At 41.0% G+C, this 144,179-nt stretch overlaps 2 protein-coding genes across 3 annotated transcripts in view; one reads left to right on the top strand and one right to left on the bottom strand.

The window, feature by feature from the left end:
• Window positions 1–11,956, top strand: part of plppr1 (phospholipid phosphatase related 1) — a 96,690-nt gene extending 84,734 nt beyond the window's left edge. The window contains exons 7-8 of one of the 2 annotated variants that reach the window (XM_061980922.2): window positions 4,009–4,140; window positions 11,673–11,956. In XM_061980922.2, coding sequence (XP_061836906.2) covers window positions 4,009–4,140; window positions 11,673–11,717 — 177 coding nt within the window. In that variant the 3' untranslated portion in view covers window positions 11,718–11,956. Of the gene's footprint in view, window positions 1–4,008; window positions 4,141–4,409; window positions 8,030–11,672 lie in introns of those variants that run through there. The other variant, XM_061980923.2, reaches the window with a different exon arrangement.
• Window positions 11,957–26,930: 14,974 nt separating this feature from the next.
• On the bottom strand, window positions 26,931–138,421 carry grin3a (glutamate receptor, ionotropic, N-methyl-D-aspartate 3A). The gene is made up of 10 exons (XM_061980921.2): window positions 137,404–138,421; window positions 116,681–117,387; window positions 81,682–82,351; window positions 77,276–77,659; window positions 72,886–73,031; window positions 67,459–67,574; window positions 65,847–65,998; window positions 46,240–46,401; window positions 41,343–41,410; window positions 26,931–28,953 (listed from the first exon to the last, which is right to left on the bottom strand). The coding sequence occupies exons 1-10, from the start codon at window positions 138,130–138,132 to the stop codon at window positions 28,404–28,406; spliced, it is 3,684 nt and encodes a 1,227-aa protein (XP_061836905.2). The 5' UTR covers window positions 138,133–138,421; the 3' UTR covers window positions 26,931–28,403.
• Between the last annotated feature and the right edge of the window lie 5,758 nt (window positions 138,422–144,179).

Genomic DNA, 144,179 nt, shown 5'->3' with positions numbered 1-144,179 from the left:
ACAGTAGAAGAAGAAGCGCTTCCTGTTCTATGGGGGCGGGTGCTTTCCTTGGCGGTTGCTTGCGTAGAAGAAGAAGCGCTTCCTGTTCTACCGGGAAAAAAGATGGCGGCTGTTTACCGAAGTTGCGAGATCGAAACTTTATGAAAATGAATCGTAATAAAGCGCACCGGGTTATAAGGCGCACTGTCAGCTTTAAAGAAAATTTGTGGTTTTTAGGTGCGCCTTATAGTGCGGAAAATACGGTACATGTTTTATGGACCAAAATAAAGTGTTCTAAAAATAGAAAAAAAAAATCATAATTTGACCCTTTTAAGTTGTAACCTTGAAATAATGAAGAAGATTACTTTTTACTTCCATGTGAGTCCAACAGTTCTGATGTAGCATAACCCCTTGGATTGTCCTCTGCAGCCGAATGAAGGGTTGACGGACAGCCTGTACTGTACGATCTCTGCTCTCGCAGCTGAGGAGTGACTTGAGTTATCCTAAGACTGCCAGGTCTTTGCTTGTGAGTAAGAGCTCCTATTGAGCCTTTCACAGAGCTAAAAGCAGACGACCCACATTTGATTCATGGGAAAATAAATCAGGAAAAGTGTTCATCATAATTCATGCGGAGGTAATCCAACACAATCCTACAAGGAAATGACGTTAATCATAGGACTTACTTTGGACCAGTGCTGCTTTTAGGGATATTTCTTTTAATTTGGTTTGTTCGTTGGGTGTCGTTCGACTTCAGGGTAAAATGTTCCTTTACATATTTGATTCAAGGAAGAGTTTTCAAGCCTTCACTGTTTACTGTTTTTAGAAAAGTAGACAACGACCTGAAGGCCTTAGAGGTTTGTTTCTACGGATACAACAAAATATGATATCTTCTCGTCTGCAGTGTCTGAATATGTTTAATGGGATTTTCTAAGCTGCTGCCGAAGAAGCAATCTCTGCGCCTGGATGACAGGAAACAGATATTGTCTTTCACTATCAGAACAAAAGATTGAATGGTTAACCTAAAATAAGGTTTTGTGCAGGACTAGATCAAATCTGTCATCAACACAAGTGAGAAGCTGGCACTTCCATTTGTAGTGAGACTTACATTGGGCTTCATTTGCTCGGTCACGTAAGGACATGGATAGCCTGTGGGAGTGTTATCTTTTTACCTGACATTAACTTGTTTGTCTTTAAAAACCTAAAGATAAACCAAGGGACGTTTCATCACAAGACGTAACATAAAAAATAGGAGGAATAACTTTCAAGCATGATACAATCAAAGTCTCAAAAGAGAACTCTTGCATTTCAGTTGAATCCTGACCAGGCCCACGGTTCCACAGCGTGAATCTAAATAATCGTCATTTCAAATTGCGCTTTTGGTTTTCTTGTCAATCCCTTCAAATGTGGAAGAAGTCAGAAACATCTTTGTCGACCAATCAACACACAGCAAACAAATACACAAAAGCAAACCTCTGGATAGTTTCAGTACAAGGAAAATGCAAAATAAATATTAATACTTACACTACATTAGTGGCCATTCTTCTTTTTGTGGAATGATACATTATTTGGGTGAGTGATGCTGGGACATTAGGCCAAGACATTTCTTCCCCAAAGAATGTCTCATTCAAGGGGAAGAGTGGCCACCTGGAAGGGGAATAACAACAAAGTGGCACAACAATGTGTTAGTGGTCATTCTTCCTCGTGTGGAATCAGATATTCTTTGGGGGAGGGGAATGTCAGGAGAATAAAAAACACAAAATAATGTCTAATTTCACAGCAACAGTGGCCACTGACAAGCTGTTGTTCCACCAGGAAGACACACAACCTGTCCGTCCATTTTCTGCCACCCCCCATACCTGCCAACTACTCCGGTTTTCCCGTAATTAGTACGGTTTTCATCAACCTATTCCGGGTTACGGTTGCAGTGATAAAAAGTACGGTTTTTCATTAATTAAAAATATATATTTTTTAAAAAGTTTTATTCACGAAATCGCGTAACAACAATGACAATCGACACTGCTTCCCGTAACTTCCTATCGAGCCATTCCGAATGCCATGCGCGAGGCTATTTATAGCACCGCTGCCAAGCACGAGGCACCAGTTGTATGGCGTCACATTAGTGCCAAAAATCCGAGCGCATAAAAACTGTTATCGCGCGCTGATTCTCCACTTCGTGCGCGTGTGTGACACCATTTTGCGCGCGCGTGGTGCCTTTTAGCGCGCGCGCGGTGCCTTTCTGCGCGCTCTCTGTGTACTCCTGGCATCTCTCCTCGCGCTGTCATGTTTCTTTTTGGCACTTTGGGGGCGGGTATGCTTAGACGGCCCCTCCTTTCTGATTGGTCAGGCGAAAAACGCTGAAAAATGCTCAGAGCCAATCAGAAGTATAGCAGGGCGGGTCATCGTCAATATGTATCAAGATTTACGGAGGAAGAAGTGGATAAAAACATGTCGCGCGCTGATGAAGGTTATTTCATACCACATAAACACAATACAGGGTAATACAAAATGTGACCCAAATAAATAATAAGACAACAAACACCATAATCACATCTTTCAGCCACAACTGGTCCACCAGCAATAACATTATTTTATATTTTCACTTCTTCTTGAACATTTGTTTTCTAATTTATGGAATTTCTTTTGATTCAGCCATAAAATTAATGAAATAATCTTTGAATTTTGTTTTTAAAATGTGAAAAATAGCTTTTAATAATGTATTCTGAAACAGTTTAAAATAATCAGAGAACTGACTAACACTGACCCTACACAACTATGTTGCACAATTAAGTCTTCTTTTTTTTTTAAAGCGAAAGAGGTAATTTCAACAGGTACAGCATCCTATGTCATATCTACATGTAATAAGATTTGTAACAAGGCAAACCGTTTGTAAATTGGTCGAAAATCGAGCAAGTTATGGTAATTTAATTAGTACATGTACCATTGACATCAATGTAATGATTGAGGCTAGATGTCCGAGGTAAGATGGCTACAACGTTGCTACACTGGAGAATGATTGGTCTTATGAAAAATGCTCACAGCCAATCAGAAAGGAGGGGCCGTCTAAGCATACCCGCCCCCAAAGTGCCAAAAAGAAACATGACAGCGGGAGGAGAGATGCCAGGAGTACACAGAGAGCGCGCAGAAAGGTGTCGCGCGTGCGCAGAAAGGCACCGCGCGCGCGCTAAAAGGCACCGCGCGCACGCAGAAAGGCCCCACGCGCGCGCAGAAAGGCCCCACGCGCGCGCAAAATGGTGTCGCGCGCGCGCACGAAGTGGAGAATCAGCACGCGATAACAGTTTTTATGCGCTTGGATTTTTGGCACTAATGTGACGCCATACAGTTGCCATTGTTTCCAAACGAGCGAACGATCATGGAATCAGCCGGAGAAAAATCGCAAACGAGTCTTAAACCGAAAAGAAAACTGCAGTCATTCCGTGAAGAATATTCAAAAGCCTATCCGGGAATAATTATCCGTTCCAAAAAGGGTGAAAACTACGCGAATTGCACCTTGTGCAGACAAGATTTTTCGATCGGACACGGAGGAATTAGCGATGTAAAAGACCACGTTGGGACAAAAAAACACAAGTCTAATGCCGTTGCTAGCGATACAAGTGGAAAACTTTCAACGTTTTTCGTCGCCCAAACAGTGATGGTTTTAGCAACATTTTAACCTGTCTGAATGCTAATAATCATTTTGCGTCGGCCCTGAACCCCCCACCAGGACTTTGTCATGGACCTACCGGGGCCTGCGGCCCCTGGACCCTGGCTACTAGGTTTTTCTGATTTCAAAAGTTGGCAGGTATGCCCCCCTCTAGGGACGGTGGATTTTGATACTGGAACTGAAACGATCTGATGCGATAAAAAACTGTGGGAGAAGGAGGCCGTCAAACTTTTAGGCACTCGCTGAATCCGAATAACACAAGTCCTACTTCTACGGCACATGCAACGCGCTTGATGCTAAATACTGGAGTAGGCTCCTACGTTACATGGTCAAAGGTGAAGTAAATGCAAAGAGACTTGTTCTTACAGGGTGTGTGCGTGGTGAACAACTTCAAAGGCGTCCATGGTGCGGCCACTAAACAGAAGAGCGAAGACTACCGTGGCCTCCCCCTGATGACGTTCCCCCGCGTGGAGAGTCCTCTGGAGACCCTCAGTGCACAGGTAGCTGCCACAAACACACAATCCATTCATTGGCAGCGTTCCCTCAAGGCTTTCAGGCTCTATTTGCGGATCCTTAATTCGCTGAAATCTGCGGCAATTTGTCCTGGTTTAGTGCTTTTCTTTCTTTCTTTACAAATGACTCATCTTTGCATGAGCGTACATGCATGCACCTTGTCTGCGTCTCCACTAACACCAGCTCCTTCCTCTTTGCCTTCACCTCTCCCTCTCACACGTAACCTTTCTTCCCGTCCTCCCACGTCCATCTGCAGAACCACTCGGCGTCAATGACGGAGGTCACATGACTAAGGGGGCAGCACCGGGTCACGTTTGCGTCTCCACAGCACTTCCAGACACAATGACAAGGACGCATGTGGCGTGGCTTCGATTGCTTAACAAAATCAAACACTGATGTTTTGTCTCCTTCACGCCCGGGCGGGGCAAAGTCCAACATGTTTGTGATGGTTGACGTCGGGCTTCGGTATTCCAAACAAGCACAGATTGTTTCTCCATTCAAGTCATTGCCACGCGGGAGGTGTTCTGTTTTCAGTTCAACGATGGTGTTTTTGCACATTTTTGTATGAGCAATGGCTGTAACCCACCTGCACACCTCTGTGTTACATCACATCCTGTCAGGTGACTCTCCTCTGTTGTCTCTCTCCTGCGCCCCCGAGTCTGAAAATGTACAATTAGCAACGTTGATGTTGTCATTCTGTGATGTTTGTCATTTGTACAGAAAAAAATGCAATTGTTCTTTTTATGATGGCTGTGTATGAATTGACCTTGTCAGGTCGGATTTTGTAAAGATTTTTGTTAATCTGTTCAATAACGATCCTTTTGGACCCGTTTGCCTGCTGTAAACTTTGATATGTTTTGGTATCATGATCCTACACACGAGCGCTGGATTATAAAACACATTCAGCTCCTGTACTGTATGTCTACAGGTCCTGGTAACCTGCAAAGGTTGAATCGAGTTAACTGGACTACTCTTGTTTGTTGGCAAAACAACTCGTTAGAGGCCACTCTTCCATGGAATGAGACCTTCTTTGGGGGAGATGTCAGCACATTAGACAAACAGAGAGGTCGTTGTGGTCGGACATGACTGGTTGCATGCCTTATTGGCGGCAAAACCACTTGTTAGTGACCACTCTTCCCACAGAACGAGACCGTATTTGGGGGAGATATCAGCACATTAGACAAACCCAACACACATCACACAACTCTCCGGCAAAGATTGTCTCAATCCATGGAAGGAGTGGCCATTGACGAGCTGTGGACATTCTTCACAGTGTGGAATGAGACATTCTTTGGGGAACAAATCCCTCCTGCATAGATTGTCTCATTCAACAGGAAGTGTGGCCACTGACAAGCTTTTTCACCACCAAGAAAACTCATTTGTGGACTTGTCAGTGGACATTCTTCCGAGTGTGGAAAGAGACATTCTTTTGGTAAGAGATGTCAGCACATTAGAGAAACAAATCTCTCCCGCAAAGATTGTCTCGTTCCATAGAAAGAGTGGCCAAAGATGATCTGTTTTGGCGAACCCATTGGTGGCAAAACCACTTGTTAGTGACCACTCCTCCCACAGAACGAGACCGTATTTGGGGGAGATGTCAGCACATTAGACAAACCCAACACACATCACACAACTCTCCCGCAAAGATTGTCTCAATCCATGGAAAGAGTGGCCATTGACGAGCTGTGGACATTCTTCACAGTGTGGAATGAGACATTCTTTGGGGGAAAAAATCCCTCCTGCATAGATTGTCTCATTCAACAGGAAGTGTGGCCACTGACAAGCTTTTTCACCACCAAGAAAACTCATTTGTGGACTTGTCAGTGGACATTCTTCCTAGTGTGGAAAGAGACATTCTTTTGGTAAGAGATGTCAGCACATTAGAGAAACAACTCTCTCCCGCAAAGATTGTCTCGTTCCATAGAAAGGGTGGCCAAAGATGATCTGTTTTGGCAAACCCATTGGCGGCAAAACCACTTGTTAGTGACCACTCTTCCCACAGAACGAGACCGTATTTGGGGGAGATATCAGCACATTAGACAAACCCAACACACATCACACAACTCTCCCGCAAAGATTGTCTCAATCCATGGAAAGAGTGGCCATTGACGAGCTGTGGACATTCTTCACAGTGTGGAATGAGACATTCTTTGGGGAACAAATCCCTCCTGCATAGATTGTCTCATTCAACAGGAAGTGTGGCCACTGACAAGCTTTTTCACCACCAAGAAAACTCATTTGTGGACTTGTCAGTGGACATTCGTCCTAGTGTGGAATGAGACATTCTTTCGGTAAGAGATGTCAGCACATTAGAGAAACAAATCTCTCCCGCAAAGATTGTCTGTGGCCAAAGATGATCTGTTTTGGCGAACCCATTGGTGGCAAAACAACTTGTTATTGGCCGTTCTTCCTCGAGATAGAGATGCGTTTTGTCTAATGTCTTGACATCTCTGCCCCAAATATTGTATCATTCCACACCAGGAAGTGACCACCCTTCCCAGAGAAATGTCAGGACATTAGACAAACACATGTCTCGTTACACCCTAATAAAAATGGCCACTTACAAGTTGTTTTTATTTCATGTCCTGACATCTTTTGTCACAAATTGTCTCGTTCCAAGCGATAATTAGCCACTAACAAGTTGTTTTTCCCACCAATTGGTTATACGCCTTCCTGGTGTCGGTGGTCACTCTTATCATGGAATGAGACAATCTTTAGTGACGAGATGTTTGTTTAACGTGTTAATATCTCTTTCTCATATATTGTCTCGTTCCACACCAGTAAGAATGACCACTAACGAGCTGCTTTGCCACCAATGAGTTATACATCTTCCTGATGGCATGGTAGCGTGTCAGTGGCCACTCCTGTGGAATAAGACATTGTTTGGGGGGGAGGGGATTTATTTGTTTAATGTCCTAACATCTCCCCCAAAAAAGGTCTCATTCCACACTAGGAAGAATGGCCACTAACAAGTTGTTTTGCCTCCTAAGTAGCAAAACAGCTGGTCAGTGGCCACTCTTCCCGTGTAATGAGACAATCTTTGGGCGAGAGGTGTCAGGATGTTAGGCTCCAAAGTTGTTTTACTGACTGTCAGGATGCTCGTTCACCTGCCACGCCATACCATCTCTTATGGTGACCACGCCCAGGAGACACACCCACTCCACACATAAATACGGAATCTTCATACCTAAAATTCCGAGCAGTAGAAACATTTTGGGTGAAACGTAAAATGTCTTTAGCAAACAAAAAGAGTCCAGTTGCTTCAATTCAATGATCTACTCTGTTTTTTTTTTTTTTCTTGAGGGCAAATTCTCTTCAAAGTGTTTGTGTTGGGCTAGCGTTAGCTTGTAGCACAACACTCCATTTAAATCCTGCTCCACAGAAACATCAAATACACTTTTTGTGTTTGCTAGATTATTTTATGTCATGTGCCAACAAATGTTAAACCGTTGGGAAGCGTTTTTATTCACCTTTTAAATAATGTCCCGTTGTAAGGAACATCCATTTATGGAAAGAACAGCACATTTGTAAAATTGTTGCTCTTGACTCTTGCTTTGTGTTTTCTGGAGGATTGTTGTCTAACAACCAATCAGACGTCTTAGCAGAAAGCACACAATAACCTGCTGTGGGGTGGCCTTCCACTCCTCAACAGGAAGTGTCACAAGTCAATCAACATGATTGTCGAGCATGAAAAGTGGATTTTGAGTTTAAGGCTTGACAGTTGGCAGACTACTACATTTTGTACAAGCACATGTTGTGGTGTCTGAAGACTAGCGTTGGCAGGTTGAGAAGGACTAAGGACTAAGATTGTAGTCGTCCTGCTGGTGTGTACAAGACAACACTTCAGTGTTTCCACTTCACATCAAGAGCAGACAACAAGTGATTCCCTATCAATCTATTAGGAGGCGCTGGTTGCGGAGGAGCAATCGCGTCTAATAAATGTCTTTGATTTGACATTGGAGACTAATTAGAAGTCTTTGTAATGCTTCTTCTAAAATAGCCGACCGCAGGGCTGCCAACATTTCATGTTTGCAACACGGGACATTTTTCAGCACCCGACTGCCGACTAACAACAACAACAACACCCGGCCTTGATTGCTGTGGTTCATGCAAGGATTCTGTCACTCGCGCTACCAGAGAGAATTATTATTATTATTATCATTTTACGGGAAACTATTTGAAATGGAAGGGAAACAGGAAAATGGTAGTTTGTAGATAACATCTTGAGACTGTGTAGTGTTGGAGTTGGAGTTGGGGGGGGGGGGGGTCATCCTATCAATGTCTGGCAGATATTTTATATCCACACAATGTGGGGGATTTTTAATGTTAGACTCTTCCCGAGTTCTGAGTTTGAAGAGTCCGAGGCCACTCAGGCCAGGTCCTTCTGAAAGATTTCAAGGAGAACTGATCTTTTTTTGTTGGAATGTTGTCTAGCGTTCATAATGGAAGACATGACGATGGATGTGGTTTTTTCTTGCATTTTGAATATTGAATCAATGCGATCAAAAGTCGGCTTACAATGGAGCCTACGGGAGCCGCGGAGGTCCGCCTAATTAACCCTTAAACATACATCCAAACACCTCCATTGAGGTTTTCTATTCATGACGTAAGTATATATGTCATGTAGTAACATTTCATATTTAGCTCATTTTAAGCATACGTGGCACGTTCATTTCAAAAACGCATCACGACGTTTGCTTTTTCTTTTCTTCATCACTGATTATTACTCACTGCAGACTTTATGAGAGCCAACAAACAGGATAAAAGATCACTTACTGTACAAGGTCTGTTGTCATTAGGGTATGGACTCCTGGGATGTTGATATTTCCACATTTAGATGAAGAATGTTTCATAATCCTCATGAAGAAACTGGGTAGAGGGCAGAAGGGCAAACAAGCATCTTTTCGTGTCGTTCTCGCCAGTTTCGGGTCCTTAATGGCTGTCAAAGTGTCCCAACTTGTTGAAATACCTACTCAGACTTCTTCTGTCCAGGTGAGAGATATGATTTATGATCTAGAATAAACTTACAGGCAGCAGATGATGTAAACATAGGGACACAGGAAGTGATCACGCTATGAATAGTTTGTCTGCGTCAGCACTTACATACCTGCCAACTACTCCGGTTTTCCCGTAATTAGTACGGTTTTCATCAACCTATTCCGGGTTACGATTGCAGTGATAAAAAATACGGTTTTTCATTAATTAAATATTTTTATTTTTTTTTAAAGTTTTATTCACGAAATCGCGTAACAACAATGACAATCGACACTGCTTCCCGTAACTTCCTATCGACCCATTCCGAATGCCATGCGCGAGGCTATTTATAGCACTGCTGCCAAGCACGAGGCACCAGTTGCCATTGTTTCCAAACGAGCGAACGATCATGGAATCAGCCGGAGAAAAATCGCAAACGAGTCTTAAACCGAAAAGGAAACTGCAGTCATTCCGTGAAGAATATTCAAAAGCCTATCCGGGAATAATTATCCGTTCCAAAAAGGGTGAAAACTACGCGAATTGCACCTTGTGCAGACAAGATTTTTCGATCGGACACGGAAGAATTAGCGATGTAAAAGACCACGTTGGGACAAAAAAACACAAGTCTAATGCCGTTGCTAGCGATACAAGTGGAAAACTTTCAACGTTTTTCGTCGCCCAAATAGATTCTTTGGATACATTTGGAATTTAGCCACAAAAAGGTAATGACACCAATGTTATCTATTGGAATTGTTTAGTACTGTTATACTGTTAAAAGTGTTTATACTATTTATGCTTTCAAGTCCAAGTTGAAGAAATCTTGTTAAATGTTGACAGCATAACTACCAAAATACAGAAGTATGTCCTTAATATTTTTGCAGTGCTATTTCTGTTGAAAAGTTCAAATGATTACATTAGAGATGTGATGTGCCACTTTTCAAGTGTCTGATGGCTTCAATTAATTTTCATTAATTTTGAATTCTTTTGAAAGGCTTACAAAAAAACTACATTTGAATTGTAATTCCATGCTATTGACAGGACTATTAATTTTAATGAAGTTAGCTTACCATGTTTACAGTATGATAATTGTGATAGAAATGTGAATTTTAGGCACAGAATATTTTTTACAATTGAACAAGGCAGTAGATTATACAAGCTTGGACAGAAAGTTAATAATGACACCAATTTTTTTTTTTATGGAATTGTTTAGTACTGTTTTACCATTTGTTTACTGTAAAAAGTGTTTATACTTTCAATCAACAAATTGAAGTCTTGTGAAAGGTTGACAGGATAACTGGCATTAACTGTCAAAATAATTTCAAACTATTGAAGTTAGCTTACAGAATAAACATGTCAATCAACCCATTTGATTTTTGCTGTAATATTTTTGTTTTGAAAAGTCACTGTGACTGATAGAAAAGTGATGGTTTTAGCAACATTTTAACCTGTCTGAATGCTAATAATCATTTTGCGTCGGGGGGCGAAGTGAACCCCCCACCAGGACTTTGTCCTGGACCTACCGGGGCCTGTGGCCCCTGGACCCTGGCTACTAGGTTTTTCTGATTTCAAAAGTTGGCAGGTATGCACTTATAATAACAATATCACTAATACTTGGTTAATATTCAAGTCACAAAATGTAATTGAAGTATTGTTGGTGGATTCTGAATAATTATTTATTTAATTTTAATTACAAATTCGAATGCATTAAAAAAATCATCCGTCGTCATTTCGTTCATAATGATTGCGAACAAAATTCCAAAAAAATGCAGTTCTCCTTTAACAACATTTATTCAAGCAGGTCAGAGATGAAAATGTCAACATTGAACTCATTCAGTGATCAGTGATCAGCTCTCTGTGGCTGAGAGGTATGAGCCTGGATCAATAATTCTTTGTTTCCTGTATCGTCGATGCCAGGAGAACTGCTTGAGGGCCACATGGGTTCTCACCAGGTTAGGGACGAGTCTTTGCAAGAAAGGGGGGTTGGGATCCAGGGGCCAAGGCAATACAAGTCCTTGAGAAGATGGCCATCAAGGCAAGTCGGAGTTTTGCCATCGGTTGATAGGAGGAAACTGTAAATACTACAAGTCTATATTTGCTAGAATGTTCTAACATTGACTTCAGTCTACTGCAGAATGTGACAGAGTTGGCAGCTCTGCAGACGGTCTAAAACCTGCCACCATGTTGCCCTCTTAAAGCTGTAGACCCCAGAGAAACACGGTCAAGAGTTCCACCTCTTGGAGCAGACTAGCTGAGCACAGGTGCCTGATTGATTGTGGCCCTTGGAAGATCCAAACAAGAGTCGGAAGCTGTTAGTAGAATTTGACATCCGCACAAAACAAGTTCAGCAGCCGTGCTTGGTTCCTTGCTAACAGGACATGGTTTCAAAAAGTGTTTCCAATGCTGTAAAATGTATTGGCAATTAAACAAAAATGTCTGATTGAAGGATTCAATCTCAAGTCTTGCTAAAGACCATAGTCCAGTTTTTGTTGGATGACCTTTCCAGAGGTGAACCCGGCTAACGAGCGCTTCACCTTTCCTCCTCGAGGTGCCCCTCCCCCACCTAGCAGAGGATTGTGACGCCATGTTGTGACTCACCTTTCCTTCTGGAAGAAAAAGGCCCCAGCATGAAGAGAGAAGTCAAGATGTTTTATAAATATTCATGATTCAAAATGGTGATTATAATTGTCCTTCATTTCAAATGCTGCAAATATTTTATTGACTTGGTTTGTTCTCAAATTAAAATAGTCTGTAGCAACCAAGTGTGCTTGTTTGTCTTCCACATTGTGTATAAAATAATGTTTTATATTAAAGTGGGTCTACGTATAACCATTGTGCATTCAATACTTGACTATCCAAACAATACACCGCCTCATATACTGCTTTTGTTCTTTGGAAAGGAAACATTGTCCGGGTACAATACCTTCAATTCATGTTTAAATGTCAAAAAGGACACTCAACCTTGAAAAAAAAATTCAAGAAAAATATGTCAGTTGAAAAAATATATTTTGCTGCTTCCTTCTTGTGTCATTTCTAGACAAATAAAAAGTTAACATAACTCAAATTATGATCTAATCTAGCCACAAGCTTAATACATATTTAACTTTAAATATACTAGATTACTTTTTTAATATTGTTTTTGGTGGGCAGTTTGTTTCGATTGCTAACAAGCATTAGTCCAATCTGAAGTCAAAAGTTCAAAACTCTCAACACAACTCGCATTTTCATCATTCATCTCAGCTAAACAGTTCCTCTCACCAACTAAATATTTCATACTTTTCACGGTCGCAGCTTGGCATTGTTGGCGTGGTCCCAGGATGCAGAGAAGGCAGGCGGTGTGTGAGCAGAAGGTCCCTTTGTTAGATAGCAGTAAATAAAGAATAAGAAAAGGAAGAGCACCTAAAGTCAACCACGAGTGGAAACACAAAAGGAGGACTGGCATCACTCAGATGGTGATGGTCAACATGTGAGTGTACCAATCACCCAATGGAGACAGGTGTGTCAATTAGCTCTCCACCTGCACAGGAAGTGGAAAAAGAGGGAGGATGCAGAGCTGACACTGAAAATAAAACAAAACATTGTGAAAAATATAGAAAGGCAAAACAGTCATGAAGAATCCTGGCAATAAATGTCATACAATACGATCATTTAACCAATAAATGTCATACAATACGATCATTTAACCAATAAATGTCATACAATAAGATCATTTAACCAATAAATGTCATACGATACGATCATTTAACCAGTAAATGTCATACAATACGATCATTTAACCAATAAATGTCATACAATACGATCATTTAACCAATAAATGTCATACAATAAGATCATTTAACCAATAAATGTCATACAATACGATCATTTAACCAATAAATGTCATACAATACGATCATTTAACCAATAAATGTCATACAATACAATCATTAAACCAATAAATGTCATACAATAAGATAATTTAACCAATAAATGTCATACAATACGATAATTTAACCAATAAATGTCATACAATAAGATCATTTAACCAATAAATGTCATACAATACGATAATTTAACCAATAAATGTCATACAATAAGATCATTTAACCAATAAATGTCATACAATACGATCATTTAACCAATAAATGTCATACAATACAATCATTAAACCAATAAATGTCATACAATAAGATCATTTAACCAATAAATGTCATACAATACGATAATTTAACCAATAAATGTCATACAATAAGATCATTTAACCAATAAATGTCATACAATACGATAATTTAACCAATAAATGTCATACAATACGATCATTTAACCAATAAATGTCATACAATAAAATAATTTAACCAATAAATGTCATACAATACGATCATTTAACCAATAAATGTCATACAATACGATCATTTAACCAATAAATGTCATACAATACGATCATTTAACCAATAAATGTCATACAATAAGCTCATTAAACCAATAAATGTCATACAATACGATCATTTAACCAATAAATGTCATACAATACGATCATTTAACCAATAAATGTCATACAATACGATCATTTAACCAATAAATGTCATACAATAAGCTCATTAAACCAATAAATGTCATACAATACGATCATTTAACCAATGAATGTCATACAATACGATCATTTAACCAATAAATGTCATACAATACGATCATTTAACCAATAAATGTCATACAATACGATCATTTAACCAATAAATGTCATACAATACGATCATTTAACCAATAAATGTCATACAATACGATCATTTAACCAATAAATGTCATACAATACGATCATTTAACCAATAAATGTCATACAATACAATCATTAAACCAATAAATGTCATACAATAAGATCATTTAACCAATAAATGTCATACAATACGATAATTTAACCAATAAATGTCATACAATAAGATCATTTAACCAATAAATGTCATACAATACGATCATTTAACCAATAAATGTCATACAATACAATCATTAAACCAATAAATGTCATACAATAAGATCATTTAACCAATAAATGTCATACAATACGATAATTTAACCAATAAATGTCATACAATACGATAATTTAACCAATAAATGTCATACAATATGATCATTTAACCAATAAATGTCATACAATAAAATAATTAACCAATAAATGTCATACAATACGATCATTTAACCAATAAATGTCATACAATACGATCATTTAACCAATAAATGTCATACAATACGATCATTTAACCAATAAATGTCATACAATAAGTTAATTAAACCAATAAATGTCATACAATACGATCATTTAACCAATAAATGTCATACAATAAGCTCATTAAACCAATAAATGTCATACAATACGATCATTTAACCAATAAATGTCATACAATACGATCATTTAACCAATAAATGTCATACAATACGATCATTTAACCAATAAATGTCATACAATACGATCATTTAACCAATAAATGTCATACAATACGATCATTTAACCAATAAATGTCATACAATAAGATCATTTAACCAATAAATGTCATACAATACGATCATTTAACCAATAAATGTCATACAATACGATCATTTAACCAATAAATGTCATACAATACGATCATTTAACCAATAAATGTCATACAATACGATCATTTAACCAATAAATGTCATACAATACGATCATTTAACCAATAAATGTCATACAATACGATCATTTAACCAATAAATGTCATATAATAAGATCATTTAAGCATAACTAAAACAAATATGTGGAAACGTTTAAGTTTAAATGTGTATTGTTGTTTTTTTTAAATCCTTTCAAAGTGTTCAATTATTGTTTATATTGTAATATTTACTTAACTGACCTACTTTAGGTTGTATATTTGTTCCGTGTCTTTGCAAAGCTACTTTTGGACCTGACTTCCCATCAACAGAAAAATGCATCATCTCAGAATTCCACAAGCACAAATCAAATGAAGCAATAAAAGGTTTTAAAAAAGAACAATTCCATTAGTACAATAACTTTCACCAGCTGAGATTGTGCTCACCTGTTCCTTGTCATGATCTGTGGTCTGGGTCATGTTTTTTGTTAGTTTTGGACTCTTTTAGTTCCTGTTTGCGCTCCCTTGTTTGTTTAGTTACCATGGCGACTCATTAGTTCCACCTGACTCGTGTTCGGGACACACACCTGTTTCTAATCAGGAGACCATTATTTAAGCCTGTCTTTGCCAGTTCGTCGTCCTGGCGCCATTGCTTGTTTTCATGCGTTACCATACTTCATGCGGCTCCTTTCTTACCACAGTAAGTTTTGTTGCTAGGCCATAGTTCATGCGGCTCCTTTCTTACCACAGTAAGTTTTGTTCTTGCTAGGCCATAGTTCATGCTAAGTGTTAACATCTATATTTTCTGCTTTAAGTTTTTTGTTCTTTAGCCTCTCATGCGTACGGTACGCTTTCCTTTTGTTTTTATCTTTTGTGATGTGTAGGATTTTGAATAATTAAATATGTCCTTACCTTCACGCCTTGTCTGAAATAGTCCGATTGTATCCCGGGAGAACAATCCTCGCAGTAAGCTGCTAAATCTCCCGTTATGACATCCCTTCAGTCGCTGCTCTGCAGGTGTTTGCTTATTTCTAATTTGATGGACCAAATGAGCTCATGAATAAAATGTTACTTTATAATTGTATACTTTTATTTAGGTGTGAGCCAACATGTCTTTTGTAATAGTTTCAGTTGGGTTTAGCAGCCACTAGGCTTAGGGTTAGGGTTAGGCCACTAGGCTTAGGGTTAGGGTTAGGGTTAGGGTTAGGGTTAGGCCACTAGGTTTAGGGTTAAGGTTAGGATTAGGGTTAGGGTTAGGCCACTAGGCTTAGGGTTAGGGTTAGGCCACTAGGCTTAGGGTTAGGATTAGGGTTAGGGTTAGGGTTAGGCCACTAGGCTTAGGGTTAGGGTTAGGCCACTAGGCTTAGGGTTAGGGTTAGGGTTAGGGTTAGGATTAGGGTTAGGGTTAGGCCACTAGGTTTAGGGTTAGGGTTAGGCCACTAGGCTTAGGGGTAGGGTTAGGCCACTAGGCTTAGGGTTAGGGTTAGGATTAGGCTTAGGGTTAGGGTTAGGCCACTAGGTTTAGGGTTAGGGTTAGGCCACTAGGCTTAGGGTTAGGCCACTAGGGTTAGGGTTAGGCCACTAGGCTTAGGGTTAGGGTTAGGGTTAGGGTTAGGGTTAGGATTAGGGTTAGGGTTAGGCCACTAGGTTTAGGGTTAGGGTTAGGCCACTAGGTTTAGGGTTAGGGTTAGGATTAGGGTTAGGGTTAGGCCACTAGGTTTAGGGTTAGGGTTAGGCCACTAGGCTTAGGGTTAGGGTTAGGCCACTAGGGTTAGGGTTAGGCCACTAGGCTTAGGGTTAGGGTTAGGGTTAGGATTAGGGTTAGGGTTAGGGTTAGGCCACTAGGCTTAGGGTTAGGGTTAGGCCACTAGGCTTAGGGTTAGGGTTAGGGTTAGGGTTAGGATTAGGGTTAGGGTTAGGCCACTAGGTTTAGGGTTAGGGTTAGGCCACTAGGCTTAGGGGTAGGGTTAGGCCACTAGGCTTAGGGTTAGGGTTAGGGTTTGGATTAGGGTTAGGGTTAGGCCACTAGGTTTAGGGTTAGGGTTAGGCCACTAGGCTTAGGGTTAGGGTTAGGCCACTAGGTTTAGGGTTAAGGTTAGGATTAGGGTTAGGGTTAGGCCACTAGGTTTAGGGTTAGGGTTAGGCCACTAGGGTTAGGGTTAGGGTTAGGCCACTAGGCTTAGGGTTAGGCCACTAGGCTTAGGGTTAGGGTTAGGCCACTAGGCTTAGGGTTAGGGTTAGGGTTAGGGTTAGGGTTAGGTTTAGGCCACTAGGCCACGTCCATTCTAAAGTCCTTAGACACAAATGCTAATTTAGCATCACTTTGAGCGTCATCATGACACATTTAGGGCCACATTTCTAAAAGGACCGTGCTGTTTAAGTTTATATTGTAGCCAAACCTTTTCCCAAAAGATCTCATGTCTAAAGACTATTACATACTGTATACTTTTATTATATTATATATTTGTTCTTAGGTTTTGCCCATTTAATTGGCTTTTGTTTACTGTTTTCAATTATTGCCAAAGTGGCGTAGAAGTTTTGCATGAACATGACAGCAAAAGGACAAACTGTATATTGAACACTCTTCTTCTTCTTCTTCTTTTTTTTTAACCTTTTCATATGAACTTTAGGCATCATCTGGAATATAAACACATGTTGAACTAAATTGTACTTGTCAATGTTGTCTTGTTGTTTATTGTTCATATGGGAGTATTTCAAGTAAATATTAGTATTTACACAACTTGTAAAATATTAATAATGCACTATTTCTTTATATATATAATTATAAACGTACTTGAAGTGTATTTTTGTTGGTTGTGTTTTTTACGGACACATTCAGGCTCTTAGGGCCACTTCTGCTTGCCAAGAGTACCGTATTTTCCGCACCATAAGGCGCCCTGGGTTATAAGCCGCGCCTTCAATGAACGGCATATTTCAAAACTTTGTCCACCTATAAGCCGCCCCGTGTTGTAAGCCGCATCTAACTGCGCTAAAGGAATGTCAAAAAAACAGTCAAATAGGTCAGTCAAACTTTAATAATATATTAAAACCAGCGTGATGTGGGCGCGCATGGAATCGTATATCAACATGGACGAAGCTGCGTGAAAAAAGCCACCCGGCCTCTTCGCGTAAACTTAAACTTACCTTAACCACTCGCTCATCTTTTCTTCATCCATCCCTTCGAGTTAGCTTTTATGATGACGCCGGCTGGAAAGGTCTCTTTTGGCAAGGTCTTCCTTTTGAATATCACCATGGGTGGAAGTTTCTGGCCATTAGCATGGCAAGCTAGAACCTCAGTGAAGGATGACTTCTCATTCCCTGTGGTGCGAATATTCACCGTACGTGCTCCCGTTGTATCCACAGTGCGGTTCACAGGAATATCAGTTGCTGTGAAATAGTAATCCGTGTGCGGATGGAGAGATTGCGTCTTTTCATGAACCGGATCCCTGTCGTTTAGTAGGAGCCATTTTGTGGTCTTTACAGATGTAAACACACAAAGGAAATGAAACGTACGGTGATATCCGCGCGCTTTTTCTTCTTCTACGCGGGCGGGTGGTTGCTTACAGTAGAAGAAGAAGCGCTTCCTGTTCTATGGGGGCGGGTGCTTACCTTGGCGGTTGCTTGCGTAGAAGAAGAAGCGCTTCCTGTTCTACCGGGAAAAAAGATGGCGGCTGTTTACCGTAGTTACGAGACCGAAACTTTATGAAAATGAATCTTAATATTTATCCATATATAAAGCGCACCGGGTTATAAGGCGCACTGTCAGATTTTGAGAAAATTTGTGGTTTTTAGGTGCGCCTTATAGTGCGGAAAATACGGTAAAAACAATAAAGCGTCTTTTATTGCTGTTAATACATTCATGCTATGAACACATTATTAATTATACATTTCATATGTTCATCATTTGAGCTTATCAATATCAATAATCAATATATTACTTATATAGCCCTAAATCACAAGTGTCTCAAAGGGCTGCACAAGCCACAACGACAGATCCCACATCAGGGCAAGAAAAAAACCCACGATACCGCAAAGGGCCACAAACAAGATGGTGTTTGGGGCCACAAAGCTGACATTGTGAACGTCAACTTTTGTTTCGAAACATTTTCTTCTCGTCTTCAATCCCGGCTGGCAGGACTTTCCTCCTCAACCTTTGCTGCTCACACAGGATTAAAAGCAGCACAAAACACCTTTTTGTCACCTTGTTGGTGAAGTCATCCCGTCAAGGCTGTATCAACTTCAGTGAGGCGCACGTCAGCACAAAGAAAGAAAGAACTTTCTCTCACTGAGACACAAAGAAAAAGCTGCTGCTGTGCTGTCAGGTGTTCATTTCAATGCTGACAGCCTGTGTGTGTGTGTGTGTGTGTGTGTGTGTGTGTGTGTGTGTGTGTGTGTGTGTGTGTGTGTGTGTGTGTGTGTGTGTGTGGCCTCGGCTTTCCTGCCTCCTTGTCTTTATTGTTCTTCCCCAGCAAAAGAAGTGAGGGATTGGGCAGCAACCACATTTCAGTCCAAGGTCGGCAGTTGGTTAAGTGGTTGTTTTAAACCATAATGGAGTCTATAATTGTATTTATTTTTTAGCTGCAGCTGCAGGTTGACTTAGCATAGCATAAACAACTGATACAGGGACTGGACACTTATTGACAGAAGTCATGTTGCCTGTGCTGCAAGTGTAAATGTCTCTAATGTGGTTGTCACACTTCATTATTATTGAGCTTTCATCTCATTTCATTTCAATAATTATTCCTGCATGGAACTCCATCTTAAAGGGGAACTGCACTTTTTTTTTTTAACGTTGCCGATCATTCAGAATCTTTATGGGAGACAAGAAGACATGTTTTTTCTTATGCATTCTAACTTGTAAATTAACACTAGCAAAAGTCAACTAACTGTTAGGATGGCTTAAGTCGGAGTCAAACCCCAAAAATGAGATGGACACCAATCTATAATAAGAAAAAGTGCACTCAAAAGGAGTGAAAAAAGAAACACAAAGCACACCCAAACAGAGGGAATTAAAAAAAAAATTAAAAAAGTGCACTCAAACGGAGTGGAGAATAAGAGGTAAGAGAGATGATCTCAATGGAGCCAACCAAGCGAGTGGAAACGTCCTTGGAGCAGAGTGAACTATTGTCAATAACTGGCAGCGGCTGCGGCGGTAAGCGCGGCTCGATAGGTCTGATTGCTAACTGCCCGCAAGTGTGAGAGGGAGACTCCGCCCACGATTGCCAGAGAGACGCTGCAAGAGAAGGCAGACTGGCGGCGGCAAAGTAGTGGAGACTGACAGCACACCAACGATGGAGTCGCTCTATTCCACCTAGAAAACATTTTAAAAACAACCAAAAATCTCCATTTTATGTACACACTGTAAGTAGATATATTTAATGTAGTAACATTCATAATAACATGTAATATATACATGATGTAAGTATATATGTCATGTAGTAACATTCATAATAACATGTCATATATACATGATGTAAGTATATATGTCATGTAGTAACATTCATAATAGCATGTAATATATACATGATGTAAGTATATATGTAGTATCTAGTACCATTCATAATAACATGTAATATATACATGATGTAAGTATATATGTCATGTAGTAACATTCATAATACCATATAATATATACATAATGTAAGTATATATGTCATGTAGTAACATTCATAATAACATGTAATATATACATGATGTAAGTATATATGTCATGTAGTAACATTCATAATAACATGTAATATATACATGATGTAAGTATATATGTCATGTAGTAACATTCATAATAACATGTAATATATACATGATGTAAGTATATATGTCATATAGTAACATTCATAATAACATGTAATATATACATGATGTAAGTATACATGTCATGTAGTAACATTCATAATAACATGTCATATATACATGATGTAAGTATATATGTCATGTAGTAACATTCATAATAACATGTGATATATACATGATGTAAGTATATATGTCATGTAGTAACATTCATAATAACATGTAATATATACATGATGTTAGTATATATGTCATGTAGTAACATTCATAATAACATGTAATATATACATGATGTAAGTATATATGTCATGTAGTAACATTCATAATAACATGTAATATATACATGATGTAAGTATATATGTCATGTAGTAACATTCATAATAACATGTAATATGTACATGATGTAAGTATATATGTCATGTAGTAACATTCATAATAACATGTAATATATACATGATGTAAGTATATATGTAGTATCTAGTACATTCATAATAACATGTAATATATACATGATGTAAGTATATATATTTAATGTAGTAACATTCATAATAACATGTAATATATACATGATGTAAGTATATATGTCATGTAGTAGCATTCATAATAACATGTAGTATATACATGATGTAAGTATATATGTCATGTAGTAACATTCATAATAACATGTAATATATACATGATGTAAGTATATATGTCATGTAGTAACATTCATAATAACATGTAATATATACATGATGTAAGTATATATGTCATGTAGTAACATTCATAATAACATGTAATATATACATGATGTAAGTATATATGTCATGTAGTAACATTCATAATAACATGTAATATATACATGATGTTAGTATATATGTCATGTAGTAACATTCATAATAACATGTAATATATACATGATGTAAGTATATATGTCATGTAGTAACATTCATAATAACATGTAATATATACATGATGTAAGTATATATGTCATGTAGTAACATTCATAATAACATGTAATATGTACATGATGTAAGTATATATGTCATGTAGTAACATTCATAATAACATGTAATATATACATGATGTAAGTATATATGTAGTATCTAGTACATTCATAATAACATGTAATATATACATGATGTAAGTATATATATTTAATGTAGTAACATTCATAATAACATGTAATATATACATGATGTAAGTATATATGTCATGTAGTAGCATTCATAATAACATGTAGTATATACATGATGTAAGTATATATGTCATGTAGTAACATTCATAATAACATGTAATATATACATGATGTAAGTATATATGTCATGTAGTAACATTCATAATAACATGTAATATATACATGATGTAAGTATATATGTCATGTAGTAACATTCATAATAACATGTAATATTGACATAGTGGTGTGAGACCCCAAAGAGAAGGTGACCACACCAGCCCCCCACTGGAATATGTTTGGCTAGCATCTAGGCTAACAACTGTTTAAAAACTACTTAGCTACTTTGTTTCAATCTAAACGAGGACTCTCAACTCATGGCCCATATTTTGTGGCTTTCTACCTAATGTCATAGTTTATTGTAACTGTGGCCTCTGACCTTAGACTGATACTTCAATCTTGATTCCTGTAGACACTTAGCACGATAGCGGTGCAACACAACACACACCAATTGGGTAAGACAAAGAGCAACTTCCTGTAAGCAAGAAGGGTGAACTGAACATTTCCAGGAGAAGTGGCCTAGTGGTTAGAGTGTCCGCCCTGAGATGGGTAGGTCGTGAGTTCATACCAAAGACTATAAAAATGGGACCTATTACCTCCCTGCTTGGCACTCAGCATCAAGGCTTGGAATTGGGGGTTAAATCACCAAAAATGATTCCCGAGCGCGGCCACCGCTACTGCTCACTGCTCCCCTCACCTCCGAGGGGGCGAACAAGGGTGATGGGTCAAATGCAGAGGACACATTTCACCACATCTAGTGTGTGTGTGTGTGACTATCATTGCTACTTTAACTTTACTTTAACTTAAGTCAACAGAGTCAAAATGGTTACATTTATTGGGACTAAGTAGCTCAGATCACTAAGCTTCTGGTAGTTAACAAATGTAGTTGCAGGGTTGAAACATGATTGTGAAGCCTCAGCCTCACCTTGGCTTTACTTCCATTGACCTTGAGACCCCTGCTCTACACTACACCGTTTCAAGGTGCTTTGTTATGAAGCCATTCTGTAAAAGTCCAGAAAACAAAGACTTGGTAGATGAATATTAATCATTTGACATGACTAACAGTCCAGAAGAGACTATGGAGGTGAGCTTTGGTGTACATTCAATTTGTGAAACTGCAGCCTGTGGTGGTGAGATCTAATGGTAAATGGTAAACTTGTGAGACCGCAGCCTGCGGTGGTGACATGTAACGAGTGTGACAACCAACTCCGTTCTGCTCTACCAACTGGTAGCGGAAAAAATGTTGCAGTCATTTGAAGTGCAAACAAGAGAAGTGATTTTAATGACAGAACTTAGGCCTTGAACAGGAAGTGCAAGAACACAGGTGTCTTCACAGAGGCACAGTTTCAGTAGTGACTACAGTGGTACTACAGTGGTACTAAAGTGGTACTACAGTGATACTACAGTGGTACTACAGTGGTGCTACAGTGGTGCTACAGTGGTACTACAGTGGTACTTCGGGATTACCAGTTTATTGCTTCTGTGATGCAGTTTGCACATGGAAGATCTTAGTTTGGGACACGGCCTCACCCATCCAAATGAATTGCAATCAATTTAATGTGTGCTTCACCCCCTAGAACACCACCATTTTAACATGGAAATGAAACTTTTAGATAGTAAATATTGTATACAGAACAATAGAATGGAGCAGGTGTGTCCAAGGCTTTTTAGATACAAACTAGAGATGCGCGGTTTGCGGACACAACCGCGGAGTCCGCGGATTATCCGCGGGTCCATCCATCCATCCATCCATCTTCTTCCGCTTATCCGAGGTCGGGTCGCGGGGGCAGCAGCCTAAGCAGGGAAACCCAGACTTCCCTCTCCCCAGCCACTTCGTCCAGCTCCTCCCGGGGGATCCCGAGGCGTTCCCAGGCCAGCCGGGAGACATAGTCTTCCCAACGTGTCCTGGGTCTTCCCCGTGGCCTCCTACCGGTCGGACGTGCCCTAAACACCTCCCGAGGGAGGCGATCGGGTGGCATCCTGACCAGATGCCCGAACCACCTCATCTGGCTCCTCTCCATGTGGAGGAGCAGCGGCTTTACTTTGAGCTCCCCCCGGATGACAGAGCTTCTCACCCTATCTCTAAGGGAGAGACCCGCCACCCGGCGGAGGAAACTCATTTCGGCCGCTTGTACCCGTGATCTTGTCCTTTCGGTCATAACCCAAAGCTCATGACCATAGGTGAGGATGGGAACGTAGATCGACCGGTAAATTGAGATCTTTGCCTTCCGGCTCAGCTCCTTCTTCACCACAACGGATCGATACAGCGTCCGCATTACTGAAGATGCCGCACCGATCCGCCTGTCGATCTCACGATCCACTCTTCCCTCACTCGTGAACAAGACTCCGAGGTACTTGAACTCCTCCACTTGGGGCAGGGTCTCCTCCCCAGCCCGAAGATGGCATTCCACCCTTTTACGGGCGAGAACCATGGACTCGGACTTGGAGGTGCTGATTCTCATCCCAGTCGCTTCACACTCGGCTGCGAACCGATCCAGCGAGAGCTGAAGATCCTGGCCAGATGAAGCCATCAGGACCACATCATCTGCAAAAAGCAGAGACCTAATCCTGCAGCCACCAAACCAGATCCCCTCAATGCCTTGACTGCGCCTAGAAATTCTGTCCATAAAAGTTATGAACAGAATCGGTGACAAAGGGCAGCCTTGGCGGAGTCCAACCCTCACTGGAAACGTGTCCGACTTACTGCCGGCAATGCGGACCAAGCTCTGACACTGATCATACAGGGAGCGGGTCGGGCGGTTGAAATAAAAAAAAATTAGATTTTAAATAGATTCAGGCGGGTGGCAGTTAAACCAATTGGGAAATATATATACATAGTTAAATGTTGTTACCCACATACGAAAAACGAGCAGGCACCTGCAGCATATGCCACAACAGAAGAAGAAGAAAAAAAAGAGATGGACACTTTTACGGAGCGGAGAAGGGACGCCTCGCCGGGGTCCGGGACCGAGGCCCCTTCCCCCGAGAGGGCCCCACCGGGAGCCGTAGCTGAGGTGATCTGCGAGAAGGGCCCGACGCACGTCCAGGGTCACCACCGCGCCCACCGCACCGACACCCCGCCTCGTCCGCCTTCGCTGCGGCCGGCATCACGCGCAGCAGGTAAGCAGCTTACCTGCCCGCCACCCCCGTTGCCGGGGGCGCGTAACAGGAGTCACTCCGCGCGCAGTGCGCTCACGAAAGGGATGGGGCTCACCCTGGTGAGCCGAGTGGGCCACTTTTGGTAAGCAGAACTGGCTCTGCGGGATGAACCAAACGCCGGGTTAAGGCGCCCGATGCCGACGCTCATCACACCCCAGAAAAGGTGTTGGTTGATATAGACAGCAGGACGGTGGCCATGGAAGTCGGAACCCGCTAGGGAGTGTGTAACAACCCACCTGCCGAATCAACTAGCCCTGAAAATGGATGGCGCTGGAGCGTCGGGCCCATACCCGGCCGTTGCCGGCAGCGAGAGCCGCGAGGGCTAGGCCGCGACAAGTAGGATGGCCGCCGCGGTGCGCGCTGAAGCCTCAGGCGCGAGCCCGGGTGGAGCCGCCGCGGGTGCGAGGGACATCGCACCTCCACGTGCTTGGAGGTGCGCTCAGCGCGGCTCCCAGATGATTGCGCACTGGTGTGCGTCTGGGCCGTGACAGCGTGGCACGCATTGAATGTCTCTGCTACATTGGATCAGTCTCCTTTCTTTAACAGGCAAAAGCTTTATAACCTCACTAATGCCTTGCATCGTCTATATTAGATATATAACAACGGGCGGGTGCGGTTTTGATTAAATGTTAGTTCGGGTGTTTGCGGATGGTTGACGACTTTTGTGATGCGGTTGCGGATGAAATAATTGCCTATCCGCGCATCTCTAATGCAAACTGAAGGATGCTGGAGCGACTTTGATGAACATTCTTAACAGTAATGATACTAAAAACAATACAATGTAGGCCAATGAAAATATGCTGAACTAAATGTACAAAAATGCCACAATTGAGCTGTGTGGTTTAAGTAACCAAGCTAATTAGTGTCATGTTTAATCTAACTCCCTTGAGATATTCAATTCTATTAATTACTAATCCATCCATCCATCCATCCATCTTCTTCCGCTTATCCGAGGTCGGGTCGCGGGGGCAGCAGCCTAAGCAGGGAAGCCCAGACTTCCCTCTCCCCAGCCACTTCGTCCAGCTCCTCCCGGGGGATCCCGAGGCGTTCCCAGGCCAGCCGGGAGAGATAGTCTTCCCAGCGTGTCCTGGGTCTTCCCCGTGGCCTCCTACCGGTCGGACGTGCCCGAAACACCTTCCTAGGGAGGCGTTCGGGTGACATCCTGACCAGATGCCCGAACCACCTCATCTGGCTCCTCTTGATGTGGAGGAGCAGCGGCTTTACTTTGAGCTCCTCCCGGATGACAGAGCTTCTCACCCTATCTCTAAGGGAGAGCCCCGCCACCCGGCGGAGGAAACTCATTTGGGCCGCTTGTACCCGTGATCTTGTCCTTTCGGTCATGACCCAAAGCTCATGACCATAGGTGAGGATGGGAACGTAGATCGACCGGTAAATCGAGAGCTTTGCCTTCCGGCTCAGCTCCTTCTTCACCACAACGGATCGATACAGCGTCCGCATTACTGAAGACGCCGCACCGATCCGCCTGTCGATCTCACGATCCACTCTTCCCCCACTCGTGAACAAGACTCCGAGGTACTTGAACTCCTCCACTTGGGGCAAGATCTCCTCCCCAACCCGGAGATGGCACTCCATCCTTTTCCAGGAGAGAACCATGGACTCGGACTTGGAGGTGCTGATTCCCATCCCAGTCGCTTCACACTCGGCTGCGAACCGATCCAGTGAGAGCTGAAGATCTTGGCCGGAGGAAGCCATCAGGACCACATCATCTGCAAATAGCAGAGACCTAATCCTGCAGCCACCAAACCAGATCCCCTCAACGCCCTGACTGTGCCTAGAAATTCTGTCCATAAAGGTTATGAACAGAATCGGTGACAAAGGGCAGCCTTGGCGGAGTCCAACCCTCACTGGAAACGTGTCCGACTTACTGCCGACAATGCGGACCAAGCTCTGACACTGATCATACAGGGAGCGAACTGCCACAATAAGACAGTCCGTTACCCCATACTCTCTGAGCACTCCCCACAGGACTTCCCGGGGGACACGGTCAAATGCCTTCTCCAAGTCCACAAAGCACATGTCGACTGGTTGGGCAAACTCCCATGCACCCTCAAGGACCCTGCCGAGAGTATAGAGCTGGTCCACAGTTCCACGACCAGGACGAAAACCACACTGTTCCTCCTGAATCCGAGGTTCGACTATCCGGCGTAGCCTCCTCTCCAGTACACCTGAATAGACCTTACCGGGAAGGCTGAGGAGTGTGATCCCACGATAGTTGGAACACACCCTCCGGTTCCCCTTCACACACCCTCCGGTTCCCCTATTAATTACTAATATGATTTATTATTCCGCCAACTCAAATCGTTTGTGGGCTTTAGCACACTCAAAAACGTAGCATATCTTGCAAGACGTGTGTACACATGTTCATCGCGACAGGACGCATGGACCTCATCAAAGACCATGGACGATATCACGCACAGGTCGTCTGACATTTTGGTTTTTAGCTCCCATTTTGGGGGTGATTTGGGCCAATCGCAACGTTCTGATTGCAGATGTGCCTATTTTGTCTATAGAATGTATCACGGGCCAATAAAAAAAGACATTTTAAGATATTCAACACTCTATTGCCGTCTGGTGGCTAAAGTGGATAGTGCACCACCCCACCCCAATTCTTCACGTTGCATGTGTCAGGTAAATCGCAAGGAATGTGGCCATAGGAATGTACTTACAGTAGCCGAGAGATAGCTGGTATCCCGAAAAACCCGTAGTCCGAGGTACCACTGTAAAAACCCGTAGTCCGAGGTACCACTGTATTCCTTTAAAGGATTTCTGTGTGCATATTCAGAGGTACTTTTTCAGCCAAAATTAAATTGTTACTTCTTGAGCTTGTTTAGCATGTTTGTAAAAAGCCCAAGAAGCACAGAGGGTGATATACCTCATGTCCAGAAGTCAAACTCCAATTAAAGTGTTATGGCACAGCTTTCAGTGAGCCGTAAAACAAATGGAATCCTTTACCACAATCAAACAGTATGTCCTTCATGAATGTGAGGCGCTCTTCCTACCAAGCATCCGAATCATTGGAAAAGATTGTTGATTCTCATTTGAGTTTCCATCACCCTCTGAAAGAAACAAGGTTTCCTCAAGACCTCAGGGACACCAAGACTTAACTGGCTAGGTTCAAGCTCAGGTCATTGATACTCTCAACGAGCCATAACATAAGACTCAGGTGATTCCACCCATTAGGCTTAAATACCAGCTGGTCCTCATATCTGGGATCAAGGCAAATCTATTCTCTTCCAGAGGCGAAGATTAGAGGGAAAAGGGAGAGAGGAAAGCAATGAAGATAATGAAAGGTGTGCAGGAGGTGACGGACTGAGCTCACCAGTAACTGAAACAAGCAAGGAAGGGCTGATTTGGTGCTTGGTTCAGAAAAGTGTCCATTAGAACTCCTAGAATTACACTGACGGATCCAGTCCAATGTTCTCCTGAATCCCAGGATGTCCTTCAAATGTGTACCAGTGCCCCAGCTGGGTAATCCTTTTGGAAAAGACAAAACGTGTAGGAGGGTTTTCCTGGAAGGATTTCAGCACTCTGGGAGTGTGTTTTGGTGTTGGTTAGTCTGCTGGTGGGACTGAGTGTACTGTAGGAACTGGTTAGACTGCTGCGTCGTGGCCTGACTCGGTACAGTCTGGTTTGCTAGCTGGTTCTCTGACTGGTACTGTTCCAGCTCTCGCTTCCTCCTCATGGCTGACTGCAGCTGCTGCTTGATTACAGTGATTTGGCTCTCCAGTTCGGATAATTCCTGCATGAGCGGACTCCGACCCACACTCACACCAGGACCGCTGTCCCCCACACCCAAACCCCGACACTGTCCTGGGGCCACCCCCGGTGCTGAGCTCCCCTGCCCTTGCCCGAGTCCTTGGCTACACAAACGACCTAACAAGTTGGAGCGTCCATTCGAGGTGGTCACTATGGGAAGTTGTTTCTCCAGCAAAGGGAGAGCAGAGGCTGGATCCTGGGAACACGGCCGTTCCAAGTCGTTCTGCGTCTCTTTCGGAAGAACCCTACGCCTGTTGCAGAGAGATGAATCGCTTGGATTCCAGGATGCCGACTGGTTGTTTCCTTGATTGCACCTGGAGATGCGGGCAAAGGACAAATTGTAAGGCATCAACATTCATTAATACGCTCAGAAGTCTACAACCAAGAAACCCGATTTCAGGGAGCTGTGCATGTTTAGGATGTTTGTAAAGTTATGTGAAGTGAAACTGGAGTTAGAAACACATCAAAAATAAGACTTTTTAATACTTTTTTATGTGTAAGACCCCCGGGCTCGGGGTCTTTCCGCGTGGAGTTTGCATGTTATCCTCCAAAGACATGCACCTGGGGATAAGCTCCTCCCACCTCCAAAGCCACACACCTGGGGATAGGCCCCTCCCACCTCCAAAGACATGCACCTGGGGATAGGTTGATTGTCAACACTAAATGCTCCCTAGTGTGTGAATGTTGTCTATCTGTGTTAGCCCTGTGATGAGGTGGTGACTTGTCCAGGGTGTACCCCCCCTTCCGCCCGAGTGCAGCTGGGATAGGCTCCAGCACCCCCCGTGAACCTCGAAAGAGACAAGCGGTGGGAAAATGGATGGATGGAACAAGAAAACACACAACATTTCTGCGCAACCACCTGTCAGTCTTTGGTGGCTATGATTTTGTGCAGGGGACTTGTTTACAAAATGTAGGACCTGACACTAGACTTCATGCCTACAACACTCAGCAGGTGCTTCTGTTTGGGGAGCAATTAAGCTCAGCCGTTCTTACCTGCCAGGTGTTTTGTCCTGAACAGAGAAGTCAGGTAAATGCTGACACTTACTTCATAGTTCTGGATCTAAACTTGATGCCCCCAAAATAGACACAGTAGTGATTTTAGGCTTGTTTTCTAAGGAGGTTCAGTACATTGTATAGTTAGTTTAGGAACGTATGGACCTCCTCAGTCTAATTGACTTGCACAAAATGAAGCGAGGAAGCATCAATTACATCAATCATTGCAGTGATTCTGACTTCAAAGAAGGAAAGTTTTGGTTGGAATTTCAATGTAAAGAAGTACAAAAGACTCAAGTCAAATGCGATCCAGAAAATCAGGAGCACCTTCGAGGAGAAAACAGGCACCAAAAACAAGATAAAACCAAGGTAAGCTGCATTATTCAATGTTGTGTCCTCTTCTACTGATGTTTTCCTTAAGATGCTTAAAATGCTGAAAGGGCTTGAGGAAACACATACTGTGTTTTTTTACTATGACCATTTATTTTAAATGTATTTTGGGCTCATGATGTTAACCACATCAGTTTTGAAGACGACAAAAACATGCAATTAAGTGATCAAAAACATTTGAAGTAAACACGTTTTACATGTCTTTATCCACTTTGTCTGTGCGGAAAAATGTCCGCCAGCTCTGTAGATGACGTCACATCAATAAGGGGGCGACATATCGAGTCTGGCGGTGGAAAGTGGGAGTTGCAAGTACAGTTAGTTATCTACCAATCAATCAAAAACAAATTGATATTATGGCAAACGATGACTTTTCAGGAGCAAAAAATACATCAAGAAAACTTGTCAGTGAAGTTCTGAGCTGCATAATTAACTGGTATTATCAAAGCAAAGACAACGTTTTAAGGCTCCACATAGTCAGTCAGTCAGTCAGTCAAATTGTGACATAAGTACATCGTTGTGTTGACTCCTTCATGCTGACATCTCTATTAGCGACGTAAACGAGGAGTTCACCGTAGGGATCAATCTATTTCACCACTTTACAAGCTAAAGTACATAAACAGACCATAACAATAATATCTTATTGTTACCACATCATGTTGCAGAAGCCTCAGGGCTTAGATAAAGACTGACAGAGGAGACATTTTGTTGGAATAATTGTTTGTAAGTTATCACAAAAGAAACGTTGTATTATGAATGCTGTCTTTCGAGGCCTAACAAGAGGAAGAATGCTCGTGAAACGCCACTGTGATTTCAACACGGACAGATGGCAGGATCTGCTCAACTTCCAGAGGAACTCTCTTTGAAGTGTTAAACGAACTCTCTCTGAAGTATTTCACAAACTCTCTTCCAACTATTTGGTAACCGAGGTCAACGCTATTTACGACCCGCTGCCCTCTTGAAGTTGCTGTGGTCAGGAGACGGGAGGGGTTATCCATTGTCCTCCAACACCTGCCCCGGCTGGATCCAGGAAGAGCCCAAGCCCGAGAAATCCTCTTCTTGGTCTTCAAAGCGACCGAAAACAATGACTGTTTTACATACTTCCCATTCCTGCTGTGACATGTGTTGGTGCGTGAACATTGAACATCTGAATAAATGAGGAGACGAAAACCTTCTTCGTCAGAGCGTGGTGCAGGACTGTACAGAGAGTGCAGTGGCCATGTCTCTCCTCAATATTGAGTCCAAATTGAATGCTGTCTCTGTTTGATTCCTTCCTTGCCTTTTGTCTTGTTTAATAGATGTCTTCAGTGTTTGAACGTGACACATTTAGTTAAACATCTGCAGGGAGGAAACATACTGTAGCCAGTGGAACATTTAGGTAAACATCTGCAGAGAGGGAACATAGCCAGTGGAACATTTAGTTAAACATCTGCAGAGAGGGAACATACTGTAGCCAGTGGAACATTTAGTTAAACATCTGCAGGGAGGGAACATAGCCAGTGGAACATTTAGTTAAACATCTGCAGGGAGGAAACATACTGTAGCCGGAGGAACATTTAGTTAAACATCTGCAGAGAGGGAACATAGCCAGTGGAACATGTAGTTAAACATCTGCAGGGAGGGAACATAGCCAGTGGAACATTTAGTTAAACATCTGCAGGGAGGGAACATAGCCAGTAGAACATTTAGTTAAACATCTGCAGGGAGGGAACATACTGTAGCCAGTGGAACATTTAGTTAAACATCTGCAGGGAGGGAACATAGCCAGTAGAACATTTAGTTAAACATCTGCAGGGAGGGAACATACTGTAGCCAGTGGAACATGTAGTTAAACATCTGTAGGGAGGGAACATAGCCAGTGGAACATTTAGTTAAACATCTGCAGGGAGGGAACATAGCCAGTAGAACATTTTGTTAAACATCTGCAGGGAGGGAACATACTGTAGCCAGTGGAACATTTAGTTAAACATCTGCAGGGAGGGAACATACTGTAGCCGGAGGAACATTTAGTTAAACATCTGCAGAGAGGGAACATAGCCAGTGGAACATTTAGTTAAACATCTGCAGGGAGGGAACATAGCCAGTGGAACATTTAGTTAAACATCTGCAGGGAGGGAACATAGCCAGTGGAACATGTAGTTAAACATCTGCAGGGAGGGAACATACTGTAGCCGGAGGAACATTTAGTTAAACATCTGCAGAGAGGGAACATAGCCAGTGGAACATTTAGTTAAACATCTGCAGGGAGGGAACATACTGTAGCCGGAGGAACATTTAGTTAAACATCTGCAGAGAGGGAACATAGCCAGTGGAACATTTAGTTAAACATCTGCAGGGAGGGAACATAGCCAGTGGAACATTTAGTTAAACATCTGCAGGGAGGGAACATAGCCAGTGGAACATGTAGTTAAACATCTGCAGGGAGGGAACATACTGTAGCCGGAGGAACATTTAGTTAAACATCTGCAGAGAGGGAACATAGCCAGTGGAACATTTAGTTAAACATCTGCAGGGAGGGAACATACTGTAGCCGGAGGAACATTTAGTTAAACATCTGCAGAGAGGGAACATAGCCAGTGGAACATTTAGTTAAACATCTGCAGGGAGGGAACATACTGTAGCCGGAGGAACATTTAGTTAAACATCTGCAGAGAGGGAACATAGCCAGTGGAACATTTAGTTAAACATCTGCAGGGAGGGAACATACTGTAGCTAGTGGAACATTTAGTTAAACATCTGCAGGGAGGGAACATAGCCAGTGGAACATTTAGTTAAACATCTGCAGGGAGGAAACATACTGTAGCCAGTGGAACATTTAGAATGTAGGACAATATTAAAGTCTTGGCCAGAAGAGCTTTAAGTGGGCTGAGATATGAGCTGCTGGAATATTCTTTGGGACTGAAGCAAGTCTTCTTTGTGAAAGCCACTTCCATCTTTACAACTTGCTCGCTTCATCCAAGACTGACATGAAATGGCCATTTGATGCTGCTCATACAACAACGCAGGCTTCTACCCACAAGTCACATGTTCCGTATTGAGAGGAAGGATGGGTAGCTTTTACTTTTGACCCGATACGGTGCCAATTCTCAGTAACCGGGAATTGATACTGATATTCAACAGTACCTTATTTTGGTATACTGTAATTGTGTGCATTATTGTGTTCATAATTATTCATTTGTTTAGTGATGAAATCTATTTTTTATTAAACATTTAACAATGAGTTGATTGTGGTAACTGTTATATCTTGTTTTCTGACACATAAGTACAGGTAAAAGCCAGTAAATTAGAATATTTTGAAAAACTTGATTTACTTCAGTAATTGCATTCAAAAGGTGTAACCTTTCCTTTGGAAATCGAGGTCCCAGAGTCTGGAGGAAGACAGGAGAGGCACAGGATCCACGTTGCCTGAAGTCTAGTGTAAAGTTTCCACCATCAGTGATGGTTTGGGGTGCCATGTCATCTGCTGGTGTCGGTCCACTCTGTTTCCTGAGATCCAGGGTCAACGCAGCCGTCTACCAGCAAGTTTTAGAGCACTTCATGCTTCCTGCTGCTGACCTGCTCTATGGAGATGGAGATTTCAAGTTCCAACAGGACTTGGCGCCTGCACACAGCGCAAAATCTACCCGTGCCTGGTTTACGGACCATGGTATTTCTGTTCTAAATTGGCCCGCCAACTCCCCTAACCTTAGCCCCATAGAAAATCTGTGGGGTATTGTGAAAAGGAAGATGCAGAATGCCAGACCCAAAAACGCAGAAGAGTTGAAGGCCACTATCAGAGCAACCTGGGCTCTCATAACACCTGAGCAGTGCCAGAAACTCATCGACTCCATGCCACGCCGCATTAACGCAGTAATTGAGGCAAAAGGAGCTCCAACCAAGTATTGAGTATTGTACATGCTCATATTTTTCATTTTCATACTTTTCAGTTGGCCAACATTTCTAAAAATCCCTTTTTTGTATTAGCCTTAAGTAATATTCTAATTTTGCGACACACGGAATTTTGGATTTTCATTTGTTGCCACTTCGAATCATCAAAATTAAATGAAATATTTTGAATGCATCAGTCTGTGTGCAATGAATAAATATAATGTACAAGTTACACCTTTTGAATGCAATTACTGAAATAAATCAAGTTTTTCAAAATATTCTAATTTACTGGCTTTTACCTGTATATCTGTATGTAGTACAGCACAGTAGTGACTTTCCATGCAGTTGCAATTCCAAGACACTAGATGGCAGTAGTTGACGAGCCAGGAAGAAATCTTTGCCATTAAGCTGAATCTAGTCTTTCGTTGCACCCTACAAATTGTTTATACTGTAAGTATTGTATTTATTACACAGCAGCAGTTTGATTGTATTGTGCATCTTAATTGTAGTTTGCGTTACCACATTTAGAGGCGTTGACATTGCCATGTAAAATCACTCATGCTAATCATAGCATGCTAATAGTAACGCCAATGTTAATTAGGATCAAGCTAGCACATTTTGGAAAAGTGTAGCGTTACCTAATGTCCTAACTTCCTTGGTTGGCATGAACAATTGCAACATTATTCTGAGTTGTGTGTTTACCGCATGGTGTGCAGTAGAAGGTGATGTCACGGGCAACAATGGTATCAAAATGGTGTGCAGTAGAAGGTGATGTCACGGGCAACAATGGTATCAAAATATGGCACCGTTTGATTTTAGGTGAATTGATACCCAGTACCGGGAAGGCTGAGGAGTGTGATAAGCCTAAGTCTAAGGTAAGGTCTATTCAGGTGTACTGGAGAGGAGGCTACGCCGGATAGTCGAACCTCGGATTCAGGAGGAACAGTGTGGTTTTCGTCCTGGTCGTGGAACTGTGGACCAGCTCTATACTCTCGGCAGGGTCCTTGAGGGTGCATGGGAGTTTGCCCAACCAGTCTACATGTGTTTTGTGGACTTGGAGAAGGCATTCGACCGTGTCCCTCGGGAAGTCCTGTGGGGAGTGCTCAGAGAGTACGGGGTATCGGACTGTCTGATTGTGGCAGTCCGCTCCCTGTATGATCAGTGCCAGAGCTTGGTCCGCATTGCCGGTAGTAAGTCGGACACGTTTCCAGTGAGGGTTGGATTCCGCCAAGGCTGCCCTTTGTCACCCATTCTGTTCATAACTTTTATGGACAGAATTTCTAGGCGCAGTCAAGGCGTTGAGGGTATCTGGTTTGGTGGCTGCAGGATTAGGTCTATGCTTTTTGCAGATGATGTGGTCCTGATGGCTTCGTCTGGCCAGGATCTTCAGCTCTCGCTGGATCGGTTCGCAGCCGAGTGTGAAGCGACTGGGATGAGAATCAGCACCTCCAAGTCCGAGTCCATGGTTCTCGCCCGGAAAAGGGTGGAATGCCATCTTCGGGTTGGGGAGGAGACCCTGCCCCAAGTGGAGGAGTTCAAGTACCTCGGAGTCTTGTTCACGAGTGAGGGAAGAGTGGATGGTGAGATCGACAGGCGGATCGGTGCGGCGTCTTCAGTAATGCGGACGCTATATCGATCCGTTGTGGTGAAGAAGGAGCTGAGCCGGAAGGCAAAGCTCTCAATTTACCGGTCGATCTACGTTCCCATCCTCACCTATGGTCATGAGCTTTGGGTTATGACCGAAAGGACAAGATCACGGGTACAAGCGGCCGAAATGAGTTTCCTCCGCCGGGTGGCGGGTCTCTCCCTTAGAGATAGGGTGAGAAGCTCTGTCATCCGGGGGGAGCTCAAAGTAAAGCCGCTGCTCCTCCACATGGGGGGGGGGGCAGATGAGGTGGTTCGGGCATCTGGTCAGGATGCCACCCGACCGTTTAGGGCACGTCCGACCGGTAGGAGGCCACGGGGAAGACCCAGGACACGCTGGGAAGACTATGTCTCCCGGCTGGCCTGGGAACGTCTCGGGATCCCCCGGGAAGAGCTGGACGAAGTGGCTGGGGAGAGGGAAGTCTGGGCTTCCCTGCTTAAGCTGCTGCCCCCGCGACCCGACCTCGGATAAGCGGAAGAAGATGGATGGATGGATGATACCCAGTAGTACCGATGGCTTCCATAAAAGTACCACATTCGCTAACCTTCCCTAAGTAACATGTCCAACAATTCATAGTTTGAATATTATTCAAATTGCGAACATAAAAAGCGACACCATGCACATGCATAAAAGTGAGCAGTTATGTAACGCAGCCTCTATTTGCCTTGTAGTTTTCAAAGTTCCTCTACAGTACATTTGTAATACAGTTGATACATTTAGGACTGTCTTTTTACAGTTGATGTTACACAAGTTATCCATCACTGGCCTCTGAAGTAATTGTGTTGTGAGAAGGATTAGCTCACAAAAAAGACAAATGGAAGTCCATGTTTGAATATTCCATATCAGAGGAAGCCTGAGGCCGCCTATATTTCCATGAATCATTTAAACGCCAATGATTCATTTACTTCCACACCCCAAGGTTTTTCTCCCGAGTTACTAGTTGGCATTTTTATACCGTATCATTTTTGCACATGCAGTTTGACAAACTCCTGTCTAGTTATTCATTCACGTGCCATAAATATTCATGTGTTCAGAGGTTTGACACAGCAGCTCCTTGTAAACGCACACCTCCAGGAATTTGTCAAAGATGGAATCTGAGCCAGTGCTAAAGACTTTGAACTGTAAATAAGTGAACAAATAAGCTCAACAAGGCTCATCATCCAATCTGTTACCTCATTGTTAGACTAGGATGTCTGAGTTGAACTTAAAAAGATGATTAGATGTAACGTTATAACTGGTATACTGTGCTAAGTTCATGTCATTATATCAGTTTATTGGCCAATAACTTTAAGTTAGTATTAATAAAAGAATACAATCCTGCTAATTTCAGGGACTTTTAAAATGACATTGGATCACCCGTGGGTTTATCTGGGGAAAAAAACTTGTCAATATCAAGTTGTATACTAAGTAGATCTACATTCTTGGCCTCTTGGTCGACATGGTGGATTCAATAGTCTGCTTTTCCTGACCGGCCTACGATGTTGTGATTGGGGTTGGCTCGACAAAAGTGCAGCATTTTAAACAAATACATAGTTCTGAACATTTGTAAATGCAGGATAGAACCCCAATAAGCTGTTTTAATATTAGAAATATTTGCCCAAGGTTGGCAAGTTTGAAAAATGTTACAATTTGACTATGTCATGTCAAATTGCAGTAACATTCATAATAACATGTCATATATACATGATGTAAGTATATATGTCATGTAGTAACATTCATAATAACATGTAATATATACATGATGTAAGTATATATGTCATGTAGTAACATTCATAATAACATGTAATATATACATGATGTAAGTATATATGTCATGTAGTAACATTCATAATAACATGTAATATATACATGATGTAAGTATATATGTAGTATCTAGTACCATTCACAATAACATGTAATATATACATGATGTAAGTATATATGTCATGTAGTAACATTCATAATAACATGTAATATATACATGATGTAAGTATATATGTAGTATCTAGTACCATTCACAATAACATGTAATATATACATGATGTAAGTATTTATGTCATGTCGTAACATTCATAATAACATGTAATATATACATGATGTAAGTACATATGTCATGTCGTAACATTCATAATAACATGTAATATATACATGATGTAAGTATATATGTCATGTAGTAACATTCATAATAACATGTAATATATACATGATGTAAGTATATATGTCATGTAGTAACATTCATAATAACATGTAATATATACATGATGTAAGTATATATGTCATGTAGTAACATTCATAATAACGTGTAATATATACATGATGTAAGTATATATGTCATGTAGAAACATTCATAATAACATGTAATATATACATGATGTAAGTATATATGTCATGTAGTAACATTCATAATAACATGTAATATATACATGATGTAAGTATATATGTCATGTAGTAACATTCATAATAACATGTAATATATACATGATGTAAGTATATATGTCATGTAGTAACATTCATAATAACATGTAATATATACATGATGTAAGTATATATGTCATGTAGTAACATTCATAATAACATGTAATATATACATGATGTAAGTATATATGTCATGTAGTAACATTCATAATAACATGTAATATATACATGATGTAAGTATATATGTCATGTAGTAACATTCATAATAACATGTAATATATACATGATGTAAGTATATATGTCATGTAGTAACATTCATAATAACATGTAATATATACATGATGTAAGTATATATGTCATGTAGTAACATTCATAATAACATGTAATATATACATGATGTAAGTATATATGTCATGTAGTAACATTCATAATAACATGTAATATATACATGATGTAAGTATATATGTCATGTAGTAACATTCATAATAACATGTAATATATACATGATGTAAGTATATATGTCAGGTAGTAACATTCATAATAACATGTAATATATACATGATGTAAATATATATGTAGTATCTAGTAACATTCATAATAACATGTAATATATACATGATATAAGTATATATGTCATGTAGTAACATTCATAATAACATGTAATATATGCATGATGTAAGTATATATGTCATGTAGTAACATTCATAATAACATGTAATATATACATGATGTAAGTATATATGTCATGTAGTAACATTCATAATTACATGATGTAAGTATATATGTCATGTAGTAACATTTATAATAACATGTAATATATACATGATGTAAGTATATATGTCATGTAGTAACATTCATAATAACATGTAATATATACATGATGTAAGTATATATGTCATGCAGTAACATTCATAATAACATGTAATATATACATGATGTAAGTATATATGTCATGTAGTAACATTCATAATAACATGTAATATATACATGATGTAAGTATATATGTCATGTAGTAACATTCATAATAACATGTAATATATACATGATGTAAGTATATATGTCATGTAGTAACATTCATAATAACATGTAATATATACATGATATAAGTATATATGTAGTATCTAGTACCATTCATAATAACATGTAATATATACATGATGTAAGTATGAAGCATGACAGGAACATGTTGAGGGTATTCTGATTTCAGAGCATCACATCAGTGATCATGACAGACTTGGTGAAAGACAAAGACAAGACTAAGAGCGGGGAGACATGAAATCGGTGGGTAAAGTGGCCGTGCCAGCAACTTGAGGGTTCCAGGTTCGATTCCCGCTTCCGCCATCTTAGTCACTGCCGTTGTGTCTTTGGGCAAGACTGATTGACATGTCACTTAGATAATGACCTTCACTAAGTAAAAGTCACATGTGGAATCCTGCACATGGAAAATGTTGTGCTGATGTCTTGGTCAGCATCAGAGTGGAAAAGTGGTCAGAAGCACACCTGCATGATGATGAAAGGTGATGTTTACATGAAGTCACTTCTTTGGCTTCTTATTCTTCCTTGCTGGCGCTCAAAGGAACAAAACACATTTTGGTGGCTGAGGCCAATTCAATTTCTCCCCAGAAGCTCTTTTTGTTTCCTAATACTTTCTGATTTGATCAAGCTGACGAAAGAGAAACGCTGACTCAGCACATCCTGCAGCTGTAATGTTTACGCAGGAAAAAACCAAAGGCAACAATATTTACATTTGACCTAAAAGCTTGCTGGTGTGATTGCAGATCTTGATTTTGCTCAGTCCACTTTGAGGAACACAGCAAAGAGATGACTTGAACGGACGCTGACAGCTTGACAGATATCACTTCCATTGGAAGCTCAGTGCAGAAGTGCTCTCGTTAGTCTCGTCCGTCCTCATTACTCACACTTTGGGAGCGCCCTCCAGCCCGCAGAGCTAAGCCAGGACACGTTTGCAAAACAGAAAGAACAAAACGGGACGCCTCGCTCAGCAAAAGCACAATGACCTCCTCTTGGAAGTGTCAAACTGCCCATGTCAAACATGAATGGTGCTTATCTGATGAGGGGGAAGTGACCCAGTCTGGGTCAGGCATCAGACCCAGTCTGAGTTAGGCATCAGACGCAGTCTGGGTCAGGCATCAGACCCAGTCTGGGTCAGGCATCAGACCTAGTCTGAGTCAGGCATCAGACCCAGTCTGAGTTAGGCATCAGACCCAGTCTGGGTCGGGCATCAGACCTAGTCTGAGTTAGGCATCAGACCTAGTCTGAGTTAGGCATCAGACCCAGTCCGAGTTAGGCATCAGACCTAGTCTGAGTCAGGCATCAGACCCAGTCTGAGTCAGGCATCAGAGCTAGTCTGAGTCAGGCGTCAGACCCAGTCTGGGTCAGGCATCAGACCTAGTCTGAGTCAGGCATCAGACCCAGTCTGAGTTAGGCATCAGACCCAGTCTGAGTCAGGCATCAGACCTAGTCTGAGTCAGGCATCAGACCTAGTCTGAGTCAGGCATCAGACCTAGTCTGAGTCAGGCATCAGACCTAGTCTGAGTCAGGCATCAGACCCAGTCTGGGTCAGGCATCAGACATAGTCTGAGTCAGGCATCAGACCCAGTCTGAGTTAGGCATCAGACCCAGTCTGAGTTAGGCATCAGACCCAGCCTGGGTCAGGCATCAAACCCAGTCTGGGTCAGGCATCAGACCCAGTCTGAGTTAGGCATCAGACCCAGCCTGGGTCAAGCATCAAACCCAGTCTGGGTCAGGCATCAGACCCGGTCTGAGTCAGGCATCAGACCCAGTCTGAGTCAGGAATCAGACCCAGTCTGAGTCAGGCATCAGACCCGGTCTAAGTCAGGCATCAGACCCGGTCTGGGTCAGGCATCAGACCCAGTCTGAGTTAGGCATCAGACCCAGCCTGGGTCAGGCATCAGACCTAGTCTGAGTCAGGCATCAGACCCAGTCTGAGTTAGGCATCAGACCCAGCCTGGGTCAGGCATCAAACCCAGTCTGAGTCAGGCAACAGACCCGGTCAAAGTCAGGCATCAGACCCGGTCTGGGTCAGGCATCAGACCCAGCCTGGGTCAGGCATCAGACCCAGTCTGGGTCAGGTATCATGGTCGCTCTAAAGCCAGTCAAATGTTCCTTGCTGTGCTAAACAATTTCATGTCTGATTATTCCCTCAATTTTCATTGCTGATAATTAGCTTCCAACAGACCGGCCATTCTATTTGGCTCCCCATTAAAAAGTGTTCCTTAACTGCCACTTGGATGTTAATTGCTGTCACTTATCTAATATCTCAGCTATCCAGCCCTGAAGGTTGGACCAAAGCAGTTTCCTGCCTGAAGCCAACAAGTCCCCAAAGCAAATCCATACAAATACATTCCAATAGATATTCCAAATAAAATGCAGTACCTTTTGACGGTGGCGACGGTCTGCAGTTTGTCGTCAGCAAATACAGAGTTGAGGGCTCGGTGTAGTCTCTAGAGAACACAAATACAGAGTTGAGGGCTCGGTGTAGTCTCTAGAGAACACAAATACAAAGTTGAGGGCTCGGTGTAGTCTCTGGAGAACACAAATACAGAGTTGAGGGCTCGGTGTAGTCTCTGGAGAACACAAATACAAAGTTGAGGGCTCGGTGTAGTCTCTGGAGAACACAAATACAGAGTTGAGGGCTCGGTGTAGTCTCTGGAGAACACAAATACAGATTTGAGGGCTCGGTGTAGTCTCTGGAGAACACAACTACAGAGTTGAGGGCTCGGTGTAGTCTCTGGAGAACACAACTACAGAGTTGAGGGCTCGGTGTAGTCTCTGGAGAACATAAATACAGATTTGAGGGCTCGGTGTAGTCTCTGGAGAACACAAATACAGAGTTGAGGGCTCGGTGTAGTCTCTGGAGAACAAGCAAGGTTTAGTCCAATTAGGCACAATTCAACTTCAGTTGAACTTCATTGCATGAAAAGTGGAATTGTGTCAAGATTTGATTTGTTCAATTTTGATGACCGAGGCTTTCAGTTTTTGAAAAGCCCACATTTTCTGACATTTTGATATCATCATGATATCAAAAAGGAGCCTTGAAATATCTCCTGAGTCTGTGTGGTATATTAGTGTGTCATAAATGTCATGTGTCCGTCTCTTGCTGGAATAAACACACCTGTGTACGATACTCTCATTTTTGAGTTTCACCTGTATAATCATTTAGCACTTGCAATGTACTTAATCAAGACCGAAAGAGTTCTGCGACCGCTGTTTTGCGTCTTATATTTAGCAGGTTTGAAATGTGCATGCAAAGTGGCACAGTTACGCACAAAGGGCGGTGAGAAAGGAGGCGATTGTGTAAGGGAATATTCCGTCTGTGTGTGTGTACAGTATTTGGACAGTCAGAAATAACACATTTTAGACAAATCATCTATTCAGTAATACAAGTTTTGAATTGTATAACTGCAGGATGGGCTCATTAAAAACTAATTCAATTATTTGTTTTGGGGTCTGCTGGCGTTTGTTTATTTTTCCCTATACGAGATGTGTTACTATAATCTATCTCGCATATGAAAAAAACATCTTGCCTTCCCGGTAAGGTCTATTCAGGTGTACTGGAGAGGAGGCTACGCCGGATAGTCGAACCTCGGATTCAGGAGGAACAGTGTGGTTTTCGTCCTGGTCGTGGAACTGTGGACCAGCTCTATACTCTCGGCAGGGTCCTTGAGGGTGCATGGGAGTTTGCCCAACCAGTCTACATGTGCTTTGTGGACTTGGAGAAGGCATTCGACCGTGTCCCTCGGGAAGTCCTGTGGGGAGTGCTCAGAGTATGGGGTATCGGACTGTCTGATTGTGGCGGTCCACTCCCTGTATGATCAGTGCCAGAGCTTGGTCCGCATTGCCGGCAGTAAGTCGGACACGTTTCCAGTGAGGGTTGGACTCCGCCAAGGCTGCCCTTTGTCACCGATTCTGTTCATAACCTTTATGGACAGAATTTCTAGGCGCAGTCAAGGCGTTGAGGGGATCTGGTTTGGTGGCTGCAGGATTAGGTCTCTGCTTTTTGCAGATGATGTGGTCCTGATGGCTTCATCTGGCCAGGAACTTCAGCTCTCACTGGATCGGTTCGCAGCTGAGTGTGAAGCGACTGGGATGAGAATCAGCACCTCCAAGTCCGAGTCCATGGTTCTCGCCCGGAAAAGGGTGGAGTGCCATCTCCGGGTTGGGGAGGAGATCTTGCCCCAAGTGGAGGAGTTCAAGTACCTCGGAGTCTTGTTCACGAGTGAGGGAAGAGTGAATCGTGAGATCGACAGGCGGATCGGTGCGGCGTCTTCAGTAATGCGGACGCTGTATCGGTCCGTTGTGGTGAAGAAGGAGCTGAGCCGGAAGGCAAAGCTCTCAATTTACCGGTCGATCTACGTTCCCATCCTCACCTATGGTCATGAGCTTTGGGTTATGACCGAAAGGACGAGATCACGGGTACAAGCGGCCGAAATTAGTTTCCTCCGCCGGGTGGCGGGTCTCTCCCTTAAAGATAGGGTGAGAAGCTCTGCCATCCGGGAGGAGCTCAAAGTAAAGCCGCTGCTCCTCCACATGGAGAGGAGCCAGATGAGGTGGTTCGGGCATCTGGTCAGGATGCCACCCGAACGCTTCCCTAGGGAGGTGTCATGGGCACGTCCGACCGGTAGGAGGTCGCGGGGAAGACCCAGGACACGTTGGGAAGACTATGTCTCCCGGCTGGCCTGGGAACGCCTCGGGGTCCCACAGGAAGAGCTGGACGAAGTGGCTGGGGAGAGGGAAGTCTGGGCTTCCCTGCTTAGGCTGCTGCCCCCGCGACCCGACCTCGGATAAGCGGAAGAAGATGGATGGATGGATGGATGGACATCTTGCAATATGCATATTCATGCTTCTGGATAATTGTAGTGTACTAAAAGTAGGTTGTGTTGTCTGGATCACACTTCAAAGAAAAACATATTATATTTGTGTGCTGCATGCCAACAATATGACAACATGTTGGACCATATGATGCCATAGATGTGAAGGGAAAATAGTGTACACAAAATCCTAATTGAAATAAAGCCTTCTGCACCACTTAGATTTACAGCCCCGAAATATTGTTATTGTTTTCATGTGGATGCTCTGCCCTCCACCGTTTGACCAATTAGAAAGTCTGTGAGTGTGTCACATCCAGGTTGCCATCTTGGTCTGGCTACTGCCACTGGTAAAGTTAATAAACATGTCAGACTTAGTCCGTCTAAAAGTTACCTTTCTCAACTTATTCATGACAAAGCCAGGAACAAAACCAGGATTTGTGTCGGGGATTTCTTTGAAAGATGGACACCATTGAAGGCAGAGAAGATTTTCTAATTTCCTCCTTGATAGGTAAGTCAGGCATCTAGGTTTTCTAATGACTTGTAATAAATGGAAATGGACATTTGCTATGTAAACTTTATTGTCCAATACAGTCTATGATCTTGTCTAACAAAGATAGTATGTTCCTGCAACCAATGTTAGCATGCTAGCCCGGTCAATGACACATGGCCATACATGCTAACATATGCTAGTTAGCACGTATGGCCATGTGTCATCCAACTGACAGGACAACATGTATTTAGTACAAATAAAAGCTAAGTGGATATGTGTAGTGTCAGTGCCTAGTTCCTTCTCAATATGCTGAGGAAAAGCTTCCAACATTAGTCATCATGACAATGTGAAAGGTATGGAGGCAAATCACATGATCAAATAATTCCTTATTGGTGTTTGCATATAGTGGACTACATGTACCAAGTTATATGGCAATGTGAAAGGTTTGAAACAGTAGCCTGTAGGCACACCTTGGTCAAATGTCTCCTCTCCAGTGTTGGGCGTACATTAGTCTGCTAAACATGCTCTACTAGTATAACCATTGCTAGTGTTGGTTGTAGTCTTTGTTTTCTGATAGACAATCATGACTATACATTACCTTTTGCACTATATTCATTTATATTATTATGTGTTGTCAACTTTGTACTTTTTTATGTCATTGCCTGAAATAAAAAAATAAAAAAATGAAAAAAATAAAATAAAATGAAATAAATAGTACTGACAATAACCATATGATTGTTGAGGAAAGAATATGAGCCTATACAGAGCATCTATGAGCAGGCAGTTAGGAAAAAAGCTAAGAAAATTATTTCCAACTCACAACACCCACTCTTTCCTGAATATGGAACCCTGCCATCAGGGAGAAGACTCCGGGTCCCACTTTGCAAATTTAACCGCCTTAAATTATCATTTGTCCCAGCCTCCATTAAGCTGACCAACAATGTGCAATAGAATTTTAATACATAGGTTAGCACTTTTTTAGCACATAGCACTTTAGCACATAGCACTTTAGAACTAAGCACTTTAGCACACAGCACTTTATCCATGAGCTCTAGTGCAATGCACATTGGTACTTTATCTTTATCTCCATACTGTAGATTTTATGCCTACATCAAAGTGCCACCTATGTCTATCAAGCTCCATGTTCTGATGTTTAAATGTTAGTTGTATGGTTGTGGTTGTGTCTGTGCTTCTGTTTTTGTTCTGTTGTTTTTGGGTATGTTAAGAAAGCAATGATGCACTGTGCCCAAGACAAAGTTCCCCGCGGGGACAATAAAGTTGAACCTTGAACCTTGAACCTTGTCATATTGTACGCAGGCATGACCTACTTCTTCCTGGAAATAGCCTCATTTCTGCGTTGGTTAGAGATTTGCTATTGACAAAATGCTTGTCTATTCAGCTATTATGGTCCCCAGACCTCAACCCCAAGTAAGAGGCAGTGGAAGTTTGAAGTTCCCTGAAGTGGTCGTGTCCATCCAGCTGGATTTGGCTGCATATCTGGCAACCTCAGCCAAGGAGAGAGGGAGGGGACGACCGTGATTGCAGTACCATTTCTGGCCACATTACTACATATGGCTCCTTTAAGAGGGTAGGCTGCGCTCACCAAGTCCTCATCTCAGGTGTGTTTAATGAGGGAATGTGCACATTCAAAGTTGTACTTGTGAAAAGGTTAAAGCCGTTACAACAACACAATGTCCAATGGACAAACATTGCTATTTATTTGAAGTGATTCCTTCATTTTTAATGGTGACAGGTGAGGTTCTGCCATCACTGGTGAGACAGGTGTGCACACGGCCTCCTGGTGGGACTTCCTTTGCTTTCTACATTTAGAACACACCGAAGGAAGGTGCATCATCAGTCTAATGCACATGTTACTCAGGCATGTTTCTTTAATGCTGACTCATTTCTCTGAATATGTTGTGTGACAGACCTGTGCAGGTTTTATAAAGAACAATATGTGAGCAGAGTGTACCTGGCTGGTGTGCAGCCAGTATTTTAAGCGTGGCTCCTTGACCCTGGGGATGAGCAGCTTGTACACCATGTGTTCCGCTATGGTGGTCAGCAGAGATAAGGCCACACCCACACACAGCATCACAAAGAGGCCGGAGAAATGCTTGATGCCCATCTGGAGCGTCTGCAGGGAGAGAGACCACACAAACAAGTCAAGTCAAACACTTTGATAGAAATAATGTCATGTTGTGATCATGCAGGTTCACCACATTCTAGCTGGGATTGCAATTCAAAACTCTTCAACACAATGACAACATTTATTTGTTATCACTAAGGAATACTGTAGATTACCGCAGGTGGACACAAGAAGCCATGCTAATCGCTAAGCTAGAGCTCTTGAATGTTAACCAAGGTGGGTGGATCGAAATACAGACTGTAACGATACTGTGTCTAGTATCAGTACAGGCGACACTACGTCTAGAATCATTACAGGCGATAATATGTATAGTATCAGTGCAGGCGATACTACGTCTAGGACAGGGGTCGGCAACACAAAATGTTGAAAGAGCCATATTGGACCAAAAATACAAAAACAAATCTGTCTGGAGCCGCAAAAAATTAAAAGCCATATTACATACAGATAGTGTGTCATGAGATATAAATTGAATTAAGAGGACTTAAAGGAAACTAAATGAGCTCAAATATAGCTACAAATGAGGCATAATGATGCAATATGTACATATAGCTAGCCTAAATAGCATGTTAGCATCGATTAGCTTGCAGTCATGCAGTGACCAAACATGTCTGATTAGCACTCCACACAAGTCAATAACATCAACAAAACTCACCTTTGTGCATTCATGCACAACCTTAAAAGTTTGGTGGACAAAATGAGACAGAAAAAGAAGTGGCATAAAACACGTCCTAGAAAGTCGGAGAAAGTTATACATGTAAACAAACTACGGTGAGTTCAAGGACCGTCATAATTAGTAGGACAAAACGGCGCTTGCCAAATACTCGAAATCAGTGACACATGTTTAATATAAACAGTGTGTTTGATAACAATTAGGGAGGTTTGTGTCATGTTTGTCCTCCTACAGAAACCATATTAGAACAAAAAATATATTTTTTCCCCTCATCTTTTTCCATTTTTCATACATTTTTGAAAAAGCTCCAGAGAGCCACTAGGGCGGCGCTAAAGAGCCGCATGCGGCTCTAGAGCCGCGGGTTGCCGACCCCTGGTCTAGAATCATTACAGGCGATAATATGTATAGTATCAGTACAGGCAATAATATATCTAGTATCACCCCGCGACCCCAAAGGGAATAAGCGGTAGAAAATGGATGGATGGACAGTACTGGCGATACTATGTTTAGTATCAGTACAGGCGATAATATGTATAGTATCAATACAGGCGATACTATGTTTAGTATCAGTACAGGCGATACTATGTCTAGTATCAGTACAGACGATACTATGTTTAGTATCAGTACAGGCGATACTATGTTTAGTATCAGTACAGGCGATACTATGTTTAGTATCAGTACAGGCGATAATATGTTTAGTATCAGTACAGGCCATACTATGTCTAGTATCAGTACAGGCGATACTATGTCTAGTATCAGTACAGACGATACTATGTTTAGTATCAGTACAGGCGATATGATGTTTAGTATCAGTACAGGCGATACTATGTCTAGTATCAGTACAGGCGATACTATGTTTAGTATCAGTACAGGCGATACTATGTGTAGTATCAGTACAGGCAACATTATGTCTAGTATCAGTACAGGCAATACTATGTATATTATCAATACAGGCCATACTATGTTTAGTATCAGTACAGGCGATACAATGTTTAGTATCAGTACATGCGATACTATGTCTAGTATCAGTACAGGCGATAATATGTGTAGTATCAGTACAGGCGATAATATGTTTAGTATCAGTACAGGCGATACTATGTGTAGTATCAGTATAAGCAATCCTATGTATAGTATCAGTACAAGCAATACTATGTTTAGTATCAGTACAGGCGATACTATGTCTAGTATCAGTACAGGCGATACTATGTCTAGTATCAGTACAGACGATACTATGTTTAGTATCAGTACAGGTGATAATATGTATAGTATCAATACAGGCGATACTATGTTTAGTATCAGTACATGCGATACTATGTCTAGTATCAGTACAGGCGATAATATGTGTAGTATCAGTACAGGCGATAATATGTTTAGTATCAGTACAGGCGATACTATGTGTAGTATCAGTATAAGCAATCCTATGTATAGTATCAGTACAAGCAATACTATGTTTAGTATCAGTACAGGCGATACTATGTCTAGTATCAGTACAGGCGATACTATGTCTAGTATCAGTACAGACGATACTATGTTTAGTATCAGTACAGGCGATACTATGTCTAGTATCAGTACAAGCGATACTATGTCTAGTATCAGTACAGGCGATACTATGTTTAGTATCAGTAAAGGCGATACTATGTTTGGTATCAGTACAGGCGATACTATGTTTAGTATCAGTACAGACGATACTATGTGTAGTATCAGTACAGGCGATACTATGTTTAGTATCAGTACAGGCGATAATATGTATATTATCAATACAGGCGATACTATGTTTAGTATCAGTACAGGTGATAATATGTGTAGTATCAGTACAGGCGATAATATGTCTAGTATCAGTACAGACGATACTATGTTTAGTATCAGTACAGGCGATACTATGTTTAGTATCAGTACAGGCGATAATATGTGTAGTATCAGTACAGGCGATAATATGTGTAGTATCAGTACAGGCGATACTATGTCTAGTATCAGTACAGGCGATACTATGTCTAGTATCAGTACAGGCGATACTATGTCTAGTATCAGTACAGGCGATACTATGTTTAGTATCAGTACAGGCGATAATATGTATATTATCAATACAGGCAATACTATGTTTAGTATCAGTACAGGCGATACTATGTTTAGTATCAGTACAGGCGATACTATGTTTAGTATCAGTACAGGCGATACTATGTTTAGTATCAGTACAGGCGATACTATGTTTAGTATCAGTACAGGCGATACTATGTGTAGTATCAGTACAGGCGATACTATGTTTAGTATCAGTACAGGCGATACTATGTTTAGTATCAGTACAGGCGATACTATGTTTAGTATCAGTACAGACGATACTATGTGTAGTATCAGTACAGGCGATACTATGTTTAGTATCAGTACAGGCAATAATATGTATATTATCAATACAGGCGATACTATTTTTAGTATCAGTACAGGCGATACTATGATTAGTATCAGTACAGGCGATAATATGTGTAGTATCAGTACAGGCGATACTATGTGTAGTATCAGTATAATCAATACTATGTATAGTATCAGTACAAGCAATACTATGTTTAGTATCAGTACAGGCGATACGAAGCCACGCTGTTGTAACACGTGGCTTGGCATTGTCTTGCTGAAATAAGCAGGGGCGTCCATGGTAACGTTGCTTGGATGGCAACATATGTTGCTCCAAAAGCTGTATGTACCTTTCAGCATTAATGGCGCCTTCACAGATGTGTAAGTTACCCATGTCTTGGCCACTAATACACCCCCATACCATCACACATGCTGCCTTTTACACTTTGCGCCTATAACAATCCGGATGGTTCTTTTCCTCTTTGGTCCACAATTTCCAAAAAACAATTTGAAATGTGGACTCGTCAGACCACAGAACACTTTTCCACTCTGCATCAGTCCATCTTAGATGAGCTCAGGCCCAGCTTAGCGTTTCTGGGTGTTGTTGATAAATGGCTGTTGCTTTGCGTAGTAGAGTTTTAACTTGCACTTACAGATGTAGCGACCGACTGTAGTTACTGACAGTGGTTTTCTGAAGTGTTCCTGAGCCCATGTGGTGATATCCTTTACACACCGATGTGGCTTTTTGATGCAGTAGCGCCTGAGGGATCCAAGGTGTGTAATATCATGGCTTACGTGCAGTGATTTCTCCACATTCTCTGAACCTTTTGATGATATTACGGAGCGTAGATGGTGAAATCCCTAAATTCCTTGTTGAGAAATGTTGTTCTTAAACAATTTGCTCAGACATTTGTTGACAAATCTACAAAATCATTTGGTTCTGTAGGTTAATAATTGTTTTGAGAAAACAATTCAGATTTTCGGCCATGTCATCCTTCATCATTGGCAAAACAGTCGTATTGGCAAACTGTGAAGATTGATTTTGGAACATTTAGACTGAGTGCAGTTCATGTTTGGTTGACCTGCGAGTATTGACTTTATGACAGAAAAATCTGAGAGTCAACAATTGAATGTGAAGTCTAAAGACAAAGAAACTGAAAAATTCAAAGCAGGAAGTGATTTTCAAAAGGAGCATAAAACATTTTTTAGAGCAATCTCCAACCTTGTCATCAAAGTCACCTCACTGGTCGGACCAGAGCAGAACTTGAAATGTTTCCTGGCCCAGTGGGTCAACACAGGGTGTCCCACAGGGCATGATAGCGAGCCCCCTGCTGGTGTCATGTATGAGCAGTTTTTGTGGCTGAGAGTAGCGAGGAGGTGAAGGACATCCCTGGAAGCTAACGTTGCCTCTGGGAACACCAACATTGTCACGCTGCCCAATGACTTAGTTTACCCTCGGACCACTTTTCTCTTTGGCCAAACTCTTCAGTGTGAATGTAAAAGTAAATAAATAACTTGTGTTGGAAAAGACAAAAGCTGATTAGTGTACAACTAAGAACTGCACTTCATATTAATAATAAACTGGCTAAACATGAATCATGTAACTCTCACATGCTCTAAAATGTTGACCTACATCCTGCTTTCTGGGTACTGCCAGGGTGCTAGCATGTTAGCATGCTAACGTTTATTGATAGCATTTCAGCTATTTTCTAACATATGAACCTAAACTGTATGCTCAGTGCCAGAGCTTGGTCCGCATTGCCGGCAGTAAGTCGGACCCGTTTCCAGTGAGGGTTGGACTCCGCCAAGGCTGCCCTTTGTCACCCATTCTGTTCTGAACTTTTATGGACAGAATTTCTAGGCGCAGTCAAGGCGTTGAGGGGATCTGGTTTGGTGGCTGCAGGATTAGGTCTCTGCTTTTTGCAGATGATGTGGTCCTGATGGCTTCATCTGGCCAGGATCTTCAGCTCTCGCTGGATCGGTTCGCAGCCGAGTGTGAAGCGACTGGGATGAGAATCAGCACCTCCAAGTCCGAGTCCATGGTTCTCGCCCGGAAAAGGGTGGAGTGCCATCTCCGGGTTGGGGAGGAGATCTTGCCCCAAGTGGAGGAGTTCAAGTACCTCGGAGTCTTGTTCACGAGTGAGGGAAGAGTGGATCGTGAGATTGACAGGCGGATCGGTGCGGCGTCTTCAGTAATGCGGACGCTTTATCGATCCGTTGTGGTGAAGAAGGAGCTGAGCCGGAAGGCAAAGCTCTCAATTTACCGGTCGATCTACGTTCCCATCCTCACCTATGGTCATGAGCTTTGGGTTATGACCGAAAGGACAAGATCACGGGTACAAGCGGCCGAAATGAGTTTCCTCCGCCGAGTGGCGGGGCTCTCCCTTAGAGATAGGGTGAGAAGCTCTGTCATCCGGGAGGAGCTCAAAGTAAAGCCGCTGCTCCTCCACATGGAGAGGAGCCAGATGAGGTGGTTCGGGCATCTGGTCAGGATGCCACCCGAGCGCCTCCCTAGGGAGGTGTTTAGGGCACGTCCGACCGGTAGGAGGCCGCGGGGAAGACCCAGGACACGTTGGGAAGACTATGTCTCCCGGCTGGCCTGGGAACGCCTCGGGGTCCCAAAGGAAGAGCTGGACGAAGTGGCTGGGGAGAGGGAAGTCTGGGCTTCCCTGCTTAGGCTGCTGCCCCCGCGACCCGACCTCGGATAAGCGGAAGAAGATGGATGGATGGATGGATGGATGAACCTAAAAATCATAGACGCTTAAGTTACTTTTAGTTCATTGCTGCTACAATTCTTGTAAGTTAACTTGTCATGTTAGCTCATACTTGTCAACCCTCCCCATTTTCCCGGGAGAGTCCCGAATTTCAGTGCCACTCCCGAAAATGTCCCGGGGCCACCATTCTCGCGAATTTCTCCCGATTTCCACCCGGACAACAATATTGCTACACCATCCTTCACTGGGCGCCGTTTTCCGGCCGGACAATAATAACGGTTACACCTGGAAGTCAAGCGCGGCAATCAGAACAGAAGAAGAAGAAGAAGACGAAGCAGAAGAACGAAGAAGAGACATGGCGACGACGAGTAAGAAGAAGAAGTACGCTTGCAAGTTCCAAAATGATTGGAAAGAATAATTTCAGTTCATCCACGACAGCTGGAAGGGGAAGTGGTATGATGCCTTGCACATACACTACATCACACTTCTCCATTGAACACGCTGGCCGAACGGATATACTCATTCATGAACAGATATACTCATTCATGAACGGATATACTCATTCATGAACGGATATACTCATTCATGAACAGATATACTCATTCATGAACGGATATACTCATTCATGAACGGATATACTCATTCATGAACAGATATACTCATTCATGAACGGATATACTCATTCATGAACGGATATACTCATTCATGAACGGATATACTCATTCATGAACGGATATACTCACTCATGAACGGATATACTCATTCATGAACGGATATACTCATTCATGAACGGATATACTCATTCATGAACGGATATACTCATTCATGAACAGATATACCCATTCATGAACAGATATACTCATTCATGAACGGATATACTCATTCATGAACGGATATACTCATTCATGAACGGATATACTCATTCATGAACAGATATACTCATTCATGAACAGATATACTCATTCATGAACGGATATACTCATTCATGAACGGATATACTCATTCATGAACGGATATACTCATTCATGAACGGATATACTCATTCATGAACGGATATACTCATTCATGAACGGATATACTCATTCATGAACGGATATACTCATTCATGAACGGATATACTCATTCATGAACAGATATACTCATTCATGAACGGTCAGAGAAGCACAAGGCTGGTCACAGTCCAGTATTATGAGCCACCTTGCTAAATGGAGACCCGAGAATGTAACTTATGCCGAGACAAAGATGGCTATGCTGATAGCTGCAAGCAACATCCCGTTCTCATTTGCGGATGTTTTCAACAATTCTGTGAAGGATATGTTCCCGGATTCAGAGATCGCTCGCCAGTACGCAAATGGCAGAACAAAGGCTACTCAAATAGTGAAAGGTGAGTGTAGAGTGTATAGTGTTGCCACCCGTCCCTTATAATATGGAGTCGTCCCGTATTTTAAGATTCAAGTATTTCTTATTATATATATATATATATATATATATATAATAAAAGAAAACTTGAATTTTAGTGAATTACAGCTCTATATATATATATATATATATATATATATATATATATATATATAGAGCTATATATATATATATATATACACCCCTGTCACGAGCTGTGTGTCTCGTCTCCCCGTATTCCCTCTGCTTCCCTGGCTGCCTCTTGGATCTCCACCTTCCACCTGGACATGGACTTTGACGCCTCTCTCTTTGACGCCTCTCTCTTTGACGCCTCTCTCGACTCTTGGATCTCCACCTTCCACCTGGACACGGACTTTGACGCCTCTCTCCTCCCCTCGACCTCACGTCTGCTCACGGACTTCTGAGCCAGCCTTGCCCCTCTTGGACTTCCACCTCTCGCTCAACACTACCGGTAACACTCATCAGAGAATTGCTACACATAGTCACACACATGCACACCCTTTTGGTTTAGTCACACTCCATACTTTTGTAAATATATATATTAATAATAAATAGAGCTAAAACCTTGTCGCTACTGTCTGTGCCGTCGTACACCCGGAGCACAGTGGTGGCTGTCATCAATTGCAAGCAAGAGGAGCGATTGCAATGACAGTAAGTTTTGACTTTTTGATTATTTTGAGCGTTTCCTATTTATCTCTAGTTTGAAATGTGTCACATTATCATGAATAAGCTGCAAGAAGAAATGAAAAGTAAAAGTGTTAATTCAACTCAACTTCTGGGAGGCTGCAGAGCGACTGGCCTCATCCCTCCAGTCAATCTATTCATTTTGACAACCCTTTGTTGTAATAAAGGCTTAAAAGAGGCTGAAAAGGGGCAGCACAGTCTATATTTTCCTGCCTGTGTCGCATGGCTCTCCTGTTCATGCTGTCTTGTGTTAGTTTGGACACAAACTTATACAAATATGACTATTTCAGAGTAATTACCGTATTTTTCGGACTATAAGTGGCAGTTTTTTTCATAGTGCGACTTATACTCAGGAGCGACTTATGTGTGAAATGATGAACACATTAGCGTAAAATATCAAATAATATTATTGATCTCATTCACGTAAGAGACTAGACGTATAAGATTTCATGGGATTTAGCGATTAGGAGTGACCGATTGTATAGCATGTTCTATATGTTATAGTTATTTGAATGACTCTTACCATAATATGTTATGTTAACATACCAGTTGCTTATTTATGCCTCATATAACGTACACTTATTCAGCCTGTTGTTCACTATTCTTCATTCTAAATGAACACTTAATGTCTAACAATCTCTGTGAACCTTTTCAATCCGGTTTCAGGGCAAATCACTCTACGGAGACAGTCCTCGCAAAAATGACTAATGATCTACTGCTAACGATGGATTCTGATGCGTCATCTATGTTGCTGCTTCTTGATCTTAGCGCTGCTTTCCATACCGTCCATCATAATATTTTATTAGAGCGTATCAAAACACGTATTGGTATGTCAGACTTAGCTTTGTCGTGGTTTAACTCTTATCTTACTGACAGGATGCAGTGCGTCTCCCATAACAATGTGACCTCAGACTATGTTAAGGTAACGTGCGGAGTCCCCCAAGGTTCGGTTCTTGGCCCTGCACTCTTTAGTATTTACATGCTGCCGCTAGGCGACATCATACGCAAATACGGTGTTAGCTTTCATTGTTATGCTGATGACAGCCAACTCTACATGCCCCTAAAGCTGACCAACACGCCGGATTGTAGTCAGCTGGAGGCGTGTCTTAATGAAATTAAACAATGGATGTCCGCTAACTTCTTGCAACTCAACGCCAAGAAAACGGAAATGCTGATTATCGGTCCTGCTAAACACCGACATTTATTTAATAATACCACCTTAACATTTGACAACCAAACAATTACACAAGGCGAATCAGTAAAGAATCTGGGTATTATCTTCCACCCAACTCTCTCCTTTGAGTCACACATTAAGAGTGTTACTAAAACGGCCTTCTTTCATCTCCGTAATATCGCTAAAATTCGTTCTATTTTATCCACTAGCGACGCTGAGATCATTATTCATGCGTTCGTTACGTCTCGTCTCGACTACTGTAACGTATTATTTTGGGGTCTCCCTATGTCTAGCATTAAAAGATTACAATTGGTACAAAATGCGGCTGCTAGACTTTTGACAAGAACAAGAAAGTTTGATCATATTACGCCTATACTGTATATACCTTCATATACATATATACATATATATATACCTATACTGGCTCACCTGCACTGGCTTCCTGTGCACTTAAGATGTGACTTTAAGGTTTTACTACTTACGTATAAAATACTACACGGTCTAGCTCCGTCCTATCTTGTCGATTGCATTGTACCATATGTCCCAGCAAGAAATCTGCGTTCAAAGAACTCCGGCTTATTAGTGATTCCCAGAGCCCAAAAAAAGTCTGCGGGCTATAGAGCGTTTTCTATTGGGGCTCCAGTACTATGGAATGTTCTAGCAGTAACAATTAGAGATGCTACCTCAGTAGAAGCATTTAAGTCCCATCTTAAAACTCATTTGTATACTCTAGCCTTTAAATAGCCCCCCTGTTAGACCAGTTGATCTGCCGTTTCTTTTCTTCTCTCCTCTGCTCCCCTCTATCCCTTGTGGAGGAGGGGTGGGCACAGGTCCGGTGGCCATGGATGAAGTGCTGGCTGTCCAGAGTCGGGACCCGGGGTGGACCGCTCGCCTGTGCATTGGCTGGTAACATCTCTGCGCTGCTGACCCGTCTCCGCTCGGGATGGTGTCCTGCTGGCCCCACTATGGACTGGACTCTTACTATTATGTTGGATCCACTATGGACTGGACTCTCACAATATTATGTCAGACCCACTCGACATCCATTGCTTTCGGTCTCCCCTAGAGGGGGGGGGGGGGGGGGGGGGGGGGTTACCCACATATGCGGTCCTCTCCAAGGTTTCTCATAGTCATTCACATCGACGTCCCACTGGGGTGAGTTTTTCCTTGCCCTTATGTGGGCTTTGTACCGAGGATGTCGTTGTGGCTTGTGCAGCCCTTTGAGACACTTGTGATTTAGGGCTATATAAATAAACATTGATTGCTTGATTGAAAAAATATTGTCTTGACTAAATTGGTGGAGCTGAAATTTCATTTGCACTTTGATTTTATTGAGAGTTAAGAAACAACAACATGTAAATGATTATTTATTATTAATTTAGTTAGAATTTATGTTGGCACTGCATAAATGTTTTTTTTGATCAGTTTTATGAGTCCCTTCTTTTGGTTTCATGGTTGATGTTTTTTATATCATTGGACATGGTTTTCCCGTTCAACTGTAGTTATGATTATTGAATATGATTCAAATCAAGAGTAAGATTACTTACTCAATGTTAATATATGAGTGCGCCCCGGGCACCTGTGTAGTGGAAAAGTTGGGCCCCAAGGTCAAAAATGTTAAGAACCCCAAAGCTAAATCATCATTTTTTGCTAGATTTTCATTTTGCAAAGCATACAGTAAATATATCTTGTCTGTCATGTCTGCTGGGCTGGTGACAGATGCAGAGAGTGAAATTGAACGTTGCTAAATGCTGGCAGTCATAACAGAGCAGGATGTCATGCAGTCATAACAAAATGAAATGTACACCTGCAGCAATTGGAATGTTTGCCACCACTGACAGCATCTAGCAACCAGACTACTGCTGCACTGCTGGGATTCTATCAGTTCACCAAGGGCTGGAACCTTCCATCAGGAATGTAACTAACTGATAACTAATCATTTACAACAAATATTTCATGTTGCTGAACAACACTTACATGTTGAAGTATGATCATGTTCACTACAAAGAACATCAAATGCTCCAAAGACTGTTGCATAGCAGCTACATATTTGAAGATGATATTTGTCAATCCTACCTCATTTTCTATTGCACCACCAACTCATTACCAATGTAATTATACACATTATACAGTTTCACCAACTTAAGAAATAAACCATTTAACAAAATGCATTGGAAAATGTTTTTAAAATTCATTAGAAAGAGACCTACTGTACATTTCCCACTTCCTTGTGGTCCAGATTAGAGGTTCTAACCTTTTTGACCCAGTGCCATTCAAATATTAACACTAAATGAGTAATATGACTCTTGATTTTAATCATATATCGAACCTGCTTACAGTTTAACAGGATACAACCATGTGACACCATGTGTTCATCACAAAGAATATTATCAAGGCTTAGGTCAGGCTGATTACAAAAATAAATGCTGCATGGGAAGGAATCATACAAAACTGATGGACAATACATTTACAAAGTGCTACAAGAAATGCATTTAAATTATGAATAAATAACAACATATGTTTCTGAACTAAACTGTCAATGAAAATGAAAGTGCAAAGGAAAATGAAGCTTCACCACTTTAGTCATCATTTTTGTGCTTAAGAAACTTCTCTCTGACTTCATCTCCAGACTTCTTCTGCTTGTTTGATGTTGTCATTACTGCCACAAGTGGTGGACAAGTGTATTACAACTGAGTACCGCCGCGGCCATACGGACTACAGCAGAGAAACTAATATAACTGGTCAATAACACTGGTCTACATGATATATATTGGATATGCTTTGGTGTAAATTTTGCAAACTTTTATCACATTTATAAACCATCTTTTTTTTCCTGTCTGCAAAAGTTTAATTTCTGGAGACTTTTACTTTAAATTGCAAAAAAAAAAACATGCCCCACCTTCTCTAAAGGTATTAATTTATCTTTTAAAAATGCACACTGATATACACATATATATATATATACATATATATATATATATATACCGTATTTTCCGCACCATAAGGCGCCCTGGGTTATAAGCCGCGCCTTCAATGAACGGCATATTTCAAAACTTTGTCCACCTATAAGCCGCCCCGTGTTATAAGCCGCATCTAACTGCGCTAAAGGAATGTCAAAAAAACAGTCAGATAGGTCAGTCAAACTTTAATAATATATTAAAAACCAGCGTTCTAACAACTCTGTTCACTCCCAAAATGTACGATAATGTGCAAATGTGCAATCACAAACATAGTAAAATTCAAAATAGTGCAGAGCAATAACATCAATAACTTAATGTTGCTCGAACGTTAATGTCACAACACACAAAATAAACATAACGCTCACTTTCTGAAGTTATTCTTCATTCATAAATCCCTCGAATTCTTCTCCTTCGGTGTCCGAATTAAAAAGTTGGGCGAATACGGGATCCAAAATGGCCGGCTCCGTCTCGTCGAAGTCATTGCCTTCCGGAAAGCTCGGACCACAGTTGTGACCGAAATATCCGCCCAGGCATTTACGATCCACTGGCAGATGTTGGCGTATGTCGTCCGGCGCTGTCTCCCTGTCTTAGTGAAGGTGTGTTCGCCTTCGGTCATCCATTGTTCCCACGCCCTTCGCAGTCGTGCTTTAAATGCCCTGTTGACACCAATATCGAGCGGTTGGAGTTCTTTGGTTAATCCACCCGGAAGGACGGCGAGTGTTGTATTTGTGTGCTTCACTTGTTTTTTGACACCATCTGTGATGTGGGCGCGCATGGAGTCGTATATCAACATGGAACACACAAAGGAAATGAAACGTAATACCCGCGCGCTTCTTCTTCTACGGGGGCGGGTGGTTGCTTACCGTAGAAGAAGAAGCGCTTCCTCTTCTACGGGAGCGGGTGCTTACCTTGGCAGTTGCTTACCATAGAAGAAGAAGCGCTTCCTCTTCTACGGGGAAAAAAGATGGCGGCTGTTTACCGTAGTTGCGAGACCGAAACTTTATGAAAATAAATATTTATATTAATCCATATATAAGGCGCACCAGGTTATAAGCCGCACTGTCAGCTTTTGTGAAAATTTGTGGTTTTTAGGTGCGGCTTATAGTGCGGAAAATACGGTATATATATATATTGTCGGAGGCAGATATTTACATATATCCGAATTTAAGTTGTACTTCTTTTATTTCATAGTCATATTTGAAAACAGCTCGTGTTTTCCATTTCTTCTCTTGCTGCTCTGTCTGCACGTAAACTGTGTGTTAACCTTGAGTTCTTTGGAATGTGTTTTGACTAGCATTTGTTTTGTCTACAGAGATGGGACGAGAGAGAGGGTGGTGCGATCGGGAAGACAGACCATTTTGGGAGGCGCAATAGAATGTTCTAGGGTTAGACTGGTCTCAAAATGTATATTGGCAAAGCTTTGAGAATATACAACAAAATACCTATTCTGTCTCTGGTGGTTTTTCAACTCAGCTTTAAGTGTCGGAAAGAACTTGGGAGCGAATTGTGACTTGAATTCTCTGGGAGGAACAACTGGTATATATATATATATATATATATATATATATATATATATATATATATATATATATATATATATGTATATATATATATATATATATATATATATATATATATATATATATATATATATATATATATATATAAGTTGTAATGTTGATGCTATGTGGACACACCTGTGATTGATTGATTGAGGTAACTTTCCCGCTTTTGTTAGTGCACCAATATTACACGTTTTAAAGAAAAACCTTTCTACTTAATTTGTCTGGTCCAAATAAACAGTCACTCACTCTATAGTTACTGTTAATAAACATATTAGGCTATTCATTACATCATTAGGCCAATGATAGCATGGAGTGCTCGTTCCTAAACGAGCGTACATCAGAACCGGCGTTATTCTGGTACAGTGTGACACTTAAATGCAAGACTCCTGGGACCATAACCGGTCCCAGGAGTCTTACTGGGGACCAACATAAAGTCATTGGAGATATCATTCTGACGACTGCTGTGGTGCCCTTGTGCAATGAGCAATGCGGTGGTTCTTCTACTCTTGTTATGGTTTGTGCAAAATATTGTGATATTATTGCAATGCAGTTGACTTTGTTCCCACTCAGATTGTAACCATGGCTCCTGCTTCTCATACAATTACTAAACACATGCACTGTAGAATTGAAGCTTTTACTCAACTTACATCAAATGAGTGGTGCAATTAAGCAACAATGTCTCCTTTGTGAGCAGCAATGAACAATTCCAAGTCTCAATAAGGTTGGACAAGCCATTGTGAGCAAGGAGACACTTTACGAGATCTCAAATGACAGCTGGCAGCTAAAGGTGCTCACTTCTCACAGACAAAACACTACCTGTGATGGACCTCAGAGGGCAGTTGGGACAAAAGTTATGGATGTAAAGCTTAATGAACAGCTGGAGGGTCAGGGGCCAGACGTAGACGTTGTTATTGTACAGATGGTAGCAGGCATGGTGTCCCAAAGACCTTCAATGTGCACAAATACAGATTTTCTTTGGACCTGCTGCAAGAATCTTTTATGACAAATATAACCAACAAGAAAGCAATTGTTCCTGATCATGATATGTTAAGCTGTGCTATAAACCTTTTCTTTGAGAAAACATCAGGAATTTGTAAGTATGACTATTTTATAGTGAACACACTTTCCACATGACAGTAATTGTCTAAGGAGGTTCAAGGCAACTGCACTATTGCCTATTGTTCACAATCATTATGAAAAACATGACGATGGATGTTTTTTTTTTTTAATGCATTCTAAATATTAAATAAATGCAATCTAAAGTCTGCTTACAATTGAGCCTATGGCAGTTGCGCAATTCTGCCTACAAAGCCCTTGAAAAACACCCAAACACCTCCATTGAAGTTTTAGATACATGATGTAAGTATATATGTAATGTCATAACATTCATAATAACATGCAATATATACATGATGTAAGTATATATGTCATGTAGTAACATTCATAATAACATGTAATATATACATGATGTAAGTATATATGTCATGTCGTAACATTCATAATAACATGTAATATATACATGATGTAAGTATATATGTCATGTAGTAACATTCATAATAACATGTAATATATACATGATGTAAGTATATATGTCATGTCGTAACATTCATAATAACATGTAATATATACATGATGTAAGTATATATGTCATGTAGTAACATTCATAATAACATGTAATATATACATGATGTAAGTATATATGTCATGTAGTAACATTCATAATAACATGTCATATATACATGATGTAAGTATATATGTCATGTAGTAACATTCATAATAACATGTAATATATACATGATGTAAGTATATATGTCATGCAGTAACATTCATAATAACATGTAATATATACATGATGTAAGTATATATGTAATGTCGTAACATTCATAACAACATGTAATATATACATGATGTAAGTATATATGTCATGTAGTAACATTCATAATAACATGTAATATATACATGATGTAAGTATATATGTAATGTCGTAACATTCATAATAACATGTAATATATACATGATGTAAGTATATATGTCATGTAGTAACATTCATAATAACATGTAATATATACATGATGTAAGTATATATGTCATGTAGTAACATTCATAATAACATGCAATATATACATGATGTAAGTATATATGTCATGTAGTAACATTCATAATAACATGTAATATATACATGATGTAAGTATATATGTCATGTAGTAACATTCATAATAACATGGAGGAGGAAGCAGGAGACCACTCCATGATGTAAACTTAGGGACACAGGACGTGATCACGGCGCCGCTATGAATAGTTTGTCTGTGTTAGCACTTATAATAACAATATCACTAATATAATAACAATATCACTAATATTTGTTAATATTCATAGAGCAGGTCAGCAGCAGGAAGCATGAAGTGCTCTAAAACTTGCTGGTAGACGGCTGCGTTGACCCTGGATCTCAGGAAACAGAGTGGACCGACACCAGCAGATGACATGGCACCCCAAACCATCACTGATGGTGGAAACTTTACACTAGACTTCAGGCAACGTGGATCCTGTGCCTCTCCTGTCTTCCTCCAGACTCTGGGACCTCGATTTCCAAAGGAAATGCAAAATTTGCATGGTTGGGTGATGGTTTGGGGTGCCATGTCATCTGCTGGTGTCGGTCCACTCTGTTTCCTGAGATCCAGGGTCAACGCAGCCGTCTACCAGCAAGTTTTAGAGCACTTCATGCTTCCTGCTGCTGACCTGCTCTATGGAGATGGAGATTTCAAGTTCCAACAGGACTTGGCGCCTGCACACAGCGCAAAATCTACCCGTGCCTGGTTTACAGACCATGGTATTTCTGTTCTAAATTGGCCCGCCAACTCCCCTGACCTTAGCCCCATAGAAAATCTGTGGGGTATTGTGAAAAGGAAGATGCAGAATGCCAGACCCAAAAACGCAGAAGAGTTGAAGGCCACTATCAGAGCAACCTGGGCTCTCATAACACCTGAGCAGTGGCAGAAACTCATCGACTCCATGCCACGCCGCATTAACGCAGTAATTGAGGCAAAAGGAGCTCCAACCAAGTATTGAGTATTGTACATGCTCATATTTTTCATTTTCATACTTTTCAGTTGGCCAACATTTCTAAAAATCCCTTTTTTGTATTAGCCTTAAGTAATATTCTAATTTTGTGACACACGGAATTTTGGATTTTCATTTGTTGCCACTTCAAATCATCAAAATGAAATGAAATAAACATTTGAATGCATCAGTCTGTGTGCAATGAATAAATATAATGTACAAGTTACACCTTTTGAATGCAATTACTGAAATAAATCAAGTTTTTCAAAATATTCTAATTTACTGGCTTTTACCTGTATATATATATATATATATATATATATATATATATATAATATAAAAAAATATTTAGAGTGCATTAAAAAAATCCATCCCTTGTCATGTAATGATTGTGAACAATAGTGCCACTTGAACCAGCTTGCTTCCAAATATGTTGTATGTTTTTATAATTGAGCAAAATGTTGCTGCCTGACAGTTTTTGTGTTGTTTTTCCTGTTAGTTTTACTTTCCGTCTTGGGCTGTTATTTTTGATCCACTTCCTGTTTTGCTTTTGTCCTGCAGTACCTTCAGCACTGTTGGCCACACCTGCTCTTGATTAGTGATCAGGGAACGTACCTGCCTCTGATCACTAATCGGGAGGCTCCGTCTGCCAGTGTTGCCTTCCTTGCGACACTGCTCCGTTGACAAATGTTCATGGTGTGCCTTTTGATTTTTGATGTTCCCGGTTTAAAGACCTTCATATCTGCACTTTGCCTATCATCTCTGCATCCTGAGGTCATGCCAACAGCAACCACGTGCCATTGTGACAGGCGTCATTTGGTTTTAGACTTAAAATGCATGTTTAAAGCTCCATTGTACATTGAGTGTTGTCAGAAATAAGAGATGTTTGTGGCTAAACAGACCAAGACCAAAGTCTCATTTCCTTATTCCAAGTATGGAGAGTTGGTGCAGCTGCATAAACAAACATTCATCCTTCAACTTCTAGAATAAAGTTTGATGGATAAATGGACTTGCTTTAAACGGTAAATGGGTTGTACTTGTATAGCACTTTTCTACCTTCAACGTACTCAAAGTGCTTTGACACTATTTCCACATTCACCTACTGATGACACAGCATCAGGAGCAACTGGGGGTTCAGTATCTTGCCCAAGGGTACATGGCCACAGAGGAACTGAGGATCGAACCCACAACCATTGGATTGAGCGCCAACCACTGGACCACCTTAGCCATGCTTTATTATCCCTATGACGCAAATGAAATAATTATGCAATCAGCAATGGATTTAGCTTGAAAGCCATCAGATAATCACCAACCAATCATTATGCATGCATGAAGATGATATCTGTCCATTGATTGTTTCAGTTTGTATGACACATATTAAAACAAGCACAGCTTGCACTTGGATGAAGAACAGCAATTAGGTCTTGTCTGTCTTTAAAGACCTCCAAGCCCACTGACAGTGAGTCCACAATGAATGTGTATACAGTATATGTGTCATGTCTGTGTAATCATGTTTTGTTTAGTTATTGGACTCTTTAGTTTATGTCTTTTCACTCCCTTGTCTTGTTTCCATGATTACCCCATTAGTTTCACCTGTTCCACGTTTGGACTCATTGTGCACTCTTGATTGTCACCATAGCAACCCATTAGTTTTCACCTCACGTCACGCACCTGTTTCACGTCTTGAGTCACGCACCTGTTTTCGTTAATCATGTCTGTAGTATTTAAGTTCAGTGTTTTTCAGTTTGTCTTTCTGACAACCTCACCACATTTATGCTCTGTCCATTCTTCCCATGTCCATTCTTCATGCAACTATTTTTGTCCAAGCCAAGTAAGTTTTCGTTCCATGTTTATAGTCTTTTTGTTTTTTCATAGTTTGTTCTCCGCCACTGTGCGTGCTTTTCATTTGTACTTTTTTGCTATAGTCTTTTGGTTTCATAGTTTATTCTCCGCCACTGTGCGTGCTTTTCATTTGATCCTTTTTTTTTTGTATTTATAGTCTTTAAATAAAAAAATGTACTTACATTCCCGTCTCGCCCGAGCCAACTTACTTGCGGAAAAGCGGGTCTGCTGACGACCTACTGTCATGACTTGGTCTTGGGTGTGTGCTTTTCCGGGATGCAACGGAAAGTTGGCTCGGGCGAGACGGGAATGTAAGTACATTTTTTAATTTAAAGACTATAAATACAAAAAAAAAAGGATCAAACAAAAAGCGCGCACAGTGGCGGAGAATAAACTATGAAACCAAAAGACTATAGCAAAAAAGTACAAATGAAAAGCACGCACAGAGGCGGAGAACAAACTATGAAAAAACAAAAAGACTATAAACATGGAACAAAAACTTACTTGGCTTGGACAAAAATAGTTGCATGAAGAATCGACATGGGAAGAATGGACAGAGCATAAATGTGGTGAGGTCGTCAGAAAGACAAACTGAAAAACAATGAACTTAAATACTACAGACATGATTAACGAAAACAGGTGCGTGACTCAAGACGTGAAACAGGTGCGTGACGTGAGGTGAAAACTAATGGGTTGCTATGGTGACAATCAAGAGTGCACAATGAGTCCAAACGTGGAACAGGTGAAACTAATGGGGTAATCATGGAAACAAGACAAGGGAGTGAAAAGACATAAACTAAAGAGTCCTATAACTAAACAAAACATGATTACACAGACATGACAATATGTATGAATATGTATACAGTATATGTATGAATATGTATACAGTATTTGTATGAATATGTATACAGTATATGTATGAACATGTATACAGTATTTGTATGAATATAGAAGCATCCACATATGATGTGAACAATAAGACTTATTTAAGGTTGAGGTTCTTACCTGAGTCACGGCAAAGCTGCGCTTCCCACAAGGCACCACCTTGTACCACTTGTCATGCAGCATGTCCATGAAGCCGTCTGACTTGTACTGACTGACAAGCTCCGAGAAGTTGGAGGTGAGCGGGGAGTTCTGAGGTAGTCCAATCCCGTAGCCTGTTGATAACCATACATGTTTGTTTCATGCCATATTTACTCACTTCTCTTTGGTCTGTAATTGCATTTAGTCAACATGTTTAGTGACTGCAATGCACACATTAGATTGGTTTTAAATCAAAATGGAATTGAATTTCCTGCAGCCAATTAGGTCTCTGCTATTTGCAGATGATGTGGTCCTGATGGCTTCCTCCGGCCAAGATCTTCAGCTCTCACTGGATCGGTTCGCAGCCGAGTGTGAAGCGACTGGGATGGGAATCAACACCTCCAAGTCCGAGTCCATGGTTCTCTCCCGGAAAAGGGTGGAGTGCCATCTCCGGGTTGGGGAGGAGATCTTGCCCCAAGTGGAGGAGTTCAAGTACCTCGGAGTCTTGTTCACGAGTGGGGGAAGAGTGGATGGTGAGATCGACAGGCGGATCGGTGCGGCGTCTTTAGTAATGCGGTCGCTGTATCAATCCGTTGTGGTGAAGAAGGTGCTGAGCCGGAAGGCAAAGCTCTCAATTTACCGGTCGATCTACGTTCCCATCCTCACCTATGGTCATGAGCTTTGGGTCATGATCGAAAGGACAAGATCACGGGTACAAGCGGCCCAAATGAGTTTCCTCCGCCGGATGGCGGGGCTCTCCCTTAGAGATAGGGTGAGAAGCTCTGTCATTTGGGGGGAGCTCAAAGTAAAGCCGCTGCTCCTCCACATGGAGAGGAGCCAGATGAGGTGGTTCGGGCATCTGGTCAGGATGCCACCCGAACGCCTCCCTAGGGAGGTGTTTCGGGCACGTCCGACCGGTAGGAGGCCACGGGGAAGACCCAGGACACGCTGGGAAGACTATGTCTCCCGGCTGGCCTGGGAACGCCTCGGGATCCCCCGGGAGGAGCTGGACGAAGTGGCTGGGGAGAGGGAAGTCTGGGCTTCCCTGCTTAAGCTGCTGCCCCCGCGACCCGACCTCGGATAAGCGGAAGAAGATGGATGGATGGATGGAATTGAATTTGATGCATGTTTTGTACTAAAGCTGTCTTAAAACAATAACTGTGATATTGAGAGCTCACGGCTTCATGAAGTAATTAAATGCAGCGTAGTATACGCTTCCTTTGAGGCCTGTAATGGACATGAAGCAGCATAGGAAGATTTTCACTGGCTGAATGATGCTCTCTGAATGGGCCTCAGATTAACAGGACACTGTGAGGAGTGAAAGCTTAGGAAAGCCAGAAGATTAGGACAGTTAAATGCTGACTGATTGATATTCACAGAGGCGCGTTGTCACTCATACAGTGACACCTTTGAAAAATTGAAATGGATCCTTAGAAAGAAAAAAAAGTGAGGCCCCAACTGAGACTGCTGACTGACTTCAAGAACGTATTAAAGATGAAAACCAAATGAATGAAAATTTCCACAGTATTATAATGAATTGGTGGAGTGAAAAGTGATTTATTTGAACACGTTAAAGCATTCAGTCTTCCTTTACCTTCTATGGCAAATGGCTTCCCAACAGTTAGGGTCTTGCAGTCTGCGTCAATGGAGACCTCGTAGTCCAGCAGAGCTTTGTCCATGATAAAAGCATCCAGTTTCTGGGGATCGGCCCTTCGAACACAAGAGACAACTTCCAGTGTTAGAGTACACACACTGTACTTACTGTACATACTATGCCCACATTACATATACGCCACCAAGTGAATGGCAGCCAATGTGTTCTGATGGTTTTGGTTCAGTTTCTGTTTTGACTTCTGGGCTCCATAATTAAGATGCATTAGTGGGAAGCCCTCAAACCTTAAAATGTGAAAAATGTTTATAATGGAGAAGGATACGTTCACTCAAACTGAACGTCCCAACTTGTACCATTGTTTGTCTCAGCCTGAAGTTCATTGTTAGCACAAATGTTCAAAACATACCTTCGTTTTCAAGATAGCTCTCATTATTCACACGTAGGGGACGGCGTGGCGAAGTTGGGAGAGTGGCCGTGCCAGCAATCTGAGGGTTACTGGGGTTCAATCCCCACCTTCTACCATCCTAGTCACGTCCGTTGTGTCCTTGAGCAAGACACTTCACCCTTGCTCCTGATGGGACTGGTTAGCGCCTTGCATGGCAGCTCCCGCCATCAGTGTGTGAATGTGTGTGTGAATGTGGAAATAGTGTCAAAGCGCTTTGAGTTCCTTAAAAAGGTAGAAAAGCGCTATACAAGTATAACCCATTTACCATTTACGTTGCTCATACCTTTATGAGCTACTGTATGTACAATATAGTGGAAGGAAAGAGAGTGAAGCCTTCTGTCAGTCATCCATTGTTTTTGTGTCTGTGGGTGGAAGCAGGGCGGCTAGCAAGCACATATATTCAAGTGGCAACCTGAGGGCCCAGCAATGACACCAGACTGGCCCATGAGTTCGCTTGAAAAAAACTTGCAAAAGACGAACAGTTTTGCAGCAGATTCCAAAAAACACTAGAGTGCTGTCGTATAGAACAAGTTGGACTAGCTTTTTTGCAGTCGGTCCTCAGAATAGAAGACTCTCAGGAATATACCAAATAAGAATAATAATGAAGAAAGAAGTTTGGCCCCTTGCTTTTTAGTTGTCTGTAAATGTGGCCCCTAAAACAATTGAGTTGAATAGCCATGTGCTAGCATGTGCACACAGAATTTGAGGCTCGTACTACAAACCTTAAGGCACAAGACCATGGAACAACGTTGAGAACTTGTTGAATGAAGTCTTGGCGTCGAGCAACACAAACTTAACGTTGAAACAACATGCTTTTTGACCATGTTTAATCAATGTTGGCTTTTGATGTTGGCCATTTTCCCACCAATATTCTACAACATTGAAACATGCTTCTTCACAAGGTTGATTCAATGTCAGCTTGTGACCTTGATTTGACATTGAACTTTGGTCATTTCCTAACCTACAACGTGGATCCAACGTTAGACATTGTTTTCTCAATTTATGAACACAACTATTTGGCAATGTTGTTTTTGTCATGACTTGGTCTTGGGTGTTTGCTTTTCCGGGATGCAACGGAAAGTTGGCACGGGCGAGACGGGAATGAAGGTACATGATTTATTTATATTTATCAAAAAAAGGAATAAACAAAAAGCGCGCACAGAGGCGGAGAATAAACTATGAAACCAAAAGACTATAGCAAAAAAGTACAAACAAAAAACACGCACAATGGCGGAGAACAAACTATGAAACCAAAAAGACTATAAACATGGAACAAAAACTTACTTGGCTTGGACAGAAATAGTTGCTTGAGGAATTGACATGGAAAGAAGTATCAGGCATGGACAGAGCATAAATGTGGGGATGTCGTCAGGACGAACAACAGAAAATGAAAAGCTTAAATAACACAGACATGATTAACAGGTGTGCGACTCAAAACGTGAAACAGGTGCGTGACGTGACAGGTGAAAACTAATGGTTGCTATGGTGACAAACAAGAGTGTACAATGAGTCCAAACGTGGAACAGGTGAAACTAATGGGTAATCATGCAAACAAGACAAGGGAGTGAAAAGACAGAAACTAAACAAAACCTGACTTAAAACAAAACATGATTACACAGACATGACAGTTTTGAAGTGGGCAGCACAGGGGTTAGTGTGTGACCTTCACAATAACAAGGTCCTGGGTTCGATCCCTGGGATCTTTGTGGACTTTGCATCTTCTCCCCGTGACAGTGTGGGACTTAGCTAAACTGCTTCTAGGTAATGTTGCACTTTTCCATGCCAACAAAGCAAGTATGCCTGATAGAGAATGCTGGAACATAAAGTAAGGCTCCACTTTTCAAAATGCGCTAGTTTGATGGTATTTTACGTCGACTTTGCGTGTTAGTGATTAGCATTAGCGATTTTACGAGGTGTATTCAACACTTGAAACAGCGACTGAACTAGCAAGCTAAAGCTAGCAGGAACAATCCATACACCCCCAACACATCTCATCTGTGTCGCCTCTTTACTGGTCAAGCTGAGAACAGCACAGCACACTTCCTTCCTTCACAATAAGAGCGCAGTGCACCACATCCGGTCTGACTGCGAAACAAAATAAAGGTTTCAAAAAAGTACTTTACACAGGTATAATGTACTTAAAGCACTTATTGATACTTATACTTTGACCTAAATAATGGTCAACAGTGTCCAAAGATGTATTTTACCAATATATATGAGGACGTTTTATTAACATTTTATTTGACATAAAAACACACTCTAAGGAGGTAAAATAAGTGTAAAAGGTAAACAATGGAATTAAAAACAATTGAAACGGAAACATTGAATTTTATTGTTTTTATATTGGTATTTAAATGTATTGTTACTACTTCAGTGTTTCCCACACATTCATTTATTTGTGGCGGCCCGCCACGAAAGAATTACGTCCGCCACAAATGGATTTTTCGGCTTGTGACTCGCTCGACCGCTCATAAAAGCAATGGGACTCTGTCTGTGAATGTATCTTGTAGTTACAACTCCGGTGCAGTAGGTGGCGGTAGCCTACTATGCATTGTAACTCCGCCAATAGCACTTAATTCACCTGGTGGGCCAGAAGAAGAAGAAGAAGACGGCGGAGTAAAAGAACAGACCGACCGGATCAAAATACGAGGGTAATATAGGTTGTAGGTAGATAAGTTATAGCTGCATCGCTCGCGGCTCGTCATATATTTAACGTTAATCTGCGATTTCACCGAGCGTTTCACTCACGGTGAGCAGCCTGACGCTGCTTCATTAACACCGCCGCTGTTGTCACGTCACGTGTTACCATACCGACGAGCTAACGTGTCCAGGTTATAACCCTGTTGTCAATAAACACACGTGGAGACAGTGCTTCAGATACTGCATTAATAATGAAGCTAAATTGTCCACTGTCCACTGCAGCATGTGAATGCAATGAAAATAATAAAATCTGAGCCAACCAGCTGTTAAAATGTTGTCCAGGTTAATGTTTTGGCCATTAAAGGCCCTTCATTTCAAGATTTCAACTGTGATCGGGCTTTAAACAGGTGGCTGACCTGTTCAGATGAGTGTAACTCAGGGGTGCTCACACTTTTTCTGCAGGCGAGCTACTTTTCGATTGATCAAGTCGTGGGGATCTACCTCATTCATATATATCATTTATATTTACTTATTTATGAAATATATGTTTTTGTTAACAAGTTAAAGGTGTTTAATGATAATGCAAGCATGTTTAACACATATAGTTAATATTGTTAATAAATTAAAGTTGTTTAATGATAATACAAGTATGTTTAATACATATAGTTAATATTGTTAACAAGTTAAAGGTGTTTATTGACAATACAAGCATGTTTAACAGATATAGTTAATATTGTTAACAAGTTAAAGGTGTTTAAAGATAATACAAGCATGTTTAACACATATAGTTAATATTGTTAACAAGTTAAAGGTGTTTAAAAATAATACAAGCATGTTTAACACATATAGATTCCTTTCTTTCATGAAGACAAGAATATAAGTTGGTGTATTATCTGATTCTGATGACTTGCATTGATAGGAATCAGACAGTGAAGCTGATAACGTCCGCATTTTCGAATGGAGGAGAAAAAAAGTCCTCCTTTCTGTTCAATACCACATGAAAGTGGTTGGTTTTTGGCATCTTATTTGTCCAGCTTCTGTACTCCTTTGTATACACTTTACAAGAAATACATTGTCGGCAAACTCCGTAGCTTGCTAGCTTGTGCACGCCGGCTTTCTGAGACTCTTATTTTGTTAGCGCAACTGTGCAGTCGGTCTTTGGAGTTTTGACGACAGGTACGGCGCCAGAGTCTGTTGAAATAAAGTGTTTCTCGCCTCCCTGTCGGTAATTTTAATGAGCTAAATATGTACATAAAGTGTTGTACTTATATTCCAACTCCGCGTTCTTCTTGGTCATCGCCGCTGCCGCCGTCACCCCCCCGCCCCCCGACCACACCACCACAAATAGATGCCTGTCCTGTGGGAAACACTGTACTTATACAATTATTTTACTTATTGTGGTTTATTTTTTAGTTTATACCCAATTTAAAAAAAAGACGATATTTAATGTTGCGTTTTGGTGGTACAATAAATACTCATGTTTTCAACTGAATGATTAATCATGTTATTAACCGTGATTACGATATCAATCAAAATAATTGATTATTATTTTTGCCGTAATCGTCCAGTCCTACCATCTAACGTCTTGGAATTTCCAGCGCATGCAAAGTCTGCCGTATGAAACGTGCAAATAAGACTCGAAAATGTGCAACTGCACAGAACATTTACCATAATCAGCTCATTTTTAATGTTACATAAAAAATGAGATTGTATTATTAAACAATTATTAACACACTTATCAGCACCATCAAATTGGTACACTATCGGTTGAAAGATGAGAGGAACCCATCACTCGTTCTCCCACTATTATTAGGATGAAACAAGAAAGAGTTTTGTATCTAAGGTGCTCCTGTCAGTGTGAATTTAGTCTCCATTATGAAATCCGTTGCAATATTGTGAACGCATGACGTGCCTGATAAGAACGTCTGGATCTGTGAATTCTTAACTTGCTCCTGAGCTGTCATTTCCTAAGGTTGACATTTTCCATGAACCCTCTAATCAGCATTTTAGAGGCTCAGCTGAAAAAAAAAAAGTGTTTCATCCATTTAAATGATGTTCTCTCCAACATGTTTGCATCCCAGCTGCCATTTATCACTTCATTTTTGCTTTACTCAGTGGGGAAGCAGCTTAGATATGCTGGCAAAGCTGAGGCAGTAGAAAACCACTTTTTATCTCGCCAAGTCTTTTCTTTCACATGCGCTCAGTTTGACATGATGTCTTCTTTCCAAAAACAATAGTCAAGTCTTTGAGTGTCAGGACTGGAAAAGCATGTTTGCACACCTGAAGCGCTTGTTATTTGCAGAGTAAGCATAACATGGAATTACTTGAGGTTGTGAATGCCGTCTGGCGTCGCCGGGGCGTTGTAGCGTCTCATGTACTCGTGCATCTCAGGAAAACTCTTCTTCACGTAGTCCTCGGCGCTGCTTTCTCTCACCGTAGCGAATCGGAATCCCTGAGAGGGATGATGCAACTGCAGGAAAGATGGAGGAAAGTATCATCCAAGAGCTTTAATATCACTCATTTCCCCACTTATTGATTTTCTACAGTTATACATGGCTCTCGAGATGAATAACCTATTTAGCAGCTGGGAGTAAACACAACATCAAAGGAATCCTTATGTTTGCATAAATATCTATATGAATTCACAATAATTATTCAGTATACCATAATATTCATATATATAATGATCTGTCTATCACGGTGTAAAAGACTTCACTAAAACAACCTTCTTTTAGATGCAAGCCCATATCATTTGATTTAATCTAGATAATCAAACCTGTGAACATTTGCAATTCAAAATGTGGGAAATTTCCTGGGAAAATGGGTAAAAATAAGGGATTTGTTTATATATATTACCGTATTTTCCGCACTATTAGCCGCACCTAAAAAACCACAAATTTACTCAAAAGCTGACAGTGCAGCTTTTAACCCGGTGCGCTTTATATATGGATTAATATTAAGATTCATTTTCATAAAGTTTCGGTCTCGCAACTACGGTAAACAGCCGCCATCTTTTTTTCCCCGTAGAAGAGGAAGCGCTTCTTCTTCTACGCAAGCAACCGCCAAGGTAAGCACCCGCCCCCATAGAACAGGAAGCGCTTCTTCTTCTACTGTAAGCAACCACCCGCCCGCGTAGAAGAAGAAGAAGCGCGCGAATATTACGTTTCATTTCCTTTGTGTGTTTACATCTGTAAAGACCACAAAATGGCTCCTACTAAGCGACAGGGATCCGGTTCATGAAAAGACGCAATCTCTCCATCCGCACACGGACTACTATTTCACAGCAACTGCCTAAAGACTTTCAAGAAAAGCTGGCTACTTTCCGTGCATATTGTAAAAACAAGATAGCTGAAAAAAAGATCCGGCCAGAGAACATTATCAACATGGACGAGGTTCCACTGACTTTTGATATTCCTGTGAACCGCACTGTGGATACAACGGGAGCACGTACGGTGAATATTCGCACCACAGGGAATGAGAAGTCATCCTTCACTGTGGTTCTAGCTTGCCATGCTAATGGCCAGAAACTTCCACCCATGGTGATATTCAAAAGGAAGACCTTGCCAAAAGAGACCTTTCCAGCCGGCGTCATCATAAAAGCTAACTCGAAGGGATGGATGAAGAAAAGATGAGCGAGTGGTTAAGGTAAGTTTAAGTTTACGCGAAGAGGCCGGGTGGCTTTTTTCACGCAGCTCCGTCCATGTTGATATACGACTCCATGCGCGCCCACATCACGCTGGTTTTTAATATATTATTAAAGTTTGACTGACCTATCTGACTGTTTTTTTGACATTCCTTTAGCGCAGTTAGATGCGGCTTATAACACGGGGCGGCTTATAGGTGGACAAAGTTTTGAAATATGCCGTTCATTGAAGGCGCGGCTTATAACCCAGGGCGCCTTATGGTGCGGAAAATACGGTACAAATCGGCGTTAAACCAATACAAAGTAATTAATCAAACCTACACCCCTTATCCCAAAAGAAGGTTTTTCTAACTACTAAGCTATCAACTCTGACACATCCTTACAAGTTTGAATAGAAAGTTTTGTGCTGAGGAATAATCCAAACAATCTACAACCTTCTCTGAGCTTGTAGTTGAGGCACATTTTCAGACGGCTCACGTCATTTCCTCCTCAGTGTGACAGAACACATAAAAGGATGAAAGATAGTAGATTCATTTGTCAAAATGTTTACTCAGGGTTTGGACTTTGGGGCATACTTGCCAACCTTGAGACCTCCGATTTCGGGAGGTTGGGGGGTGGGGGCGTGGTCGGGGGCGGGGCGGGGCGTGGTTGGGGCGTGGTTAAGAGGGGAGGAGTATATTGACAGCTAGAATTCACCAAGTCAAGTATTTCATACATATATATATATATATATATATATATATATATATATATATATATATATATATATATATATATATATGTCTTAATAAGGTTATCCAAAAAATAGTGCTCGATACCGTAGTAGAGCGCAATGTATGTATGTGTGGGAAAAAAATCACAAGACTATTTCATCTCTACAGGCCTGTTTCATGAGGGGGGGTACCCTCAATCATCAGGAGATTTTAATGGGAGCATTCGCATACCATGGTTTATATAGGGCACAGAGTGGGTGGGTACAGGCTGGCCTAGGGGCGTGGTGATTGGCTCATGTGTTACCTAGGAGGTGTTTCCGTCTATGGCGGCATGCTGTTACAATTTCGCTGCGCTTGTTGAGGGATGACAGGTCTGGACGGTAAATAATAAACAGTTTCTCTTTCAAGCATAGGTTGCATCTTTTATTACCACTATTGTAAGGTGTGCTGGATGCAAGAATTTGCCATGTTATTGAATATTCAACATTATTGTCTTTGAGGTCCCAAATGTGTTTGCTGAGTTCTGTGGTATTTCGCAGGTTTTTGTTCCTGAAAGAAGCCTTGTGATTGTTCCATCTGGTTTTGAATTCTCCCTCGGTTAATCCTACATATGTGTCGGATGTGTTAATGTCCTTGCGTGTTACCTTAGATTGGTAGACAACTGATGTTTGTAAGCACCCCCCGTTGAGGGGGCAATCAGGTTTCTTTCGACAGTTACATGCTTTGTTGGTTTTGGAGTCGCTCTGTCTGGGGGTCGACGGCTCATTTGCAATTGTTTTGTTGTGGTTTGCTTTTTATATATATATATATATATCTACATCCTGAAAATATGCAAACAAACTGTGTTTAGATAATTGATACCTCAAACTTGCATAAATAAATATTAAGGAATATAACATAACTTGGCTTCTGAGAGTTTCAAAATGTAATGAATAAAATGCTAAAGTTGTTGATAAACAAGCAATTATTTTAATAATTAAATATGGTCATTTTAAATGAATTATTATGATAATTTAAAATCAATTATTTCAAATATGTTTATTTTAATGTATAATTATATGGCTGGATGTAATAAGGAGTCACGAAAAAATACAAATAAAAATACAATTAATTTTGATGTTTTTAGCAAAATACAGTAAACATTTATTTAGTTTTTTTTTTTTTTTTAATTAATAAATATATTTATTTTTAGGTAAAATAAACATAATAATACAATTTATCTCTAGTCTGGATGATTTAGTTCTTGTCACCCTGTTGTCCTCCCGTCATGAAACAAGGCTGTCCTCACTCAGGTCCGCATGGAGCTGGAGGGGGCGTGGCTTCCAGCTCCGGCTGAAAATCGGGAGATTTTCGGGAGAATATTTGTCCCGGGAGGTTTTCGGGAGAGGCGCTGAATTTCGGGAGTCTCCCGGAAAATTCGGGAGGGTTGGCAAGTATGCTTTGGGGGGACATTTCTTTTCTTCATGTTCATCTCTCTGGTGTCAACCGCCTGACATGCACTCATTTCATCAACAACACCCGAGTGTTGAGGAAGGAGTCAACAGTACTGGACAGCGTTTTTTTTTTTTAGCATGGAAAGCAAAATGTGAGAAAAAGACTCGGGGGAAAGGACACAAAACGGGAAGGTTGATTATATAATATTCCTATATTATGAATTATTTCAAATGTTAATGATAAATACATTAAAACCCTCTAAAGATATCTGCTACTCTTTGTAGTCAATGATGTCCCTACAGAAGAGAAGGGGTGCATATGGCCCCAATCCTGGAAGATCTGGGGTAATCAATTTGTAATGCAGTCTGCTGAAAACGATGGAAAATGCCTCTCTACATGGCAACTGGTGCTGTGGTCAAAGTTGGAATTGCCACAAACACAATTTAAGATATTAAATAAATACTCTACTCTACTGCCATCTGGCGGCTAACGTGGAGAGTGCACTCCCCAAATCGTCACGTTCCATGCGTCAGGTAAACTGGAATGAATGGGGCCATATGAATCCCGTTCCTACTGTAGCTTTCAAATGTGGAGTAGTTGATATTGGCCAAACATAAACCTTATTTCAGACATGATGAAGTACTGCATTGAAAGAAGTTTTACTGGCAACATTTAAGTCTCAGTCAATTTCATAGTTGACAAAAACAAAAACAGAAACATCCATTCTGTTCAAGGAGGAGTGCAATCTTTGGGCAGAGCGTGCTGGAGATTGTAGAAGGATACAACGTCCGAGCGACTCTCCTCAATATATTGAGTCCAAATTTAATTCTGTCTCTGTTTAATTCTTTGCCTCTTGTCTTGTTTAACAAATGTCATCGATGTTTGAAGCTGACACAAATGATGTATTTAGTGCAGTGCTCTTACCTTGGGGTCATGGATCCCAGACAGCTGCTCATAGGTCTTCTCGCCCACCATGACGGCGGCCAGGTTGGCGGTGTAGGTGGACAGGCAGAAGAGGCAGAAGATGGCCCACAGGTTCATCAGCAGACGGCCGGTCCAGCACTTTGGAGGCTTGATGGCAACAGTTCTCCCAAAGAGGATGGCGTAGCACACGTTGAGAGCCGAGGAGAAGGAGAAGACCCGGTCTCGGTTACGTCCGCGTGGCGTCATCCCGAATGGACTGTGCCACTCGTACAGCGTGAGGAAGATGGCGGTGACGTGGAGCGAGACGAAGATGCCCAGCCACATGGACCAGTGCAGAGGCCACATGAAGGCACCGATGGGAGCGGCCGTGTCCCGGGTGCGCACCTGGGGACCGCCACAATTGGATCGCATCAAAGGTAGAAATCTACTCAATATCAAGATAGAGGCCTGGTCTACTAAAATCCAAATAACAAGTGCCAAAAAGCTTGTGCAAAGTGAACTATAAACTATTAACGGGTGATCTACTAAGACTGGTGCAGACAGCCACATTTAACATTCATCATATCAAACATCAATGGTGGTTCATTGTTATAACTCAATATGCAGCACCTTTTCTGGGTGATATAAAAGTGAAATTGTGTCTGGAAAGATCCAGAAATGCATGCAGGAATGCAGGAAAATTCATGCTGCAATAAGTTTTTTCATATAAAACCCTAAAACAAAAACAACCTAATTCATTAATTAATTTTTAAGTCGTCCAGCAGCCATGAAATCCTAAAATGATATTGCTCAATAGACTATTATTTTCAGTATCTGACATGTTGACACACATGAGATGTCTTTGCAGCGCCTTCGCCTCCTTTCTCACTGAACATGTGCTAAATATAGAAGTAAGGAAGCACATTTTATTTATAAAGCGCTTTCTACCAGAGGTGGGACCAAGTCATTGTTTTGCAAGTCACAAGTAAGTCTCAAGTCTTTGCCCTCAAGTCCGAGTCAAGTCCCGAGTCAAGACAGGCAAGCCCCGAGTCAAGTCCAAAGTCAAGACTGGAAAGTCTCAAGTCAAGTCCTAAGTCCTGCATTTTGAGTTTCGAGTCCTTTCAAGTCCTTTTAACCACAGACTAATATATTAACACAGATTGTGTATGCTTTTCAAACGCTGTATTTATTTATTAAAACAAGTGCATTTTAAATTGCAGGAAAGAAAATTGTGCTGACATTGCACTTTATAATAGCACTATTAACCAGTCATTTTAAACATTAACTCATTCCTTTACAGAACAAACACATTGAAAAATAAAGTGCAAATGTACTTATTTGTACAAAAGTGTTAACATTGAAAAAACATGACATATACGTGAACATAACAAAAAAGTTGTACTTTTTATATGTCAGGGCCCTATGCTGCATTGCATTTGCAAAAGACCAAATTAGCCAAGAGTCTGTCAGTCATTTGTGCACGATGGGGGCGTAGTATGATGCCACCATGGCTGAAAACTCGCTCCACTGGAGCACTGGAGGCAGGCACTGCCAAGACTCTCATGGCCACTCGGAACAGTGAAGGAAGAGTCTTCATGTTCAATGCCCAGAACAAAAGGGGGAGAGAGTTTTTTTGGGTTGGTGCACTACTTGTAAGTGTATCTTGTGTTTTTATGTTGATTTAATTAAAAAAAGAAAAAAATAAATAAAATTCTTGTGCGGCCCGATACCAATCGATCCACGGACCAGTACCGGGCCGCGGCCCGGTGGTTGGGGACCACTGAGGTAAACAACCAACAGTATGTCAGAAAGCTAGCTAAAACGGTACACATATTCATAATATAGTATACATTTTAACTGACCTTTATTTGACTATTTTTGTCTTTTTTTAGGTGTCTAAAATACGCGGTGCTGCTGACCGCCGTCTAACGTTACGTGTGATATATTGACTAACGTAACCCTGCTTAAAAAAAATCACTGAACAAAAAGTATGAATAAGGTAGTGAACTGCAACAGATTCCCGTGTTTGCAATAACGTTATAACGTTAGCAGTGAGTTTACAGCCTCACTGATTTAACTACACAGCAAATAAAAGTCACGTTACTTAGCCAATAAACGTTATCTTACATTCAAAACTTACCGTTCTTTGTGCAACTTCAAATGCCGGACGAAGTTGGAAGTTGTTGCCTCTCCATCAGTAATTTTGGAACCGCATGTGTTGCATACTGCAAACCGTTTTGTGTTGACCACCTCGTAATTTTTATACCCAAATAAAATTATTTTAGGTATCATTTTTTGTTCACTGGCGTGTGGTTTGGACATGTCTTCTTCGTTGGTTGTCCTGCAATTTGATTGGATGAATGCTGTGTGATGAAAACAAAGTAGATCTAATTTGATTGGCTGTTGTACTGAGAGCACACCAGCTGACACACGCAACGCTGATAGACAAGTACACAATGAAAAATACGGAGTGCTCCCGAATAACTTTTTCATCTTTGGGTTTTGGGGAAAGTAGCAAGTCATGTCAAGTCATGTCAATTCAAAAGGCTCAAGTCCAAGTGAAGTCACAAGTCATTGATGTTAAAGTCTAAGTCCAGTTGCAAGTCTTTTTACATTTTGTCAAGTCGAGTCTAAAGTCATCAAATTCATGACTCGAGTCTGACTCGAGTCCAAGTCATGTGACTCGAGTCCACACCTCTGCTTTCTACAGATGTAAATCACTAAGTGCTGTAGGAGAACTTGGAGAGTACAACAGAAGGTGACAACATCAAAACAAAGGATCAACAAGTGCTTATCAAAAAAACCCTAAAAGTTAAAAGGTTTTCTACAAAGCAAAGTATTCAAATGTTTGTTTTTTAAAAGTCAGCAGAGTCAAGATGACGGAGGGACTGCTGCGAGAGTCTGGGGGCCACAGCCTGGGATGCCAGGTCTACCCGGGTTTTCCAAAGAATAGTTTTTAGTCTCCATAAATCACATTGTGAGTGCTAAATGTTGACTTTATACCTGCATTATCCTTTCCATCCCTACAACAATTTCCCTTGTGGATCAATATGTCATGTCTGTGTAATCATGTTTTGTTTTAAGTCATGTTTTGTTTAGTTATAGGACTCTTTAGTTTCTGTCTTTTCACTCCCTTGTCTTGTTTCCATGATTACCCCATTAGTTTCACCTGTTCCACGTTTGGAGTCATTGTGCACTCTTGATTGTCACCATAGCAACCCATTAGTTTTCACCTGTCACGTCACGCACCTGTTTCACGTCTTGAGTCACGCACCTGTTTTCGTTAATCATGTCTGTAGTATTTAAGTTCAGTGTTTTTCAGTTTGTCTTTCTGACGACCTCACCACATTTATGCTCTGTCCATTCTTTCCATGTCCATTCTTCATGCAACTATTTTTGTCCAAGCCAAGTTTTTTGTTCCATGTTTATAGTCTTTTTGTTTTTCATAGTTTGTTCTCCACCACTGTGCGTGCTTTTCATTTGTACTTTTTTGCTATAGTCTTTTGGTTTCATAGTTTATTCTCCGCCACTGTGCGCGCTTTTTGTTTGATCCTTTTTTTTTTGTATTTATAGTTCATAAATAAATCATGTACCTTCATTCCCGTCTCGCCCGTGCCAACTTTCCGTTGCATCCGGGAAAAGCAAACACCCAGGACCAAGTCTTGACACAATAAAGTTAGTCTAAGTCTAAATGATTAGATTTGCATCTCATCCTGCACATTCAGCATATATTCTGCCTCTACATGAAGACATCATCAATCCGATATCCTCAGTAGGGTGACGGGTGAGCTGGAGTCTATCCCAGCTGACTTCAGGTGAGAGGCGGGTCATACACTCGACTGGTCGCCAGCCACGCTAAATAGATTACGCTCTCAATTTGGCAAACCTCTGCACACGAGCTAATAGATCAGCTGCGTGTGCTAACAAGTTCTCACGTGTTTTAAACCTTTGGTGGATCAGGCCGTGTGTTGTTTAGAGTCGTCGTCAAATCTCTCTTACGGTGGAACCTTTAAAGTCCAACAGCCTTCAGGTCAGATCATTTGTAGTCAGGTCGGCAACGGGCTGACACTCCTTTGTTCTCCGTGCCAGCAAACTACTCGTCACTAAGAGGTGTGGACACCACTCACCTGGACAAAGTTTACTTTTGGCTTAGATTATAATTTTTTTCAACGGTATCTCCATACTTGCTACTTGGTTACTTTGTGTGTTGTGCTAGCATTGAACATGTCAATATTGTGATGCAGTCATTGGTAATATCTTGGTTCTTATTACTGAGGATGAGTTCAACCATGGCACTGATCATGTGACCAGTCAACACCAACGGTGGAACATCACCTTCAAAGTGAATAATGCAGTGAAACCATTCAGACATAAAGACGGTGTTGGCGTGAGGTCAAAGAGAAAAGAAGAAGAAGTAAAGAACTGACCAGAATTCCCAGGCTGGTGGAGAAGAAAGGTGATGTGAAGTCAATGACTTGGCTTCGTGCTGAGTTGATGCTGAAAGACGTCACGGCCAAGTGAGCAGCACCACTGAGAAGGTCGCCCACCAATCCTGTCCAGCGACCATTTTTAAAGCCTCCGTACTTTCCATCTCCAACAATGTAGAGGTCAAAGGTGAAGCCCATATCCTCTGCCAGCTTCTCCAACAAGTCAATGCAGTAACCATAGCAGCATTTCTTTGAGTCCGTGGGTATGGATCCGTTCGGTCCTGCGAGGTTCTGAAAAAGTCCCTCTAAAACCGAGGAGTCGTTGGAGAGCGGGTCGAGGCACAGCTGGCCAGCGGGACAAAGACCGTCTCCGTCCACTTCTCGGGTGAAAACGAAGGGGTGCTCCACCAGGGTCACCACCCGCAAATGCAGCCTTGTGGGTCTGCGCCAGTCGCCTCCAACTCCAGAACCCTGGTGGCTGGGCCAGGCCCTCTGGTCCATCAGGACTTTGCCCCTGCGCCAACGTGCAAGCCTAGTCCAGGTCGGCTGGCCCAGAGGGTCCAGCTGGAGGGACCAGATGTAGTGATGGGCCTCCGAGATGACATTCTGGCTCTGACGGTCTCTGGATATGAAGCCGCTTTGGCCCTCAAACGATGTGTTGGAAAGGAATCTACAAGGGACAACACAAGAAGAGATGATTCAAAAGTCATCTTTGTCATGACCTTTTGGACTTGTGTTGTTTTGTACAATGTGTTTGGTGTTGAATTCCTGTCTTCATTGTGTACTTTTCACTTATCCTCTCTGCCACTGAGCTCTGGCTCCCACACATGTCCCTGATTGGCAACCAGGACACAGCTGTTCCTGGTTGCCAATCAGGCTCTTATATATGCCAGCTCTGTCTGTTTAAAATGGCAACTGGCAGACTGTTCTTTGTCTTTGTGTCTTCTTCTTGATTCTGACATCAAGAAGAAGGGTTTTTTGGATGGGAAAACGCCAAAGACTGAAGGCGTTTGTGATCGACATTAATCAGCAAAGACAATCACACATTTTTCATGAAAATCGTCCGATACTGAACAGAGGCTGATTAATCGCCACATTTCCACTGCAAAACATTCATCTCTTAATGTTCATCAAAGTGAAAATGGTGGACCTGGAGAAAAAAAAGTGTTTGGTAAGCCCGGCCTGACTTGCATATCAAAATGTTTTGAGTCATTTTTTCAAATGTGAATGAATAGAGATTATTTTGTCAACCTCATTTGTATGCAAAACCCTCCAGGAACCTAAGGGAAAAGACCTCCTTGCCCTTAATCAATATGTATGCAAGTGTGATCACACGTCCGTCTTTCTGTGTCAGCAATGTCATAGAACAATGATCATCACTGTCTACATGTAACAAGCAGGATAAATGGGTTGTCTAAACAAAGACCCCTGCATCTGAGCAGGTATTTCCTACAGACCAGCATCCTCTGCAGTGGGCATCTGGGTTTTGCATAATGGGAATATTCTTTTTTCCCCAAATGTGTAACTCCGACAAAAGAAATGGACCAAAACCATGGCGAAGGATGCTGGTACTCAGGAGGATACAAGACGACAAAGTGTCCTTCAAAGAGGCTACACAGGTTTACTGATGAAGTTATTGATTAGACTTCATGACAGAAGTGTTGCTAGTGCAATACAGTTAGTTAGACCTTACATTAGTATTCTGGATCACATTAATTCACTTAAATGTCATACTTCTTATCCATGTTGACCCTCAACATGTCACTTTATAGCTTGCAGAGTCACCTGTCACCTTCACTCCATTGAATCAATACGCTCACGAGGACAATGTTATCAGGTCACATTGGCCCGAGATTGACGACATGTTAAAGGTCACAGGGGTTCTGTCATTTAAAGTATGTTTGAGTGCTTTTAGGTATTTGATGATAGATGTAGTTAATAGAGTGCATAAAGGTCAAGACAATGTGTTGAGTTACCTCTCAAGGCCAGACGCATCCTCTTGAAAACCAGCGTCCTCTGCAGTAGACATTTGTGTTTTGCATAACGGGGCATTTTCTTTTTCCGAATGTGTAACTCTGTCAAAAGAAATACCGTATTTTTCGGACTATAAGTCGCAGTTTTTTTCATAGTTTGGCCGGGCTCCAGTGCAACTTATATATGTTTTTTTCCTTCTTTATTATGCATTTTCGGCAGGTGCGACTTATACTCCGGTGCGACTTATACTCCGAAAAATACGGTACATACAAAACAAACGTCTACTGCAGAGGACAGTTTCTCGGGAAACATACAGTTCTGTACATAGTGATGAGATCCTAAAGTAAAGTTAAAGTACCGATGATTGTCACACACACACTAGGTGTGGCGAAATTATTCTCTGCATTTAACCCATCACCCTTGATCACCCCCTGGGAGGTGAGGGGAGCAGTGGGCAGCAGCGGTGGCCGCGCCCGGGAATCATTTTTGGTGATTTAACCCCCAATTCCAACCCTTGATGCTGAGTGCCAAGCAGGGAGGTAATGGCTCCCATTTTTATAGTCTTTGGTATGACTCGGCCGGGGTTTGAACCCACAACCTACCGATCTCAGGGCGGACACTTTAACCACTAGGCCACTGAGTAGGTAATCTTGTTGTTACGATACCAGATTTGCAGATTTGAATTTCCACAATTCCCGATACTCATTCGATATGAAGATAACATAAAAAACGTACTTTTAAATGACTACTTTAATGAAAAGTGTTTTAAAGTGTCAAGTATTTAAGATTAGTGTCATGTCTGTCTAATCATGTTTTGTTTTAAGTCATGTTTTGTTTAGTTTCGGCTTTTCACTCCCTTGTCTTGTTTGCATGATTACCCATTAGTTTCACCTGTTCCACGTTTGGACTCATTGTGCACTCTTGTTTGTCACCATAGCAACCATTAGTTTTCACCTGTCACGTCACGCACCTGTTTACACGTTTTGAGTCACGCACCTGCTTTCACTAATCATGTCCATAGTATTTAAGTTCATTCATTTTCTGTTGTTCGTCCTGACGACATCCCCGCATTTGTGCTCCTGCACACTCTCCACACCCTGATGACCCTTGCTACGCTTTTTTCATGCCGGTTCCATGCCAAGTACGTTTTTGTTTATTAAGCCACAGTTAGTGTTTTGTTTAATTGTTCATAGTTTCTGCCAATGTGCAAGTTTTGTGTTTATAGTCTAGTTTTGTACCTCCGCCCCTGTGCGTGCTTTTCGTTTATTCTTTTTTTGATAGTTTAAATAAATCATGTACCCACCTTCAAGCCTTGACCAGTCCAGTTCATTTGCACCACGGGAGAACAAACCACGTCACAGTCCAAGTCATGACAATTAGTGTGCTTCGATATCTTTTAGCACACAATCTAAGGGGCATACGCTCATAAATAACAACAGTAGTCAACTATTTGATATTGTAAAAAGAACAGCAGTGGCATGGAGACTTTAAGTATATTAATATTATTTCAATATGGTGGTGGTGTGAAGTCATATAGTTTGTAATGAAATGGGCTAATAAAAAGGCTAAAACATATATTTCAAGACAAATCTTTGTGTTTTTATTCGTATCAAAATGTCAACTTGTTTAAATGCATGACAATATTCACCTCACTTTCTCTTTCAATATGTACCTCTACTCGCTAAATATAGCAAGCAAGTCGCTAAAGAGCATCAGAGATCATTGGTGCTATGTGGTATTCTAAGGAGGATCATTGGTGCTACGTGGTATTCTCTGGTCAAGCAGGCAGGTGGAAGCTGTAAAGCTCCAGTTATGCTTCACTGACACACTTCACTTATCATTTGTTCATGAGCGAGGGACAACTGGAAGCAACACATCTGTAAATATACTTTATGGGACACACTGACACATATTTTTTAAAGATCACACACGTTTTTCTTCAGTTTTGAGTCAGGGCTCGCTAAGTGTTGTGCACTAGTCAGGATTGACAATACTGAAAAAAGCAAATATAAATGTTTTTTTTTTTGCATGTTGGTATCGACTTAGAGAAGAACATCAGATGTTGCAGTTTATTTTTGTTTGTAATATGCATGTTATATTTCATACAGATCAGTGTTTCAAAAGCCACATTTCCTCACACATGCTATTATTGAAGAAGATGACTTTGTGCCTCAACCAGGAGTTTGTTATTCAAACAGTAACTTGCATCTACTGGACCATGTTTGCATTTGGCTGTAGGGCAGTCATCATTAAGTAAACCTGTAAAGTGACCTGGAAGGACAATATATTGGGCTGATAATACATTTACTGACCTACTGTTAAATGATATTGTCAACATTATATTGAGACCAAATGAACCACTGACAAAATGATCATACATAATAATGCAAGTGTACCCTTTCAAATGCAATAAGCATATTTTAACATTGAATTTGGAATGTAAACATTTTAATATCCAAGTTAAATAAAACAAACAGATATTAATATTAATATTAGTGGGTAGTGCTCAGAGAGTATGGGGTATCGGACTGTCTGATTGTGGCGGTCCGCTCCCTGTATGATCAGTGTCAGAGCTTGGTCCGCATTGCCGGCAGTAAGTCGGACACGTTTCCAGTGAGGGTTGGACTCCGCCAAGGCTGCCCTTTGTCACCCATTCTGTTCATAACCTTTATGGACAGAATTTCTAGGCGCAGTCAAGGCGTTGAGGGGATCTGGTTTGGTGGCTGCAGGATTAGGTCTCTGCTTTTTGCGGATGATGTGGTCCTGATGGCTTCATCTGGCCAGGATCTTCAGCTCTCACTGGATCGGTTCGCAGCCGAGTGTGAAGCGACTGGGATGAGAATCAGCACCTCCAAGTCCGAGTCCATGGTTCCAAGGGTGGTGTGCCATCTCCGGGTTGGGGAGGAGACCCTGCCCCAAGTGGAGGAGTTCAAGTACCGAGGAGTCTTGTTCACGAGTGGGGGAAGAGTGGATCGTGAGATCGACAGGCGGATCGGTGCGGCATCTTCAGTAATGCGGACGCTGTATCGATCCGTTGTGGTGAAGAAGGAGCTGAGCCGGAAGGCAAAGCTCTCAATTTACCGGTCGATCTACGTTCCCATCCTCACCTATGGTCATGAGCTTTGGGTTATGACCGAAAGGACAAGATCACGGGTACAAGCGGCCGAAATGAGTTTCCTCCGCCGGGTGGTGGGTCTCTCCCTTAGAGATAGGGTGAGAAGCTCTGTCATCCGGGGGGAGCTCAAAGTAAAGCCGCTGCTCCTCCACATGGAGAGGAGCCAGATGAGGTGGTTCGGGCATCTGGTCAGGATGCCACCCGAACGCCTCCCTAGGGAGGTGTTTAGGGCACGTCCGACCGGTAGGAGGCCGCGGGGAAGACCCAGGACACGTTGGGAAGACTATGTCTCCCGGCTGGCCTGGGAACGCCTCGGGATCCCCCGGGAGGGGCTGGACGAAGTGGCTGGGGAGAGGAAAGTGTGGGCTTCCCTGCTTAGGCTGCTGCCCCCGCGACCCGACCTCGGATAAGCGGAAGAAGATGGATGGATGGATGGATATTAAAAATAAAAGTTACTCTGTTAGCAAAAATTTGCACTTGAATAAAAATCCCAACCAAAAGCAACACAATAGCTTCTGTCTCTATCAGAGTCGATGTGGGCCCCGCAAATATACACAACCAAAACAATAAATAAAATGGCTAAATAAAGTTATTGTGACCAAAATGATCACTCTTATCAATAGAATCGCGGTATTGTTGAATGTGCTCAAAAAGTACTGATATGCACAATAGAAGGGGAAAAGTGGTAGAGAATGGATGGATGGAATATTTGCACCAGGTAGTTTTTTTTTTAATAATTAAAATAAATAACCAAGCACTAGACATTCTTGGCAGAGGAAACATCACATTTTTGTTCTGGCCATATTATTTGTATTTGTGTGTTTAAATGTCTTTATCTTTTTTCATTTTAATTTGTTGATATTTTAGAATATTTTTTTAATAAATGCAAATAGGGTGATAAGTTTGTTTCACTTCCAGTTGATGTGACCTCCCACAAGTTCACTTCCTTTTTAAACTGATTGAACTTGACACTGTGGACTTTACATCGACAACTTTGTGCAAAGACAGCACAGTCTTTATGTTTACTGTCAATAATGTAGCTCAATAGTTATGTTTGCATACGTTTAGAATGGGCTATGACCTTTCCTAATGGGGGAAGGCGTTAGTGTCTCTTGTTTTCATGTTGGCATTTAAAATAGCGAGCAAAATATGTTATTCAAAGAGCAGTTATCAATCACGGTTTTTTGATCATTTTCATTTAATACAGTAATACTGACCACTGGGAGTTATCATTACTGCCGTTTATGTGCGTGTAGTAAACATGCTGGAACATGTACCAACGCATGCATATGGCCATTATCAACGCTGGAAAAGCTCAGGACTTCATTAGTCCTTATACAATGGGACATAAGGACCTATTGTATTTGTAAGGTTTTATTCTTTATTCTTTATTCTTCCGCCGCCACATTAAACTGTAATTTGACCCACTTAACATGCTTCAAAACTCACCATATTTGACCCACACATCAGGACCTGCGAAAATTACCTTTTTTAAAAAAAAACCAAACCTCAAAACTCTAAATTGCGCTCTAGCGCCCCCTAGGAAAAAAAAAAACTAGACTGCCTATATCTCCCACTAGAAAGATCGGAGAGACATGAAACAAAAACCTTTATGTAGGTGTGACTTAGACCTAGATTTCATAATAGTAAATTCTCGGGCAAAAATCAACAGGAAGTTGGCAATTCCCCCTTCAAGACAAAAAAGTACTAAAAACAGTCACTTTTTCCTCTTTGAGCTGTAATTTGACCCCCTTAACATGCTTCAAAACTCACCGAACTGAACACACACATCAGGACTGGCAAAAATTGCGATCTAATAAAAAAACTTAACCCCAAATCTTAAAATTGTGCTCTAGCGCAATTTTTTAATGAAACGCACAAAAAACTGCTCCTCGGATGACAAAACTGACAAAACTGCCTGTAACTCCCACTGGGAAGGTCGGAGAGACATGAAACAAAAACCTCTATGTAGGGCTTACTTAGACCTACATTTCATAAATTGACAACCTCCAGCAAAAATCAACAGGAAGTTTGCTATTCCCCCTTCAAAACACATTTTTTGTAAAAACCGGTCACCTTCCTTCAAAAACGAACTCCTCTGAGCGCGTTTGTCGTTTCGCCTTCAAACTAACACAGGAGAGAGATTGAACCCTTGTGATTACAATGACAGAAGCGCTTTTTTTTCTAACTGCTCCGGTTTTGATTTTATGACCCTTCAAAGACCCGCTGCGCTGATGCTGCTGCGCTGCTGTTTTTTTAAGATGGCTGCTTAAAAGCAGGAAACGTGCCCACACAATGCAGACAAGGTAGGTACACTAGACAAAAGTCTTGGGACACTTCAGACTAAAAGTAGACAAAAGTATTGGGACACTTATGACCAGGCACGTGCACACATAGGGCCCTATGGGTGCTTGAGCCCCTGCCCTTTTTTGCCTCTTCTTAAAAAGTGCCCTCTGCCTGTGTGTGTGTTTTTTTTCTTTTTTTTTTTCTTTAAACAGTAATAAATTCCTGTCAGGGATGTAAAAAATACAAACAAAAAAAACAGCGGTACAAAAACTCCACATTTTCTTGTAATACCGGGTTGTTTAAGCCTGCCGCTTCCGCCAGAAAGAGAGAGAGAGGGCGAGTGAGTGAGTAAGTAAGAGGAGAGAGAGCCAACTGCGCCCCTGAGGAGACGTGACAGTGGAGCAACTTGAACCTGTGAGTTATGGTCTAGTCGCCGTCCACTAATCCAGCATCTAATATGGGTAATATTTCAGAAAAAAACGCTGTATTATTCTATTATTCAATGTGTCAGCTTCTGTTTTTGCCGGACGTCGGAGCACAGCGCATCAATTGAGCATGGCACATAATTTCCGCACAGAGCAGAGCGGATCGTGCGGGACAGGAAGTAGTGTACAAAATACAAAATAAAACACCGGGTTAATTTTCAAAATAAAATGCACTGTGTCTAATAATAAACCAGTGTTTTGTTGCTTTTCATGTCTTCCAAGACTATGATAATGTGAATTAACTCATGACAATAATTTGTTGACACAAAAGAAATGGCAATCACTTTTACCTACAAAGGACACACAGCTAAGTAGTTAGCTTCCTATTAGCAAATTTAATTTTACATTAATTTCCATATTGTGTAAAGGACCAAAAAAAAATGTTCTGCCCTTTTCTGACTTTGAGCCCCTGCCCCTCTATAATCATGTGCACGTCCCTGCTTATGACTATCACTGGACAAAAGTATCGGGACAGTTAGGACTAGCACCTGCCAAATACGCGGGCCCGACCAATGCTGCTTGCAGCTTTAATTTTTACTTATCATTCGGTTTATTAACTTTTCGAATATTGCCCTAGGCCTAAGAATAAAGCTACATTTCATAGAGACGTTACGTTTGACAAAGTTGTAGTGATTTATGACGTCTGTGTGATTATTAACACAGTTTATGGAAAATACATTGTAAGTCAACAAATATATACTCTATTAGGAGAGAACGCTTTGTTTTGATACTGTTGCAGAAGAGAGGTGTGTGTGTGTGTGTGTGTGTGTGTGTGTGTGTGTGTGTGTGTGTGTGCGTGTGAGTGTTACAGCATAGGACAGAGCATGGTCCCGCCAGCCTCTCAGTGAAGAAAGTGAGTGAGTGTCAAGAAGCAAAGCAAACACTCCGTCATGTTCTCCATCACATCAGCGGAGATAAACATGACGTCTCCTACGTCAAATCACCAGCAAACTGATAAGTTGACGACACAAGCACTCAAACACGATGACTTCACCTCAGCAGGAGGGAGAACATCCTCCTCTAACCGAGCGGAAAGATTTTAGTGATGAAGGTGAGAAAAGATGCAGTCATCCATCCTCTAAAGGCTGCTTCTCACCTCTAAGATGCAGCCATCACAAGTTTTACATGAAGAACATTCACTTTTTTTCTATATTATCTACAAAGCCCAGAAGCAGTGAAGTTGTCATCTTGTGTAAATGGTAAATAAAAATGATTTGCAAATCCTTTTCAACTTATATTCGATTGAATAGACTGCAAAGACAAGATATTTCATGTTCACACTGAGAAACTTTCTTATTTTTTGCAAAGATTAGCTCATTTGGAATTGGATGCCTGCAACATGTTTCAAAAAAGCTGGCACAAGTGGCAAAAAAGAGTGAGGAATGCTCATCAAAGACTTATTTGGAACATCTCACAGGTGAACAGGCTAATTGGGAACAGGTGGGTGCCATGATTGGGTATAAAAGCAGCTTCCATGAAATGCATCCATTGTTCTCTTTTTTGACGGATGTTTTGTCAAAATGAGGTTGCCAAAGCAGGATGTTTTCAAAGCAGGTTTAACGTTGGTCGAGGGGAAGATGCTGTGTAACAGATTTGCTGTTGCGACATCCAGTGGACACATTGGGAACAGCAGTTTCTTTCATTTGAAAATGAAGCTAATTTTACATTTAGCAAACTCATCTCACGGCCGGATTAAACCCTGATTCATGTTTGACATGACTGCCATATATAATCATAACTACCATGTTTGACATCACTGCCATATATAATCATAACTACCATGTTTGACATCACTGCCATATATAATCATAACTACCATGTTTGACACCACTGTCATTTATAATCATAACTACCATGTTTGACATCACTGCCATATATAATCATAACTACCATGTTTGACACCACTGCCATTTATAATCATAACTACCATGTTTGACATCACTGCCATATATAATCATAACTACCATGTTTGACATCACTGCCATATATAATCATAACTACCATGTTTGACATCACTACCATATATAATCATAACTACCATGTTTGACACCACAGCCATATATAATCATAACTACCATGTTTGACATCACTGCCATATATAATCATAACTACCATGTTTGACATCACTGCCATATATAATCATAACTACCATGTTTGACATCACTGCCATATATAATCATAACTACCATGTTTGACACCACTGCCATATATAATCATAACTACCATGTTTGACATCACTGCCATATATAATCATAACTACCATGTTTGACATCACTGCCATATATAATCATAACTACCATGTTTGACATCACCGTCATATATAATCATAACTACCATGTTTGACACCACTGCCATATATAATCATAACTACCATGTTTGACATCACCGTCATATATAATCATAACTACCATGTTTGACATTACTGCCATATATAATCATAACTACCATGTTTGACACCACTGTTATATATAATCATAACTACCATGTTTGACATCACTGCCATATATAATCATAACTACCATGTTTGACATCACTGCCATATATAATCATAACTACCATGTTTGACACCACTGCCATATATAATCATAACTACCATGTTTGACATCACTGTCATATATAATCATAACTACCATGTTTGACATTACTTCCATATATAATCTTAACTACCATGTTTGACATCACTGCCATATATAATCATAACTACCATGTTTGACACCACTGCCATATATAATCATAACTACCATGTTTGACACCACTGCCATATATAATCATAACTACCATGTTTGACATCACCGTCATATATAATCATAACTACCATGTTTGACACCACTGCCATATATAATCATAACTACCATGTTTGACATCACTGTCATATATAATCATAACTACCATGTTTGACATTACTTCCATATATAATCATAACTACCATGTTTGACATCACTGCCATATATAATCATAACTACCATGTTTGACACCACTGCCATATATAATCATAACTACCATGTTTGACACCACTGCCATATATAATCATAACTACCATGTTTGACATCACTGCCATATATAATCATAACTACCATGTTTGACATTACTTCCATATATAATCATAACTACCATGTTTGACACCACTGCCATATATAATCATAACTACCATGTTTGACACCACTGCCATATATAATCATAACTACCATGTTTGACACCACTGCCATATATAATCATAACTACCATGTTTGACATTACTTCCATATATAATCATAACTACCATGTTTGACACCACTGCCATATATAATCATAACTACCATGTTTGACACCACTGCCATATATAATCATAACTACCATGTTTGACATTACTTCCATATATAATCATAACTACCATGTTTGACACCACTGTCATATATAATCATAACTACCATGTTTGACATTACTGCCATATATAATCATAACTACCATGTTTGACACCACTGCCATTTATAATCATAACTACCATGTTTGACATCACTGCCATTTATAATCATAACTACCATGTTTGACATTACTGCCATATATAATCATAACTACCATGTTTGACATCACTGCCATTTATAATCATAACTACCATGTTTGACGTTACTGCTATATATAATCATAACTACCATGTTTGACATTACTTCCATATATAATCATAACTACCATGTTTGACATCACTGCCATTTATAATCATAACTACCATGTTTGACATCACTGCCATATATAATCATAACTACCATGTTTGACATCACTGCCATATATAATCATAACTACCATGTTTGACATTACTTCCATATATAATCATAACTACCATGTTTGACATCACTGTTATTTATAATCATAACTACCATGTTTGACATCACTGTCATTTATAATCCTAACTACCATGTTTGACATCACTGCCATATATAATCATAACTACCATGTTTGACATCACTGTCATATATAATCTTAACTACCATGTTTGACATCACTGCCATATATAATCATAACTACCATGTTTGACACCACTGCCATATATAATCATAACTACCATGTTTGACATCACTGTCATATATAATCATAACTACCATGTTTGACATTACTGTCATATATAATCATAACTACCATGTTTGACACCACTGCCATATATAATCATAACTACCATGTTTGACATCACCGTCATATATAATCATAACTACCATGTTTGACACCACTGCCATATATAATCATAACTACCATGTTTGACACCACTGCCATTTATAATCATAACTACCATGTTTGACATCACTGCCATTTATAATCATAACTACCATGTTTGACATTACTGCCATATATCATCATAACTACCATGTTTGACATCACTGCCATTTATAATCATAACTACCATGTTTGACGTTACTGCTATATATAATCATAACTACCATGTTTGACATTACTTCCATATATAATCATAACTACCATGTTCGACATCACTGCCATTTATAATCATAACTACCATGTTTGACATCACTGCCATATATAATCATAACTACCATGTTTGACATCACTGCCATATATAATCATAACTACCATGTTTGACATTACTTCCATATATAATCATAACTACCATGTTTGACATCACTGTTATTTATAATCATAACTACCATGTTTGACATCACTGTCATTTATAATCCTAACTACCATGTTTGACATCACTGCCATATATAATCATAACTACCATGTTTGACATCACTGTCATATGTAATCTTAACTACCATGTTTGACATCACTGCCATATATAATCATAACTACCATGTTTGACACCACTGCCATATATAATCATAACTACCATGTTTGACATCACTGTCATATATAATCATAACTACCATGTTTGACATTACTGTCATATATAATCATAACTACCATGTTTGACATCACTACCATATATAATCATAACTACCATGTTTGACATCACTGACATATATAATCATAACTACCATGTTTGACATTACTGCCATATATAATCATAACTACCATGTTTGACATCACTACCATATATAATCATAACTACCATGTTTGACATCACTACCATATATAATCATAACTACCATGTTTGACATTACTGCCATATATCATCATAACTACCATGTTTGACATTACTGCCATATATAATCATAACTACCATGTTTGACATCACTACCATATATAATCATAACTACCATGTTTGACACCACTGCCATATATAATCATAACTACCATGTTTGACATTACTGCCATATATAATCATAACTACCATGTTTGACATCACTGTCATATATAATCATAACTACCATGTTTGACATTACTGCCATATATAATCATAACTGCCATGTTTGACATCACTGCCACATATAATCATAACTACCATGTTTGACATTACTGCCATATATAATCATAACTACCATGTTTGACATCACTGTCATATATAATCATAACTACCATGTTTGACATTACTGCCATATATAATCATAACTACCATGTTTGACATCACTGTCATATATAATCATAACTACCATGTTTGACACCACTGCCATATATAATCATAACTACCATGTTTGACATTACTGCCATATATAATCATAACTACCATGTTTGACATCACTGACATATATAATCATAACTACCATGTTTGACATCACTGCCATATATAATCATAACTACCATGTTTGACATCACTGCCATATATAATCATAACTACCATGTTTGACATCACCGCCATATATAATCATAACTACCATGTTTGACATCACTGCCATATATAATCATAACTACCATGTTTGACATCACTGCCATATATAATCATAACTACCATGTTTGACATCACTGCCATTTATAATCATAACTACCATGTTTGACATCACTGACATATATAATCATAACTACCATGTTTGACACCACCGCCATATATAATCATAACTACCATGTTTGACATCACTGCCATATATAATCATAACTACCATGTTTGACACCACTGCCATATATAACCCTAACTACCATGTTTGACATCACTGCCATATATAATCATAACTACCATGTTTGACATGACTGCCATATATAATCATAACTACCATGTTTGACATCACTGTCATATATAATCATAACTACCATGTTTGACATTACTGCCATATATAATCATAACTGCCATGTTTGACATCACTGCCACATATAATCATAACTACCATGTTTGACATTACTGCCATATATAATCATAACTACCATGTTTGACATCACTGTTATATATAATCATAACTACCATGTTTGACATCACTGCCATATATAATCATAACTACCATGTTTGACATCACTGTCATATATAATCATAACTACCATGTTTGACATCACTGTTATATATAATCATAACTACCATGTTTGACATTACTGCCATATATAATCATAACTACCATGTTTGACATCACTGACATATATAATCATAACTACCATGTTTGACATCACTGCCATATATAATCATAACTACCATGTTTGACATCACTGCCATATATAATCATAACTACCATGTTTGACATCACCGCCATATATAATCATAACTACCATGTTTGACATCACTGCCATATATAATCATAACTACCATGTTTGACATCACTGTCATATATAATCATAACTACCATGTTTGACATTACTGCCATTTATAATCATAACTACCATGTTTGACATCACTGCCATATATAATCATAACTACCATGTTTGACATCACTGCCATATATAATCATAACTACCATGTTTGACATCACCGCCATATATAATCATAACTACCATGTTTGACATCACTGCCATATATAATCATAACTACCATGTTTGACATCACTGTCATATATAATCATAACTACCATGTTTGACATTACTGCCATTTATAATCATAACTACCATGTTTGACATTACTGCCATTTATAATCATAACTACCATGTTTGACATTACTGCCATATATAACCCTAACTACCATGTACCAAAAACAAAAAGCTCATTTAAATAAGACCGCCTCCTTCACTTGTTGATTGTGCATGCAGTCTTCATAGAGAGCACGCCCACTAATAATAATACACACCATTGAACTGTTTCCACACACTAAGTAGCACTATTTGGAATCTTAGTAAATCAGGCCCCAGTTATTTATTGTTGATATATTCATTTCTAAACAATGAGTGGAAAGGAGATGAGTCTTTGTCTCCAGCTTGCAGTCAAGCGTTTGGAAGATGTCTTTTCTGGATTGTTCCTCTCATCTTCAACGTCTCTGCCTTGCACACCACAACAAATGTGAGAAGCTACAACAAATGTGACTAGCTACAACAAATGTGAGAAGCTACAACAAATGTGAGAAGCTACAACAAATGTCACTAGCTACAACAAATGTGAGAAGCTACAACAATTGTGACTAGCTACAACAAATGTGAGAAGCTACAACAAATGTGAGAAGCTACAACAATTGTGACTAGCTACAACAAATGTGAGAAGCTACAACAAATGTGAGAAGCTACAACAAATGTGACTAGCTACAACAAATGTGAGAAGCTACAACAAATGTGAGAAGCTACAACAAATGTAAGAAGCTACAACAAATGTGAGAAGCTACAACAAATGTGACAAGCTACAACAAATGTGAGAAGCTACAACAAATGTGACAAGCTACAACAAATGTGACAAGCTACAACAACGGTAGGAAGCTACAAAAAATGTGAGAAGCTACAACAAACGTGACTAGCTACAACAAATGTGAGAAGCTACAACAAATGTGACAAGCTACAACAAATGTGACAAGCTACAACAAATGTGAGAAGCTACAACAAATGTGACAAGCTACAACAAATGTGACAAGCTACAACAAATGTGAGAAGCTACAACAAATGTGAGAAGCTACAAAACATGTGAGAAGCTACAACCATTTGACTAGCTACAAGAAATGTGAGAAGCTAGAACAAATGTGACTGGCTACAACAAATGTGACTAGCTACAACAAATGTGAGAAGCTACAACAAATGTGACTAGCTATAACAAATGCGAGAAGCTACAACAAATGTGACTGGCTACAACAAATGTGACTAGCTACAACAAATGTGAGAAGCTACAACAAATGTGACTAGCTATAACAAATGTGAGAAGCTACAACAAATGTGAGAAGCTACAACAAATGTGACAAGCTACAACACATATGAGAAGCTACAACAAATGTGACAAGCTACAACAAATGTGACAAGCTACAACAAATGTGAGAAGCTACAAAAAATGTGAGAAGCTACAAAAATGTAACTAGCTACAACAAATGTGAGAAGCTACATCAAATGTGACTGGCTACAACAAATGTGACTAGCTACAACAAATGTGAGAAGCTACAACAATTGTGAGAAACTACAACAAATGTGAGAAACTACAACAAATGTGAGAAGCTACAACAAATGTGAGAAGCTACAATAAATGTGACAAGCTACAACAAATGTGACAAGCTACAACAAATGTGACAAGCTACAACAAATGTGACAAGCTACAACAAATGTGAGAAGCTACAAGAAATGTGAGAAACTACAACAAATGTGAAGAGCTACAACAAATGTGAGAAGCTACAACAAATGTGACTAGCTACAACAAATGTGAGAAGCTACAACAAATGTGAGAAACTACAACAAACGTGAGAAGCTACAACAAATGTGAGAAACTACAACAAATGTAAGAAGCTACAACAAATGTGACTAGCTACAACAAATATGAGAAGCTACAACAAATGTGAGAAACTACAACAAATGTGAGAAGCTACAACAAATGTGTCTAGCTACAACAAATGTGAGAAGCTACAACAAATGTGAGAAGCTACAACAAATGTGACTAGCTACAACAAATGTGAGAAGCTACAACAAATGTGAGAAACTACAACAAATGTGACAAGCTACAACAAATGTGAGAAGCTACAACAAATGTGACTGGCTACAAGAAATGTGAGAAGCTACAACAAATGTGAGAAGCTACAACAAATGTGAGAAGCTACAACAAATGTGACTAGCTACAACAAATGTGACAAGCTACAACAAATGTGACAAGCTACAACAAATGTGAGAAGCTACAACAAATGTGACAAGCTACAACAAATGTGACAAGCTACAACAAATGTGACAAGCTACAACAAATGTGACAAGCTACAACAAATGTGACAAGCTACAACAAATGTGACAAGCTACAACAAATGTGAGAATAGTAATAGAAAAAAACACATTTTCACATTCATGATGGTTATGGCCAGTAGGATTTTGAGAGCAAAAATGAATGTATTCCATTTGGGAATAAGGCTGTAACAGAACATGTGGAAAAAGTGAGGCACTGTAAATACTTTCCAGATGGACCAGGTACCTTGTCAGGAGCCCTTGGAATGGTCCCCGCTCTACCGCCCTACTTACTGCTTGCAGGAAACACTTTTGCAGCAAATTCCTACAACACTAAAGTGCTCCTGATGATCTTGGACTACTGTCAACACATTGGGAGAGCCTCACATTTGTCACATCAATGTTGCATGTTTGTGCTGATGGTGGAAACTTTACACTAGACTTCAGGCAACGTGGATCCTGTGCCTCTCCTGTCTTCCTCCAGACTCTGGGACCTCGATTTCCAAAGGAAATGCAAAATTTGCTTTCGTCAGAAAACATGACTTTGGACCACTCAGCAGCAGTCCAGCTGGTGTCGGTCCACTCTGTTTCCTGAGATCCAGGGTCAACGCAGCCGTCTACCAGCAAGTTTTAGAGCACTTCATGCTTCCTGCTGCTGACCTGCTCTATGGAGATGGAGATTTCAAGTTCCAACAGGACTTGGCGCCTGCACACAGCGCAAAATCTACCCGTGCCTGGTTTACGGACCATGGTATTTCTGTTCTAAATTGGCCCGCCAACTCCCCTGACCTTAGCCCCATAGAAAATCTGTGGGATATTGTGAAAAGGAAGATGCAGAATGCCAGACCCAAAAACGCAGAAGAGTTGAAGGCCACTATCAGAGCAACCTGGGCTCTCATAACACCTGAGCAGTGCCAGAAACTCATCCACTCCATGCCACGCCGCATTAACGCAGTAATTGAGGCAAAAGGAGCTCCAACCAAGTATTGAGTATTGTACATGCTCATATTTTTCATTTTCATACTTTTCAGTTGGCCAACATTTCTAAAAATCCCTTTTTTGTATTAGCCTTGAGTAATATTCTAATTTTGTGACACACGGAATTTTGGATTTTCATTTGTTGCCACTTCAAATCATCAAAATTAAATGAAATAAACATTTGAATGCATCAGTCTGTGTGCAATGAATAAATATAATGTACAAGTTACACCTTTTGAATGCAATTACTGAAATAAATCAAGTTTTTCAAAATATTCTAATTTACTGGCTTTTACCTGTATATATATAGCTAGAATTCACTGAAAGTCAAGTATTTCTTATATATATATATATATCTATATCTTAACCACGCCCCCAACCACGCCCCGCCCCCCACCCCCCACCTCCCGAAATCGGAGGTCTCAAGGTTGGCAAGTATGACTGTAGTGGACACTATATCTCTGACATTAGGTCCCTTTTCTTATGGCGGTAATTGTACTGTAAGTTGTGGTTTAGTGGAGTTCCGTGTCATAAAGCTGATTCATATTTAGTGTAAATGCTCAGGGAATTTTAGTGCAAATATAATCTTCTGCTTCATTTCATCCATTTGCATGGAAGATGCTTTTATGGCCGTCACTGAAGGATGCGGCGCCCTTAAAACACAATCCCACCTCAAGCGAAGTTCACAAATCCTAATAAAGTGTAACTTTCTTTTCAGGGTCGGCGCTGCCAACGACTCCTGCACGCCACATAAAATGACATTTTCATTATTTCCTGTGTCATTCAATAAGGGAGAGTGATGGCTGGAGAGTGACAGCTTGGTGTGGTTCACAGCAACAAGTGCGGAAGCACCGCTGCTTTTATGGGGGCTCTAAAACAATCTCAGCTAACAGGGAAGTCTTTTACTTCCACGAGCTTGTTCAATACAAAGAACATTTATTATGTAGGACTCAACCAGCTGGTTGACTGATGGACTCTGGTCCTCTTTACACTGCACACCACATCTGACCAGGTTGGTAGAAGATGGGGATCGAACCAGGAACCCTCAGGTTGCTGGCACGGCCCCAATCAGGTGTAGTTGATATTGTCACCTGATTGGCTGTTAGCATTAGGGATGTCCCGATCCAGGTTTTTGCACTTCCGATCTGATACCGATATTGTTTTTGCATTTCCGATCCGATACCGATACTGACCGATACCGATACTGACCGATACTGGCCTATCCGAGCATGTATTAAAGTTTAAAGTTATTTAGCCTACTTAGTTGTCAGAATCATGTTGAAAAGGGTTTTAGTACTCTTGATAACAACTAGCCAGCTGAATTAGGGGAGTTTGAATAATACACAATGGTTGGTAACAAGAAACTGACCTGTTTATTCAAGGATAAACACAAAATAGACAAAATGATACATGACAAACAGAAATGGCATCATTGAACTAGGGCTGGGCGATATGGCCTTTTTTTAATATTGCCATATTTTAAGGCCATATTGCGATACACGATATATATCTGGATATTTTGCCTTAGCCTTGAATGAACACTTGATGCATATAATCACAGCAGTATGATGATTCTATGTGTTTTGATTGATTGATTGAGACTTTTATTAGTAGGTTGCACAGTGAAGTACATATTCCGTACAATTGACCACTAAATGGTAACACCCCAATAAGTTTTTCCACTTGTTTAAGTTGGGGTCCACTTAAATTGATTCATGATACAGATATATACTATCAGATATATACTATCATCATAATACAGTCATCACACAAGATCATCACATTGAATTATTTACATTATTTATAATCCAGGGTGTGGAGGGTAAGTGTCAAACAGACAGCCAAAAGAGTTTGATATGAGAATAAATCTAAAGTTAAAATATAGGGTCGAAATGCATTTGCAGGAAATGTAGTCTTGATTTTCAACATTTTCTTTCAAGGCTTGCATGTCTACATTAAAACATTCTTCTTCATTAATATATGCTACTTTTAAACTTTCATGCAGAGAAGGAAATCACAACTAAAAAAATCACTAATTTTTTCATACGGTGTTGATGTGGAAATTTTTGCCTCGGCATTTTGATGGTGTGGACGTGTGGCACCGAATGGAGATAAGCGTCTCGACAGACGTCACGATATTTGAACAATGACGACGAAAACGGTTTTCTCTGTCGTGTCCGTGTGTCGAAAATTGTTATGCGCTTATTTTTTTTATTTGATTTTGTGCGTGGCATAGATTTGCCGTGCGCAGAGGACGCTTAAACAGTGCGCAATTGCACAGACGAGCACCTTTTAGAGGGAGCGTTGCTCGCACGGCTGCGCTAGCATCACAGCTAACGTTAGCCATGCTGCTACCTCTCTGCTCGGGGAGGACGTATACGTATGTGACGTATGACGTGACAGTATGTGACGTGTGTAAGAAGGTGCACTTGCTGTCTGTGAGAGGGAGACACAGGAAAGAGTGAGAAGAGCCTGTCGTGTAATGCCAGCAGCTAAAAGCAACTGCGTGAGAATTCACAGACCTGTGGATGTGTTGAAGGTGTGCTGGAAAATGTGGAACGGAAATTAGGGAGCAGCAGAAAAGTGGAATGTATTATTTAAATCGGTGCGTTGGAAAACATGGACCGGAGTTTTTTTTTAAACTGGATCTGGATCGGCATTTTCCCATGCTTTGCCAATACGCAATTTTTGGCAAATATCGGCAGCCGATCTGATCCAAATATCGGATCGGGACATCCCTAGTTAGCATGCCCCTCCCACTGCCCAGTGACACTTCCTGCTTCCTGTTTGTTGTGTTCCCAAAGCACGAGTGACTTCATGAAACCAATCTTGCTTCCTAGTTTCTGGTTTCTTCCGAACAAAAAACATAGAAATATATCAAATATTTTATGGAGCGCATTTACAATGGTATCGATTGTTCCTATTGCGATACATATTGATACGGTATTATGGGCTCAGCCCTATGTGTGACCATATTAAACCTAACAGACTGTATTTATTCCCAAGATGAATGTCTGAAAAAGATGTGCCGTCTTGTCTTCATACATGCAAACAAACAAGTTGCGCCAAACAACGGTGCTTTTCTTCCTGTCGCTCACACACACACACACCTGGTGACCTGGAAGCATGCAGCTGCAACAAAGCATGTGAAAGGTCAGGAGTCGTGCACCGACAACAGAGGAGGAGAAATGATAACGGTGATCAATGAAGCCGAGCCATCAAACAAGTTACACGCAGATAAGAAATATCTTTTTCTACAACAAATGTGAGAAGCTACAACAAGTGTGACAAGCTACAACAAATGTGACAAGCTACAACAAATGTGACAAGCTACAACAAATGTGAGAAATTACAACAAATGTGAGAAACTACAACAAATGTGAGAAGCTACAACAAATGTGAGAAGCTACAACAAATGTGAGAAGCTACAACAAATGTGAGAAGCTACAACAAATGTGACAAGCTACAACAAATGTGAGAAGCTACAACAAATGTGAGAAACTACAACAAATGTGAGAAGCTACAACAAATGTGAGAAGCTACAACAAATGTGAGAAGCTACAACAAATGTGACAAGCTACAACAAATGTGACAAGCTACAACAAATGTAACAATCTACAACAAATGTGAGAAGCTACAACAAATGTGAGAAACTACAACAAATGTAAGAAGCGACAACAAATGTGAGAAGCTACAACAAATGTGAGAAGCTACAACAAATGTGAGAAGCTACAACAAATGTGACAAGCTACAACAAATGTGACTAGCTACAACAAATGTGAGAAGCTACAACAAATGTGAGAAACTACAACAAATGTGAGAAGCTACAACAAATGTGACTAGCTACAACAGATATGAGAAGCTACAACAAATGTGAGAAACTAAACAAATGTGACAAGCTACAACAAATGTGAGAAGCTACAACAAATGTGAGAAGCTACAACAAATGTGACTAGCTACAACAAATGTGAGAAGCTACAACAAATGTGAGAAGCTACAACAAATGTGAGAAACTACAACAAATGTGACAAGCTACAACAAAAGTGAGAAGCTACAACAAATGTGACTGGCTACAACAAATGTGAGAAGCTACAACAAATGTGAGAAGCTACAACAAATGTGAGAAGCTACAACAAATGTGACTAGCTACAACAAATGTGAGAAGCTACAACAAATGTGAGAAACTACAACAAATGTGAGAAGCTACAACAAATGTGAGAAGCTACAACAAATGTGAGAAGCTACAACAAATGTGACTAGCTACAACAAATGTGAGAAGCTACAACAAATGTGAGAAGCTACAACAAATGTGAGAAGCTACAACAAATGTGAGAAACTACAACAAATGTGACAAGCTACAACAAAAGTGAGAAGCTACAACAAATGTGACTGGCTACAACAAATGTGAGAAGCTACAACAAATGTGACTAGCTACAACAAATGTGAGAAGCTACAACAAATGTGAGAAGCTACAACAAATGTGAGAAACTACAACAAATGTGACAAGCTACAACAAAAGTGAGAAGCTACAACAAATGTGACTGGCTACAACAAATGTGAGAAGCTACAACAAATGTGAGAAGCTACAACAAACGTGAGAAGCTACAACAAATGTGAGAAACTACAACAAATGTGGGAAGCTACAACAAATGTGACTAGCTACAGCAAATGTGAGAAGCTACAACAAATGCCGAGCCATCAAACAAGTTTCACGCAGATAAGAATGATCTTTTTCTCCATTATCATTACAAGTCAACTGAATGCAGCTTTGTACTTGTCAGGTTCTTTGACCCAAGCTCTGATTGACTTGAATAAATACCAAGAAGCAACATGATCAATCAACATGTCAACACCACCATTTGGTAGTTAGTCATTGCATTAGGGACAGCAGCTGTCTTTTGACCATGTCCAATTTATTATAAATGATCCCTGCTTCCTTATCGCTCAAATGCAAATCAATGGTATGAATAATGTATATACAGTACTTCCTGCAAACTACAGGATACATCAAACATATCCATAAATGTTTAATTTATCACTCAGGACATACCCTTTAAGAAAAATGAAAAATGCATAAGTACAATAATGTGTAACATCTTTGGAAACTATACATAAATGATGTTGTTTATTGTCATGTTGTTAACTTTTAATAAGTGTGAATGATGTCAGCTGTTGAAAATGTGTTCACAGAATTATTGAAAAAGGATTATGGACAAAGCGGGAAAAGAAAGAAACAAAAAAAGGTGTAGAGATGTTTAAATATTTAGGTGTAAAAATACAGCCTCAAACAGAGATAGTGAATAAACACGTACTTATACTATTGTCCACATGCAAGTGCACACTTTGTCCTGAAAAACAGACTTTTTTGATGTCATTTCCAAGATCAACAACACGCCTTGCTGGCGTTGAACACTTTATAAGAGGACTTACTGTACGTTTGAACATAAACACATTGCTATTTTCACTCAACATTGACAAAATGATGCACCAAACTGCTGTCAGACCTCCAGCTGATGGAACAACTTTGACAAGCAAGACTTGTTGCTTTGTGTTGCAATAAAGGTGCAACTTTATCTTATGTTTTTAATCCTTTTTCAACGACTGATGATGAAGTTAACTCACATGTGTTGCTTGTACGTGTTGCTTTATACGTGTGTATAAATCATAATGTATCCTTCCTCCTTGTAGTGTGTACTTATGTGAAAAACAATGTACACTTCATTACACATGTAATATATCACTATGTTGATGATTAAATGTTATAATTACACATGTAATATATCACTATATTGATGATTAAATGTTATAATTACACATGTAATATATCACTATATTGATGATTAAATGTTATAATTACACATGTAATATATCACTATATTGATGATTAAATGTTATAATTACACATGTAATATATCACTATATTGATGATTAAATGTTATAATTACACATGTAATATAGCACTATATTGATGATTAAATGTTATAATTACACATGTAATATATCACTATATTGATGATTACATGTTATAATTACACATGTAATATATCACTATATTGATGATTAAATGTTATAATTACACATGTAATATATCACTATATTGATGATTAAATGTTATAATTACACATGTAATATATCACTATATTGATGATTAAATGTTATAATTACACATGTAATATATCACTATATTGATGATTAAATGTTGTAATTACACATGTAATATATCACTATATTGATGATTAAATGTTATAATTACACATGTAATATATCACTATATTGATGATTAAATGTTATAATTACACATGTAATATATCACTATATTGATGATTAAATGTTATAATTACACATGTAATATATCACTATATTGATGATTAAATGTTGTAATTACACATGTAATATATCACTATATTGATGATTAAATGTTATAATTACACATGTAATATATCACTATATTGATGATTAAATGTTATAATTACACATGTAATATATTGATGATTAAGTGTTATAATCCCACGAGAGTTTTGACTATTTTTCAGCAGTATTGAAAAATTGAACAATCCTGTTCCAAGTTTTTGGAACGATCCCATATTCACAGCCATACCTACTCAGTGGCCTAGTGGTTAGAGTGTCCGTCCTGAGATCGGTAGGTTGGGAGTTCAAATCCCGGCCGAGTCATACCAAAGACTATAAAAATGGGACCCATTACCTCCCTGCTTGGCACTCAGCATCAAGGGTTGGAATTGGGGGTTAAATCACCAAAATGATTCCCGGGCGCAGCCACCGCTGCTGCCCACTGCTCCCCTCGCCTCCCAGGGGGTGATCAAGGGTGATGGGTCAAATGCAGAGAATAATTTCGCCACACCTAGTGTGTGTGTGACAATCATTGGTACTTTAACTTTAACTTTAACTTTAACAAGGTAAAGGCTTGGGTAAAAGACATACCATCCATCCATCCATTCATTCATTTCCTACCGCTTGTTCCTCTAGCGGCTGAAGGGGTGTGGGGCTGGAGCCTATCCTAGGGTACACCCTGGACTAGTGTCCACCTCATCGCAGGGTGTAAATGCTATATATTTCTATAAATATCCACTTGTTTTATTATTGTATTCTTTTTTACTTTAACTGAATTGTTTTAGTTAAGCAAACCAACACGAGTCCGAGGCCCAGAACACAAATCCCTTTCCTATTTCAGACGATGGACGTACTATGTGCACTATTGATATGTAGGAAATCTCCACACAAGTAGAGCACTAGCTCCAAGCCATCCCTTAGTGTCACATAATGCAAATGTAGGCAGCATTTTACATCTCATTTTCAGAAAATCAAGATAATCCCAATCAGTATCTTTCTCTTTATCTCTGTCTCTCTCTTGCAGAGCCAAGCTCGTTATTTCATTTAGTCAAGTTTGTGTGTTCGTGACTTTTAATCCACGCACATCAACCTTCTTTTTCTCCTGGCTGGATTTTCTTCAACGTTGCATTCCAACGTCTTTATTCCTTTATTGGTGCTTTTGCACCTCAGAATTATTGTGGGTTAAGTTCAATTAATGGCTGAAAGACAAATTGCTGGCCAGCAGTAGAGATTCAACAAATCTTTATTGCTTTTTGTAATGTATGTTAAATACCTGCAATGGATCTTTATTTGCTTCTACAATTGACATGTTTGTTTGCATTCTGTGAGCAGCTACAGCATCTGTGCTGCTCACCTGTCACTTAGCATTTAGTCTTGTCTCCAGGTCAGCTCATCCACACCTGATACCTCAACACTGAAGGAACATCAAAGAGTGATGGATTAGAAGTAACGCTCTTCTTCTTATTGACAAGACGAGGATTATTCACAAGTCTACTTAGACACCATAAACTAAGACTACCTTCACACCGCAGGGTCGGATGTCCAATTCAGATTTTTTTTTTTGTCAAATCCGATCTTTTAATGTGATTTCTAACGTGAATGCAATCTGACCCGCATGCATGAAGTCGCACACACTGCGGAGGTCAACCTGGTCCAATTCAAGTAGCTCTCAGTCCTGGTGCATTTTTGGCAATTTCAAGGATTTTGTACAATAAAAGTCAACGTTTTCTGAACGCAAATATTGCAAGTGGAAGATTAAGAAGAAAGAGGACAAGTATTTAAGCAGTTTTACGGGCTATTTTGCTATTTTGCTTTGATGTGTGCTTGAAGAGTGTGTGTGTGTGTGTGTGTGTGTGTGTGTGTGTATGGGCACGCAGGAGTGGTGGAAGTTTCACCTGAGTTCCTAAAACATTTTACTTTTACCTGTTTTCTGCTCCATTGTCAACTATTTTGTAACCGTCTATTTTGGTGAATAATTATGACGCCTATCACTTTTTGATGACGTTCTGGTGGGATGAATGTATGGCGTCACATTAGTGCCAAAAATCCGAGCGCATAAAAACTGTTATCGCGCGCTGATTCTCCACTTCGTGCGCGCGCGCGACACCCTTTTGCACGCGCGCGACGCCTTTCTGCGCGCTCTCTGTGTACTCCTGGCATCTCTCCTCGCGCTGTCATGTTTCTTTTTGCCACTTTGGGGGCGGGTATGCTTAGACGGCCCCTCCTTTCTGATTGGCTTTGAGCATTTTTCATATGACCAATCATTCTCCAGTGTAGCAACGTTGTAGCCATCTTACCTCGGACATCTAGCCTCAATCATTACATTGATGTCAATGGTACATGTACTAATTAAATTACCATAACTTGCTCGATTTTCGACCAATTTACAAACGGTTTGCCTTGTTACAAATCTTATTACATGTAGATATGACATAGGATGCTGTACCTGTTGAAATTACCTATTTCGCTTTTTAAAAAAATGACTTAATTGTGCAACATAGTTGTGTAGAGTCAGTGTTAGTCAGTTCTCAGAATACATTATTAAAAGCTATTTTTAACATTTTAAAAACAAAATTCAAAGATTATTTCATTAATTTTATGGCTGAATCAAAATAAATTCCATAAATTAGAAAACAAATGTTCAAGAAGAAGTGAAAATATAAAATAATGTTATTGCTGGTGGACCAGTTCTGGCTGAAAGATGTGATTATGGTGTTTGTTGTCTTATTATTTATTTGGCTCACATTTTGTATTACCCTGTATTGTGTTTATGTGGTATGAAATAACCTTCATCAGCGCGCGACATGTTTTTATCCACTTCTTCCTCCGTAAATCTTGATACATATTGACGATGACCCGCCCTGCTATACTTCTGATTGGCTCTGAGCATTTTTCAGCATTTTTGGCCTGACCAATCAGAAAGAAGGGGCCGTCTAAGCATACCCGCCCCCAAAGTGCCAAAAAGAAACATGACAGCGCGAGGAGAGATGCCAGGAGTACACAGAGAGCGCGCAGAAAGGCACCGCACGCGTACAGAAAGGCACCGCGCGCGCGCAAAAAGGCACCACGCGCGCGCAAAAGGGTGTCGCGCGCGCGCACGAAGTGGAGAATCAGCGCGCGATAACAGTTTTTATGCGCTCGGATTTTTGTCACTAATGTGACGCCATATGTATGCCACCTGAGCGTGCGAGCGTTCACATTGAGGACACGTTCATAGATTTTGGCCTTCTTCACATTGCCGCCCAATTCCAATTTTTTTTCTGCCCAAATGTGACCTGTTTCGGATTTGTTCATGTCCGTGTGAACACAGCAATTCACCATTTTTCACTTCCGACCCAGGCCCCTTACATATGTGGAACTGCCAAAATACTTGTCGTTTTCCTTCTTAATCTTCTACGCGCAATAATGCGGTTCAGAAAATGTTGACTTTGATTTGCACAAAATCCTTGAAATGACCACAAATGTGTTCGTCCTGAGATGGACTACAGTGGAGGCCATGTTTACTTCCTAAACACTGCAGTGCGTGCCACGTCATGACTTCATGTCCGCATGCGGGTCAGATTGCATTCACATTAGAAATCACTTTCTCTTTTTTGTTTCTAATGTGAAGAGCCACTGAAAAGGATCGGATTTGACAAAAAAAAAATCTGAATTGGACACCCGACCCTGCAGTGTTAATATAGCCTTAATGTCAGCAAACACAACTGACAGTGTCAGTTCTTCCAGTTGTCAGGATCCGTGGTCGGATCATGTTTTGTGTTATCGGTTTGTTTTGGACTCCTTTTAGTTCCTGGTTATGCACTTCCTGAGTTAAGTAACCATGGTGACTAAACTCAGGATCCGTGGTCGGATCATGTTTTGTGTTATCGGTTAGTTTTGGACTCCTTTTAGTTCCTGGTTATGCACTTCCTGAGTTTAGTCACCATGGTTACTTAACTCAGGAAGTGCATAACCAGGAACTAAAAGGAGTCCAAAACTAACCGATAACACAAAACATGATCCGACCACGGATCCTGACAACTGGAAGAACTGACACTGTCAGTTGTGTTTGCTGACATTAAGGCTATATTAACACTGCAGGGTCGGGTGTCCAATTCAGATTGTTTTTGTCAGATCCGATCCTTTTCAGTGGCTCTTCATATTAGAAACAAAAAAGAGAAAGTGATTTCTAATGTGAATGCAATCTGACCCGCATGCGGACATGACGTCATGACGTGGCACGCACTGCAGTGTTTAGGAAGTAAACATGGCCTCCACTGTAGTCCATCTCAGTACGAACACATTTGTGGTCATTTCAAGGATTTTGTGCAAATCAAAGTCAACATTTTGGACTCCTTTTAGTTCCTGGTTATGCACTTCCTGAGTTTAGTCACCATGGTTACTTAACTCAGGAAGTGCATAACCAGGAACTAAAAGGAGTCCATAACAAACCGATAACACAAAACATAATCCGACCACGGATCCTGACACCAGTATGCTTTTTGCTATAAGACACAACCAAGTCAATGTAACCCTACTGACTATAAAATACATTCTTGTTGCCACAGATGCTCTAATTTTAGCCAGGTTGCTTATTTACCTAAATCGGAGAGAAAACACTAACTGGAAGCAAGTGATAATTGAAGAGTAGCTGTTATTAAAGTGAAACTGCACTTTCTGGGGGGAATTTTTCTTATCATTCACAATACTTATGAGAGACAAGAAGACAAATCTATTTTGTTTTGTTTTTGCATTGTTATTTGTAAAAATCTGCATGCATAAAACGGCAATGAAAATCGTAGGGAGGAAAGAATATGAGCCTATACAGAGCATCTATGAGCAGGCAGTTATGAAAAAAGCTAAGAAAATTATTTCCAACTCACAACACCCACTCTTTCCTGAATATGGAACCCTGCCATCAGGGAGAAGACTCCGGGTCCCACTATGCAAATCTAACCGCCTTAAATTATCATTTGTCCCAGCCTCCATTAAGCTGACCAACAATGTGCAATAGAATTTTAATACATAGGTTAGCACTTTTTTAGCACATAGCACTTTAGCACATAGCACTTTAGAACTAAGCACTTTAGCACACAGCACTTTATCCATGAGCTCTAGTGCAATGCACATTGGTACTTTATCTTTATCTCCATACTGTAGATTTTATGCCTACATCAAAGTGCCACCTATGTCTATCAAGATCCATGTTCTGATGTTTAAATGTTAGTTGTATGGTTGTGGTTGTGTCTGTGCTTGTGTTTTTGTTCTGTTGTTTTTGGGTATGTTAAGAAAGCAATGATGCACTGTGCCCAAGACAAATTTCCCCACGGGGACAATAAAGTTGAACCTTGAACCTTGAACCTTGAATGAGAGCGATCCATTCTGCCTCTAAATAACTCTAAAAATGCATCCAAAAACCACCAACAATACTTGATTTGCGTTCTGTAACCGATATAAGAACCAGGCTGGAGTGACATTGTTATTGTAAGAGTCAACACTGACTAAATATTTTCTAGCATATTTAAGACATGGTCTTGCTCACAGAGACACTCACACTGCTACCACATTAGCGACATTAGCACTATCAAGTTGTGGCTTGTGCAGCCCTTTGAGACACTTGTGATTAAGGGCTATATGAATAAACGTTGATTGATTGAGTTATAGTTTCTGCACTAGCAGCTGAATAGTGTTTGAGTTTGGAACACACAACACTGTGATAGAACACCAATCTGTACAAACATGAACAATCATATTACAGTATCTGTAAAGTATTATTTCATCTTTTGTTTGTACACAGCAATCCAGACAGTGTAGTTGTAATAACAGGCATGGTGTGCTGCTTGTATCATGATCAATATTATAGTAACTTACTCCATGCACAGTTTGGGGAAGTTTCCAGTTAATTTTGGATAGGTGGAAAAAAGGCAGTTTGTTTTTCTTTGTGATGCAGTTTCTTTGAGCAGTGTCCTCCTCGCGAGAAACAAAAGCCATTCTATCGATAATAACATTTTGTGCACACCATTTCTGTGGCCGTAACTTGGCAAGCTCCACATTTACAGCGTCAAGTCATACGGGTCTGCTCTATCATCGAACCCTCTCTTCATGCTCACTCAGCTTATATAACTAGTACTTCAGCATCTGTAGATTCAGCTTCAAAAAGATAAGATTTGTCCTCCGTGTTCTATTATGAAGTCTGCCATGATTAGAAAACACACGTTTGTTGACGGAAGTCAGAGGTGTGATGCTTAAAATGACCAAAATACTGAAAATATTTGACATATTGTTATAAATGTGTCTGTTACAACATTATGTTACAGTCCAGACAAACAGGAAGTAACTTACTTTACAGTGCAGCCAAACAGGAAGTGACTTACTTTACAGTGCAGCCAAACAGGACGTAACTTACTTTACAGTGCAGCCAAACAGGAAGTGACTTACTTTACAGTGCAGCCAAACAGGAAGTAACTTACTTTACAGTGCAGTCAAACAGGAAGTAACTTACTTTACAGTGCAGTCAAACAGGAAGTAACTTACTTTACAGTGCAGCCAAACAGGAAGTGACTTACTTTACAGTGCAGCCAAACAGGAAGTAACTTACTTTACAGTGCAGACAAACAGGAAGTAACTTACTTTACAGTGCAGTCAAACAGGAAGTAACTTACTTTACAGTGCAGTCAAACAGGAAGTAACTTACTTTACAGTGCAGCCAAACAGGAAGTATCTTACTTTACAGTGCAGTCAAACAGGAAGTAACTTACTTTACAGTGCAGTCAAACAGGAAGTAACTTACTTTACAGTGCAGCCAAACAGGAAGTAACTTACTTTACAGTGCAGCCAAACAGGAAGTAACTTACTTTACAGTGCAGCCAAACAGGAAGTAACTTACTTTACAGTGCAGCCAAACAGGAAGTAACTTACTTTACAGTGCAGTCAAACAGGAAGTAACTTACTTTACAGTCCAGACAAACAGGAAGTTACTTACTTTACAGTGCAGCCAAACAGGAAGTAAAATACTTTACAGTGCAGTCAAACAGGAAGTAACTTACTTTACAGTCCAGACAAACAGGAAGTAACTTACTTTACAGTGCAGCCAAACAGGAAGTAACTTACTTTACAGTGCAGCCAAACAGGAAGTAAGTTCAGCATGCCATTTGACCTTCATCTACACTGTATAAAGTGTCAGTCAGCACATAAATGCAGATGAACGTAGGCTTTTATGATGTGTTCTGACTGTCTAAATCCTATATCTGTTGGAGTTTAGACAGCGACATTAAGATTTCAGGTGTCACTAACTGTTCTTCGCCTACTGATATGTAAATCACTGAGAGACTAATCAATAATTCATAAGCTTGTACAAACAGAGGGATGTTGGAACAAGCTTCATTCCCCAACCTGAGACGATGGCTCTGCTGCTGATTCAGTTGTTTTAAGGTGAATCACAGCAGGGAAGGAAGACTGCATGTGATCCTGCTTTGTCAAAGGGATGGAAAGTGGAGTGAGGATTACAATATTGACGTAGTGTAATAATACACTTCATGTACTTTTACTGTAATAATTGAGTATTTGCAGTTCTTTAAGACTCGTGAGAAAACAATAATACATTAATAATCTGCATCCAAACTGCTGCTTTGTCTTTTACTTAGCTTTGATTTGACCGATTTCCTTCATTTCGATTTATGGTTTGAAGTATTCGACCAATTTCCTGCGCAAATATTATCTTCTATTATGTCGCATCAGCTTTGACCTGTTAGACCAATCACGTTCCCTGCCATCTACCATCTACCATCCGTATCCTATTAACATCTAATGACCTCTGCCAAGTGCGTAGGCGCTACAGCTGATCATGCTCTGTATCATTTATTCAAGTGGGCTTTTAAAGTCCGGCTAACATTGTACCATTTAATCGCCCGTGACAGAAAGTCAAAGCTTACGACTGAAGTGATTCCACGTTACTCTATAATTGTGTCCCACTTAGATCCTGAAAGTGTCCGTAGTGTCTTTCAAATACACCAAGAAGAAATCTGTGAATGCTTGTGAGAAAAAATGCTAACAGCGAAACAAAGGCTTTTTCCTAAGTGTATTTGTCTTGATTTAAGATGAAAAGTTGAAGGTTGCCTCTACACTAAGACGGCTAAGGTGAGGCAGGGTATAACGCACCTAACCTTATCCCTGCCCCCACACACACAATGCCATCGTTTAAGACCCCCAAATAATTGGCCTTAACACATTTGCAAAAAGTAACAAACATGGAAACAAAAATAAATACATGCAGAACCATAAACAACCTTTTTTCTGTCACTTCTCTTAGTCATTTTTTCAACATGTCACAACACTGAGCCGAGCAGTTGGATGTCGCTGCTCGTTTGCCCTTGTTGGCCACCGTAGTTCGCAATTTCTGACGGACCAGAAATTCAACCGATGATTGAATTGCCGCTTGAAACCAACCAATCAAGTTTGCCTCAGCACACTGCAAGATGATCCATGTCCAACCAGACAGCTCCATCTACCAAGATCAGCTCAAAATACCGTATTTTCCGCACTATAAGGCGCACCTAAAAACCACAATTTTTCTCAAAAGCTGACAGTGCGCCTTATAACCCGGTGCGCTTTATTACGATTCATTTTCATAAAGTTTCGATCTCGCAACTTCGGTAAACAGCCGCCATCTTTTTTCCCGGTAGAACAGGAAGCGCTTCTTCTTCTACGCAAGCAACCGCCAAGGAAAGCACCCGCCCCCATAGAACAGGAAGCGCTTCTTCTTCTACCCGCCCCCGGAAGAAGAAGAAAAAACGCGCGGATATCACCGTACGTTTCATTTCCTGTTTACATCTGTAAAGACCACAAAATGGCTCCTACAAAGCGACAAGGATCCGGTTCATAAAAAGACGCAATCTCTCCATCCGCACACGGATTACTACCGTATTTCACAGCAACTGATATTCCTGTGAACCGCACTGTGGAACGGGAGCACGTACGGTGAATATTCGCACCACAGGGAATGAGAAGTCATCCTTCACTGTGGTTCTAGCTTGCCATGCTAACTTCCACCCATGGTGATATTCAAAAGGAAGACCTTGCCAAAAGAGACCTTTCCAGCCGGCGTCATCATAAAAGCTAACTCGAAGGGATGGATGGATGAAGAAAAGATGAGCGAGTGGTTAAGGGAAGTTTACGCGAAGAGGCCGGGTGGCTTTTTTCACACAGCTCCGAAGGCGAACACACCTTCACTAAGACGGACAGACAGCACCGGACGACATACGCCAACATTTGCCAGTGGATCGTAAATGCCTGGGCAGATATTTCGGTCACAACTGTGGTCCGAGCTTTCCGGAAGGCAGGATTCACAGAACTGCTGCACAACAACAGCGACACTGAATCCGATGACTTCGACGAGACGGAGCCGGCCATTTTTGGATCCCACGCTTGCGCAACTTTTCAATTCGGACACCCACCCACCCTAAGACGAAGAATTCGAAGGATTTACGAATGAAGAATAACTTCAGAAGGTGAGCGCTATGTTTATTTTGTGTGTTGTGACATTAACGTTCGAGCAACATTATGTTGCTTTTGCTCTACACCATTTTGAATTTTACTATGTTTGTGATTGCACATTTGCGTACATTTTGGGACAGAGTTGTTAGAACGCTGGTTTTCAATATATTATTAAAGTTTGACTGAACTATCTGACTGTTTTTTTGACATTTACTTTAGCGCAGCGTTTTTTTGACATTCACTGTAGCGCAGCGTAGGCGCGGCTTATAGTCCGGGGCGGCTTATTGGTGGACAAAATTATGAAATATGTAATTCATAGAAGGTGCGGCTAATAATCCGGTGCGCCTTATAGTGCGGAAAATACGGTAACAAGAGTGCCTTTCTAGTTTTAGAGTATATTTGGTTTTAAGCTGGAGAAGTTGGCTAAAAACAACACTCTTAAATGCTCTTCACAGACATGATAGAACACAAAATGTTGTATTTTACATATCAAACCCAGCTAAGTCATACAATTATTGAATACAAATAAATCATAAAACCTAGAAAATATTTTCTACTGATTAGAGTTCATGCAAAACCCCTAAATGTTTAAAGAAAGGTGCTCAATAAAGACTAGTTTGTTGCCACTGTATTTGTTTCCACTTGCCTTTAAAACAGACACCGTGACAGCCAAGGCTAATGAACAAGGCTGTTTATTTTGTTGCTCCATTGAGTAGCCTTTGTCCTAAAGTGTTCTGGGTACGCTTGGCACTCACCAGGGGCTTCTTCCAATTTAAGTGAGCTGTTAAAAAGGTGTAAACAGTCCAGTGCACCAACGGTATGTCCCTGCCAAGCACTAAAGAGCATTGTGGCCAAGTCTAGTTAGTTCAACAAAATAGCCAAGATCATTAGCTTCAAGGGTTTCAATCAATGGTACTTTCTCACCATCAACTAGACAACTCTGCAATTAACTCATTCAGGATTAGAACTGAAACATTCCATTAAGATCACAAACGTTTTTTTCAGGTGTGAATGTTCAGTTTATGCAGTGGTTCTATTGTTGAGTGAATGTGTGATACAAGTATTGTTTAAACGACCTGTTCCTGCTCCACAAACGTATCCTGGCAACAAGAGGCCAAGCAAAAGTGTATTGACCCAGCAGTAGAATCTGGCCAATTCTGTTTAATAAACAACAAGATGTCTAATTTAAATTTTGTAGAAGAGCAACAATCTAATTTAGATGGATGTAGTTCCTTACCTTGTCAAGTATTCCCCTGAGCTTCCATTGCTCTGCTGTACGTCCATACAATTTGTAGTTCCAGGAATTAGCGCCAGAGCCGGTTTTACTTGGGCTGCACTTCCCACAGCCCGTGCCACCAGCTCCAACGAGTCATGGACATAGTGATCCAGAGTATGGGACGCCATGACACCGTGAGCCAGCAGTCCCAGGGGTAAACCCTCCGTTCTCAACTCAGCCACATTCTGGCTATCCCCCAAAATCCAGTGGAATTCCGGTAAAGTCATCCGAGTGGCCAGCGTCCACAGGCGCCGCACCTCCCGGATGTCACAGCCGAACGTCACCACTCCTTTTGTGGAGGAAGGTTCTCTTAAGGCCTCCAACTGCCGCATGAGAGCCTGCTGATGGTCCACTTTAGTGGAGGAGGCAGAATCAGAAGAGGAGGACAAATGGTGGGAAAAGGATGAGGTTTCTGCACCGGTGGCCACACCTAATGCTCCTGCTGAAGTTGGTAAAGAAGGCGCTGAGGTTGATGTGGTCAAGTTGACAAAAGCACCCAGGTGGAAACGGCTGTTATTCTTGATGAGGGAAAAGAAATCCCTAACGTCCCACTCCTGGCAGAGAAGGACGCTGATGTCCCACCAGCCGTTCAGCATCAGCAGGGAGTAGAGAAGACGAGATGCTGGGGCCTCCACCGCCTGCATGGCCATTTGGAAATGAAGAGGATTCTGTTCAAAAGAGAAGATTTAGATGCAATAGTCAGCGGGAGAAAAAGGTGTACAGTGAGGTGCAGGTGAGGTAAAGGGATTAACAAAAGAGGGAAAGATGAGGATTGACTGTGAGGAATGCAAATGGTGACATTAGTGACATGATAAGGAGGCAGATAAAGAGGTCGTTTGGATTTCATCGAGGGCAAGAAGATGATAAAGAAATATCAGGAAAGGGGAAATGAGACGGGCTTCTAGTCAATGAAGCCAATAGAAGGATGTAGAAAATGGGAGACCTTATAGAGTGGAAGATGAGGCTTCAAAAACAGATGGGGTGAAGTGGAGGAGGAAATAAAAAATGGCTTATGAATCCAGCATTGGAATGACTTTCTCTCTCGGAATTCAATTTGTTCTATGAGACCAGACACAAAGGTGAAGAGAATGGATTTCAACCTCCACTTACCTGCTTCTATGAATATCATTATTCACATCACAAGTTACACAACATGTGGATCATAAAACCTCAATTACTTCTACTAAATACCTCATGTTCATCATGGAAATGAGTGTTAACTAGATTATTTTTGCCAATAAAAGCTGTTTATTTTCTCATTAAACTCCCATTTGTACAGGGATGTGCTGCACAACTCAGCTGGTCTGTTGTGCCCAAAATGTGCCAAGTCTTCACACACTTTGCCAAACATCTTATTCTGCTTTTGCTAATGACTATTGTTTGAACTCCCTGTGATCAAACCCAAACATTCGGTTCAGATGTTGCTCTCATAAATTGGATCCAATGGTAACAAAGGGGGAAGAAGACAAGGAGAGCCCTACATTGATTGCTGCACCAAGTAGATACGTTGTGATGGAACAACGAAGCATGTCCTCATTGAAGCCAATCTCCATGCAGAAAGAAGTGGAGATTACATTCTGCAACCAGCGGCAATTTCATTACACCGCGGTCCGTACTACTACTTAGCGCTCGCCTCACAAAGTGGTGTCAATCAGAGACAATCCTCAGACTTCCTGCTGAGAAGTGAAGGCCGTCCCACAGCAGTGTGTGAGCAGACTGATGATCAGCATGAAAATGAGTTGCCAAGCTCTTCTGCTTGTGTCCTTCTTCCACACAGTCAGAGCGTTGAAGTGGACGCAGGTCATCTTGCACCTGAGCTACAGACCTTGGGCTCTTTTAAAAGTTAAAGATGTTTTTTTTGCCATTTAAATATGTAAGTTGTAAAATATACGTCATAAATGTTAATATCAATTGAATTAAGCCGTGAAAGTTCAATAATATGATTGCTTGAATAAAATTAGGAATGTCCAAGACTACTATTAAAAATAGGAAATGGCTGGTTCCAGCTGCATGGTGTTGGATTCTAACACCAACACAGACGTAACGTCATCAAAGCTCACCTTTAAATGGAGACTGCACTTTGTTTTGCAATTGTGTTGCCATTCCCAATCCGTGTGTAAGACAAGAACAGCCGTCTTTCTTTTGTTCATGCATTCTAATTCGTAATGTGCGGAAAATCCACAAACAGCTTTTGTCTTTGCAGCTCCTTGGACTTCAAACTTGTTACAGAGACTGGAAACGGACTGATTTGTTATCCTTTAATGCTTTCAAATTTAAACTGAAAGCATTTGAAGCAGCCTGAGTTATCTGGAACTGTTTTACTTGATGTCCATCCTGTCATTTTAATGTGAATGTCATTTTATGTGTAACGTTGCTGCCTCTTGGCCAAGACTGCCTTGAAGAAGAGCTTTTTCATCTCAATGGGATTTCTCCTGGTTAAATTAAAAAAAAGTATGAGGTGGCTAACAAAATAGCTAATGGGAGTCATACAGTATATTGTGCCCATAAAGACCCCTAAAAAAAATCAAAAAACCTGCAACAATACATTAACCAAGTTTTAGCAATATTGTTTTTATAAGCCAGGGTTTACATGTACATCCTGGCTATACACGCCTTTAAAATGAGGGCTTTTGACATGAAAACCATATTAAGTAATATATTGTAAGTAGTCTAATAGCTAAGCACTATTGGCCATAATTTGTTTGAAAAAAGATCTCAACTATCATTAAAATGTTCCTCTATGCCAGGGCTGTCCAACATAGGGAACAGGTTTTAGTGGGCCCGCGAGATGAGTTTGGTAAGTTTAAAAATGAGCTGACATTTTTTAATGAAAAATACCTGTTCTAAATGTGTCCACTGGGTGTCGCAATAGCAATCCTTTGTATCCCCTGTGACTTCAGAGGGGGGCGGAGCTTAGTGCCGTGTTAAGGCAGAGATTCCTACATGTATGTGCACTTTCCTTTGTGTGCATAGTTTTACATGACTTCATTGTGGAGAATATCAATAAACCACCAAGTTCTTTCAAAGGACGTTTTACATAATTGGCAAACTAACTTGCAACATTCAGGGAGGGCACAATATACTATAGGCTATGTTACATTGTACAATAAGCAGCAACAATCAAAAAATAGAGCAAAACGATATAAGGAAAAACATAAGTTAATACTGATAAATAACATACATTAGTTTATATAGATATATATATATATGTACATATGTATATAAAATATGAACATCCCAGTGAGAGCAGACATTGTACAGTAAGTGATTGTTTTGTTATGTTTGTAGTTTGTATTTCTCATTTAGCACTTAGCAATACTGCTACATGCTGGATCTGCTTATCACTCACCTTCTAAAACTTGTAGCTCATCCTGCTTATATTCAGGTAAGAAAACAAAAATCCTGAATCATTATTTGTCCTAAAGTCGTTGGCTACCATGAAGTCTGCCATGATTAGAACTAGTTATTTTGTAAAAGGAAATTGCTAAAAAAATGCTAAAAATAAATCAAAATGTGTAAATATTAAATGTTATTAAGAATATGGCTGTTACTACATTGCTTACAGGGTGTACTTTATATCAAATGTTGATGGAGTTTTTTTTAGAGCACTTTATTTGCGGAATAGAGCGAATCTCATTTTGTGCTGACCCTAGTTAGGAGTTATAATGCATTAAAAAAAAAAGATGGGTTATTTTCTCACAAAAAGATTGTGAATGATAGACATAATTCCCCAAAATTACAGTTCCCCTTTAAGTATTTATACGCAGCACCAACAAATTGGAACAAGGAGAAGTGATGGACAAAATGTAAAAATAAAATAAATCTATCTGTGGCAGCATAGGAGGAAGTTATCTACAAGTTTCACTTTTGCATCCCATTGCCCATAGAATAAAGTTAGAAACACAGGTGTTACTAGTTTTTAAAGACAGGGGAGGCTGCATTAATAATAATAATAATATAATCAATGTAATTTTATGACTTGTATTATGCCCTTTGTGTATCAGTTAATCCCTACTTTACACTTTGAAGTAAGGGAAAACTTGACAGATTTATAATCTTATTTAAATGAATAGAGAGACAGGTTAAATGCTTACTTAAATTTATTTTGTGGTTACTTTAGATTTGTTTTGTTGTTATTTCAAATTATTTAGGAGGGTTATCTTGATACGTTCAGGATATGTACATCCCATCTTTAAAAAGTCAAAAACCCAATTAAAAAAACTGTTTTCAACCAAATCCATGCAATACTTAGTTGTTCAGTACATGTAAACATAAGTGTTTATGTATGGGGCGGCAACTAGGGCTGGGCGATATATATCGATATGCGCGATATATCGCGGGTTTGTCTCTGTGCGATATAGAAAATGACTATATTGTGATATTCGAGTATGCGTTCTCACGCAGTTGCTTTTAGCTGCGGGCATTAAACTACATGCTCTACTCCTTCTTTCCTGTGTCTCCTTCTCACAGACAGCAAGCGCAGCTTCTACATACGTCACATACTGTCACGTCATACGTCACATACGTATACGCCCTCGCTGAGCAGAGAGGTAGCAGCATGGCTAACGTTAGCTGTGATGCTAGCGGTAATACGAGCGAAAGAAGGTACGAATCTGGTAACAAATGAAGGAAGAATTAATTCTCCCAAAAAACAGCAGGGGGTCCATCGTCTGGCGGTGGTTTGGCTTCAAGTGGGAATATGTCAAACAGACAATCGTAATTTGTCAAGTGTGGGGCAAAAGTGTTGCTATAAAAAGTAGCAGTAGCCTACTGCTAATATGTAGCATCATTTGAAAAATCCCCTGCTAGTGAATGAAGAGTGCTCACTCCAATCCATCCATCCATCCATCCATTTTCTACCGCTTATTCCCTTTGGGGTCGCGGAGCCTATCTCAGCTACAATCGGGCGGAAGGCGGGGTACACCCTGGACAAGTCGCCACCTCATCGCAGGGCCAACACAGATAGACAGACAACATTCACACTCACATCCACACACTAGGGCCAATTTAGTGTTGCCAATCAACTTATCCCCAGGTGCATGTCTTTGGAAGTGGGAGGAAGCCGGAGTACCCGGAGGGAACCCACGCAGTCACGGGGAGAACATGCAAACTCCACACAGAAAGATCGAACCCAAGACTACTCAGGACCTTCGTATTGTGAGGCAGATGCACTAACCCCTCTGCCACCGTGAAGCCCCTCACTCCAATCCAATCCACTTTATTTATATAGCACATTTAAACAACAAAAATGTTTCCAAAGTGCTGCACAACAATAGTTACGTACTACGCACGTCAACATCTCCGTTCGGTGCTACACGCCCACACCATCAAAATGCCGAGGCAAACATTTCCAGATCAACACCGTAAGATAAAAATAGTGATTTTTTTTAGTTGTGATTTCCTTCTCTGCATGAAAGTTTAAAAGTAGCATATATTAATGCAGTATGAAGAAGAATGTAGACACATAGAATCATCATACTGCTGTGATTATATGCATCAAGTGTTCATTCAAGGCTCAGGCAAAATATCAAGATATATATCGTGCATCATGATATGGCCTTAAAATATCGCGATTTAAAAAAAAGGCCATATCGCCCAGCCCTAGCGGCAACGTGTAAATAAAATTGTTGTCCTTGTGGCTGACAAGACACCAATCACCCACTAAACCAAATAAGACATAACAGCAACAGATGAATAAACTGTTTGGCATACCATTGCCAGATTTGGCACATTTGAACCACAAATGCTTACGGTTACTTTAAGGAATCGAGTATGGAAATATGCTGACTTTACGGGCTTTGTATTGGAAGGAAACATTAGCAAAGGTGAGGAGTCAACCAAACACAGATGTTCCAATGCTTTGATTATAACCATTTCAAATGTGAAATATTATGTAAAAATATCAAAAAGAGTCTTATGATATGGAGTACGTTAGAGTAAATCCAGGTCTTCCAATGTGTGCTTTATATACTGTAGGGTTCACTGACTTTACACAATCTGCAGAGCGGCAAATAAATCTATCAGAGCCACCTCGGGCTGTAATCACTTTAGTCACTCCATAGGCATGTAATGGATCTTCATCTGCTGTCTCCAGGTATGGAGATGGATTACTGCACCAATAAAAGCATCACCAACCGCAATTAAACCCAGCAGTTCCTTCAATGGAATACGAGAAATTGTATTAGTTCATATCAGGATCTACTAGAGCACATCAGAAAATATGTTGTCAATCCCCCCGTCATGCATTAATCTGCTGACATCAGGAAAGTAACCGAACCAAAGGATAGCTCTTCATTGCAGCAACCCACTCTCTTACATAAAAATCTTCAGTTGAAAGATTCACCTAGAAATCACTGACTTTTCTCCCATCACTTCCCTTAAAGCCCATCGATCTGCTGTGGAGATGTGAGAGGAACACTGCATCCCTCACCTTGCTGTCATTACCTCTTGCCAGCAAATCAACCTAATTATTTGGATTGATCGTCTCTCTATTAGATGATTAGTTGCTGAAAGTGTCACAATCATTGGCACTTTAACTTTAACTTTAACTGACTAAAACCTGCTTTTTAATTTAACATCATTCTAGAGCCTATGCTGTTTTTATATCCATAAAAGGGTCTACTTTTAAAACAATTTGCACAACTTTCACCTCTGATGTCTGCCTCTCCCCGAGCGACAACATAAATATCTGTGGGTACATTGTTTGGCTTACTGTCAACCTTTGCATTTTGTTATGCCGCTCTAACACCATTACTCAAAGTTATGAATCAGCTGGCTCTCTGGCATTTCATGATAGATTGACAACTCAAAAGAATTGATGACTGACTGGCTTTCAGTCTGACCCAGATGTTGTGTGCCAGTTACTTTCCCCTGGATTTATTCTCTCCCTCTGAAGCAGCTTTGAACACACAACTCAACCCTCCAAACACCAACGCTGACCAGGTTGGTTCTTTCTTACTTCTCAGGTTAAGAGGCGGTTGTAAAAACATTGCATTCATCCATAAACTGTCAATCTGACCTTTTACCCAACTATCTCTCTCACGAGTCACTACCCACTTACAGATGAGCAATATGGCCTGACATCGATATTACGACATATATTGAAGGCCCTTGCAATAACGACATATGTTTTCAATATATTTTTTGGATATACCGTATTTTCCGCACCATAAGGCGCCCTGGGTTATAAGCCGCGCCTTCAATGAACGGCATATTTCAAAACTTTGTCCACCTATAAGCCGCCCCGTGTTGTAAGCTGCATCTAACTGCGCTAAAGGAATGTCAAAAAAACAAACTTTCAGGTCAGTCAAACTTTAATAATATATTAAAAACCAGCGTGATGTGGGCGCGCATGGAGTCGTATATCAACATGGACGGAGCTGCGTGAAAAAAGCCACCCGGCCTCTTCGCGTAAACTTACCTTAACCACTCGCTCATCTTTTCTTCATCCAGCCATCCCTTCGAGTTAGCTTTTATGATGACGCCGGCTGGAAAGGTCTCTTTTGGCAAGGTCTTCCTTTTGAATATCACCATGGGTGGAAGTTTCTGGCCATTAGCATGGCAAGCTAGAACCACAGTGAAAGATGACTTCTCATTCCCTGTGGTGCGAATATTCACCGTACGTGCTCCCGTTGTATCCACAGTGCGGTTCACAGGAATATCAAAAGTCAGTGGAACCTCGTCCATGTTGATAATGTTCTCTGGCCGGATCTTTTTTTCAGCTATCTTGTTTTTACAATATGCACGGAAAGTAGCCAGCTTTTCTTGAAAGTCTTTAGGCAGTTGCTGTGAAATAGTAGTCCGTGTGCGGATGGAGAGATTGCGTCTTTTCATGAACCGGATCCCTGTCGCTTAGTAGGAGCCATTTTGTGGTCTTTACAGATGTAAACACACAAAGGAAATGAAACGTAATATCCGCGCGCTTTTTCTCCTTCTACGCGGGCGGGTGGTTGCTTACAGTAGAAGAAGAAGCGCTTCCTGTTCTATGGGGGCGGGTGCTTACCTTGGCGGTTGCTTGCGTAGAAGAAGAAGCACTTCCTCTTCTACGGGGAAAAAAGATGGCGGCTGTTTACCGTAGTTGCGAGACCGAAACTTTATGAAAATGAATCTTAATATTTATCCATATATAAAGCGCACCGGGTTAAAAGCCGCACTGTCAGCTTTTGAGTAAATTTGTGGTTTTTAGATGCGGCTAATAGTGCGGAAAATACGGTAAATGATAATGGAACCATTTTAAAATGGGTTACAAAGACTCCTAGTTTGGCTGGTGACATACAGTAGCAATTTGCGTAATTTCTGGTTGTATTATTTTGTCAAAACTATTATTAATCTACTCGCTAATTTACTGTCAGTAGTTGGTTACTCTCTCTGCAGTAACATGGTTACACTTCTGTTAAAATGTACTAAACACTTATTCTTCTGTTAGTTGGTGACTTGGTATTAGTTTTGGCCGATATTACAAATGTGGGTATTGATCCAATACCAAGTAGTTCCAGGGGCAGTATAGGTCATGTCAATACTGACACTGATACTTATTATTTCCAATATCAATGAATGATCAATTATTGATTACAATTATAATCAGATAAAAACACATGAGGGTGGTGTCACAACATCAATTAAATATTTAAATTATTTCCTACTATCGCCAAATTCATATAATTTATATTGTCCATCCGTCCATTTTCTACCACTTGTCCCTCTGAGGATTGCAGGAGGCTGGAGCCTATCCCAGCTGCATTCGAACAGAAGGCGAGTATTGTCTAAATCAAGCCAAAATCCATCCTCTGACAAACCGCCATTCGCCTTATTGCTGCGAGTCATCCACCTATCTCGCCCATCTCTATTTATTCACCTACTCTGCATCTACAGTATGCATCTATCACCATCCATTCACCCACCACCTGTCTATTCATACATGACAGCCATCCAGGTGATACTTTCTTGTCTAAGATGTGGAACAGAAACAAACACTTTGTCAAAAAGCCTTCAGTCCCTGAACAGCACAGGTGCCATCTAAAAAGGACGCTGGTGTTGTTCTTTGCTTGTGCTGACACCTTTAACATGAACTTTGGGTGTGATTCCAATGACAAAATGTATCCTGTTCCCTCTAAAACAACAGTGAAGGATTTTTCAAAGTCAGTCTTTTCCCAAGTCTCCCACAAGGCAGAGATAACCTTATCGGATGTGCAACACTTTTATTAGTCACTTGGTTCAGAGATACACTTCCCCACATTTCACTCTGGAGATTTGACTATTTGGAGGTATTTTAATGGCACAGCATCATTTTGAAAAAAGGTAATAGTCAAATATTTGAAGTTTAATGTTTTTTTTTACTTAATAACTCATATTTCTACTGAGCCAAAGTCTTTAACATAAGTCTATTGTCAGCCATGTTTGTTTGTGTTTACTTTGATGCTGTCATAGTAGTGAAGTGAATTACATTTATATAGCGCTTTTTCTCAAGTGACTCAAAGCGCTTTACATAGTGAAAGCCAATATGTAAGTTACATTTAAACCAGTGTGGGTGGCACTGGGAGCAGGTGGGTAAAGTGTCTTGCCCAAGGACACAACGGCAGTGACTCGGATGGCGGAAGCGGGGATCGAACCTGCAACCCTCAAGTTGCTGGCATGGCCGCTCTACCAACCGAGATATACCACCCCGTACTGTGGAACCTCCATTTACCAACCTTTCATAATATCCATCCATCCATCCATCTACTTCCGCTTATCCGAGGTCGGGTCACGGGGGCAGCAGCCTAAGCAGGGAAGCCCAGACTTCCCTCGTCCCGGGGGATCCCGAGGCGTTCCCAGGCCAGCCGGGAGACATAGTCTTCCCAACGTCTTCCCAGTGGCCTCCTACCAGTCAGACGTGCCCTAAACACCTCCCTAGGGAGGCGTTCGGGTGGCATCCTGACCAGATACCCGAACCACCTCATCTGGCTCCTCTCCATGTGGAGGAGCAGCAGCTTTACTTTGAGCTCCTCCCGTATGGCAGAGCTTCTCACCCTATCTCTAAGGGAGAGACCCGCCACCCGGCGGAGAAACTCATTTGGGCCGCTTGTACCCGTGATCTTGTCCTTTCGGTCATAACCCAAAGCTCAGGACCATAGGTGAGGATGGGAACGTAGATCGACCGGTAAATTGAGAGCTTTGCCTTCCGGCTCAGCTCCTTCTTCACCACAACGGATCGATACAGCGTCCGCATTACTGAAGACGCCGCACCGATCCGCCTGTCGATCTCACGATCCACTCTTCCCTCATGCGTGAACAAGACTCCGAGGTACTTGAACTCCTCCACTTGGGGCAGGGTCTCCTTCGCAACTCGGAGATGGCACTCCACCCTTTTCCGGGCGAGAACCATGGACTCAGACTTGGAGGTGCTGATTCTCATCCCAGTCGCTTCACACTCAGCTGCGAACCGATCCAGTGAGAGCTGAAGATCCTGGCCAGATGAAGCCATCAGGACCACATCATCTGCAAAAAGCAGAGACCTAATCCTGCAGCCACCAAACCAGATACCCTCAACGCCTTGACTGCGCCTAGAAATTCTGTCCATAAAAGTTCAGAACAGAATGGGTGACAAAGGTGAGCTTTGGCGGAGTCCAACCCTCACTGGAAACGTGTCCGACTTACTGCCGGCAATGCGGACCAAGCTCTGACACTGATCATACAGGGAGCGGACCGCCACAATCAGACAGTCCGATACCCCATACTCTCTGAGCACTCCCCACAGGACTTCCCGAGGGACACGGTCGAATGCCTTCTCCAAGTCCACAAAGCACATGTAGACTGGTTGGGCAAACTCCCATGCACCCTCAAGGACCCTGCCGAGAGTATAGAGCTGGTCCACAGTTCCACGACCAGGACGAAAACCACACTGTTCCTCCTGAATCCGAGGTTCGACTATCCGGCGTAGCCTCCTCTCCAGTACACCTGAAGAGACCTTACCGGGAAGGCTGAGGAGTGTGATCCCACGATAGTTAGAACACACCCTCCGGTTCCCCTTCTTAAAGAGAGGAACCACCACCCCGGTCTGCCAATCCAGAGGTACTGCCCCCGATTTTCACGCAATGCTGCAGTCTTCTATGGTGTACCACTAGATGGAGCCCGCGTACCACTGCCAGTAATTGTACCACATAAGTGACCTGTAAATGTTTTTCTGTCCCAGCATGACTTTGTACCCGTGCACAAAGAAAGGTGCTTAAAGACAAACTTGGATGGGTTTGGTGCAAGAAAGAGACTGAAACTGAGAACCAGAGCTCTGACCTCAACCCCACCAAACAGTACGAACTTCACAGATAGAGCTCATGAGCCAACATCAGAGGCGTACACATGATCTTCTGGATGATTGGACAACATTTTTCTCAGACACACCTTGTAGAAAGTCTGAGCCAACGATATTGTCCTCTATTTCACTCGAAGTGCAATGGCATGGTGTGTGATTATAATATGCAAACTTCTTCATAACAATAATAATATATTACATGCATCATATACAAGCCAAAGTCAAGGATTTAGACAAAAACCAAATGCTAAAATATTTTTGTAACAATTCAATTGTTGTCTTTTGTCAGCGCTGCTTTTTTATATATGCATCAATAAACCACATTAATTCATAATCCACTTGCATTTAAACATTGTAAGTGCATTTGTTTTACTATACAGCTTTTAAAGTGGAGGGGTGTGCACTCTTGTTGTGCCTTGACTTGCACATTCCCAATGGAACTGGACCATGGAATCATCTACTATGATACCTTGCATTACCTTCCTCATGTCCAAATGATAAATCAACTAATTATTCCAAGCCTAAACACATGTCTGAGAGCAAAGTCTGATCAATAATGTGTAGATGATGGCACATCCTGAGGCTACATTGCAGGCGTCTCCAGTGTTAGTGTGAGTTCATCTTGGCACAGCAGTGAGGCGCCATTAGAGCTCCTGCTTGGTAATCACTTTCAATCATTTATGGAAACAATCTCTCCTTTCCTTGGAGATCAGGGGTGTTGACCACCGAGGGCCACATGCAGAACATGTTTCAGATGTTTAGGCCACTTTCAAACTCCACCCCAATGTAAAACAATCCCTCCTGAATTTCACTGGCTTTTTTTTTTGTGATCGTTGCGACATAGAATGCCTGAATTCGAGACACCTTTTCAGAAAGTTAAGCAAAAAGTTATTATTTAAAGGCATATTTTTTCCAGTAACATTGAATCAACTTGTGATTTTATGAATATACAGGTAAAAGCCAGTAAATTAGAATATTTTGAAAAACTTGATTTATTTCAGTAATTGCATTCAAAAGGTGTAACTTGTACATTATATTTATTCATTGCACACAGACTGATGCATTCAAATGTTTATTTCATTTAATTTTGATGATTTGAAGTGGCAACAAATGAAAATCCAAAATTCCGTGTGTCACAAAATTAGAATATTACTTAAGGCTAATACAAAAAAGGGATTTTTACCGTCACCCAACCATGCAAATTTTGCATTTCCTTTGGAAATCGAGGTCCCAGAGTCTGGAGGAAGACAGGAGAGGCACAGGATCCACGTTGCCTGAAGTCTAGTGTAAAGTTTCCACCATCAGTGATGGTTTGGGGTGCCATGTCATCTGCTGGTGTCGGTCCACTCTGTTTCCTGAGATCCAGGGTCAACGCAGCCGTCTACCAGCAAGTTTTAGAGCACTTCATGCTTCCTGCTGCTGACCTGCTCTATGGAGATGGAGATTTCAAGTTCCAACAGGACTTGGCGCCTGCACACAGCGCAAAATCTACCCGTGCCTGGTTTACGGACCATGGTATTTCTCTTCTAAATTGGCCCGCCAACTCCCCTGACCTTAGCCCCATAGAAAATCTGTGGGGTATTGTGAAAAGGAAGATGCAGAATGCCAGACCCAAAAACGCAGAAGAGTTGAAGGCCACTATCAGAGCAACCTGGGCTCTCATAACACCTGAGCAGTGCCAGAAACTCATCGACTCCATGCCACGCCGCATTAACGCAGTAATTGAGGCAAAAGGAGCTCCAACCAAGTATTGAGTATTGTACATGCTCATATTTTTCATTTTCATACTTTTCAGTTGGCCAACATTTCTAAAAATCCCTTTTTTGTATTAGCCTTAAGTAATATTCTAATTTTGTGACACACGGAATTTTGGATTTTCATTTGTTGCCACTTCAAATCATCAAAATTAAATGAAATAAACATTTGAATGCATCAGTCTGTGTGCAATGAATAAATATAATGTACAAGTTACACCTTTTGAATGCAATTACTGAAATAAATCAAGTTTTTCAAAATATTCTAATTTACTGGCTTTTACCTGTACTTTTAGATTTATTCTCATCTACCAACCTCCTTTTGCCTCTCTTGTTGACACTAACATGTCCAATGTCATGTACCACAGACTTTTTAGTAGAACATTAACATTATTATCATTGAAAATGTAATATCAAATAATATAACATGCATGCAAAGATTTCAGAAAACATTTCCCATTTGGCAACCTTTGTGACGATCTGTCACTTCATTTCTGTTTGTTTCCTTGTTTTTGTATTTACTTCTCATCACAGCTCTTATTTTGTTCCATTTCCTGTTTGTCTCTGAGCACTGTTTGATCACTCACCTGCCGCTGATTGGCAGGCGGTCCACACCTGCTGCCAATCAGCGTGTCCTATGTATGCCTTGTCTCCAGCACTGCTCAGTGCTTGGAGATCATGTGAGAAACTCGCATGGCTGCAGTTTTTGAGAACCCAAGATGCAGGAACCAGCAGATGATCTTTATTATGATCAGCAGAAAAGGACGCAGTCTTGCACGTAAACGTTCCACAACATAAAGTGATCTCCGAGCACTATCTCCTTCAAAATAAATGAGACATAATTGAGATCAGTGGCATACATATATGAGCTCTCCTCAGTGTATCCCACTTCTCAAATATTGCTCAAATGGTTGTCTCAACTCAACCTCCTTTGTCTCAGTGATGTCTTGTCTCTTTTTAGCTTATTTATTGCTCCTAAGGGTCCCTTAGGAGCAATAAAAGAGAAACAATTGATCACAGAATTAGACAGATATGAGAAGCTCAAAATGTTCTCAAGATACGAGATCAAGCAACAGATGAGCAAGCACATCTTTGCTATGGGTGAGCAGTGCTGGAGACAAGGCATAAATTGGACACGCTGATTGGCAGCAGGTGTGGACCGCCTGCCAATCAACGGAAGGTGAGTGATCAATCTGTGATCAGAGACAAAAAGGAAATGGAACAAAATAAGAGCACTGATGAGAAGTAAATACAAAAACAAGGAAACAAACAGAAATGAAGTGACAGATTATCACAACTTTATCCTGTAGCCACGCCCCCTCGGTTAATATACTTCCTGTGTTGGGACCTGTGTTTACAATCTGTCACGTCAAAAATATACCTTCTCGCTGGCTACTAAAAAAATACTCTAGAATTACAACTGATTTGGAACTAGCAGTGTTGGGATTGTAATCATCCAAATGTGATTAGCAGCAAAGTCAACGTTGTGGCTCAGAGAGTGAACGGAGGCGACAACAAGTAAGCTAGCTAGATGGTTAGCTAAGTCAGTGATTTTCAACCACTGTGCCGCGGCACACTAGTCTGCCGTGAGATACAGTCTGGTGTGCCGTGGGAGATTATCTAATTTCACTTATTTGGGTTAAAAATAATTTTTGAGTGTCGGTGCTGTCTAGAGCTCGGCAGAGTAACCGTGTAATACTCTTCCATATCAGTAGGTGGCAGCAGGTAGCTAATTGCTTTGTAGATGTCAGAAACAGCGGGAGGCAGCGTGCAGGTAAAAAGGTGTCTAATGGTTAAACTAAAAATAAACAAAAGGTGAGTGCCCCTAAGAAAAGGCATTGAAGCTTAGGGAAGGCTATGCAAAACACAACTAAACTGAACTGGCTACAAAGTAAACAAAAACAGAATCCTGGACGACCGCAAAGACTTACTGTGGAGCAAAGATGGCGTCCACAATGTACATTCGAACATGACATGACAATCAACAATGTCCCCACAAAGAAGGATAAAAACAACTAAAATATTTTTGATTGCTAAAACAAAGTAGATGGGGGAAATATCCCTCAAATTAAGACATGAAACTGCTACAGGAAAATACCAAAAAAACAGAAAAAGCCACCAAAATAGTAGCGCAAGACAAGAAGTAAAACACTACACACAGGAAAACAGCAAAAAAAGTCTAAATAAGTCAGGGTGTGATGTGACAGGTGGTGACAGTACACCTACTTTGAGACAAGAGCTACTGTATATTGATGCATGCTTGGTTATGCTTTAAAGTCATATCCAACAATTGCGACGACGACTTTTTACTGTCAACTGAGTTTCGTTTTTTTAATGATTTCTGCTGGTGGTGTGCCTCCGCATTTTTTCAACGCAAAAAATGTGCTTTGGCTCAAAAAAGGTTGAAAAAAACTGAGCTAAGTAGCGAGCTTGTTTTGGTTTCGGCAAGAGGAACAGAGAACACCTGCGGCTCAGGCCAGTGCTCAACAACTTTAGTTTAGATCATATTTGTATTCATATTTCAATAAAAAAACACATGCGAAAATGATATTTTGACGTGAATGTGTATTTCTGCGGACATTTCACGTGCCTGTAACATATAGAGACCACATTAGGTTTAGGATGGAATGGGGGGGTCCCTAGAATTTGGTGCTATACCTGCCTGCAAACAATACTTAGAAGATTGGTTAGATCAATAAATACATTGTTGTCATTAGGGACAAGCGGTAGAAAATGGATGGATGGATGGATGGATATCATATCATCCACTACACTAAAGTAGACGAGGAGAAAAACAGCAACAGATGAGTAAGTTGTCTCTGGGTCTTTTAGGAGTTTTGAGACTGGGGCCTTGAATGTGGCCCCTGTTTATATACAGCAGGGGTGTCAAACTCTTTATCATTGAGGGCCACATTTGAGTTATGGCTGCCATCAGAGGGCCGCTTGTAACTGAACAATATATGAATTTGCCTATGTATTCGATTGTATATTACATGTTTTTAACATACACCGTAAAAACAGTTGTAGATCTTAATGTAAATAACTGGCAACTCAATGCTACTGTAAAATATAGTTGTTTTTACAACATATTACAACAAATGGAAAACCGTATCACTGTTTTTAATGGAAAAAACTAGCAGCTTAGTCTCCAGAATTTTACTGTAAAATGTATGGTGGTATTTAGGACATATCACTGCAAATGGAAAAACTGTACCACAGTATAACTGAACTGACAGTTTTTTACTTTAGAAAAACGAGGTACCCCTTTTCCATTTACAATAATACCATAAAAAACAACAACAACAGATTTTATGGTAGAAAAAAAAACCTGGCAACCCAATCGACATAATGTTACTGCAAAAAACAGTGGTAGTTTTTTCCGTTTACAATAATATGCTGTAAAAAAAAAACACAGTAAATTTTACGGTAAAAATTTGTACAATTTAGTGAATAACTTGCTTTGGCATCTTAAGTCGATCACATATTGGATATTTTTATTTTGACAAAAACATTTTTGCAAAGTATGATAATATAATATTTGTTACAATATTGGATACTCACTTGAAAAATGTATATAATGTCATATAGTATGTATATTTTCTGTCAAAATGAAAAAAAAATTATATATATACAGGTAAAAGCCAGTAAATTAGAATATTTTGAAAAACTTGATTTATTTCAGTAATTGCATTCAAAAGGTGTAACTTGTACATTATATTTATTCATTGCACACAGACTGATGCATTCAAATGTTTATTTCATTTAATTTTGATGATTTGAAGTGGCAACAAATGAAAATCCAAAATTCCATGTGTCACAAAATTAGAATATTACTTAAGGCTAATACAAAAAAGGGATTTTTAGAAATGTTGGCCAACTGAAAAGTATGAAAATGAAAAATATGAGCATGTACAATACTCAATACTTGGTTGGAGCTCCTTTTGCCTCAATTACTGCGTTAATGCGGCGTGGCATGGAGTCGATGAGTTTCTGGCACTGCTCAGGTGTTATGAGAGCCCAGGTTGCTCTGATAGTGGCCTTCAACTCTTCTGCGTTTTTGGGTCTGGCATTCTGCATCTTCCTTTTCACAATACCCCACAGATTTTCTATGGGGCTAAGGTCAGGCGAGTTGGCGGGCCAATTTAGAAGAGAAATACCATGGTCCGTAAACCAGGCTCGGGTAGATTTTGCGCTGTGTGCAGGCGCCAAGTCCTGTTGGAACTTGAAATCTCCATCTCCATAGAGCAGGTCAGCAGCAGGAAGCATGAAGTGCTCTAAAACTTGCTGGTAGACGGCTGCGTTGACCCTGGATCTCAGGAAACAGAGTGGACCGACACCAGCAGATGACATGGCACCCCAAACCATCACTGATGGTGGAAACTTTACACTAGACTTCAGGCAACGTGGATCCTGTGCCTCTCCTGTCTTCCTCCAGACTCTGGGACCTCGATTTCCAAAGGAAATGCAAAATTTGCATGGTTGCCTGAAGTCTAGTGTAAAGTTTCCACCATCAGTGATGGTTTGGGGTGCCATGTCATCTGCTGGTGTCGGTCCACTCTGTTTCCTGAGATCCAGGGTCAACGCAGCCGTCTACCAGCAAGTTTTAGAGCACTTCATGCTTCCTGCTGCTGACCTGCTCTATGGAGATGGAGATTTCAAGTTCCAACAGGACTTGGCGCCTGCACACAGTGCAAAATCTACCCGTGCCTGGTTTACGGACCATGGTATTTCTCTTCTAAATTGGCCCGCCAACTCCCCTGACCTTAGCCCCATAGAAAATCTGTGGGGTATTGTGAAAAGGAAGATGCAGAATGCCAGACCCAAAAACGCAGAAGAGTTGAAGGCCACTATCAGAGCAACCTGGGCTCTCATAACACCTGAGCAGTGCCAGAAACTCATCGACTCCATGCCACGCCGCATTAACGCAGTAATTGAGGCAAAAGGAGCTCCAACCAAGTATTGAGTATTGTACATGCTCATATTTTTCATTTTCATACTTTTCAGTTGGCCAACATTTCTAAAAATCCCTTTTTTGTATTAGCCTTAAGTAATATTCTAATTTTGTGACACACGGAATTTTGGATTTTCATTTGTTGCCACTTCAAATCATCAAAATTAAATGAAATAAACATTTGAATGCATCAGTCTGTGTGCAATGAATAAATATAATGTACAAGTTACCGTATTTTCCGCACTATAAGGCGCACCTAAAAACCACAATTTTTCTCAAAAGATGACAGTGCGCCTTATAACCCGGTGCGCTTTATTACGATTAATTTTCATAAAGTTTCGATCTCGCAACTTCGGTAAACAGCCGCCATCTTTTTTCCCGGTAGAACAGGAAGTGCTTCTTCTTCTACGCAAGCAACCGCCAAGGTAAGCACCCGCCCCCATAGAACAGGAAGCGCTACCTACCGCCCGCCCCCGGAAGAAAAAGAAGTGCGCGGATATTTCGTTTCATTTCCTTTGTTTGTCTACATCTGTAAAGACCAGACTACAAAATGGCTCCTACTAAACGACACGCTTATAACGCAGAATTTAAACTTAAGGCAATAAGTCATGCCGAAGAACACGGAAATAGAGCAGCAGCAAGAGAATATAACATCAATGAATCAATGGTGCGTAGGTGGAGGAAGCAAGAAGATGACCTGCGCCAGGTAAAGAAGACAAAACAGAGCTTCCGAGGGAACAAAGCACGATGGCAACAGTTGGAGGACGAACTCGAACAGTGGGTTGTTGAGCAGAGAGCAGCAAGCAGAAGTGTCAGCACCATCACTATTCGAATGAAGGCAACAACGCTAGCAAGCGAACTTCACCTGGATGATTTTAAAGGTGGTGCTTCTTGGTGTTTTCGGTTTATGAAAAGACGCAATCTCTCCATCCGCACACGGACCACTGTTTCACAGCAACTGCCTAACGACTTTAAAGAAAAGCTGGCTACTTTCCGTGCATATTGTAAAAAGAAGATAGCGGAAAAAAAGATCCGGCCAGAGAACATTATCAACATGGACGAGGTTCCACTGACTTTTGATATTCCTGTGAACCGCACTGTTGATATAACGGGAGCACGTACGGTGAATATTCGCACCACTGGGAATGAAAAGTCGTCCTTCACGGTGGTTCTAGCTTGCCATGCTAATGGCCAGAAACTTCCTCCCATGGTCATATTCAAAAGGAAGACCTTGCCAAAAGAGACCTTTCCAGCCGGCGTCATCATAAAAGCTAACTCGAAGGGATGGATGGATGAAGAAAAGATGAGCGAGTGGTTAAGGGAAGTTTACGCGAAGCGGCCGGGTGGCTTTTTTCACGCTGCTCCGTCCATGTTGATATATGACTCTATGCGCGCCCACATCACAGATGGTGTCAAAAAACAAGTGAAGCACACAAATACAACACTCGCCGTCATTCCGGGTGGATTAACCAAAGAACTCCAACCGCTGGATATTGGTGTCAACAGGGCATTCAAATCACGACTGCGAACTGCGTGGGAAAAATGGATGACCGAAGGCGAACACACCTTCACTAAGACGGGCAGACAACGCCGGACAACATACGCCAACATCTGCCAGTGGATTGTAAATGCCTGGGCAGATATTTCTGTCACAACTGTGGTCCGAGCTTTCCGGAAGGCAGGATTCACAGAACTGCTGCACAACAACAGCGACACTGAATCCGATGATTTCGAAGAGACGGAGCCCGCCATTTTGGAAGCCACGCTAGCGCAACTTTTCAATTCGGACACCGAAGACGAAGAATTCGAAGGATTTACCGGTACGAATGAAGAATAACTTCAGAAAGTGAGCGCTATGTTTATTTTGTGTGTTGTGTGTTGTGACATTAACGTTCGAGCAACATTACCGGTATGTTGCTATTGCTCTACACCATTTTGAATTTTACTATGTTTGTGATTGCACATTTGTACATTTTGGGACAGAGTTGTTAGAACGCTGGTTTTCAATATATTATTAAAGTTTGACTGAACTATCTGACTGTTTTTTTGACATTCACTTTAGCGCAGCGTTTTTTTGACATTCACTTTAGCGCAGCGTAGGCGCGGCTTATAGTCCGGGGCGGCTTATTGGTGGACAAAATTATGAAATATGTAATTCATAGAAGGTGCGGCTAATAATCCGGTGCGCCTTATAGTGCGGAAAATACGGTACACCTTTTGAATGCAATTACTGAAATATATCAAGTTTTTCAAAATATTCTAATTTACTGGCTTTTACCTGTATATTGTTAAAAAATATAAGGTATTTTATTGATGCATAATATTTCGAGGGGTTCACGGGCCATATAAAGTGATTTAGCGGGCCAGATCTGGCCCTCGGGCTGGACTTTGACACACCTACGTGTTATACAGTTGGTAATATTGTTGTTATACAGTTGGTATTATTGTTGTTATACATTATGTATTATTGTTATACAGTATGTATTATTGTATCATTGTTGTTATACAGTATGTAATATTGTATCATTGTTATTCAGTATGTATTATTGTTGTTATACAGTATGTATTATTATTATACATGATGTATTATTGTTGTTATACAGTATATAATATAGTGATGGTGATGGCCATGTGTCTTATGAGTATCAGCACATATTCAACCACACTTTTCCTCAGAACATATTAGAATTACCTGACTATGGCGCCTAAAGTGGGTCGGAACCAGGCTGAGCACCGGCACCCGAAGTGCTTGCGAAACGAAGTCCAAGTTGACAAAGTGGTCGCGGTTCCGCGGGAAGGCGAGCATGGCGGAGACCCCCTGCACGACCACCGTGTGACACACACTCTCCAGGAAGGACAGCGGGTCTTCGTGCTCGGGGCTGCCCGGCGAGGTGAAGGAGAAGGCGGGCAGCTCGCCGAGCCCCGAGCCCACCGCCATGACGAGCTCCAGGGACAGGTTGAAGGGGAGAAGCCCGGCTCGGTTGAGAGCCTCCGCGGCCAGCAGGATGGAGTCTCTGGGCGCGAAGACGCGACGATCTTCCGCCGTGCTTCCTTCCCGCTGCCGGGGATTAAATCTCCCCCTGTTCGAACCCCGCTGGCCGGGAGCCGAACCTCTGATCCGCAGACTTCTTAACTCCGCAGCCGCACTTTGAGGAAGCTGCGCTCGCCCACCTGCGGTCCCCTCGTCGTCCCAGCCTCCGGTGTCATCCCACCCGCCGGACCCTCCGGACCCTCCGGACCCGCCGGTGTCGGGGAGCAGGCGAGGCTGCACGTGCAGAACCCCGACCCGAACCGTGTTGCCGATCCGCTTTAGAACCTGGCAGGGCTGCGGGTGCAAGTGAGACCCGGGCCACATGAAGACTATCACGCACATCAGTAACCGGAGTGAGGGCCCGGGGCCCCGCACCTTCATCACCCCCATAGTCGCTCCTTTGGTCCCCGACGTGTGGCCCCCTGGTTCCGTGCCCAAATCCTGCTCCAAACTTGTGCGTTCGTCCACAGGCACCAGCAGGCAGGAAAAGAAGCCCTAAAGTGGCGCTTTTCATCTCCACAGATTTACATCATTTGTCTGATATTCCACGGGAGAAAAGATGTCCAGTGAGCAGGAATTCCAAGAAGAGTGAAGAAAAGACGCCATCATCCTCCATGGAGCCTCAACAGGTACTTAAGTCTACATTTCTTCAAATATAAATATAGTTATTATGGTGAATGTTGCCTGTTGGATTCTGCTACTGAATCCTGACTCTGGTGTGGCTCTTACAGCTCAGTGGGTTGGCTCTCATTGCAAGGAGATTTAACCCTCCACCTGCTCTTCCCCTTACACATGACACACACACCACTCTCTACCCCTTACACATGACACATACACCACTCTCTACCCCTTACACATGACACATACACCACTCTCTACCCCTTACACATGACACATACACCACTCTACCCCGTACACATGACACATACACCACTCTACCCCTTACACATGACACATACACCACTCTCTACCTCTTACACATGACACATACACCACTCTCTACCCCTTACACATGACACACACACCACTCTCCCCCTTACACATGACACACACACCACTCTCTACCCCTTACACATGACACATACACCACTCTCTACCCCTTACACATGACACACACACCACTCTCCCCCTTACACATGACACACACACCACTCTCTACCCCTTACACATGACACACACACCACTCTCTACCCCTTACACATGACACATACACCACTCTCTACCCCTTACACATGACACACACACCACTCTACCCCTTACACATGACACATACACCACTCTCTACCCCTTACACATGACACACACACCACTCTACCCCTTACACATGACACATACACCACTCTCTACCCCTTACACATGACACATACACCACTCTACCCCTTACACATGACACACACACCACTCTCTACCCCTTACACATGACACATACACCACTCTCTACCCCTTACACATGACACACACACCACTCTACCCCTTACACATGACACACACACCACTCTCTACCCCTTACACATGACACACACACCACTCTCCCCCTTACACATGACACACACACCACTCTCTACCCCTTACACATGACACATACACCACTCTCTACCCCTTAAACATGACACATACACCACTCTACCCCTTACACATGACACATACACCACTCTCTACCCCTTACACATGACACATACACCACTCTCTACCCCTTACACATGACACATACACCACTCTCTACCCCTTACACATGACACATACACCACTCTCTACTCCTTACACATGACACATACACCACTCTCTACCCCTTACACATGACACACACACCACTCTCTACCCCTTACACATGACACACACACCACTCTCTACCCCTTACACATGACACACACACCACTCTCTACCCCTTACACATGACACATACACCACTTTACCCCTTACACATGACACATACACCACTCTACCCCTTACACATGACACATACACCACTCTCTACCTGTTACACATGACACACACACACCACTCTCTACCCCTTACACAAGACACATACACCACTCTTTACCCCTTACACATGACACATATACCACTCTCTACCCCTTACACATGACACATACACCACTCTACCCTTTACACATGACACATACACCACTCTCTACCCCTTACACATGACACACACACCACCCTCTACCCCTTACACGTGACACACACACCACTCTCTACCCCTTACACATGACACATACACCACTTTACCCCTTACACATGACACATACACCACTCTACCCCTTACACATGACACACACACCACTCTACCCCTTACACATGACACACACACCACTCTCTACCCCTTTCACATGACACACACACCACTCTCTACCCCTTACACATGACACACACACCACTCTACCCCTTACACGTGACACATACACCACTCTCTACCCCTTACACATGACACATACACCACTCTCTACCCCTTACACATGACACATACACTACTCTACCCCTTACACATGACACATACACCACTCTCTACCCCTTACACATGACACATACACTACTCTACCCCTTACACATGACACATACACCACTCTCTACCCCTTACACATGACACATACACTACTCTACCCCTTACACATGACACACACACCACTCTACCCCTTACACATGACACATCCACCACTCTCTACCCCTTACACATACAATTACAATAAGTTCAGCACATCCACCACCTTTACGTGCATTATTTGCTTGTTTAGCAAAGAACATCTCTTTCCGATAGACTATGTTAGGAACTCTGAAAAACTCTTTCCAAACTGCCAATGGGAACAATTTTCAAGGGCAAAAACCAGCACATATATGCTGCATTTTGGCTCTGCTTTCACTTGCCTTCCTGCTATGAACACGCGTATTTGCCCCCGAGCGCTGGAGTTGCAGGTGACAACCACAGGTGGTGACGTCAGAACCAACCCTGAAGTTGATCCTCCGTGAAGTGAAAATAGAGAAAAGGTTTCTATGCTACAGAGTGTCACTCTCACCCTAAATATTCCTCCACTCTATTATTTCTCAAACTGTGCAGTGCATTTTCCAAACTGTTGCATTAAAGGTTTGTTTCAAGACATGATGAGTCCTGACAAGATCTAACAGTTATTATCTTTAGATGTGGACTTTGTCTGTCTTACTTTCTTAGAGACATAAGTTTGGTCCTTTTTTTAACATCCATTTGCTACTACAGTACAGAAACAGATGAACCAGTCATATGCAAAGATAGATACTACATTGTATAGTATATACTACATACTATTATGCAAAGAAGTTGATGATACAGTACTATGTACATTTGTGGTCTTAGCAATGACTAGGTCTGTCTCCAAATATTCAAAGATTCGATTGGTGGGAATGCAATTTGACTACCAACCTCCCGGTCGACTGGTCAGACATGAACCCTGGTCGTTCCTCTGTGGACGTTAAGTACCGTATTTTCCGCACCATAAGCCGCCCTGGGTTATAAGCCGCGCCTTCAATGAACGGCATATTTCAAAACTTTGTCCACCTATAAGCCGCCCCGTGTTATAAGCCGCATCTAACTGCGCTAAAGGGAATGTCAAAAAAACAGTCAGATAGGTCAGTCAAACTTTAATAATATATTAAAAACCAGCGTGATGTGGGCGCGCATGGAGTCGTATATCAACATGGACAGAGCTGCGTGAAAAAAGCCACCCGGCCTCTTCGCGTAAACTTCCCTTAACCACTCGCTCATCTTTTCTTCATCCATCCATCCCTTCGAGTTAGCTTTTATGATGACGCCGGCTGGAAAGGTCTCTTTTGGCAAGGTCTTCCTTTTGAATATCACCATGGGTGGAAGTTTCTGGCCATTAGCATGGCAAGCTAGAACCACAGTGAAGGATGACTTCTCATTCCCTGTGGTGCGAATATTCACCGTACGTGCTCCCGTTGTATCCACAGTGCGGTTCACAGGAATATCAAAAGTCAGTGGAACCTCGTCCATGTTGATAATGTTCTCTGGCCGGATCTTTTTTTCAGCTATCTTGTTTTTACAATATGCACGGAAAGTAGCCAGCTTTTCTTGAAAGTCTTTAGGCAGTTGCTGTGAAATAGTAGTCCGTGTGCGGATGGAGAGATTGCGTCTTTTCATGAACCGGAAACCTGTCACTTAGTAGGAGCCATTTTGTGGTCTTTACAGATGTAAACACACAAAGGAAATGAAACGTAATATCCGCGCGCTTCTTCTTCTTCTACGGGGGCGGGTGGTTGCTTACAGTAGAAGAAGAAGCGCTTCCTCTTCTATGGGGGCGGGTGCTTACCTTGGCGGTTGCTTGCCGTAGAAGAAGAAAAAAGATGGCGGCTGTTTACCGTAGTTGCGAGACCTAAACTTTATGAAAATGAATCTTAATATTAATCCATATATAAAGCGCACCGGGTTATAAGCCGCACTGTCAGCTTTTGAGTAAATTTGTGGTTTTTAGGTGCGGCTAATAGTGCGGAAAATACGGTACCTAGTTTGATAGAGTGAGAAATATTGTTTACCTGCTTCCAATTATGTCTGTCACTAGAAAGCGATCGCTCCTTCTGGTCGCTGCTTCCTGCTGTGACGTCACACCTTTTTAAAACAGCGAGCTGTGTGTTTTAGTCTTCAACATCTCTCTCTCAGAAAACTATTTGTGTGCACACAAGAATATTCTATGAATAGTGTGGGTGACATGTTTCTACATGGGGGACCGGGCTTGTCGGGACGCACCTCCAGCCAGCCGAATCCCAACATTGGTGTGCGCCGCCTCGGCCCGTAGATCTAGCTCTCTGCTGTAAAGGTAACAATCCTTATAGAGGTTCACATACAGAAACTTTGTAATTACTTAGTCAAATTTGATTGTTGTGCCGCATAGGCAAGGATTTCACTCAACAATCTAATCTCTAGCGTGTTTATTTGTATATACCAGAGTGGCTTAGCCTATTTTTGAGGTGAGCTAGTGGCAAATGAAATCTGTTATGTTCACTTTATATGAAAGACTGTATTCTTTATATGTTTCTAAAAGAGTCACCACATAGCGGCAAGATAGTGACTCGTCAGAATGAATACACTACAATCCTCACAATCTGGTTGTCCACCATGAGTGTGTGAATGTGATGTATAAGGTAGAGCTCTTTGGGTATCGTTTCAGGTTGTCATGACTTGGTCCTGGGTGTGTGCTTTTCCGGGATGCAACGGAAAGTTGGCACGGGCGAGACGGGAATGAAGGTACATGATTTATTATTATCAAAAAAAGGAATAAATGAAAGCGCGCACAGTGGCGGAGAATAAACTATAAAACCAAAAGACTATAGCAAAAAGTACAAACAAAAAACACGCACAATGGCGGAGAACAAACTATGAAACCAAAAAGACTATAAATATGGAACAAAAACTTACTTGGCTTGAGGAATTGACATGAAAAGAAGTATCAGGCATGAACAGAGCATAAATGTGTTGTGGGGTCGTCAGGACGAACAACAGAAAATGAATGAACTTAAATACTATGGACATGATTAGTGAAAGCAGGTGCGTGACTCAAAACGTGAAACAGGTGCGTGACGTGACAGGTGAAAACTAATGGTTGCTATGGTGACAAACAAGAGTGCACAATGAGTCCAAACGTGGAACAGGTGAAACTAATGGGGTAATCATGGAAACAAGACAAGGGAGTGAAAAGACAGAAACTAAAGAGTCCTATAACTAAACAAAAACATGACTTAACACAAAACATGATTACACAGACATGACACAGGTCTAGTAAAGCACTATATAAATATTGACCATATATTTACTCAAGTTTGATGTCTTTTTGATGCTGTGTGCAAGAGCAGACTCTAACTGTGGTTCAGTTTTTGAAAACATAAACAAATTAGATTTTTGTTTTGTTGACTTTAATGAAAGACTGTATTCTTTGTATAGGTAGCTTGGAAATATTCACATATAAAAGGCAAGAGCACCTCCATGTGACGTTACTGACATCTAATGACCAGTCAGCATTCACTACTACATATCATATGTTTCTATCTTTAAGAAAAAAGAAGTTCAATCTCTTTATTAACTATTAGTGACAACATTCCACATGCGCTGCAGTCAACAATCTCCTTTCCAGCACGCAGACGACCAATGCTGATCTAAAACAACCAATGAGTGCACCTTTCAAAGGCACACACACTCACGCACTCTTCTCTCATGAAACATCTCTCAACTGCATACACCAGATATCCATCCATCCATCCATTTTCTACCGCTTATTCCCTTTGGGGTCGCGGGGGGCGCTGGAGCCTATCTCAGCTACAATCGGGCGGAAGGCGGGGTACACCCTGGACAAGTTGCCACCTCATCGCAGGGCCAACACAGATAGACAGACAACATTCACACTCACATCCAGATATATGAAAGCAAAAAAAAAGGAACACATTAATTACTTTAATTT

This window comes from Nerophis lumbriciformis, linkage group LG20, assembly GCF_033978685.3.
Source record: "Nerophis lumbriciformis linkage group LG20, RoL_Nlum_v2.1, whole genome shotgun sequence".
Classification (NCBI taxonomy): Eukaryota; Metazoa; Chordata; class Actinopteri; order Syngnathiformes; family Syngnathidae; genus Nerophis; species Nerophis lumbriciformis.
The sequence above is the reverse complement of the archived record's forward strand: the minus strand, read 5'-3'. Positions and strand labels throughout refer to the sequence as shown.

Coding starts and splice junctions, on each gene's coding strand:
- grin3a (XM_061980921.2), bottom strand. CDS start 138,132: ATGGGGGTGATGAAGGTGCGGGGCCCCGGGCCCTCACTCCGGTTACTG. Junction 82,352..116,680: donor TCAGGGGAATACTTGACAAG/GTAAGGAACTAC, acceptor TGTCCCTTGTAG/ATTCCTTTCCAACACATCGT. Junction 28,954..41,342: donor ACCGTCGCCACCGTCAAAAG/GTACTGCATTTT, acceptor CCGCATCTCCAG/GTGCAATCAAGGAAACAACC.